This window comes from Phoenix dactylifera, chromosome 15 (genome assembly GCF_009389715.1).
Source record: "Phoenix dactylifera cultivar Barhee BC4 chromosome 15, palm_55x_up_171113_PBpolish2nd_filt_p, whole genome shotgun sequence".
NCBI classification, from domain to species: domain Eukaryota; kingdom Viridiplantae; phylum Streptophyta; class Magnoliopsida; order Arecales; family Arecaceae; genus Phoenix; species Phoenix dactylifera.
The window spans coordinates 4,316,035-4,420,316 of record NC_052406.1 but is presented as its reverse complement, the minus strand read 5'-3'; the positions used below and the strand labels follow the sequence as shown (position 1 = coordinate 4,420,316).

General features: G+C 37.3%; 5 protein-coding genes and 3 long non-coding RNA genes across 59 annotated transcripts; 7 read left to right on the top strand and 1 right to left on the bottom strand.

The window, feature by feature from the left end:
- Positions 1-10,372: 10,372 nt before the first annotated feature.
- Positions 10,373-16,838, top strand: LOC103704285 (thioredoxin-like protein AAED1, chloroplastic). 2 transcript variants are annotated; one of them, XM_039134161.1, is made up of 8 exons: positions 10,373-10,849; positions 11,832-11,878; positions 11,968-12,082; positions 12,848-12,892; positions 12,971-13,069; positions 13,206-13,301; positions 13,419-13,571; positions 16,341-16,838. In XM_039134161.1, exons 1-7 carry the CDS (start codon positions 10,562-10,564, stop codon positions 13,536-13,538), a joined length of 810 nt encoding a protein of 269 aa, XP_038990089.1. In that variant the 5' UTR covers positions 10,373-10,561; the 3' UTR covers positions 13,539-13,571; positions 16,341-16,838. The 2 variants fall into 2 exon arrangements, with proteins under 2 accessions (XP_038990089.1, XP_038990090.1); XM_039134162.1 differs by having other exon boundaries at positions 10,374-10,849; positions 13,010-13,069.
- Positions 16,839-19,890: 3,052 nt separating this feature from the next.
- On the top strand, positions 19,891-22,647 carry LOC113462544. Its single transcript, XR_003385080.2, has 4 exons — positions 19,891-20,217; positions 20,304-20,371; positions 21,581-21,697; positions 21,776-22,647. It is a non-coding gene; the product is annotated as an uncharacterized LOC113462544 (long non-coding RNA).
- Positions 22,648-24,345: 1,698 nt separating this feature from the next.
- On the top strand, positions 24,346-57,107 carry LOC103704283. Of its 50 annotated transcripts, none has more exons than XR_005515104.1 (15): positions 24,352-33,215; positions 33,307-33,342; positions 33,469-34,778; positions 34,870-34,905; positions 35,032-36,341; positions 36,433-36,468; positions 36,595-37,902; positions 37,994-38,029; positions 38,156-38,534; positions 38,662-38,700; positions 38,809-38,888; positions 38,972-39,463; positions 39,555-39,590; positions 39,717-41,648; positions 53,514-56,587. It is a non-coding gene; the product is annotated as an uncharacterized LOC103704283 (long non-coding RNA). The 50 variants fall into 50 exon arrangements; XR_005515095.1 differs by having other exon boundaries at positions 38,156-39,463; positions 53,514-54,297; positions 54,406-54,473; positions 54,562-54,572; positions 54,671-56,587; XR_005515093.1 differs by having other exon boundaries at positions 35,032-35,412; positions 35,540-35,578; positions 35,687-36,341; positions 38,156-39,463.
- Positions 40,649-49,223, bottom strand: LOC120113260. The gene is made up of 2 exons (XR_005515113.1): positions 45,846-49,223; positions 40,649-41,911 (listed from the first exon to the last, which is right to left on the bottom strand). It is a non-coding gene; the product is annotated as an uncharacterized LOC120113260 (long non-coding RNA).
- Positions 57,108-62,212: 5,105 nt separating the features above from the next.
- LOC103704281 lies at positions 62,213-67,365 on the top strand. Of its 2 annotated transcripts, XR_003385076.2 has the most exons (6): positions 62,213-62,626; positions 62,707-62,834; positions 62,913-63,025; positions 63,781-63,966; positions 66,529-66,632; positions 67,058-67,365. XR_003385076.2 is itself a non-coding variant. In XM_008787511.3 (5 exons), exons 1-5 carry the CDS (start codon positions 62,286-62,288, stop codon positions 66,556-66,558), a joined length of 798 nt encoding a protein of 265 aa, XP_008785733.2. In that variant the 5' UTR covers positions 62,213-62,285; the 3' UTR covers positions 66,559-66,738. The 2 variants fall into 2 exon arrangements, 1 of the variants encoding a protein (XP_008785733.2); XM_008787511.3 differs by lacking the exon at positions 67,058-67,365 and having other exon boundaries at positions 66,529-66,738.
- A 12,276-nt stretch (positions 67,366-79,641) lies between these two features.
- Positions 79,642-84,498, top strand: LOC103704280 (AP2-like ethylene-responsive transcription factor CRL5). The gene is made up of 9 exons (XM_008787510.4): positions 79,642-80,986; positions 81,107-81,732; positions 82,019-82,101; positions 82,275-82,283; positions 82,367-82,455; positions 82,549-82,622; positions 82,710-82,760; positions 82,856-82,932; positions 83,609-84,498. The coding sequence occupies exons 2-9, from the start codon at positions 81,542-81,544 to the stop codon at positions 84,253-84,255; spliced, it is 1,221 nt and encodes a 406-aa protein (XP_008785732.2). The 5' UTR covers positions 79,642-80,986; positions 81,107-81,541; the 3' UTR covers positions 84,256-84,498.
- On the top strand, positions 80,731-81,447 carry LOC120113328 (AP2-like ethylene-responsive transcription factor ANT). Its single transcript, XM_039134474.1, has 2 exons — positions 80,731-80,986; positions 81,107-81,447. The coding sequence occupies exons 1-2, from the start codon at positions 80,731-80,733 to the stop codon at positions 81,445-81,447; spliced, it is 597 nt and encodes a 198-aa protein (XP_038990402.1).
- An 8,788-nt stretch (positions 84,499-93,286) lies between the features above and the next one.
- Positions 93,287-97,720, top strand: LOC103704279 (probable zinc metallopeptidase EGY3, chloroplastic). The gene is made up of 6 exons (XM_008787509.4): positions 93,287-93,866; positions 93,986-94,183; positions 94,981-95,205; positions 95,533-95,771; positions 95,874-96,028; positions 97,203-97,720. Exons 1-6 carry the CDS (start codon positions 93,336-93,338, stop codon positions 97,556-97,558), a joined length of 1,704 nt encoding a protein of 567 aa, XP_008785731.2. The 5' UTR covers positions 93,287-93,335; the 3' UTR covers positions 97,559-97,720.
- The last annotated feature ends 6,562 nt before the right edge of the window (positions 97,721-104,282 follow it).

Genomic DNA, 104,282 nt, shown 5'->3' with positions numbered 1-104,282 from the left:
TGAAAATTTTATAGTTTCAAAAATCGTAAAAATAAAACAACAAATCGTAGAAGTTTTGTGCAAATGCTATCTTCTTTTTTTTGAAAAAATTACAAAAATTGTCTTGAGGTTTATGTTTATTACACTTATGTTTAATAGTTTGTAAAATCTACACTTATACCCCATTAAATTAATAGCATTACTGAATCTATTTACTTTATGTGAAAAGTCAAAATTGTCTCTAAGTGATGAGTAAATTACAAACCTCTTTGAAATTAGATTTAAATTATACTTGCATCTAATAGTTCGAAAAACCCATGCTTATCCTCATGTGGTTTATTTTTGTTCAACACTTTAACTTATAACTTAACAGAATGTTAGCCAAACTGTTAATTTAAATGAAACCTAAATATCACATCAAAAAATTTAAAAAATTAACCAAACTAACCTTAATTGATACAACATCCACCCAAAGAGAACAGCCGCGAGACGCCATGGATCTGGAGCTTGATCTTCATGAATCATTAAAAAAGAGCTATGTGCCAAAGAGATGGCAATTTAAATCTCTCAGAAAAGTGGATGCCTTTTGAACTTTTCTACTGCATGAAACTAGCATCAAGAGTTTTGCTGCTTGAGCTAGCTTGTCTGTAGTCCAAATCAGGCTATAGAACCGCAATTGATGCACTTCAAAAAAGAAGAGTTCTCACATACAATAGTGATTTGGATTTTTTTGATGACAACCTGCTAGAGCTATCATTGTTTCGTATGTAGACATAAAAATCCTCATCCACAGCCACAATATTAGAAAATTATATCTACGGTATTCGACAAGTAGAACTTATAATCAGTAAATAATACACTGGCATCCCTGATCTCTGTGACGTGGTGGGTGGAAAATATAGAATTAAATTTGATCAGAAAGGATACGTGTTGCTTGATGCTAGTTGGGAAGGATGCTCATTGCCGGATGCCGGTCGGAAAGGAAGCTTGTTGTCGCTCGCTTGTTCGGAAGAGACATTCGTGGTTGGGTCACGAAGCAAGAAAGAAACCTTAATTGCTCAATCTCGAAGAAAAGATGATTTTTGAAGACAGAATACTTCGAAGAGATCCGTAGATTGAGAAAGTAAAATAGGAGTCTTATTTTTTTTATAGAAATAAATTTATTTTCTTATAATAGATAAATGGTTTCACAAAGGCTATCAATTTATCTAGGTGTCAGTATAGATTTTACAAAATATTAGATATAAGCGTAATAAACATAAACCATAAGCAATTTTTATATTTTTATATTTTTTTATGTCCTTAGGTGGTTGTTATGTCATGTAAAGTTATTTTAGTTATTTTCAAAAAATTTTCTGACATGATATTTGGATCCCGTTAAAAGTTAACGGTTTGACTAATATTTTTTCCTCAGCTAGTATTGGATAAAAATAAACCTCAGAAGGACAAGTATAGAATTTTCATATTATTAGGTTTAAATATATATATATTTTTTTTGAGAGGGGAGAGAGAGAGGGTATTAAGGTGCAAATGCTATCTTCAACATTATTATCCATATGATATCTCACTAATTTGTCAAAAAAATAAAAAAAAACCGCATAGGCCCTTAACTACAAGATAAATATAATTATGTACCTTTTTTTTGCGCTAATTCAGCATACAAGCTACAAACGGGAGGCGCCAGTCTGCGATGTATTTGTCATATTATTTTTTGTCTATATTTTCTCTACGGTGGGAATCCACAATTTCACCTTCTGTTGAGGGTCCCTCGGGAAAATACGTCCAAAGGTCTTCTTTTTTTTTTTTGCTGAAATAATACGTCCAAAGGTCTTGGCCCCCTCGTGGCGGGCATGATGCCGGGCCCCACGCCAGCGGAAACTGCTCGCGCGTCACGTCGTGCCCCGTGATGACACGTATGAGTGACACAGACTTGAGTCATTTGCAGAGTACCAGTGTTCCTTATTATCCCAAAATTTTGAGTTTCCTCCTTGCATGGATTTTGAGTACTTCCTGCTGCTGGCTTGGCTTAATATTACCGTAACAGTTTACATGTTGCAAATATTTTGAAATATTAGCATGGATTGATTATTTCTAGGCTGTCACGTATCATTAAATTCTTTTTAAATCTTATTCAATTTAATTTACATGTGGTCGAGATTTATTCATCAGCCAATTACTAAACCTTGAGTTAAGGTTGTTATATTTTTACTTATATTTTCAACTAAGCAGCACAAGTTGTGAGCTAGACAAATGTGCCCAAGCCCCGGGTATGATATATTCTCAAGCCTTTTGACACCCCTCCAAAAACCAAAAGTTTTCATAAAAAAATTAGGGCCAATTTTAGTCTTATTTTTGTGTCTGAAATCTTATGAGTACATTTTTTTCTGCCTATTATATTATCATGTACTTTCATTGCTATAATTTTAAATATTATGGGATGAGATCGTCCCCATTTTTTTTTTGTAAAACGAGACACACTGCCCTGATGCTTGAAGAGCAAGATATCCCATGCCGATACTTGAAATAGTATCTTATACAGACATTCCCTGATACGTCCCACCATGGTTTCAAACCATATCTACTGTATCATCATAATTATAATTGTATTGTGAATTTTGCAATTATACAAGTGTTGTATGTTTTTTTTTCCTTTTTAAACTAGAGCGAGAAGAAATCTAGTCGAAAATTAGACGAGAGCGTGAGTTAGATCCATGCCATTAGTATGCATCTTGAATGATTTTACTAACTATATTGGCATCCTTATATAAATATCCTATATTGTAGTCACAAATTTGACATAACAAATTCTTGCAAAAAATCAAAAAAATTATATAGACATGATGTAGACTTTAGTGACAACAAATATAAACAATAGCATATAGCCACCAACAGCAACATTAACAAAGGTTGCAGCGTCAATGATGTATGGCACAAAGCTATTTTTTGAAAATTTTGTTAACAATCTACAAATAGATCATAAAATTTGGGAACAATTGGATACATATTTGTTATTTTGGCTATTTAAGATTAATTTGGTCATAAAATCTGCAAATAATTAGATACTTATCCATTGTTTGATTATTTGAAAATAATTTGAACAGTCATTTGGTCATGCTTAAATAATAATCAAGGAAATATTATTACCATGCTCATTAGGCCACCCTCTGAAACTTATTGTTGTAATTTTAGGATAGCAAGCTTTGAAGAAGAAGGGTGCTGAGTCCCAATACAACCCACCGGCCTTTTGTGCCTTGGGAAGTGAATGGCTTGGGAGACCCCTTGTTTGTTAGGGCTGCTCATGTTCCAAGTGCTTGGCTTGGGGCACAATGATTAAAGAGGGAAAGTGAAAGGAAGTGAGGGAAACGAGGGGAAAGTGTGGATAGGTGAGCCATGGGGTCAAGGGGGACATTAAAAAAACAAAAGAATCCTGTGTTTTTTTCCATGTTCTCCAAGCACACAAATTCCAGCTACTGAGGCCCAGTTCCAAGGTGATAGATACCTTGCTCAGAGTATCAATATATATATATATATATATATATATGGATCCATAGATAAATTTACTTCCTTTTCCGTTTACCAATGTGTATGTGGAAAACGTTCCTAACCTTGTGTCCATTGTCTGATGAGGGTGGACCCTGTTCCTCATAGAACAGCATCAAGATGGTTGTTTGGACTAGCAGTTGGTCCTTGTTAGGTATGCGCCCTAACTTTACTCATTAATTCCACACACTACTATGATCTCTGTTTTGCATGCTAGGCTTTTATCATGATAATGTATATATTTATATACATATATATAATCTTTTATGTGTTAAAATGTATTTTATGAAAAAATATTTGTTTTCCATGACCAATTTTTCCATCTCTGGCTAGCTAGCTGACTTTATGTGCTGTCTATATCATAATTTGAAAATAATGATCCTGTGGATCGCACACACATATACACACATGGATGCTTCAAAATTTCTTAAGAAAGGATGTTGATGCAAGATTTAAACCTTAGATGAACAACGAAGTCAAGCTCTAAGCGGAGTAGAACCGGGTAAAATATGAGTTGCATAAATAAAACACTTTCTTAATATTTGTAGTCTTTCGTTTTCATGCAGATCTTAGCTTGCATGTCTAAACTTGTTTTTGTTTGCTGTATAAAATTCTGGTTATAATTTATGGGTCAATATGCAACAAGTTTGGTCTAACTTCATCATAATCCAAGGCTATGATTGGTACCCAAGTCGGCTAAATTTTTTTAGTAAGACCAGTCAACCTAATAGCTCCAAGTACTCTGAGATCTGGATGTGATGGAGCCAAACAGATCATTTGTAATGTTAGATATGATTAATAAAATGCTTGCCTTCCTTGTCTTCCTCTTTGTTTTGAGATCTTGGGTCCAACTACTTTCTGTGTTCCCCTTTATCTCCCTTCTGTTAGTCTTCACCTTCTTCTTACTTTGTGATGTGGTGGTGGTTCCAAGTTCCACATTCTAGAGTATTTATTATTCCAAAAGCCAACACCACCATCCCCCATGCACATCTTTGCCTTTGGTCTTTACTTTCCAAGTTGTTGTGTGGAGTCTCTTCTGGCCACTTGCTTGGGTGGAATTATGTGTGGATGCATGTGTGTTAGGGAAGAACACAAGGTTTAAAATGATGCCTCTGTTGCCTTTTTTTCACTTTGTAGATCTGAGGTCCACATAATCTACTACAAAAGTATCACGGGGAGGCCAGAATTGGAAGAACACAAAGGCTTACAGTTTGATGGATTGAGAACATAGATTCAAGCCGATTTCTAATTGGTTTGCCCAAGTGGGCTATATTAATCTCATAATTTTTATGTCCGAAATCAAATGATTAGTGGGTTGGATGTGAATCCTTGTTAGTTTAGATCCATAATTGCATTGTATTTGGGTAGGAGAAAGCTGTTCTCTTCTTTGCTCTTGAAAGTACCCTAATTCGGAGTGATCAAATAGCGGCAGCTAATTCCATCTACAGGATATATGAGTCACTATTTTGCGGTCTTTTTCAAAAACTATAGGGCGACATTCTTGGCAACATGAATTATATGCAAGCTCGTACCCTTCTTAATGAGAAATTATGCCCTACCCTAGGTGCACCACATTACCAGTGCATCGTATGAACAATCCAAGGCGAAGTGAGATGGTCAACAATCCTGTGGGCTTCATTCATCATGCAGCTCACTTCGTCTCGGATTGCTCCTATAGATACCGAAATTGTTTCCCCTTCTCACTTCGTCTTAGATTGTTCCTATGATATACCTAGATTGTTATACCCCTTTTCTTGTCTGGGATTGTTCCTATATTGCTGACGTGGTGCGCCTGGTACAAAGTATATACTCCTTCCTATTTTTAATACATTATTTTTGTCCTTTAAGCCAAGCAAATAGACTACCAAAAAAAAAAAAACATATTTCACTACATCATTTATTACCAAACCAATGCTAGCTACTCTCTAGTTTTGGATGTAGCTACATTGGTTATCGCAATTTGTTCGAAATATGCTCTGCCCCCAGCATCAAATCGTCATCAATCTTGACACTCTTTCCTTGATGTTGGGAAAACACAGAAATCATGAATAATAAGAAGAATCATTCCCCCAAACTGATGAAGGCTTCGTAGGTAGCACTCGGCTATCATGGCGAGTGCAGGCATCAAAGAAGAGAACAAAAGAGAAGTCTTGCTTGTGAGATTGGTGGGAACCCAATGGACGGTGTATTATTTATTTTACACATTCCTAGGGAGACATCAAGATGCCACCCACGCATCATGCCTTAGAAAAACGAAGGGTATAATCTATACCATGTCTTATAACTTGCTACTCTTTAACTACCACCCTATTTTTATATCCTATTATGAAAGCTCGTTTCTCGTTAACCAAGGCCATAAGCATGCCTTAGCCCACATGCCCAGGGTGGAAATCTTGATTAGTTAAATGATTAATGACGATGCTAAATCGAATATTTAAAGGATGAAAAGCATAGCTACATGTTCTCCAAGTTGGGTTTTGTGCAATAAATTACCTAAATCCGTATACAAACATATACTTAAATGGAAAAGATTGTCGCGCAAGCTATTATTAACTAGTAATATGAATACCGTATCGACCGCATGGATTTTCTTATCTTAATTAACGCTAGATCCAAATCTTACAACAACAACATCAGATAGGAAGAAGGAAAAACAAGCGCAAGAAGAGACTGTGATTCAGCAAAAGAGGAATATATTCTATTGCAGAAGAAGTACTATGAGTTTAAATTAGTTGCATGATTCATCTTCTTAAAATCTTTACATAAATTCGCCCTCGTAGATGCAATTTCTAGACTTTGGAGTCTCTTTAAGAACCTTCGAGACTGCGTTTGGAAGTGGAATAAAAAATCAAAAGTAGATAGGTTCAATGAAATAATTTTGAGAGGAAAAGAGGGTTAAATTATTCCACCATTTCAATGAAGTAAGTTATTCTTAGCATTAGCGGACGGAGGAGAAAAAAATAGAGCATTTATGATGTATCAATTTTCTGAAACATCGGTTATGCTTTCATGAAAAATGGTTTATTCTATATGCTCGAATAAGTGGATTAAGTAACTTTTATTCCTTCTTATTTCGTTTTGAAAACATATCTTAATGGTTTATTCCAATTGATCGTGTCCCAAGTTTTGCCCAGAATCTTAGACATACTTAATAAGATGGTCCTCACATTAGGTTTTCTTTCTTTACGCTGTAAATTTTTGTGCTAGAGACTAGATCACATTTTTAATAGCTGATTCAGCCGAAGAAGTCAGATTGATGATCCTTAATGGAAAATTCCAAGCCGTATTTTATATATATATGTATTAGAAAAATCAGTGCCACTATATCTCAAGGAGATTTATGAAATTTCCAGAAGTAGGAATTGTTTAATTGAAGGAGTTGAGAATGATGACACCTCGTCGTGTCTCTCCATGTCCAATTGGAAGGCAAACAATGGAGCTAATCCTAAAGTAGGTAAGCATGTGGCTCGGCCCAAGGGCTAGAATGTCTGGCTAGGGATAGCCCAACAAACAAAAAAGAGCGATCAAATTTAGCCTGCAGGCCGGCCCATATGCAGCCCAATTGGTATAGCCTTAGTCTATTGTATGCCGCTGGGCCATCAACTATTACTCAACTATTACTCTCGTCCGTGAGCTTTGGATAGGATCAGCTCATAATTTAGCCACAAGAAAAAGCCGATTTTTACTTTCCTTTAAAAAAGACTGACTACTTTTATTTTAAAACATTCAGATTATAATTAGATAAAAATCAAGGGCCTATTTAGTGTTGCTTAATTTTGATTTTGATTTTTGCTTTGAATTATTTAAGGAAAAAAAGGAATTCAACGGAGCTAATATGCATCATGAAATCCTTATTTTTTAAAATTATTTATAAAATTTTAAAAGCTTTGGATAATAAAAAAATATTATTATTAAGAAATAAATATAAAAGTATATAACTATAGAAAATTTGAAAAAAAAATCATATTTTGGATCTCAATTTGCAGACAGTATGCTGTTACTTTGTGAAGAAGAATAAATAAAAAAGAACAACCATGCTGAACAAGCGCCAGAGACTCTTAAAATATTCCACCATCTTCTCCAAATTTTTACCAACACCGGTACATTACAAATAACAATATCCAAATTTTTATATAGTACTAGAAGGCTGACGAAGTTTGGTAAGACCAACTAAGTTTGGCACAATCAATCATAAACCAATCAAGGTGAAGTTTGGTAAGGCCGATTAAATTTGACACAATCAGTCTTTATGGAGGCCGACTATGTTTGGCACAATCAGTAGTCCTCCAATGATTCTAATATTCTCCTTCAAACTCAAGGTGGTAAAGTGGATACCAATTTGAGTTTAGAAATAAGAGATCGAAAGATGCTAAGAGAATGAGCTTTTGGTGAAGACGTCCCCAACGAGGACAGATCTCAAAGAGAGCAACCGAAGCTCAATGATGTTCATAAACGAAAGCATCATAGAAGAAGAGTAAGAGACTTTGAACTGGATGATGAAGGAGTCAGGGCAACAAATAATTAAAGCCAGAGATTGAGGACTAGGGCGACGGTATGCAAATGTACGCCTCTATGATTGAGAGCGGGACTGTGCATGCCAAGTTTATCTTCGCCAAGCTTCTGATGGTACGATGTAGCGCGCTGCTCACGCATGATCAACAGTGAAAACGCGCCCACCAAGTTTACCTTTGGAAAGCTTTTGACGGTACGGTGTGACGCACTGCTCCATGCTTCACACTTGCTGAGTTTACCTTCGCCAAGCTTCTGACAGTATGGTGTGGCGCGTTGCTCCATGCTTCGTGCCTGTCGAGTTCACCTTTGCCAAGCTTCTGACTGTATGGTATGGCGCGTTGTTGCTGAAGTTTGGAGCAGCACCGTGCTTGCCAAGTTTTTTTTCGCCAAGCTTCTGACGAGACGGTGTAACGCGCTCTGCCACTGCCTCCATGGAGGAACAGGAGCACCGGAAGCGGGTGCTCAAGGAGCTTAACTCCCTCATCACTAGAGGAATAGGAGCACTGAAAGTGGGTGCTCAAGGAGCTTAACTCCCTCATCACTAAAGGAACAGGAGCACTGAAGTGGGTGCTCATGAAGCTTAACTCCCTCATCTCCGGCGGAATAGGAGCACCGAAAGCGGGTGCTCAGGGAGTTTAACTCCCTCATCTCGAGAGGAATATGAGCACCGAAAGTGGGTGCTCGAGGAGCTTAACTTCCTCATTTCAAGAGGAATAGGAGCACCGAAAGTGGGTGCTCGGAGAGCTTAACTCCCTCATCTTTGTAGGAGCAGGATCACCGAAAGCAGGTGCTTAGAGAGCTTAACTTCCTTATCTCCAGAAAAAATAGGGGCACCGAAAGTGAGTGCTCTAGGAGCTTAGCTCCCTCAGACGGAAGCACCATTAAAAGATCTCTCTTAGACCTTGCAGTAGATGCATGGTAGCATCCTGCGATGCGTGAGTGCGAGGGTCCTCTCGAACTGGCTCCATCGCTGCTCTAGCGTGCCACTGTAGTCCACGAACATGTGGATGAGGCCCGGGGAGATTCCGGCTTGGGCCCTTTCCACGGGACTCATCTCGCTGCTGGTGTTGCTGCGGAGCAGGACATGAGGATCTCATAGTAGCCGAGCCTGATGGCCATGAGACCAAACTAGGCAGTGTTCTGGAAGCAGCGGAGCTCCAGGGTGAAGTCGGGGAGGCCGATGGTGTGGTGGAGGATCCAGTTGGTGCCGTAGTCGTTGGAGTTGGGGCCGCCGACGATGCAGATGAGGACAGCGGCGGCGGAGGCGACCACGAACGGTGACGCGACGTGGGATCAAGGCCGCAAACGGCGAATGCGATGTCGCTCCTCTCCTCCTTGCTCGGGCTGGTCGGCGATGGGAATGCAGGCAGCGGCGCCACGGGGCTCCTCTCCCCCTTGGTCGTGGCCGTTCCCTTCCTCCACAGGAGTCTCTGCAAACAGGGAAACCCACTCGGGAAGGGGGGAAAAGAAGGTATTCTCGACTTGGACGAAGACAACTGGAACCCAAAACCCCTCGTGAGCCCCCCACGTGACGAAGTTCGGCAAAGTTTGACACAATCAATCACAAACCAATAAAGATAAAATTTGATAACATCAATTAAATTTGGCATAATCAATCAACTATATTTGCCATAATAAATGATCCTACAATAATTCTAACATCCAACATGAGAAATGAAATGATGATAGCTACTTGACCATTTTTGGTTGGATTAGAAAAAAAAGACAAATAAATAAATTACTTAACATATATTATCACTCATCATATGTAACAAAAATGATAAAAAATAATAACAAATAATAATATTATTTGCTCATATTAATTACAAGTACTAGCATTGCAGCATTATTATTATTATAGTCATAGCAATCGTCGTTATTCCTATTACTACCATTATTATTATTAATATTATTATTATTTATAAAAATATTTTTAAATATTGAATTTTACATAAATATTTTTTAAAAATTAATATTTGTACACATATTCGAGTAAAAAACTTGTTTTGCTATCCTAATTTTTTTTATCTTTATTTTTGTATATGTACCTATATCATTTAATGTTATTAAAAAATTAACAGTTTTAAATTAAAAGAACTAAAATATTGTTGATAGACGTAAAAAAATATTTAAGATGATCACAGTGAAAAAAATAATTTCAAAATTTTATTTTATTTTAAATTAAAATAAAATAGTTTTTATTATCAGTATTAAAAGAATTATTATATTTGGAATATTTATAAAAAAATAATATTTTATAGGGATATAGAAATAAATATAAATTTTTTAAAAATATCCATGTATATTTAAATTTCTAAGTATTCGTTTTTTTTTTTTTTCGCTGCACGCCTGGTGCTGGCGGGCATCCCGCCGGTCTCTCCTCAACCACAGACCTCGCTCTCACTCTTCTTGTTCTTCTTCTCACCTTCCGCCGTGCCCGGAAAACGGGAGACCAAAAAAAGCGTTCATTAAATTCAATTAAATCAATTGGTTAAGTTAGGCCTTTTCGCTCTTCCCCGAATTAAATTAAATGGCGACCCTCTCCCTCTCTTCCTCCTTATCCCCTTCGCCTCGTTCCTTCCTGCCCTTCTCTTCTCCTCCACAACCCTCTACCCTCCCCATCTCCCACCTTCGCCGCCGTCTCCTCCCGCCGGTGATCCGGCGAACGGACTCGATGGGCTCCGCTCCCTCCGCTGTCAGGGCTTCTCCCACGTCCGGCTTCGACTCGACCGCCGTCGACGCTCTCGGCGATGTCAGCATCCTCGTCGCGTCCACCGGGGAGTCCGTCTTATTTAGGGATCTGTGGGATCAGAACGAGGTCAAACCCTCCCTCCTCCTAATTGTTTCCCTTTTTCTCTCCTTCAATTTTTTTTCATATTCTACTCGTACGGTGATTTTGTGATTGGAAATTTTGATTCGAGACAGTATTACTGTAAACTGCATGGGTTGGTGGAATTCGAGTCTTTTGGAAATGTACGAATTGATTACTCCATCGAATTCCAGGGAGGGAGTACTCTTTAGGAAGTTTTTGAGGAACAAATCAAGGAAAAGCCTCTGATTTTACCCTAGGAAAAAGAAAGAAAAGCCTCTGACTGTAACTTATATATATATATATATATATATATATATATATAAAAGAAAACGTGGAGGAAAATCCACCCGATTTATTAAAAGAGAAATAAATCAAACAAAAGTGAGTGTTTTTTGGCTGGTTTCCAATTTTTTGTTTGTGATGAAACATTCTAAAAAATATTTGGTGATATTAGCTATGCTACATGCAAAACAAAAGTGAGTGTTTCGTTCCTGGTTTCCAATTTTTTGTGAAACATTCTAGAAAATATTTTCACATTTTACTGAAGAATTTGACATTGTATATGAGAATGTTTGTGCATAACATAAGTGTGGCAGAGATAACTTGACATCGAGTGGAAATATTAGAAAGTATAGAACTATAACTTTAGTCTAAATGTAAGTTTAGGAGTAGAGTGGACCAAGTATAAAGCAAGGTAATACTACATTGAAGTTGTTTAATGTTTCACAAAGGAACCAGAAAGAATGCACCAGAGGGGGCTCCTGTACTTGGTTGAAGTATATGAAAATGTGAAGAATGACCACAAAAAGATTTTTGATGTTAACTGTTAGAAAGAATTATATAAAGCACGTCATGACGGTTTGCTTATTTCCCTTATCTATGATCTGTTTCATAAAATGTAACCCAAAAATAATATACAAGTCTTTTTCTTTATTGTTCCTTTGTATCATTATCTTGATACTCTTTCTGCAACTAAATGGTTTACCAGGGAATGGCTGTGGTTGCACTTCTGAGGCATTTTGGGTGTTTTTGCTGGTGAGAGGGTAATCACTAGTAGAAAAGGATTATTGTTCTTTTTTATCAGAACATGACCATAATTCCTTTCCTTTGTTCATATTCTTAAGCTGGGAACTTGCTTCTGTTCTGAAAGATGCAAAACCAAGATTTGACTCAGCTGGTGTTAAACTAATTGCAGTCGGTGTTGGCACTCCTGACAAAGCTCGTATTCTTGCTGACCGGGTATTCATCCTCCTAGTTTTATAATTTTTTAGAGTTAAGTTTAATGTGATAAACATGCAGAACATGGATTTTTTAGCTTATACACTTGAGGTACCGTGGCATGCTTTTTCCTTGTGGTGACTAGAACCGAGCCATTTGATTGGTTATTTTAGATGACTCCATCTCTCAATAATGTTGGTTGAATTTTTAGCGGACGTGGTTGGGTGTTGAGGCATTGCTGTTTGTAACAATAATGGCTTTCCAAGAGGTGGTAAACTTACCAAGTAACGTCTTGTTGTTTGGCATCAACTTGTTCTAAATCTCATGAGAACTTGGAAATGGCTTGGTTTTTCCTAGACAGTTTCTTCAGTGGATGCAATTTCCCTCCAAGACTGTTTTCTGTAAATCAAATGCGGCCATAGCATATGCTTAAATCCAATAGCAGAAAACGCAGTCCTGCTCACTTTCTTATTTTAGGCGTCTAATCAAATTTGCATATATCATCAACCAATTCTATTACTTGATCATAAGTTTGCAGTGATTATCTCATGATTCATCCTTTCTAAATTGGGGAAGCATGAATTTTTGAATTGCTGATAGTCTACATTCTGGCATGTAAATTCTAATAATAGTTGGTCTGGGATCTTTTTCCCATCTCTTTCCTCTCAGATGAGAAACTTTTATTATGAAACTTCTATTTATCATTGTCAAGAAAGGAAAGCCACCTATAGGAATTGATGCACTAGTTTCTGTGTTAGTTGATATCTAAGTCTTTGCATTATGCAGCTACCATTTCCACTGGATTGCCTCTATGCAGACCCAGACCGCAAGGTGATGAGTCATGCTATAATTCCTATTTATTTTGCCTGAATTTCCATGGGCAAAGGCTCCCATACCTTAATTTTTCTGGCATATGATGTTTTGGGCCTATATCATGGTATTTTTCAGGCATATGATGTTTTGGGCCTATATTATGGTTTGAGACGTACCTTTTTCAATCCAGCCAGTGTAAGTATTATTTTTGTTCTCAAAATTGCATTATCTATATAATTTGCGCTGATGAAGGAAAAACAAAATCAATTTAATATCCACGATGTTATTTACATACTTCTTTCTCTTTTTTTTCCTGACTTTCATGTAACAGGCCAAAGTGTTTTCAAGATTTGATTCTCTCAAGAAAGCAGTAAGGAACTATACAATTACAGCCACTCCAGATGATAAGGCCAGTGTCTTACAACAGGTCATATTTTTTCTGTTCTCTATGCTCAAGAGGCTTTATCATTAACATCCAATCTTGCTAATTAGTTGATTACTTCACAATTCCAAATTCCTCAATTAAATTGTCTTTTTTTATTAGGGTGGTATGTTTGTATTCAAAGGGAAGCAGTTGTTATATGCAAGAAAAGATGAAGGGACAGGTGATCATGCACCTTTAGATGAAATCTTTGATGTCTGCTGCAAGGTTCCAGTTGCATGACTCTAGTTTGCTGATTATAAATATGTATAGTTGGTAAGTCATCAAGTGATATGGCTTTTGTTTTCTTGGTGCAGGCGATATGTCTCTTGTTATTTACATTAAAGAGTACTTACTCTTACAATTAGTCATATTTAATAATTGTTTAGAATCAGCCATAGCTTGATAATCTGAGAAATGCTTTAACTGTGTCATTGTGAACTTGACTATGCACATACCTGGCACACACGGTTATGTTTCAAGTATTATTGTCAGTTTGCAGGTCAGAATTTTTCATATTTACCGAACCATGCAAACTAAGACTTGGCATCTACTAACTATTTCCATCTTATGGTATTCTACTTAAATATAAAAATGCATTGCTTGACATGGACTGTGTCTCTATCTCTGTCTGGATGCTGGAACTGGCTGCTTTTGTAGAGAAGGAAATCCTAAACATTTTCTGTAGGTCATACTAATGTTCTTAGGATTGCATCACATTATGCATGGAGAACTTTTTGATGGGAAGGGTTCACATGATTGTAGAGCTTCAACAGGTGTTCCTCTACATTTTTATCATACATGAGATATCATATGGTTGATTCAGCATTTTTTTTTTATTACTGCTATTTGATGCAACATCAGGAGCATGGAGAACAGAAAGTGGAAAATATTATGTGTCTTTGAGTGCATGCTTTGTATCATAGTTTTTTTCTTCATGTTGTTGTACATTTTTAGGCACAAGGGAAGGAGCTTCTTCTTTTAGGTAGCTGATTGATTCCAAAAGCAGCCAGGAATTGTGCAGCTAGTGGAACTGTCAGATTCTCAATGTTGGAGGTCAGGAGGGAAATTCAAGAACTTTCGTGATGGAACACTAATGAATTGTTTTCAATCAAATTCGTTTACCTTTTCATAAATAATTGGTTGTTCAATTGGCAATCAGTGATTGAATTGTAAGCATTTAAAATATGAGGAATGGGGACTGGGTCTCAGGTCTAAATTGTATATTGTGTGATCTGGGATAGGAAATGGTGTGGCTTTTTTCTTCATAAAAAAATTGTCATTTTGCCCATTCTTTGTGGATGCACTTCAACCACATTAGGAATGTTGAAAGATTTGCTAGGGTCTGTGGGATCAATATGAATTGATTGGTGGCTAAATAGGGTCCATTTAGACTACCTTCAGATGTTTCTGCTTCTTTTTTAAGTCTTCTGTAGCACAAATTTACTAGTTGTTGAGGAACAGATGTAGCTGCATATAGGTTTTGTTTTGTTTCTGTTTCTTCTTCTTGGTCGTGATGCTACTTATACTCATTTTATTTGTAATAGTTATTACTATATAACCATGCTTGACATAATGGGACGATACCTGTTTGCCTTGGGTGAAAACTGAAATTGAAAAATGGATTATATAGAAATTTTATTAAATGATATTGTATAGTATTCAAACATAATTATCAAGATATTTTAACGATGCAGTAATTTTGACATGTTGGTGAACATTGGTCTACTTAAGCAGTATGACAATACCATGCACATCTAAGAGCTTTTGGTTAATGCATGTTAATACTTTTAACGGGAAAATTTCAAATAGTCCTTTGGACTACTATGGACTAATTTCACATATACCGAATTTTCTATTTATTTATAAGGGTGGGAATTCATTTCCCCCTCCTTGAACAAAAGATGGGCAAGAGTTATTCTATTCATTTCAAGAGTCATTTTATTCATTTGCAGTTTTACCCAATCCATGTTGATTTGCAGCTTCCTGACCATTCTCTAGCTTTCAATCCACTTGTTGAAGTTCATCTGTAAAGATTGGATATGACTTCTCAATCATGGATGTCCCTCAATTTTCTTTTTCATGTTACACAGTACACGTATTTGGTTAAGGCTCTCTTCTTAAGCTTTCAAACATGTGTCCTCTGGTTGCACAGAACCTTCATTTTCCTTTGTTTTGATTGAATTCTTAAAGAACTGTTTGACACTTGATAACCAGCTAAAGGAAATTCCTCTCTCTCTCTCTCTCTCTCTCATGATTTAGTGCTCACTACGAATGTCCTTTGTACTCAATGCAATAAGTTGCACATCTCAGTATTGACATTATTGATGTGCCTGAAATCGAGACCAAGGAATTGGAATAGGTTCACAGGGGTGTCTGGATCCCTAAGTTAATGTCTTCTTTCAGAAGAATAATTTTTCACTATTTATTTAGGCGTCCTGCAAGGTGTAATAACTGTTCTTATGGTTATGGCATACCTATTAATATGCATCATGTCATTTTCATTTTCCTTGGAGATCATTGTCTAATATATCACTGAGAATCTGTATTTCCCAAATATAATAAAAAAATTAAAATAGCTTCATTAGGTTCTTCCCAAAGATATTAATGTTGCTTAGCAAGTTCACATGCATAACTCAATACTGGGCGTAGACAAACTAAGGATTATATTTCCTAGATATATATTTCCTAGACCATACTCTTTGCATATCTTGAATGTGCGAAGTGTGTTGTTGACCTCTGCAGAGCTCCTAGGTATATTTTTTAGGAGTAATATGCTCTCTATGTCAATTTATCAACTTAAATGCCAGATCCTTCACGTGCAGACTTGTATTATTCATTTATTTATTTATTTTTACCATGTGATTAGCAAACCTTTTGTAAGAATGTGGTTTTATCAGACTGTTACTGTCTTCTAGATTCCCACTGAGTAGATTAAAATTCATCATGAGAAGTTCTTAGTTACATGGCCTTTGTGAAAATTTGTCAGCCTGGGGACCAAATCTTTTAACTTGTTGTTGTTGGAATACGTTCGTATTTTTCCAGGTTATGAAGGACAAGTAAATCGGAAGCCTAGTGGCATGCTGATTATTTGCCTGTTGTTCCATAAGCATCGGCTTTAGGGCGAAAAGAATGCAACATCTTGGCAGCTGATTATAAATACATTAAGATGGTTGGAGTTCTTGATGGTGTTGCTTGTGATGAATATTTTTAAGTAGATTTGAATTATTGCTAGTGGGTACGATGACTGCAAAAGCTTCAATTTCCCATATGTATTTTACTAATGGTTCCTTTGTACGAACTTCATATGGGAACATGCGATGTTACATTGGAGAGCATTTACTTGTAATGTGAGGTATGAGGTCCTCTCTCTGTTTGTAAAAAGACACTGCCTGAACACTGGGAGAGGTGGTCTTTGTTGTGTTCAATCGCTATCTGGAGCATGTAAATATGTGGATTCTTACTATTGTTTTAAGGCAGTGATACTCGTATAAGGTTACTTGTTGGTGAACTTTTGTATTAATATTTTATCTATTTTAATTCTGATAGGACTTGTATTCAGGAATTATATTTCAGATTGGCTGTAATCTGACGTGTAGGATGCGTGTGAGGGATAGATGGGGATAGTTTTAGCTTCTAACGGATAGGTGTATTTGCAATGTACTTTGTCATGGAATAAATTACTCCAATCTATATGAAAGAATAGTTTAATCCAAGTTAGATAGAAAAAAGTAGCTCTACCAATGTTTGAAAATGCGGTTGGAGGCTATAATTGGTATATGGGGAATAAAGAAGCTTTTGTTCTTTTTAAACCCTTCTCCGACCTGCAACTAAATGCAGGATCTACGTGAGGTGTATTCGTATTAGAAGGCTTGTTTATAAGGGAACAGAAAGAGAGCCCCGTAGTTCATTTAAGACCCGACCTTTAGTGGGGTTCAACATGGATGTAATCGAATGGGTTTTGGTAATGCTGCTAGAAATTATTACCAGTAACTTTGGTTCCAAGTCCTGCATGCATCATTTTAAAATTTATTATCTCAATAAATTATTGAGGATTTGGTAGATTCCAGGTTCAACTCATGCTCATCCTGACTTAAGTCCGAAATATTCAGCTTAAGCTTCAAACTAAGCAGGTCAGATATGAGACCAACAAATTTGGATCCCAAAGTTAAAGGGCAGTGCTTGCTTTCTGGCTGGCTGCGAACTCTCAACCGATTGTCCATGAGCAAGTTTTAACTGAAAAAATATGGAATTCCAAGTTAATTGTTTTTCTCGTGTGTGCGCGTGTGCATGCACCTGTGCGTATATGTGTGTCGGTGTTAGTTTCAGCTGAGCTGGACTGAATGGAACCAGTTTTAGCTGAAGCTTCCTTGACTGATGAGATTTCTAGTTTTAGTGGGCTGCTTGAGATTTTACATTGGTGATAGATTGTAAATAATGACATATTATTGAACTTTATTAGCTATATAATAAATTGTATGTAGTATTGCTGGAAGCATACAATAATATGAGCCATTTATTTAGATTGAGAACCTATAGATACTTTAAAGTAATCAGTTTTATCCAACTAAAAAAAAGCTTTGATATTTTAGTTCTGCTATGCATAGGTTGAGGATAATTTGATTTTTTAATGTAATTAGTTCAGATGGATGAAATGGACATGTCCCCTAAACTAATAGGCAATATGTACATGCTATTACTTCTAATGTTGCATTAGTATGCCAGGCAGGGTTGTTCGTAGCCTCCCTTACATCTGCCTGACATGGGCTTAAACTACTTTGAGATGTATAAGATAAATTTTTGCTAATTGGTTGGTATGCTTTTGAGATGAGCTGATTTGAGCTTGATCTGGGATAAATAAAATTGAGCATCAAAGGGACTGTCTGAAAGAAGATTAAGTATTTTCCAAAGAAGTCACGAAATTTGACAATTTGCTGGATATATGACTCTATGATAAAGGGAATAGGTGGCCCCATCTCAAGAATTTTTGGTTTATACCTCTTTTATAAAGGTGGAATTGGAAATCGAGGGGATTGAGGTGAATGCAAGAGGAAGAGACCTGGTTGATGCATCAGCCAAGAAGGATTTGGGTTCTGGTGGTTGTCAGCTTGTTGGGTTATCATTTTTTGCACAATTCATCTAATGCAGTCTTAAAATCATATCATCCTAGTGAAAAATGGGCCTGAAAACGGTACTAAGTTGTGTCTATAAAGCTTTGAATTGCAGTAATGTTAAAGCCCATCCTTGGCTGGTATAAATCCAAGTGTAGTTCCCAATAACCATTTGCTGGACCTGTCCTCTGAGCTTGCATCTAGGACCTAACTTTTTTTAAAACCTTGTTGGTTCTATGAAACTGTTGGGTTGACCAATTGGCTAACAAGCATACATTGGTAACCATACAACTGTTTTTCCAAGCAATAGGGTATCTTTTTGAAAGATACATCTTACATGTTAAAGCACATGATATGCTAAAATAGTTCAAACCACCATTTGCAAACACCTTATGTTTTTTTGAAGACAATATCATTTATAGTATTTCCGTTATGTTATATATATTCAATTAGAAATTTAATTTGACAAGCATGGAGTTGATGAAGAGACTTTATGATTTTTATTTAATAATGAATATAAGAAAGTCATTGGACTTACTCAATATAACTAAGACATCCCCATGAATGCTACTTCACCATGGTTTCTGATTTAGGGGATATTTGAATGTGCCAGTTCAAGGAGTCAGCTAAACTAATCTAAGTACATTGAACATCTGATTAGTCACAGAATGCATTAGGTGTTGTGTGCTAGTTCTTTGCGATGACATGGAAGATGTCAACAAGGAGGCATTGCACAATGCAATCTAGGGAAAGATGGAGGAAGGGCATGTTCCTTGTATTTGGAGGCTGTTTCTATTTATCAGCAAATTACTGCAAGGTGTGATAAGCATGACCCTATTCTGCAATTTTTATATCTTAGGTTATTGATCAGCTGTTTAAGGAAATGTTCTACATTTTTACTCTACTGTGGATAATTGATTTGTTGATCTGCCATCAGGAGAACTTTTACATGGTAGAGGACCATATATGTCTAGATTACTAGGTATGATAACTTATTGCTTTTTTGCTCTAAAAAAATCTACCTTTAGAGTCTTTTTCCTTATTTATGTAAAACTATAATGCAATTTCTTGAACGATAATGTTTTCTGGGTTTTGTCTATTATCAAAGAGATTAATGTTTAATCCAATTTAAGAAGATGACTTCATTTATGCGATTGTAACTGAATATTTTAAAAATATGTGTTCATTGCTACAAGCATATATAAATTGTTCAGACTAAGAAAATTTATCTAGCTTAGCTTTTTATGTATCCTTCAACTACTTTGTTCATCTTCTTGTGCCACTATCTCAGACCAAGCAAATCTCTGGTCATTGTAAGCGTGATACTTTAAACGATACTACAAAATCATTATCCTCACCTTTTCCCAGAGAAGATTTTAACATGACTATTATCACTTAAAAAGATGCCTGGGAAGGTGGAAACATATTTGCATAAAATTCAGTTGGTTTGTTGTATAAATGCATCCTTTTGAGTTCCTTGGCAGGTCAACTAGATGTTTAGGGATGTATGTTTTTGGCTGAAATATGAGACATCGTATATCACTTGGGAGCAAATACAAATTTGTGACAAGTCGTTATTAGGCAATCTGCAGTATTTTTTTTTTTTAATGTGCCACGAGGATACTGTTTTTTTTTGTTTTTGCTGTTTTCCAAATACATGATCATCTTTATTTCTGTGCAAGTTTCATGGTTTTGTTCTCACTGCTGTGCACTTGGACTTATGCTACTGTATTGATTGCCTTCACAGCTCGAGTTAGCTCAATACCAATAGTTGATGACAGTGACTCTCTGCTGGATACATATTCAAGAAGGTATCTTATGCTTCAATTTATTGTATGGATGGAATGCTTCGGTTCCTTTTTTTAACCAAAAAAAACCTTTATTATGCCGTGCACAGTGATATTACAGCTTTGGCTAAAGACAGCTTATTCACATATTCACCTTGATGAAATGAGTATTCACCAGGTAAAGACTGATATTCTTTTTGTCTAACCTTGGGGAGAAGTGCATTTGGTTGATGGTTCTAACTTGTTATCCATAAAATGGTTAATTTTTAATGGGTTTTATAATGTATTTTCTTTATCAGGCCAGCAATATTAAGGCTCTGTAGCATATAGATATTTTGTGGTAGTAGCGTAAGTGTCATTAGTGAAAGGTACAATTATTTGACAGCCACCTTCAAGTTCTCTACACTTGGCGAATTCACTGAAGTAGGTGGTGTTCTTGTACAGTTAGGATCAACACTGCATGTCCTGGTGTACCACCTATATATGGACCGGTGAAAATTTTTCGTGCAAGAATAATTAGATCATATACCCCTTGTAGTTTTAGAGGGTTATGGCTACAACTGAGGAGCTCTCATGACATTTTCTGAAAGTCTAAGGGATTCTTTAGGCACTTTATTCTGTTTGTTTATTAGTTTTTGTAAATTTCATCTGAAGAATGGGCCAATCATGTGACTTTACTAAGTTATTAGCCATCTATATTCTTTTCTATAGGGCAAAACTGCACCTAGATTTACTGTTATCTTACGTTTGGTCCTCATTGATGGAAAATTTATTCCATTTTTTGTTTAGTCCCTGGCGTGTGAATTAGTGTATAAATCAGGTATATAGAAAGAGGCTTAACTTTTCGATGATCGACATGAGGGACTGGACATAAAATGGCTTAGGGCTAGTTGTCAAATGGCAGTCAGACTAAGGACCAGGTGTGAAGTTCCCTTGTTTTGGATGGTCGGTCGACTTGCTAATATGTCATATGAAATTTTGTCATTTGGTTTTTAACCAGTCATTTGAATGCTGAAATGAGCAATTAAAAATACTTGAGTTTGTGTAAAGTTTAGAAGTCTTATTTTGTGATCCAGAACTAAGCCCATATTACGTTATGTTAGTTTTAATTTGAATAGGATTTTATTTAGGTCTGTTTTTCAATTTCTGTACTTTGTAAACCTTCAGATCCACCCTCCTGTGTTGAGTTTCCTTACCTCATCGTTTGTGGCTCTCAACTTCTGCACAACAAATGCTTGAGAACATGTTGTATGAAGAAAATAATTTAACTAAAACGCCAAGGAGGACTTTCTTTTCTTTATCTTCTGAATCTATGGTGGCATCTTGCCAACCATGCATGAAATGAATGAAAATTTTAACTATTCCGTTTGTCTCTGGTAAATTCAAGCACTGCAACTTGGACAAGATGCAAGTGCTCCATTTGGATTCTTTAACGGGCAGCGAAGCCAGATGTGTCTTCGTTCTGATACTCTGCAGCAAGTGATGGAGCGATTGACAAATCCTGGTAATATTTTGTCTTTATAAAGTTCTAGTTTCTCAGTTGCAATCTCATTCTTGATATCCTCCTCCTGCTTGATTTTAGGGGTCCGGCGTGTTATCATTGTGGAAGCGGGAACCAAGCGTGTAGTTATTTCTCTGAGTGATGTATTCAGATTCTTGCTTGGCTGGCCTCAAGTATCACCAAGTAACTTCTAGTTTATACTGGCTTGTGAGCACGTTATTCTTCGCCTACCGTCTCTATTGGGCAAATGGAATCATTTCTTCTTCTTCTTTTTTCTTTTTTTCCTCCTTTTAATTTAATAGGCGTCATTGGGTTAGAGCCTGGTGTTTGTTGAGAAGACCACAAATGGTCTGTAAATGAGGAATTTTCTCTTAACCCTGTTTTCCATAATTATTGTTTCTGTATGTGCTTTTCCTGGCTTGGATGGTTAACTAGACCACAGATCCAAAGATATGTGTGCTAATAAAGGAATGCCATTAGCAGGAAAAAAGTGGGGAAGATAAGAAAGTGGGAGATGAGACAAATTTGATGTCACTCAGGTGCTGCAAGTGAGAGTGGCAGGCGAGGTCATGCCCTTCAGGGGAACAGCAGCTACCGTCTTCCATATATATCGCAGAGGCTGGGGCCGAGGAAAGGGAGCAACCTCGTAATCTAGCTCGAGTAATTTCCCTGGGGCAACAGGACTTGGCCTTTTTGCCAAGCAGGGTCTGAGTTTGCATCAGGCTGGATTAGTCTTTTTGTAACAGAGACAGCGTTCATGCATCACCAGCCTTCGCAAAGTACATTTATGGTCATCGATGGGTGCATCATCTCTTTTTCTCTCTCTCTCGGTCTTCCACCATTACTACCTAGTTCCACTTGTTGTCTGAGCATTCTGAAACTTGCCTCCTGTTGAATACATGAATTTGGCTGGGGTTTTGCCAATAAAAAAAACTGCATCTATTATGTTCTCATTTAATTGTCGGTATCTGATTCTCTTTTGCGGGTAGCAGCTATTATTTCTGGGGACCTAAATTTACACTTCTTCTACGATTGGAGATTCGGCGTTGACATTGACAAATGCAAAATAAATTACTCGATCATCCATTTAGATATGCTTGTGTTTGAAGCTAGATTAGATAAATGATTGGAAGCTAAAGGAGCTCAGCTCTTTGAGAAGTCATGAACAATAACTGTAATGATGTTTTCCCACCTGTCGTCTGAAAAATAGTTTAGATTTTGAACGAGGTCTTAGAATTCAGTTCAAAGTTTGAAATTTTGACCTATTTGGAATTTGGTACCGCATGATATAAGTGATCCTACATTGGAGAACATAAAGAGAACATAAGGGAATAAGTGGTGGTGGTGAGGCAGTCGACGTCGAGGCTTTTTTCGAGAGGGCTAGAAGAATGTATGATGGGATGAATTGGAACCAGCCTCTTATGTGGAAAAATATTTGATGACTCTAATGGCAAACTGCCATCTTTTGTAGTTGAAGGGTAAACCCAGAGTTTGGGTCAGGGAAGGCTGTGGCTAGTAGAGATCGGCAAAGATGCTACAAAAGATGTGTTTGGTTAATAAATGTAAGGGTGTGTTTGGTTCGCTATCGGTATCAAAATCAAAATGGATTGGAATGAAAATTGGAATAGTCATATTGGTCAATGAGTTTTATTCGTGACTGGAATTGGAATGGAATTCGAACATTAGGAGATTGAGTTTTGGGGGATTGGGGAACAATTTCTATTTTTCTTTAGAATCGGAATAGGAATGGACTCTGTTCGATCAAACGACTGGAATAAAAGTTACTTATTCCCAGTCTTATTTCAGAGCTCAACTTTTTTCAACCAAATATGCCTTAAAATCAGATGCAAGAATTTTGCCTAAAAGTTCAAACAAACCTCAATCAAAAACTGTTATGCTGCTTTCAGTCGCGAATAGTCTTACAGTTTAAGTGATGGCTCGGTAAATCATTAAAAGAATAATATGCCTATGTACATTTGGAAAAAAAATACAGAAAACTTTACAATAAAAATAAGTGCCGGTAGAATGATGTTTTGTACTTTTGTTTCATGAGTCAACTTACTTCCAGCTCCTGAATATGTCCACAAAATCCTAAATGCTATTTTGCAACATTCACTAACATTGTATCTTTTTGGAATCTCTTCCTATGATGTCTTTTTAAAACCAAAAAATTTCTTAGGCTTTACTGCAGATGTTAGGTCTATGATGGGCATCAAGAAACAGAAATGTAAATGGCAAAGATCAACCTATCAGACTAATACTTCCGCTAGTCACCTCTCTGGAATTGTGTTTTTTTTTTTATCATTTTAATAATATTACAAGTTGCCACTTTTGATCCAACTTTTTTTTATTGTTATTTTTTTAAAAAAAATCCATGCACCAAATTGCAAGGCAGCCCATAGTTTTGATTACCTTGGCTACGTGAGTCTGGACGAGTCTGAAATCCGGGACCAAACTGACTCATGCGCGTGCGGTGGACGCAGTCCTAATCCAACACCGACCAAGAGATTAAAACCTGTCCCACCGCCTCGAGAAACCAATCCAACCCATCTAATCGTTGCTTCTCTCTTACCCGTTCAATCTCCACCGTTCCTCCTTCACCGTTTCGTCTATAAATAGCAGGAGACCTCGGATTCCCGAAGACTCGTCCGGGGTGGTGTAGGTTGCCCGGTGGGCTTCGCTCCGGTGAGTAATTTTATCGCTGAGTTTTGGGTTATCATCGGTCGACCGAGCGCTTAAGGGTTTCTTGCTGCATTTTGAGTTATCGTGCGCTTAAGGGTTTCTTTCTGTTTCGTGGATTGATCTCGAATTCTTGACAAATTCGTCAATTATTTTCTCTTCTTCAAGGGTTACCGTTGGACCCTTGGTAGTTGATTCGTTGGATTTTGTTTATCTTTGCCGGTTGCAGTTGATTTAGAATGATTAGGTTTCTTCATGAATCCATCCTACGTTTTACAGAATTTGGAAATATTGGTTCTTCTTCGCGGGTTTCCGTTCCGGCTTTTGGTGGCTGATTCGTTGGATTTCTTTCATTCTAGGCTGGAGGAGTTGATTTGGGGTGATCATTGTTTAATGTCCTGCGTTTTACAGAATCTGGAATTATTGGTTCTTCTTCGTGGATTTCCGTTCCGGCATTTGGTGGCTGATACGTTGGATTTCTTTCATCCTAGGCTGGTGCAGATGATTTGGGGGGATTATTGTTTCTTGATGAATACGTTTTACAGAATCTGGAATTATTGGTTCTTTTTCGTGGGTTTCCGTTCCAGCCTTTGGTGGCTGATTCGTTGGATTTGTTTCATCCTAGGCTGGAGCAGTTGATTTGGGGAGATTATTGTTTCTTGATGAATCCATCCTGCATTTTACAGAATCTGGAATTGTTGGTTCTTTTTCGAGGGTTCCATTTGATCTTCGGCTGTCGGGTTGGTCCCTTGCTAGGGTTTCTTGCTGAATTTGTCCTGCCCTTTTCGGATATGGAATCATTTGTTCTTCTTTCGAGGGTTTCTGTTCTATCTGTGGTGGTTTATTCGCTGGATTTGGGTTGTCGTTGGATGAAAGTGAAACACTTTGTGAGGTATTCAACTCATGCTTCTCAGATTTTGGAATTTATTGTTCTTCTTCGAGGATTTCTAGTTCTTGGTTCAGTTAATTGAGGATTTCAGGGGTGGTTTCGGGTTGATTGTCGAATCTATTGTTCTCTTTGATTCAATTAGTGTTCTTAAGAGTTGGCTAGATATATATTTTGGCTAAGCATTGCCGGTCTTATATGGTTCTGTGGATTCCTTGTGTTCGGTTGGTGCATGAATCCTCTCATTTGATATTGTCATTTATGGTTGGAGAGGCATCGTAGTGGTTTCATTAAGCAGCCAGAAAGTGGTTCTAGTTTTGATGTATTTGGCCATGGTTTTCGAGCTTCAGGTGATGAGAATACCAGGTGCTACAGAGGCTGGAGTTAAGATTGATTTCTCATAGGGTGGCTTCTCCACTTGATTGTGATATGCATCTTAATTTATGTTCATGTAGTGTGATTTGGCCAATCTAGTTTGTGGCAATGTGCGATCCTATTTTGCAAAGATGTGTCGTTCGGCTGTCACATCTCTTCAGTATTTTGTGATTTGTTGTTGTTGCCGGAGGGATTGTGTTTATGAGGAGTTAGCATTAATTTTACCATAGGCTTTTGTGATAGTGGTGATGAGTATCGTATTATATTTCCTTCTATTCTTTGCTGTCTGGGGTTTTCAGAACTTGTTTACCGGTGACATTTGCATGCATTTTTGGTAGTTGCTTGTTTTATATGGTGGTCTGCTTGTGTCCTTTGGCATAAGTGGCTGCACTTTTGCTGGGTTGTTGGTTGCTATATACTGTTTCCAATCACTTCTTGAAGCATTCCCAAGTTTGATGTGGATCTTCTGCTGCACGTCAAGCAAGCAATTAGAGTTTGCATGGCAACCCTTTTTTTCACTTGGATATTTTTTCATGCATTCATTTATATATCTGTGTACCTATTTATCTTTGTTATTTATATTTATTTTATTTGGTTTAATGTTGTTCATTCAGGTCATGAGAGATTCTTCTTGTTTAGTGATGCCCCTGTATAGAGTACTTTGCAAGGTGGTTCGTATTTGAATTGCTTTATTCTGTCATTCTTATTTAATTATAGGTTTCATTATTTGCCAATTGGCTCATATGTTTCACTTCCATCTTGTTTAGAAATTTATGGTTGGGTTAGTGATTCTGATATATGAAGTGCCATTTTTTTCGTATTCTTGATGAGGTAGATGTCAATTATTACTTGTTGCCGTTACTCAGGGGCTACATTGGTGGGATAATCGATAAGGCAAGTTTCCATCAATTTTGTAAAGGACTTGTTCTTTGAGTTATGGTTTTTCTGCATTTGATAGCGATTCTAATTGTGTAAATCAGCTTTTTTTTTTGAACATTTTTTTTAGGATGGATGTTCGTTGCTTTCTGTATTATTATTGCAGTCTTGCAACCAAGTTTCTTGGAGGTTCTTGGAGGCACTTTTTCGTGGGGGTTCTGAGGCTATTTTACCTCTTGTTTTCCATACATATGGTTGTCTACTTCCAGGTTTCTTGCTGTTTCGTAGTTAATTCATCGCATTTTGAGTTCTTGTCGGTCGATGCGCTTGATGTGGAGTGATCTCGAATTTTCGATGAATTCGTCAATTATTTTCTCTTCTTCAAGGGTTTCTGTTGGACCTTTGGTAGTTGATTCGTTGGATTTTGTTCATCTTTGCCGGTTGTAGTTGATTTGGAATGATTAGGTTTCTTCATGAATCCATCCAACGTTTTACAGAAACTGGAATTATTGGTTCTTTTTTGTGGGTTTCCGTTCCGGCCTTTGGAGGTTGATTCGTTGGATTTCTTTCACCCTTGGCTGGAGCAGTTGATTTTGGGGGATTATTGTTTCTTGATGAGTCTGTCCTGTGTTTTACAGAATCTGGAATTGTTGGTTCTTCTTCGAGGGTTCCATTTGATCTTCGGCTGTCGGGTTGGTCCCTTGCTAGGGTTTCTTGATAAATTTGTCCTGCGCTTTTCGGATCTGGAATCATTTGTGCTTCTTTCGAGGGAGGTTTCTGTTCTATCTTTGGTGGTTTATTTGCTGGATTTGGGTTGTCTTTGGTTGAAACACTTTGTGAGGTATTCAACTCATGCTTCTCAGATTTTGGAATTTATTGTTCTTCGAGGATTTGCAGTTCTTGGTTCGGTTAATTGAGGATTGCGGGGGTAGATTCGGGTTGATTGGCACATCTGTTGTGCTCTTTGATTCTATTAGTGTTCTTAAGAGTTGGCTGGAATTTTCTTTTGGTTTAGCATTATTTATCATATGATTAAATAGACAGCTTCTTTTTTCCCTGGTTCTATGGATTCCATGTGTTCGGTTGGCGCACGATTCCTTTCTTTTGATATTATCATATATGGTTGAAGAGGCATCATAGTGGTATCATTAAGCAGCCTGAAAGTGGTTCTAGTTTTGATGTATTTGACCATGGTTTTCGAGCTTCAGCTGATGAGAATACCAAGTGCTGCAGAGGCTGGAGTTAAGATTGATTTCTCATAAAGGGGCTTCTCCACTTGATTGTGATATGTATCTTAATTTTTGTTCATGTAGTGCGATTTGGCCAATCTAGTTTGTGGCAATATGCGATCCTATTTTGCAAAGATGTGTCCTTCAGCTGTCTCATCTCCTCAGTATTTTGTGATTTGTTGTTGTTGCCGGAGGGATTGTGTTTATGAGGAGTTAACATTAATTTTACCATGGGCTTTTGCGATATTCGTGATGAGTATCGTATTGTATTTCCTTCTATTCTTCGCTGCCTGGAGTTTTCAGAACTTGCTTAACGGTGACATTTACATCCTTTTTCGGCAGTTGCTTCTATTATATGGTGGTCTGCTGCTGAAGATTGTGTACTTTGGCATAAGTGGCTGCACTTTTGTTGGGTTGTTGGTTGCTATATAATGTATCCAATCACTTCAAGCAAGCAATTAGAGTTTGATGTGTATGTTTTCATCTTCTGCCGCACCTCAAACAAGCAATTAGAGTTTGAATGGCAACCCTTTTTTTCATCTCTTGGATATTTTTTCATTCATTCATTTATATATTTGTGTACCTATTTATCTTTGTTATTTCTATATATTTTATTTAGTTTAAGGTTGTTTATTCAGGTTATGAGAGATTATTCTTGTTTAGGGATGCCCCGGTATTGAGTACTTTGCAAGGTGGTTCGTATTTGAATTGCTTTATTCTGTCGTGCTTATTTAATTGTAGGTTTCATTATTTAGCAATTGGCGCAGATGTTTCCCTTCCATCTTGTTTAGAAATTTATGGTTGGGATAGTGATTCTGATTGTGTTTCTGATACATGGTGTCATTTTATTCATACTCCTGATGAGGTAGATGTCAATTATTACTTGTTGCAGTTACTCAGGGGCTACATTGGTTGGGATAATTTAAGGCAAGGTACCATAAATATCGTAAAGGACTTGTTTTTTGAGTTATGGTTTTTCTCGATTTGATAGCGATTCTATTTGTGTAAATCAACATTTTTTATGAACATTTTGTTTAGGATGGATGTTCGTTGCTTTCTGTATTATTATTGCAATCTTGCAGCCATGTTTCTTGGAGGTTCTTGGATGCACTTTTTTGTGGGGGATCTGAGGTTTTTATTATCTCTTGTTTTCCATATGTATGGTTGTCTCTATTTGCTGACTTTTATCTTCTCAATAGTATGTTATTTAGGATCAGATTTGAACCTAAATTGTCATCAGAATTAATGTGCTATAGATCGTCAATGTTTGCGAGAGATGATTTGTATAGAGGCGGTCGCTCGCCTTTGGTGGTATTATTGATCGTATTGATAATCTTTTTTCCTTTAGCCTTGCTTGTCAGAATGTGTTAATCATCACTCCTGCTGTTACAACTTTTCATGGTCTTGCACTTCTGGTGAAACTTAAGGGTTTCTTGATATTTTGTGGTTAATTCGTCGGATTTTGAGTTATTGTCGGTCGATGCACTTGCCTTGGAGTGATCTCGAATTCTTGATGAATTCATCAATTATTTGCTCTTCTTCAAAGGTTTCTGTTTGATTCGTAGGATTTTGTTTATCTTTGCCTGTTGGAGTTGATTTGGAATGATTAGGTTTCTTCATGAATCCATCCTACGTTTTACAATTCTGGAATTATTGGTTCTTTTTCGTGCGTTTCCGTTCCGGCATTTGGTGGCTGATACGTTGGATTTCTTTCATCCTAGGCCGGTGCAAATGATTTGGGGGGGATTATTGTTTCTTGATGAATACGTTTTACAGAATCGGGAATTATCGGTTCTTTTTCGTAGGTTTCCCGTTCCGTCCTTTGGTGGCTAATTTGTTGGATTTGTTTCATCCCTAGGCTGGAGCAGTTGATTTCGGGGGATTATTGTTTGTTGATGAATCCATCCTGCACTTTACAGAATCTGGAATTGTTGGTTCTTCTTTGAGGTTTCCGTTTACAGAATCCGTCCTTTGGTTCTTCTTTGGATTTCGGGGGATTATTTAATTGTAGATTTCATTATTTGGCAATTGGCTCATATGTTTCACTTCCATCTTGTTTAGAAATTTATGGTTGGGATAGTGATTCTGATAGCGATTCTGATATATCAGGTGCCATTTTTTATTCGTACTCTTGATGAGTTAGATGGCAATTATTACTTGTTCTTGCAGTTACTCAGGGACTACATTGGTTGTTATAATCGTTAAGGCAAGGTACCATTAATTTTGTGAAGGACTTGTTCTTTGAGTTATGGTTTTTCTGCATTTGATAGCGAGTCTAATTGTGTAAATCTGCAATTTGATAGCCTAAAAATAGTTCTAGTTTTGATGTATTTTACCATGGTTTTCGAGCTTCAGTTGATGAGAATACCAAGTACTGCAGAGGCTGGAGTTAAGATTGATTTCTCATGAGGGGGCTTCTCCACTTGATTGTGATATGTATCTTAATTTTTGTTCATGTAGTGTGATTTGGCCAATCTAGTTTGTGGCAAGCAGACTCAACAGATCATAGCTTGGAAACAAGACTTAGAAAAGGCACTGAGCAAACACCGGTGTATATGCGATCCTATTTTGCAAAGAAGATGTGTCCTTCAGCTGTCTCATCTCTTCAGTATTTTGTGATTTGTTGTTGCCAGGGGGATTGTGTTTATGAGGAGCTAACATTAATTTTACCATAGGCTTTTGCGATATTCGTGATGAGTACCGTATTGTATTTCCTTCTATTCTTCACTGCCTGGAGTTTTCAGAACTTGTTTGCCGGTGACATTTACATCCTTTTTCGGCAGTTGCTTCTATTATATGGTGGTCTGCTGCTGAAGATTGTGTACTTTGGCATAAGTGGCTGCACTTTTGTTGGGTTATTGGTGGCTATATACTGTTTCCAATCAATTCTTGAAGCATGCCCAAGTTTAATGTGTATGTCTTCATCTTCTGCTGCAACTCAAGCAAGCAACTAGAGTTTGAATGCAACCCTTTTTTACACCTCTTGGATATTTTTTCATTCGTTCATTTGTATATTTGTGTACCTATTTATTTTTGTTATTTATATATATTTTATTTATTTTAAGGTTGTTCAATCAGGTTATGAGAGATTCTTCTTGTTTAGTGATGCCCCTGTATAGAGTACTTTGCAAGGTTGTTCGTATTTGAATTGCTTTATTCTGTCATGCCTATTTAATTGCAGGTTGCATTATTTGGCAATTGGCTCATATGTTTCACTTCCATCTTGTTTAGAAATTTTGTGATGCCCCTGTATAAAGTACTTTGCAAGACTTGGTTCATATTCGTATTGCTTTATTCTGTCATTCTTTTTTGCATTTAGGTTTCATTATTTAGCGGTTGGCTCACATGTTTCACTTTCATCTTGTTTAGAATGGTTCCTGTAATGGATGATTCACCAAGGGGTTATTATTTGCCAAATCAATGATATGGAGGATTGTGCCATTGATAGTGGTTAGATTTATACTTATTGCTAATTAATTTTTTTAATTGTAGTTGTTACTTGTCCTGTTGCTCTCTTTCCAAGAGATTGTATTACTGGACATATTCCTTCAATTTTTTTGTGTAGTTGGTAGGTTTTGTTAATGTTGATTTCTTATCTACTGATATTTTCCCTGGCCTCCTTGTTCATTAGTGATCAAACTTGTTTTCATGGGTTGCTGACATTTGGTAGGACATGATGATGGATGGGGTTTTTTCATACTCGATAGCGATTTAGATTTTGTCAATTAGTATTAGTCGTTCCTTGTAGACGTTATATTGAGGATTGCATTGATCTATTTCTTTTTATTTTTGCAGTCTTGTGGGAGGTTCTGTTTGAGGCACTTTTAATTCAGGGAGTTTTATCTAACATATTCTATTTTAACGATTTTAAATAATACCTGCATATATCTATGTCTTCCATGCCCATTATTCGGAGATTGGAATTAAAGACCATGATTTATCGATGCTTGAAAGAGATGATTTTGTACAGAGGGGGTCAAGGTATGCTGAACCGACCCAGTGCCGACAGGCACCGGTACGGTACAGCATATAAAAACGATTCCGTACTTGTACCGGTGCGATCCAGGCTGGTTCGCAATGCCCCAAAATCATTTTACCCGCGTGTCCACGCGTGGGGCAGTTAACTGTGCCTGCGGCCGATTCTTAAGCTGGGAATCGTGCCCGCGCGAGGGGTGGCACGCCCACGAGGGCTGCCAGCCCGCGTGGGCTATTTAATGCTATAGAGTGGCATTTATGGTATGCTGTACCGGTTGGTACCGGACGTACCGTATCCGTATCGATGGGTACCGGTATCGGTACGCTAGTGTCGGTACGTTTGGCATACCGCATACCGTACTGTACCGTCACTCGGTACGCCTATGCTAGTGTGGCACCGGTACGGGATTTGGTACAGGTACGACGAACCTTGGTGGCATTAAATGCCATTCTGTGGCATTTGTTTTTTATTTTTTTGCTTTTTTTTTTCCTCTCCTTTTTAGATATTTTCTCTCCTTTTTAATTAACAACTTGCTCTTTTTATAAATGTTGTCTTGTCGTATAATCTGTTAATAGGTTGATGATGTTTGGAGTCGGAGGATATGATATTTGCGAAGGTGATATGTCTAACTTGGTAGCATTTTAGGTTATACCTGTTGGTCTGTTTTCTCGAATATATTCTGTTTGGTAACTAGTGTCTATTCTGCTACTATTTGTCTTGGAAGATGTTTTGGTTGAGATGACTCTGTCACGAGGTTTGAAACATTCTTTTTTACCTTCATTTTGTTTTAAGTCATTTTTTCTTGGAAGTATGTTTCACACTTGTTGACCATTGCATTCTTGATGGCCTGTTTTCTATTCAGTGGATGGAATTGAAGGCCAGACGATGACAGGAGTTAAGGCCATAGGTTTCAATGCTTGGGAGAGTACTTGCATAGAGTAGGTTTCAACTTTCTCTCTTCAACTTGTTTTTTATATGCATTGTTGTTAACTTCTTCTGACTTTTGTCTTCTCAATTGTCCTAGACTTGAAATCTAACTTGTTAGTGGACATACGGCACTAGGTTGTCAATATTTGGGAGAGATGTTTTGTATACAGTATTAATGATTATATTAGCAAGTATTTTTTTTGATCCTTGTTAATCAGGATATAAGTATATCATCACATTTCTGGATGGTGTAATCTTTTTGAAGGGTGCATTTTGCACGCCATAGTGATTTAGGTTTGCATTGACTAGCTTTCCTTTCTCTCATGGATGTTCTCCCATGGATAAATGTTGATCAACACCTTGTTACTGTTGCAGCTTTGATGAAGTTTTTCCTCATGGGGGTTCTGAAATGTTCTTTTTAATTTGGCTCTTATAAACTCTTTCCTTTTAAAATACTCTGGCGTTCTACTTTCTTGTTCTTAACCAGAAATCAGACTTACATACCAAGCTGTGATCAGATTTAGGATGTGTTGTCATTCTGGAAAGAATATTACAGATATGAGTTGTATGGAGGTTGTTTCTCACATTTTTCTCAATTCCCTTTTTTCTTCCTTGTTTTCACTAGTGATGGTAGAAACTAATTGTAATTTTTTTGCTGTTGCAGTTTTTAAAAGGCTTGCATTAGTGGAGACACTACATCGTGAGTAGCATGTTGAATGGTGTTCTAGCTTTTTTCTTCTTAAAAAAAAATTTCTAGTAACTGTGTTTGAATGAATTATGTCATCATCCTGGTGATCCTTTTCTTGTCACCTTGTTTGTGTTTCAGTCTGGTCTCGCGCAATGGGTTGATGATATTTGGTGGATATGATTTTAATGAGGGGTTTTTTCACCTTCGCGAGTGATTTGGCTTTTTCAATTAGAATTACTTTTGCCTTCTTGTTGTTTTATTGAGGATTATGTTGATCTTTTTCTTGTTATTTTTGCAGTCTTGCGAGAGGTTTCATTTGAGGCACTTTTAATTCAGGTTCTATCTTAATACCGTTTTAACTCAACACTTCTAAGTAATTCTTGTTCCCATGGTTTTTTGTTAGTCAGTGGTTGAACTAATGACTATGGATTATTGATCTTCGGAAGCGAATTTATATAGAGGTGGTTTTACATCTTCGATAGTGATTTTGATGTATGAAGTTTCTATGCTCTTGATGAGGTATATGCCAGTTATTACTCATTTTTCGGTTATGTCTAACTTGGTTGCATTTTAGGTTATACCTGTTGGTCTGCTTTCTCGAATATATTCTGTTTAGTAACCATTGTCTATTCTACTAGTATTTTAGTCTTGGAAGATGTTTTGGTTGAGATAACTCTGTCACGAGGTTTGAAACATTCTTTTTTACCTTCATTTTTTTTAAGTCACTTTTTCTTGGAAGTATGTTTCACCCTTGTTGACCATTGCATTCTTGATGGCCTGTTTTCTATTCGGTGGATGGAATTGAAGGCCAGATGATGACAGGAGTTAAGGCCAAAAGGTTCAATGCTTGGGAGAGTACTTGCATAGAGGAGGTTTCAACTCTCTCTCTTCAACTCGTTTTTTATATGCACTGTTGTTAACTTCTTGCTGACTTTTGTCTTCTCAATTGTCCTAGGCTTGAAATCTCACTTGTCAGTGGACGTACGGCACTAAGTTGTCAATATTTGGGAGAGATGTTTTGTATATAGTATTAATGATTATATTAGCAGGTATTTTTTTTGATCCTTGTTAATCAGGATATATGTATATCATCACATTTCTGGATGGTGTAATCTTTTTGAAGGGTGCATTTTGCATGCGATAATGATTTAGGTTTGCATTGACTAACCTTCCTTTCTCTCATGGATGTTCTACCATGGGTAAATGTTGATCAACACCTTGTTATTGTTGCAGCTTTGATGAAGTTTTTATTGGATAAAGTTCTTGCTCATGGGGGTTCTGAAATTTTTCTTTTCAATTTGGCTCTTATAAACTCTTTCCTTTTAAAATACTCTGTCGTTCTACTTTCTTGTTCTTAACCAGAAATCAGACTTACATACCAAGCTGTGATCAGATTTAGGATGTGTTGTCATTCTGGAAAGAATATTACAGATATGAGTTGTATGGAGGTTGTTTCTCACATTTTTCTCAATTCCCTTTTTTCTTCCTTGTTTTCACTAGTGATGGTAGAAACTAATTGTAATTTTTTTGCTGTTGCAGTTTTTAAAAGGCTTGCATTAGTGGAGACACTACATCGTGAGTAGCATGTTGAATGGTGTTCTAGCTTTTTTCTTCTAAAAAAAAAATTTCTAGTAACTGTGTTTGAATGAATTATGTCATCATCCTGGTGATCCTTTTCTTGTCACCTTGTTTGTGTTTCAGTCTGGTCTCGCGCAATGGGTTGATGATATTTGGTGGATATGATTTTAATGAGGGGTTTTTTCACCTTCGGGAGTGATTTGGCTTTTTCAATTAGAATTACTTTTGCCTTCTTGTTGTTTTATTGAGGATTATGTTGATCTTTTTCTTGTTATTTTTGCAGTCTTGCGAGAGGTTTCATTTGAGGCACTTTTAATTCAGGTTCTATCTTAATACCGTTTTAACTCAACACTTCTAAGTAATTCTTGTTCCCATGGTTTTTTGTTAGTCAGTGGTTGAACTAATGACTATGGATTATTGATCTTCGGAAGCGAATTTATATAGAGGTGGTTTTACATCTTCGATAGTGATTTTGATGTATGAAGTTTCTATGCTCTTGATGAGGTATATGCCAGTTATTACTCATTTTTCGGTTATGTCTAACTTGGTTGCATTTTAGGTTATACCTGTTGGTCTGCTTTCTCGAATATATTCTGTTTAGTAACCAATGTCTATTCTACTACTATTTTAGTCTTGGAAGATGTTTTGGTTGAGATAACTCTGTCACGAGGTTTGAAACATTCTTTTTTACCTTCATTTTTTTTTAAGTCACTTTTTCTTGGAAGTATGTTTCACCCTTGTTGACCATTGCATTCTTGATGGCCTGTTTTCTATTCAGTGGATGGAATTGAAGGCCAGACGATGACAGGAGTTAAGGCCAAAAGGTTCAATGCTTGGGAGAGTACTTGCATAGAGGAGGTTTCAACTCTCTCTCTTCAACTCGTTTTTTATATGCACTGTTGTTAACTTCTTGCTGACTTTTGTCTTCTCAATTGTCCTAGACTTGAAATCTCACTTGTCAGTGGACGTACGGCACTAAGTTGTCAATATTTGGGAGAGATGTTTTGTATATAGTATTAATGATTATATTAGCAGGTATTTTTTTTGATCCTTGTTAATCAGGATATATGTATATCATCACATTTCTGGATGGTGTAATCTTTTTGAAGGGTGCATTTTGCATGCGATAATGATTTAGGTTTGCATTGACTAACCTTCCTTTCTCTCATGGATGTTCTACCATGGGTAAATGTTGATCAACACCTTGTTATTGTTGCAGCTTTGATGAAGTTTTTATTGGATAAAGTTCTTGCTCATGGGGGTTCTGAAATGTTCTTTTTAATTTGGCTCTTATAAACTCTTTCCTTTTAAAATACTCTGTCGTTCTACTTTCTTGTTCTTAACCAGAAATCAGACTTGCATACCAAGCTGTGATCAGATTTAGGATGTGTTGTCATTCTGGAAAGAATATTACAGATATGAGTTGTATGGAGGTTGTTTCTCACATTTTTCTCAATTCCCTTTTTTCTTCCTTGTTTTCACTAGTGATGGTAGAACCTAATTGTAATTTTTTTGCTGTTGCAGTTTTTAAAAGGCTTGCATTAGTGGAGACACTACATCGTGAGTAGCATGTTGAATGGTGTTCTAGCTTTTTTCTTCTAAAAAAAAGATTTCTAGTAACTGTGTTTGAATGAATTATGTCATCATCCTGGTGATCCTTTTCTTGTCACCTTGTTTGTGTTTCAGTCTGGTCTCGCGCAATGGGTTGATGATATTTGGTGGATATGATTTTAATGAGGGGTTTTTTCACCTTCGCGAGTGATTTGGCTTTTTCAATTAGAATTACTTTTGCCTTCTTGTTGTTTTATTGAGGATTATGTTGATCTTTTTCTTGTTATTTTTGCAGTCTTGCGAGAGGTTTCATTTGAGGCTTTTAATTCAGGTTCTATCTTAATACCGTTTTAACTCAACACTTCTAAGTAATTCTTGTTCCCATGGTTTTTTGTTAGTCAGTGGTTGAACTAATGACTATGGATTATTGATCTTCGGAAGCGAATTTATATAGAGGTGGTTTTACATCTTCGATAGTGATTTTGATGTTTGAAGTTTCTATGCTCTTGATGAGGTATATGCCAGTTATTACTCATTTTTCGGTTATGTCTAACTTGGTTGCATTTTAGGTTATACTTGTTGGTCTGCTTTCTCGAATATATTCTGTTTAGTAACCATTGTCTATTCTACTACTATTTTAGTCTTGGAAGATGTTTTGGTTGAGATAACTCTGTCACGAGGTTTGAAACATTCTTTTTTACCTTCATTTTTTTTTAAGTCACTTTTTCTTGGAAGTATGTTTCACCCTTGTTGACCATTGCATTCTTGATGGCCTGTTTTCTATTCAGTGGATGGAATTGAAGGCCAGACGATGACAGGAGTTAAGGCCAAAAGGTTCAATGCTTGGGAGAGTACTTGCATAGAGGAGGTTTCAACTCTCTCTCTTCAACTCGTTTTTTATATGCACTGTTGTTAACTTCTTGCTGACTTTTGTCTTCTCAATTGTCCTAGACTTGAAATCTCACTTGTCAGTGGACGTACGGCACTAAGTTGTCAATATTTGGGAGAGATGTTTTGTATATAGTATTAATGATTATATTAGCAGGTATTTTTTTTGATCCTTGTTAATCAGGATATATGTATATCATCACATTTCTGGATGGTGTAATCTTTTTGAAGGGTGCATTTTGCATGCGATAATGATTTAGGTTTGCATTGACTAACCTTCCTTTCTCTCATGGATGTTCTACCATGGGTAAATGTTGATCAACACCTTGTTATTGTTGCAGCTTTGATGAAGTTTTTATTGGATAAAGTTCTTGCTCATGGGGGTTCTGAAATGTTCTTTTTAATTTGGCTCTTATAAACTCTTTCCTTTTAAAATACTCTGTCGTTCTACTTTCTTGTTCTTAACCAGAAATCAGACTTGCATACCAAGCTGTGATCAGATTTAGGATGTGTTGTCATTCTGGAAAGAATATTACAGATATGAGTTGTATGGAGGTTGTTTCTCACATTTTTCTCAATTCCCTTTTTTCTTCCTTGTTTTCACTAGTGATGGTAGAACCTAATTGTAATTTTTTTGCTGTTGCAGTTTTTAAAAGGCTTGCATTAGTGGAGACACTACATCGTGAGTAGCATGTTGAATGGTGTTCTAGCTTTTTTCTTCTAAAAAAAAGATTTCTAGTAACTGTGTTTGAATGAATTATGTCATCATCCTGGTGATCCTTTTCTTGTCACCTTGTTTGTGTTTCAGTCTGGTCTCGCGCAATGGGTTGATGATATTTGGTGGATATGATTTTAATGAGGGGTTTTTTCACCTTCGCGAGTGATTTGGCTTTTTCAATTAGAATTACTTTTGCCTTCTTGTTGTTTTATTGAGGATTATGTTGATCTTTTTCTTGTTATTTTTGCAGTCTTGCGAGAGGTTTCATTTGAGGCTTTTAATTCAGGTTCTATCTTAATACCGTTTTAACTCAACACTTCTAAGTAATTCTTGTTCCCATGGTTTTTTGTTAGTCAGTGGTTGAACTAATGACTATGGCTTATTGATCTTCGGAAGCGAATTTATATAGAGGTGGTTTTACATCTTCGATAGTGATTTTGATGTTTGAAGTTTCTATGCTCTTGATGAGGTATATGCCAGTTATTACTCATTTTTCGGTTATGTCTAACTTGGTTGCATTTTAGGTTATACTTGTTGGTCTGCTTTCTCGAATATATTCTGTTTAGTAACCATTGTCTATTCTACTACTATTTTAGTCTTGGAAGATGTTTTGGTTGAGATAACTCTGTCACGAGGTTTGAAACATTCTTTTTTACCTTCATTTTTTTTTAAGTCACTTTTTCTTGGAAGTATGTTTCACCCTTGTTGACCATTGCATTCTTGATGGCCTGTTTTCTATTCAGTGGATGGAATTGAAGGCCAGACGATGACAGGAGTTAAGGCCAAAAGGTTCAATGCTTGGGAGAGTACTTGCATAGAGGAGGTTTCAACTCTCTCTCTTCAACTCGTTTTTTATATGCACTGTTGTTAACTTCTTGCTGACTTTTGTCTTCTCAATTGTCCTAGACTTGAAATCTCACTTGTCAGTGGACGTACGGCACTAAGTTGTCAATATTTGGGAGAGATGTTTTGTATATAGTATTAATGATTATATTAGCAGGTATTTTTTTTGATCCTTGTTAATCAGGATATATGTATATCATCACATTTCTGGATGGTGTAATCTTTTTGAAGGGTGCATTTTGCATGCGATAATGATTTAGGTTTGCATTGACTAACCTTCCTTTCTCTCATGGATGTTCTACCATGGGTAAATGTTGATCAACACCTTGTTATTGTTGCAGCTTTGATGAAGTTTTTATTGGATAAAGTTCTTGCTCATGGGGGTTCTGAAATGTTCTTTTTAATTTGGCTCTTATAAACTCTTTCCTTTTAAAATACTCTGTCGTTCTACTTTCTTGTTCTTAACCAGAAATCAGACTTGCATACCAAGCTGTGATCAGATTTAGGATGTGTTGTCATTCTGGAAAGAATATTACAGATATGAGTTGTATGGAGGTTGTTTCTCACATTTTTCTCAATTCCCTTTTTTCTTCCTTGTTTTCACTAGTGATGGTAGAACCTAATTGTAATTTTTTTGCTGTTGCAGTTTTTAAAAGGCTTGCATTAGTGGAGACACTACATCGTGAGTAGCATGTTGAATGGTGTTCTAGCTTTTTTCTTCTAAAAAAAAAATTTCTAGTAACTGTGTTTGAATGAATTATGTCATCATCCTGGTGATCCTTTTCTTGTCACCTTGTTTGTGTTTCAGTCTGGTCTCGCGCAATGGGTTGATGATATTTGGTGGATATGATTTTAATGAGGGGTTTTTTCACCTTCGCGAGTGATTTGGCTTTTTCAATTAGCATTACTTTTGCCTTCTTGTTGTTTTATTGAGGATTTTGTTGATCATTCTCATGTTATTTTCGCAGGCTTGCGAGAAGATTCATTTGAGGCACTTTTAATTCAGGTTCTATCGTAATACTGTTTTAACTCGACACTTCTAAATAATTCTTGTTCTCGTGGTTTTTTATTAGTCAGTGATTGAACTAAAGACCACGGATTATTGATCTTCGAAAGCGAATTTATATAGAGGTGGTTTTACATCTTCGATAGTGATTTTGATGTATGAAGTTTCTATGCTCTTGATGAGGTATATGCCAGTTATTACTCATTTTTCGGTTATGTCTAACTTGGTAGCATTTTAGGTTATACCTGTTGGTCTGCTTTCTCGAATATATTCTGTTTAGTAACTAGTGTCTGTTCTACTACTATTTTAGTCTTGGAAGATGTTTTGGTTGAGATGACTCTGTCACGTGGTTTGAAACATTCTTTTTTACCTTCATTTTTTTTAAGTCATTTTTTCTTGGAAGTATGTTTCACCCTTGTTGACCATTGCATTCTTGATGGCCTGTTTTCTATTCAGTGGATGGAATTGAAGGCCAGACGATGACAGGAGTTAAGGCCATAGGTTTCAATGCTTGGGTGAGTACTTGCATAGAGGAGGTTTCAACTTTCTCTCTTCAACTCATTTTTTATATGCACTGTTGTTTACTACTTGCTGACTTTTGTCTTCTCAATTGTCCTAGACTTGAAATCTCACTTGTCAGTGGACGTACGGCACTAGGTTGTCAGTATTTGGGAGAGATGTTTTGTATATAGTATTAATGATTATATTAGCAGGTATTTTTTTTGATCCTTGTTAATCAGGATATATGTATATCATCACATTTCTGGATGGTGTAATCTTTTTGAAGGGTGCATTTTGCACGCGATAATTATTTAGGTTTGCATTGACTAACCTTCCTTTCTCTCATGGATGTTCTACCATGGGTAAATGTTGATCAACACCTTGTTATTGTTGCAGCTTTGATGAAGTTTTTATTGGATAAAGTTCTTGCTCAAGGGGGTCCTGAAATGTTCTTTTTAATTTGGCTCTTAAACTCTTTTCTTTTAAAATACTGTCATTCTAATTGCTTGTACTTAACCAGAAATCAGACTTAAATACCAAGCTGTGATCAGATTTAGGATGTGTTGTCATTCTGGGAAGAATATTACAGATATGAGTTGCATGGAGGGTGTTTCTCACTTTTTTCTCAATTCCTTTATTTTTTCCTTGTTTTCACTTGTGATGGTAGATGCTAATTGTAATTCCATTCCTGTTGCAGTTTTTAGAAGGCTTGCATTAGTGGAGACACTTCATCGCGAGTAGCGTGTTGAATGGTGTTCTAGCTTTTTTCTTCTAAAAAAAAAACTTCTAGTAACTGTGTTTGAATGAATTATGTCGTCTGATCCTTTTCCTGTCACCTTGTTTGTGTTTCAGTCTGGTCTCGCGCAATGGGCTGATGATATTTGGTGGATACAATTTTAATGAGGGGGTTTTTCACCTTTGCGAGTGATTTGGCTTTTTCAATTAGCATTACTTTTGCCTTCTTGTTGTTTTATTGAGGATTTTGTTGATCATTCTCATGTTATTTTCGCAGGCTTGCGAGAAGATTCATTTGAGGCACTTTTAATTCAGGTTCTATCTTAATACTGTTTTAACTCGACACTTCTTAATAATTCTTGTTCTCGTGGTTTTTTATTAGTCAGTGATTGAACTAAAGACCACGGATTATTGATCTTCGAAAGCGAATTTATATAGAGGTGGTTTTACATCTTCGATAGTGATTTTGATGTATGAAGTTTCTATGCTCTTGATGAGGTATATGCCCGTTATTACTCATTTTTCGGTTATTCAAGGGCTATATTGGTTGAGACAAAGGATGGATTACCATCAGTTGTGTAAAATACTTTCTTTGAGATGATGGTGTTTTTGCACTTAATAGTTACTCTAATTGTGTAAATGAGCATTCTTTAACGAACATTTTGCGTATGATAATTGTTTGTTACCACCGTATTATTATTGTAATCTTGCAGCAAGGTTTGTTGGAGGCACTTTTCAAGGGGACCTAATGTTATTTTTACCTCTTGCTTTCTGTACATGTGGTTGTCACCATTTGCTGACTGTTGTATTCTCATTGTCTGCCTTTTTGTTATCAGAAACTAAGATGTTAGGGGATGAAGGTGTTAGATTGTTAATGTTTGTGAGAGACGACTTTTAGAGGGATTGGCTCACATATGGTACGATTATTAATTGTATTAATAGTCTTCCCCCTAGCTTTAATCATGACTCCTGTTGTTACAGCTTTTCATGGGCTTGCATTGGTGGGGGAATCTTCTGGTGTACGAGGTTCACTGCCGGAGATCGTCGCGTCCCATAGAAGTACCGCTGTGCCCCGACTTCCCCGCATCTGCCACCGATCTCTCTGTGACCGGTCGCCGGAAGTGATCGATGCCGCCGGGAGACCGTGGCCAGACGCCCCTCCGTCACCACCCCGTCGACTGTGGCGCCGCCGCAGCCCTCCCCCACAGCCGCCGCCGTGAGGAACGGCCTGCCCTCCCGAACTGTCGGGAGGTTGAAGAAGTCAAGAGTAACGAGTAAGCGCTAAACTCGTCACCCACAACCCGATAACTCGGGTCCGAAAAAAAAAACGGGCACGTGAACTACACGTGCTGATGGTAATGGGTATCGGAGCTGGTTGCGCCCGAAAATCCGAACCCGATAGCCCGAACCCGTAACGGTTCAAAAAAAAAGTTAAAAAAAAAGAAAAAAGCTTTACACAACTGCACGTGCGTGCAAAAAAGAAAAGAGAAAAAAAGAAAAAAAAACCCCTTGCTTGTTCATCTTTCCCAATCGGCCGCCCCTCGCCGCGTCTCCGCCTAGCTGCACCGCCGCGCGACATCTCCTTCGGATGCCGCCTCCTCGCGGTCGACTGCAGACAATCGAAGCCGACCGCCATAGAGCCCCGACGATGCCCTCCCCGCCGATCCGCGCCGCCTGCGCACGCGTCGTCGCATCGTCATCAAGGCCGAGCTCTGCCGCCTCACCTCCCCTTCCGGCCGCATCCACAACTCGTCCACGGCCGCCCTTCCGCCGCACCCGACCCCCCTCCATCCAATTCCCCTTTGCCATCCCCAAACCCCTCCCATCTCCTTTATCTCCGATCCCCTTCTTTCGGCCGAAGTCTCACTCGATTCCCCCTCTTCTGCACACAACCCACTTTCCCCCACTCATCTAACTCCTCGGGCCAACAGGGCCAAACCCGACACCACAGAAACCCCCCCACCCTCTCTACTCTGCGGTCCAAATCCAACAGGCCCAACTGCAGCAACCCACCTGCGGCCCGGCAGACTCATCAGGCCCGCCCACTGTTTCAAAGTCCAATCCACAGGCTCTCCTCTTCATTACACGGGCCCAACTGCAACCATAGGCCCACAGCAGCATCCCCTTGGCATTCATTTCGGCCTTGCAACAGTCCAGCTTCAGCCATCAGCTCTACTGAGTCCTTGCGCTGCGTCTCTCGTCGTCTCTGTTGCTTGAGAAGCCATGAGCGAACAACCTTGGTCGTCTCTTTCACGACAGGTGATAGGTTTCCACTTTTCTTTGGCTTACTCATTTAATTATGTTCTAGTTCTCTTGCATGATAGCCACATTTTGAAAACTTACATTGCTGTCAAAATTCAGAATATTGAACCTCTCACTTCCGAACCCGTCCTATTACCCATTAAATCTTTGTTATTAAAGTAGCACACCCTAGCAACAGAACATTTCTCAACGTTCAACGACTAAGGCCCTGTTTGGGGGAGCTTTTGGAGGGCCAGAAAGCACTTTCTGGCCCTCCAAAAGTACTTTTAGATGAAAAACTATGTTTGGTAAATTTTTCAAAAAGCTGTTTCAGCTTTTGCGGGAAGCTGAAAACAGCTTTTGGGAGGAAGCTCCAATTTGGAGCTTTTGAGAGGAAGCTGTTTCAGCTTTTTCGGAAAGCTATATTTTTGACAAAAATGCCCATATTAAAATAACATAATTACATAGTTTATCCCTGTATAAACCTAAAAATCTGCTGGAGCCAAGAACCCAAGCCGTCAGACTCCCTTCCGTAAGAAAAGGTATTTTTCTTTTCAATTTTTGTATGCATCTCTTGAACCACATTTTAGAAAAAAAAAATTTAATCCTTTTCTATACCTTCCAAAATCAATTTATTGTTTTTTTTTATCATCAACCTCGCGGCCCACGCTGAGGTCCTCCTCGAGCGTGGACCATGAAGAAGAGCCCCTGGACCGCGGAAAATTATTTTATGAAAAATTATGAAAAATTATTATGGAAAATTATTTTATATTAATAATTATAATATTTTATATCTTTATTTTTGTATTATACTATAAATATAATATCATATTATATTATATCATAATACATTAATATGTTATGTTAAATAATTTAATATTATATTATATTATGAAAAATTAATTTATACTAATAATTATAATATTTTATACCTTTATTTTTGTATTATACTATAAATATAATATCATATTATATTATATCATAATACATTAATATGTTATGTTAAATAATTTAATATTATGTTATATTATGGAAAATTAATTTATACTAATAATTATAATATTTTATACCTTTATTATTGTATTATACTATAAATATTGTATTATATTACATTACATTATAATACATTAATATGTTATTTTAAATAATTTAATATTATGGTATATTATGAAAAATTAATTTATAATATTAGTTATAATATTTTATACCTTTATTTTTGTATTAAACTATAAATATAATATCATATTATATTATATCATAATACATTAATATGTTATGTTAAATAATTTAATATTATGTTATATTATGAAAAATTAATTTATACTAATAATTATAATATTTTATACCTTTATTTTTGTATTATACCATAAATATAATATCATATTATATTATATCATAATACATTAATATGGTATGTTAAATAATTTAATATTATGTTATATTATGAAAAATTAATTTATACTAATAATTATAATATTTTATACCTTTATTATTGTATTATACTATAAATATTGTATTATATTACGTTACATTATAATACATTAATATGTTATTTTAAATAATTTAATATTATGTTATATTATGAAAAATTAATTTATAATATTAATTATAATATTTTATACCTTTATTATTGTATTATACTATAAATATTGTATTATATTACATTACATTATAATACATTAATATGTTATTTTAAATAATTTAATATTATGTTATATTATGAGAAATTAATTTATACTAATAATTATAATATTTTATACTTTTATTATTGTATTATATTATAAATATAATATATATTACATTATATCATAATACATTAATATGTTATGTTAAATAATTTAATATTATGTTATATTATCAAATATTAATTTACTCTAATAATTATATTACTATTATGCTATATTAACATAATATTATTTTATATTACAATAATATTATACTATATCGTATATTTATGTATTAATTTATGTTATGTTTTATTATGTTGTGTTGTATAATACTATGCAATGTCTTTTATGGTAATTTTATCATATAAAAGTACTTTCTCAGTTTGTTTACCAAACACAAAACAAAGTAACAGCACTTTACGAATGTAGTTACCAAACAGCAAACATCTTTTTATAACAGCTCTACTTCAGACAGCTCTACTTCCAACAGCTCTACTTTCAACAGCTCTACTGCCAACAGCTCCCCCAAACAGGGCCTAATTTACTTTAGGATCAGAACAACTGTACTACTTGATTGCAATCTAATTTCTTAAATTGAATAATCTTAATCCTTAATTCCGAATAACCGAAGTAAAAATCAGCAACATTTAAACTATAAGTTATTATTGTAAAAACTTGCTGATCTCTAAAATCATAATAGATTGCATTAGTAGGTCGTTTTGCATCATATTTATTAGGATTTCATTGGTGACATTGCATTAGTAGGGGGACCTAATGTTCTTTTTACCTCTTGCTTTCTGTACATGTGGTTGTCACCATTTGCTGACTGTTGTCTTCTCATTGTCTGGCTTTTTGTGATCAGAAACTAAGATGTCATGAGAATGAAGGCGTTAGATTGTTAATGTTTGTGAGAGACGACTTTTAGAGGGATTGGCTCACCCTTGGTAGTATTATTAATTGTATTAATAGTCTTACCCCCTAGCTTTAATCATGACTCCTGCTGTTACAGCTTTTCATGGGCTTGCATTGGTGGGGGAATCTTCTGGTGTATGAGGTTCTGATATTTTTTTGCGTTCCTTTTCAGTGGGTTGCGCTTATAAATGTTGCCTTGTCATATGGCCTGTTAATCCGCGATCTGTCCTGGCTCAATTGTTTGGTGAACTTTGGAGTTTGACGATATGATATTAATGAAGGGGTTATGTCTAACTTGGTATCATTTTAGGTTATACCATTTAATCTTCTTTTTCTTGTGTATGTTCTGTTTGGTGATTGGTTTCAGTTTTGTTATATTCCAGTCTTGCAAGATGTTTTGGTGGATATGCTTTTTGTTAAGGTGGTTGAGACATTCCTTTTACTTCATTCTGTTTCAAGTCATTTTTTTGGGAGTACTGTTTCACTGCGTATTGGCCTTTGTGTTCTTGGTGGTGTTTTTTTCATTTGCTTACCTGGTTTGAGCTTAAGGCCATCGGTGCCGATGCATGCTTGGGGGGGTATTTGCATAGAGGTGGTTTCAACTTTGTTCTTTTTAACTCATTTTGCATATATGTGCTGTTGCCACCTTCTGCTAACTTTTGTCTTCTCAATTGTCTGCTTGTTTGTGATCGGTCTTGAATCTAAGTAGTCCTTGGACTCATGAACTCCGTTGTCAATATTTGGGTGAGGCGATTTATATGTAGCATCATCGATTGTATTAATAGGCATTTTTTCTGATCCTTGGCGTTATCTTTTTGAATGGGGGATGCTTTGGACCAAATAGTGGGTTAGATTTTATAGACAAGCATGTCTTTTTCTCTCGTGGATGTTCTTTTACAGATAAATGTTGGTTAACACATTGTTACTGTTGCAGCTTTGGACATGGTTTTTGTTGGATGGAGTTTTTGCTCAAGAGGGTTTTTAACTCTATTCATGTGCTGTTGTGGCTTTTTGTTGACCTTTGTCGTTCTAATTGATTGTTTGTTAACTAGAATACAGACTTACTGACCAAGCTGTGATCAGATATAGGACGTGTGGATGTTCCAGAAAGATTATTTGTATAGTGGTGGTTTCTCACAGGTAATGATTTGCACTTGTATTTGTTGTTCCCCCCACCCCCCTCTCATAGTTTTACTGTTTAGGACAGATGATAGTAGTTACTACGGTTATCTTTAGAGTTCTGCTTGTACTTGCATTTATGGAATGTGATAAGATTTTTTTCTTTTCATTTTATTTAAAATAAACTTGCTAATTTTGTGAATCTTTGTGCTGTCAGATGATCTGCTGTGTATCATGACCAGCGATCATATTTGCCATCATGGGTTGATAATCTTAGGTGGATGGAATATCTCAATCAGTAGCTCTTGATGGTGTATCAACTATCACCTATTTTTCCGTTAGACATGATTTTGTATTAGTGAATAGCGTTTATTGTTACTCATGTTACCATTGGTGTCTTTCATGGGGTTTACTTGTCATTATTTTCACCTAAAATGTGTTTGGGTGCACGAAATGAAGTTATTTTATGTTCTTCAAATACATATTCATGACTTTTTAATATGGGGTGCCATCAGTTGAGTAGAAGACATGTTCTTTGAAATGATGGTTTTTTTTTTCTGCTTTTCTCTTTTTTTGGCATTTGATAGGGATTGTAATTGTGTCAATGAGCACTTTTTTATGAATATCTTGTTTAGGAAAAAAGTTTGTTACCTCTCGCATCGTTATTGTAGTCCTGCTGTTACAGCTTTTCATGGGCTTGAACTGGTGGAGGATCTTCTGGTGAAGATGGTCTTGTTTTTTATTTTCTTTTCCGCTTTTTAAATTAGCAACTTGCTGCCCTTATAAATGTTGTCTTGTCATATAGTTTGTTAATCTGTCCTGACATGTAGGTTTTTGATTTTCGGATTATGGTTGATATTATATTTATTATGGGAGTATGTCTAACCTGGTAACAGTTTTAGGTTATCCAAGTTAAGTCCTTTTCTTGTATATATTCTATCTGGTGACCAGTGTCAGTTCTTTGACTATTTCAGTCTTGCAAGATGTATTGGTGTAGATGCCTTTTGTTAAGGGGTTTGAACCATCCTTTTTAACTATGTTTTGTTTTAAGTTACTTTTTTTGAAGTACTGTTTTACCAGTTGTTGAGCTCTGAATTCTTGATGGTCTATCTTTTATTCAGTGGTTAGTGTTGAAGGCCAAACGAGTCTGCACTAAAGGCCATAGGTTGTCGATGCTTGCATAGAGGAGGTTTCAACTGTGCTTTTCTTGTAACTCGTTTTTTATATGTCCTGTTGCCACCTTTTGCTGACTATTGTCTTCTCAATTGTCCGCCTGTTTTGATCGTACTTGAAATCTAAGTTGTCGTGGGACTTATGGTGGTAAGTTGTCAATAGTTTGGGAGAAATGTTTGGTATATAGTATTATCGATCATTTTAATAGTCATTTTTTTTCCTGATTCTTATTGATCAGGATATATGTTTATCATCACCCATCCAGATGGCTTAATCTTTTTTGAACGGGGAGTATTTTACTTGATTGTGATTTCTCTCTTGGAGGTTCTCTCATGGATAAATGTTGATTAACACCGTGTTACTGTTGCAGCTTTGACGAGGTTTTTGTTGGATAAAGTTTTTGCTCGTGGGGGCTCCGGAATGTTCTTTTCAATTTGGTTCTTTTAAACTCGTTATTTTTAAATACTGTTGAATCCTTTTGCTGGCTTTCTAATTGTTTGTTTGTTGACCAGAACATCAGATGTAAGTACCAAGATGTGATCAGATTAAGGACGTGTCAATGTTTCGGAAAGATTATTTGTATATTGGTGGTTTCTCACCATTGATAGTGATTGACTTATATTTTGTTGGTTCCCATTCCCTGCTCAGAGTCTTGTTAATGAGGATACATGATGGTAATAATTATGGTTATCCTTACAGTTCTGCTGGGACTTGCATTGGTGGGCTGATGAGGGTTTTGTTTTCTTTTTATTTATAATAACTTGCTAACTCCATGGATCTTTGTTCTGTCAGATTATCTGCTGTTAATCATGACCACTAATCATGACCACTGAATTTTAAAAATTGATATTGTTTCTATTTTTCCATTTTCATCTTTTTTCTTGTCAACTATAAAACTTCCCCCGAGGGGATTTAGCTTTTAGAATTCAAAATGTCAAATTGATGTAAAACTAAAGTTGAACCCCCCCCCCCCCCCCCCCCCCCCCCCAATGTGGCCTTGGTGGTCTCTGTCACCATTTGCTGATTCCTGCTTTCTCGATTTCATTTTTTCTTCTTTGTTTTCACTTGTCATGGTAGATGCTATTTGTCAGTTCTACTGCTGTTGCAGTTTTTCAGATGGTTGCATTAGTTGTGTGTTGTGTTGAATGGTGGTCTAGCTTTTTTATTTTTTAGGGAAGAAACTTTTGGTAGATTTGGTTTGAGGAATGCTGTCATTGTTTTGGTGATCCTTTCCTGTCGCCTGGTTTTCGTGTCAGTCAGGTCTGGCACAATGTGTTGATGACATTTGGAGGGTATAATCTTTAATTCAAGGGGTTCTTTCCAACTTAGTTCTATTTTAACTCAACACTTCTAAATAATGCCTGTTGTCTCCATATACCTTTGGCTCGGTTGTTAATCAGTGATCAGAATTAAAGACCATGGATTATCATTGTTCGAAAGAAATGATTTGTATAGATGGGGTTTGTAAAGCCTTTGATAGTGATTCTGATATATGAAGTGCCATTTTATTCGTACTCTTGATGAGGTAGACGTCAATTATTACTTGTTGCTGCAGGTGCTCAGGGGCTACATAGGTTGGGATAAGCCTTAGGGCAAGGTACCATCAATTTTTTAAAGGACTTGTTCTTTGAGTTACGGTTTTTCTGCATTTGATAGCGATTCTAATTGTGTAAATCATCATTTTTTTTATGAGCATTTTGTTTAGGATGGATGTTCGTTGCTTTCTGTATTATTATTGCTCTGTTGCAGGCAAGTTTCTTGGAGGCACTATTTCGTGGGGGATCTGAGGTTAATTTATCTCTTGTTTTCCATATGTATGGTTGTCTCCATTTGCCGACTTTTATCTTCTCAATTGTATGTCATTTAGGATCAGATTTGAAACTAAAATGTCATCGGAATTAAGGTGCTTGATTGTCAATGTTTGGGTGAGATGATTTGTATAGAGGCAGTTGCTCACCTTTGGTGGTATTATTAATTGTATTGATAATCTTTTCCCCCTGTAGCCTTGCTTGTCAGAATGTATGTTAATCATCACTCCTGCTGTTACAGCTTTTGCTATTCTTGCACTGGTGGTGAAACTTAAGGGTTTCTTTCTGTTTCGTGGTTAATTCATAGGATTTTGAATTTTCGTCGGTCGATGCATTTGATGGGGAGTGATCTCGAATTCTTGACGAATTCGTCAATTATTTGCTCTTCTTCAAGGGTTTCCATTGGACCTATTGTAGTTGATTCATTGGATTTTGTTTGTTTTTGCCTGTTGCAGTTGATTTGGAATGATTAGGTTTCTTCATGAATCCATCCTACATTTTACAGAATCTGGAATTATTGGTTCTTCTTCGTGGGCTTCCGTTCCGGCCTTTGGTGGCTGATTCGTTGGATTTCTTTCATCCTAGGCTGGAGCAGTTGATTTTGACTGATTATTGTTTCTGGATGAATCCATCCTGCATTTTACAAAATCTGGACTTATTGGTTCTTCTTCGAGGGTTCCATTTGATTTTCGGCTGTGAGGTTGGTCCCTTGCTTGCATTTCTTGATGAAATTGTCCTGTGCTGTTTGGATTTGGAATCATTTGTTCTTCTTTCGAGGGTTTCTGTTCTATCTTTGGTGGTTTATTTGCTGGATTTGGTTGATACACGTTGTGAGGTATTCAACTCTTGCTTTTCAGATTTTGGAATTAATTGTTCTTCTTCTAAGGATTTGTAGTTCTTGGTTCGGTTAATTGAGGATTGCAGGTGTGGTTTTGGGTTGATTGGCAAATCTGTTGTGCTCTTTGATCAAATTAGTGTTCTTAACAGTTGGCGTGATATTTCTTTTGGTTAAGCATTGCTGATCATATAATTAATAGACTGCTTCTTTCTTCCCTGGCTCTATGGATTCCTTGTGTTCGGTTGGTGCATGAATCCTTTCTTTTGATATTATCATATATGGTTGGGAAGGCATCATAGTGGTATCATTAAGCAGCCTGAAAGTGGTTCAGGTTTTGATATGTTTGACCATGGTTTTCGATTTTCAGTTGATGAGAGTACCGGGTACTGCAGAGGCTGGAGTTAAGATTGATTTCTCATGAGGGTGCTTCTCCACTTGATTGTGATATGTATCTTAATTTTTGTTCATGTAGTGTGATTTGGCCAATCTAGTTTGTGGCAAGCCGACTCAACAGATCATAGCTCGGAAACAAGACTTGGAAAGGCACTGAGCAAACACCAGTGTATATGCGTTCCTATTTTGCAAAGAAGATGTGTCCTTCAGCTGTCTCATCTCTTCGGTATTTTGTGATTTGTTGTTGTTGCATGAGGGATTGCGTTTATGAGGAGTTAACCTTAATTTTACCACAGGCTTTTGCGGTATGGGTGATGAGTATCGTATTATATTTCCTTCTATTCTTTGTTGTCTGGAGTTTTCAGAACTTGTTTACCGGCGACATTTGCATCCTTTTTCGGCAGTTGCTTCTATTATATGGTGGTCTGCTGCTGAAGATTGTGTACTTTGGCATAAGTGGCTGCACTTTTGTGAGGTTGTTGGTTGCTATATACTGTTTCCCACTTCTTAAAGCATTCCCCAGTTTAATGTGTATGTCTTCATCTTCTGCTGCACCTCAAGCAAGCAATTAGAGTTTGAATGCAACCCTTTTTTACACCTCTTGGATATTTTTTCATTCATTCATTTATATATTTGTGTACCTATTTATTTTTGTTATTTATATATATTTTGTTTAGTTTAAGGTTGTTCAATCAGGTTATGAGAGATTCTTCTTGTTTAGTGATGCCCCTGTATAGAGTACTTTGCAAGATGGTTCGTATTTGAATTGCTTTATTCTGTCATGCTTATTTAATTGTAGGTTTCGTTATTTAGCAATTGGCTCATATGTTTCACTTCCATCTTGTTTAGAGATTTAGTGATGCCCCCGTATACAGTACTTTGCCAGACTTGGTTCATATTGGTATTGCTTTATTCTTTCATTCTTTTTTGCATTTAGGTTTCATTATTTAGCGGTTGGCTCATATGTTTCACTTTCATCTTGTTTAGAATGGTTCCTGTAATGGATGATTCACCAAGGGGTTATTATTTGCCAAATCAATGATATGGAGGATTGTGCCATTGATAGTGGTTAGATTTATACTTATTGCTAATTAGTTTTTTTAATTGTAGTTGTTACTTGTCCTGTTGCTCTCTTTCCAAGAGATTGTATTACTGGACATATTCCTTCTTCAATTTTTTTGTGTAATTTGTAGGTTTTGTTAATGTTGATTTCTGATCTACAGATATTTTCCCTGGCCTGCTTGTTCATTAGTGATCAAACTTGTTATCATGGGTTGCTGACGTTTGGTAGGACATGATGATGGATGGGGGTTTTTCATACTCGATAGCGATTTAGATTTTGTCAATTAGCATTAGGCATTCCCTGTAGACGTTATATTGAGGATTGCATTGATCTGTTTTTTTTTTTTTTCCAGTATTGTGGGAGGTTCTGTTTGAGGCACTTTTAATTCGAGGAGTTTTATCTAACTTTATTCTATTTTAACTCCACAATTTTAAAAAATACCTGCATATATCTTTGTCTTCCATGCCCGTTATTCAGGGATTGGAATTAAAGACCATGAATTATCGATGCTCGAAAGAGATGATTTTGTACAGAGGGGGTTTTACGCCTTTGATAGTGATCCTGATGTTTGAAGTGTCATTTTGTTCATGCTCTTGATGAGGTAGATGTCAATGGTTACTAGAAGGGGCTTCTCACCTTCGGCGGTATTATTGATTGTATTGATAATCTTATTCCCCCGACCCTTGCTAGTCACGAGAGATGTTAATCATCACTCCTGCTGTTACAGTTTCTCGTGGGCTTGCAGTAGCAGAGGGATCTTTTGGTGAAGGGGGTTTAGATATTTTCTCTCCTTTTTAATTAACAACTTGCTCTTTTTATAAATGTTTTGTCATATAATCTGTTAATAGGTTGATGATGTTTGGAGTCGGAGGATATGATATTTGCGAAGGGGATATGTCTGACTTGGTAGCATTTTAGGTTATACCTGTTGGTCTGCTTTCTCGAATATGTTCTGTTTAGTAACCAGTGTCTATTCTACTACTATTTTAGTCTTGGAAGATGTTTTGGTTGAGATGACTCTGTCGCGAGGTTTGAAACATTCTTTTTTACCTTCATTTTTTTTAAGTCATTTTTTCTTGGAAGTATGTTTCACCCTTGTTGACCATTGCATTCTTGATGGCCTGTTTTCTATTCTGGATGGAATTGAAGGCCAGACGATGACAGGAGTTAAGGCCATAGGTTTCAATGCTTGGGAGAGTACTTGCATAGAGGAGGTTTCAACTTTCTCTCTTCAACTTGTTTTTTATATGCACTGTTGTTAACTTCTTGCTGACTTTTGTCTTCTCAATTGTCCTAGACTTGAAATCTCACTTGTCAGTGGATGTACGGCACTAGGTTGTCAATATTTGGGAGAGATGTTTTGTATATAGCATTAATGATTATATTAGCAGGTATTTTTTTTGATCCTTGTTAATCAGGATATATGTATATCATCACATTTCTGGATGGTGTAATCTTTTTGAAGGGTGCATTTTGCATGCGATAATGATTTAGGTTTGCATTGACTAACCTTCCTTTCTCTCATGGATGTTCTACCATGGGTAAATGTTGATCAACACCTTGTTATTGTTGCAGCTTTGATGAAGTTTTTATTGGATAAAGTTCTTGCTCAAGGGGGTCCTGAAATGTTCTTTTTAATTTGGCTCTTAAACTCTTTTCTTTTAAAATACTTTGTCATTCTAATTGCTTGTACTTAACCAGAAATCAGACTTAAATACCAAGCTGTGATCATATTTAGGATGTGTTGTCATTCTGGAAAGAATATTACAGATATGAGTTGTATGGAGGGTGTTTCTCACATTTTTCTCAATTCCTTTATTTCTTCCTTGTTTTCACTTGTGATGGTAGATGCTAATTGTAATTCCATTGCTGTTGCAGCTTTTAGAAGGCTTGCATTAGTGGAGACACTTCATCGCGAGTAGCATGTTGAATGGTCTTCTAGCTTTTTTCTTTTAAAAAACAAAACTTCTAGTAACTGTGTTTGAATGAATTATGTCATCATCTTGGTGATCCTTTTCCTGTCACCTTGTTTGTGTTTCAGTCTGGTCGCAATGGGTTGATGATATTTGGTGGATACAATTTTAATGAGGGGGTTTTTCACCTTTGCGAGTGATTTGGCTTTTTCAATTAACATTACTTTTGTCTTCTTGTTGTTTTATTGAGGATTTTGTTGATCATTCTCTTGTTATTTTTGCAGGCTTGCGAGAGGTTTCATTTGAGGCACTTTTAATTCAGGTTCTATCTTAATACTGTTTTAACTCAACACTTCTAAATAATTCTTGTTCCCATGGTTTTTTGTTAGTCAGTGATTGAACTAAAGACCACGGATTATTGATCTTCGAAAGCGAATTTATATAGAGGTGGTTTACATTTTCGATAGTGATTTTGATGTATGAAGTTTCTATGCTCTTGATGAGGTATATGCCAGTTATTACTCATTTTTCGGTTATGTCTAACTTGGTTGCATTTTAGGTTATACCTGCTGGTCTGCTTTCTCGAATATATTCTGTTTAGTAACCAGTGTCTATTCTACTACTATTTTAGTCTTGGAAGATGTTTTGGTTGAGATGACTCTGTCACGAGGTTTGAAACATTCTTTTTTACCTTCATTTTTTTTGAAGTCATTTTTTCTTGGAAGTATGTTTCACCCTTGTTGACCATTGCATTCTTGATGGCCTGTTTTCTATTCAGTGGATGGAATTGAAGGCCAGACGACGACAAGAGTTAAAGGCCATAGGTTTCAATGCTTGGGAGAGTACTTGCATAGAGGAGGTTTCAACTCTCTCTTCAACTCGTTTTTTATATGCACTGTTGTTAACTTCTTGCTGACTTTTGTCTTCTCAGTTGTCCTAGACTTGAAATCTCGCTTGTCAGTGGACGTACGGCACTAGGTTGTCAAATATTTGGGAGAGATGTTTTGTATATAGTATTAATGATTATATTAGCAGGTATTTTTTTTGATCCTTGTTAATCAGGATATATGTATATCATCACATTTCTGGATGGTGTAGTCTTTTTGAAGGGTGCATTTTGCACGGAATAATGAATTAGGTTTGCATTGACTAACCTTCCTTTCTCTCATGGATGTTCTACCATGGATAAATGTTGATCAACACCTTGTTGTTGTTGCAGCTTTGATGAAGTTTTTATTGGATAAAGTTCTTGCTCAAGGGGGTCCTGAAATGTTCTTTTTAATTTGGCTCAAGGGGATGCTAATTGGCCTCGGTGGTCTCTATCACCATTTGCTGATTCTTGCTTTCTCGATTTCTTTTTTTCTTCATAGTTTTCACTTGTCGTGGTTGATGCTAATTGTCATTTCTATTGCTGTTGCAGTTTTTCAGATGGTTGCATTAGTTGTGTGTTGTGTTGAATGGTGGTCTAGCTTTTTTATTTTTTAGGGAAAAAAACTTTTGGTAGATTTGGTTGGCGGAATGCTGTCATTGTTTTGGTGATCCTTTCCTGTCGGCTGGTTTTTGTGTCAGTCAGGTCTCGCACGATGTGTTGATGACATTTGGAGGGTATGATCTTTAATTCAAGGGGCTCTTTCCAACTTAGTTCTATTTTCACTCAACACTTCTAAATATTGCCTGTTGGCTCCATATACCTTTGGCCCGGTTGTTAATCAGTGATCGGAATTAAAGACCAGGATTATCGTTGTTCGAAAGAGATGATTTGTATAGAGGGGGTTTGTAAAGCCTTTGATAGTGATTCTGATATATGAAGTGTCATTTTATTCGTACTCTTGATGAGGTAGATGTCAATTATTACTTCTTGTTGCAGTTACTTGGGCTACATTGGTTGGGATATTCGTTAAGGCATGGTCCCATGAATTCTGTAAAGGCCTTGTTGTTTGAGTTATGGTTTTTCTGCATTTGATAGCAATTCTAATTGTGTAAATCAGCATTTTTTGTATGAACATTTTGTTTAGGATGGATGCTCGTTGCTTTCTGTATTATTATTGCACTGTTGCAGGCACGTTTCTTGGAGGCACTTTTTCGTTGGGGATCTGAGGTTATTTTTATCTCTTGTTTTCCATACGTTTGGTTGTCTCCATTTGCTGACTTTTATCGTCTCAATTGTCATTTAGGATCAGATTTGAAACTAAAATGTCATCGGAATTAAGGTGATAGATTGCCATTGTTTGGGAGAGAGAATTTGTATAGAGGCAGTTGCTCACCTTTGGTGGTATTATTGATTGTATTGATAATCTTTTTCCCCCTTAATCTTGGTTGTCACAGAATGGATGTTAATCATCATTTCTGCTGTTACAGCTTTTCATGGTCTTGCACTGGTGGTGAAACTCCTGCCCCGCTCCCCCGCACCCCCCCTCTCTCTCTCTTCATTGTAAATTTTGTATTCTCATATTAGTCTGTTAATCAGTGATATGTTCTGGGGTTTGGAGTTTAGTGGACATGATATTTATGAATCTTAGACATGTTGTATGCATTTTGTTAATCAGTGTGTTGACCTGTTATTCTAGATTGATGAAAGTTTAATTGGCATGCTCTTTATAACGGGCGTAATTGTGAGTTGATCATGATTTAGATTGTGTTTATGAGCTCTTTTTCTTGGTGACATTCTATTCAGAGTAAGTGTTGGTTATAAATCCTGATATTATTGCAGTCTTGTGGGTTCGAAGACTGAATACGTGATTTAAAAAGGTTATAAGTTGCTGAATATCAGGAGATGTGTTAAAGAGGGGTTCTTGTCTTTTTGTTGATTGGCATTTTTTTAAGTTTTATTAGGAATAATAGATGTCAGGTATCACTTTCTATTACTATTGCGGTTCTGTTTGATGGTGTTCTTGATTCTTTTTCTTTTAAAGTAACTTATTGATTTTGTGCATGTTTGATGGGTTAATTGGTGACAAGACTTGGCATCTCAGATTGATGGTGGTTGGTGGACATGATATCTGTGGAGGGGGCATCGAGCTCCCATCAGCGATTTAGATTTTGCCAACTTGCTTATTTTTTTCCCCTGGTAGACATTCTGATAGGAGCATGGTGTTGATTAGTACTGTTACTGTTGCATGTCTTGCAAGAAGTTTCATCGAAGACACTTCTTGTTAAGGGGGGTTTTGATTCTTTCTTTCTTGGTTCTTTTTAACTTGCATTTCTTTTTAAGTATTGTCATCGTCACCGATCTTTATATTCTCAATAATCTTTTTTAAATCAGTGATCTGACTTTTAGTGTCCAAATATGTGGTTAAATCTAAAAATATTTGGGATGCATGGTTTTGGGAGACTTGAGTTGCTGATGCTGTTGCAATTTTGCAGGGTTTTGCATTGGTGGGAACTGTTTATATTCAATGGCATTACATGCTGTTTATTCTTAATAAATTATATTGGTTTTATGGATGTTGTTGTCCGCTTTACTGGTTTGATTTTGTGGATGTTGTTGTTTATTCTGGATGTTGTTGTCTATTCTTGATAAATTTTTGTTTTTTCAAAGGAAAGAAGTAATAAGACATATATTTGTTTTCTTGAGGATTTATGCTTATTATCATTATTAATGAATTTGTATTTGAGGAGAAGACTGGAGTTGACCAGATGTTTGTCAGAATGTTCCTTGTTATGCATTCTTCGTAGTTTATGTTTGGGCACTTGGATGGGTGGTTAGTCTGTTAGGTCATATTTTCTACTGTACTTTCCTACGAAAATTCTTCTGTTGAAAGGTCTTGAGGCTTGCTTGGAGTGTTTTAGGTCTTCGTATGTTCCGAATATAATTTGTGGCCTAAGCTCATAGTCTGTTAGGTCATGTTGTCTGCTGTGCTTCCCTGCTAAAATTCTTCTGTGGAAAGGTCTTGCGTCTTGCTTTGAGTGTTTCAAGTCTTCGTATGATTAGAATATAACAATGTTGCTTATCGTGTTGTCATGGAGTGTTGATGCTTTTCTCTCCATGGGATGTTTTACTTGCATTCCATGGCTTAATTTTTTGTTGGTTGCAGTTTAACACTGCCAATGCCGGTCCCAAGCCCGGATGTGAAAAGTGGAGGGAGCTGTTATTGTTAAATGTGGTTTCTTTCACTGAGCAATTTGTTGGTTGCAGTTTAACACTGCCAATGCCGGTCCCAAGCCCGGATGTGAAAAGTGGAGGGAGCTGTTATTGTTAAATGTGGTTTCTTTCACTGAGCAAATGTGAGCAGCCTGTCTAACAGTTAGCCAAGGACTTGATCGAGTCCTGACGGGATGTCCTGTAGGACACCAGAATGGGGTATTGGGCGGGGTGCGTCCCATTTCATGCGGTTGACCATTGCCTAATGGGTTGCCCTCCAACCTCCATTTTTTTCTGAGTATTTATTCATTTAGCTGGTTGGCGAGGGGTTTTTCTCTCTCTCAATGATAAAAGAAATTAGATGTAAATGCTGATGAATCTGAGAATGAATCGATTGGTTTGTGATTGGAGAGATGTATGAATTAAATAATAAAAATAGAAAAAGTAGAGAGCTGAAGAGAGGTTATGAATTGAAAAATAAATTGACCCTAAAGAAGGAACTCGATGCCAGTTTAAAAGTATAGTTTTTTTTATAGGATGGTCTACGCAACAGACAAATCGGAGCCAAAATTATCCAGAGAGATGATATAAATCTACCATTTTCCACTTGTCTGTTGCATGCTTCTTTTGTTGCTTGTTTGGTGCTCTGTATGTTACAATGCAAATTCAACTCTCCTTTGATCTGTGCGCTGTCTTAAAAGATATCTTCATTTTATAACGAATATGTCTTAGTTGCAATAACAGTCACTTGAAGGAGAGCTATCCATTACGCACAACTTCAAAATGTCAAAGATGTGATTAGCACACTTCCATTTTATCCATATGAAATGGATCCCTTATATTACTTGTCTTGGTATGATGCTAATTCGAACTGTGGAGGATGTTTGCTAATTTAATCCTACTGAGTTGTTTTCATTATTTAATGTTTAGCTTTTCCACATGTCATTATGGCAAAAGAGTTTGCTTTCCCTACGTGATAACCATGAAAGAGAGACGCCACACATTTGCTTGTGTGCTTGACTTGCAAGCAAAATGCAATACACATACCTGTGAATACATCAACAAATACACATATTTTTTTCTTGTTTTGAGATAGAGAGAGAGAGAGAGAGAGAGAGAGAGAGAATCATACAAGCTATTGTCTTTCGTAGCTTGTCTACTTCACATGCAACATTTGGTTCCCCACCTTAAAAAGGCATCACAAGAAGGCTTATAGGAATTTGTGTGTAATTTTCTCCTTTTCTCTTCTCAAGTAGTTTTCATGACTCTGGCTTTCTGGAACTTCTCATGCTTCTGAGGATTAACCAGCTGCTTAGCCAATAAAAGACACTCTTCGTGGTCCTATAAACAAACATAATGACCTCATAGGCATATCTCTTAAATTCTCAACCAAGTGCATATTTCACAGCCAACCAAACAGTCAGCTTGGTGTCCTTTTTCTGAAAAAGGCACATTTCTTGTGCTGTGGACAAAAAATTTATGAAGAGGTTGCTGAAAATTTGGAAGCCTTGGTTTTTTCTGAAGCCTTGGTGGTAAAATAAATATTGCATCATAGAGCTATCAACAACCAATCATGTGGTGCACTTAGGCAGTTTAGCTGGGTGAGATTTAAGTTAATAAGGGCAACTGAGCAAGTCTTCTTCCATGACACACAACTTTTCGTTTCCCTTGAATAATTTAGGGTTATGTCAAGAGTTTCTAACCAAATAAGTTGCATTTTTGAATGTGAAGGATGCAAAGTTATCGTTAAATTAAACTTTCGAATCAAAATAGCCATGGTACTTAGATTATGTGTAGTAGAGATTATATGTTCCCTTTTAATTGCTCAAGAAATGAGTCCTTCCTATTCTATAATCGAATCATATCTAACAATCTTCCTCATGTTTGTAGGCTTTATTTTGGTTGGTCTCATGAACGGTTTTTCTTCATTTAATAAAAGAAGATAAGGAGAAGAGAGGAGCAGTGCTCTTCCCTGACATAAATTACACCTTGCAGGATAGGTCCTCATCTCAGCATCCATGAAGCAGAGGATATTTAGACCAAAATTCCAACCTCATAAAGAACAGAGCCAAAAGAAAGCAATCCCATTTCTTCTTTGGCTGGGCTCTGACAAATCTTGTGAGGCCTGATATCTGGTGAGCATATATATAGCAAGAACCATTTGGGTTTAGTTATGAGGTCCAATCATTTATGTTCTTGCAAGACCAAAGATCAGCTCAATGCATAGTATCTAATGCAAGATATATAATCTACGTGAGGTGTATTCGTATTAAAAGGCTTGTTTATAGGGGAACAGAAAGGGATTCCCGTGAATGGGTTTGGGTAATGCTGCTAGAAATTATTATCGGTAACTTTGGTTCCAAGTCCTGCATGCATCATTTTAAAATTTATTATCTCAATAAATTATTGAGGATTTGGTAGATTCCAGGTTCATTTCATGCTCATCCTGACTTAACTTCGAAATATTCAGCTTAAGCTTCAAACTAAGCAGGTCAGATATGAAACCAACAAATTTGAATCCAACACGTTCTTGAACCATGCAAGACAAACACTAGTTAAAAATTTCTTGGTCCAGTCCTAAGGCTCAAGGCCAACCAAGACTGGACCTGGAACCACAAGACCTTGATTTTCCTTTCCTTTTTCTTTTCTCAATTGTTTTCTCTGTTGTTTTCTTTCTCACAGTCTAATGTTTAATGTTCTTGTTATATTGTTTGATTATTTTTGTGAAAATACTTTTCTAGGTAGAGAGATGTTTTTGTTATACTGTTAATCTCACCATTGCCAGAATGCTCGAAGAGATTTTGAGTTTTCCTTCATCATAAATAGTTTGTACTTTGCAGAGAGGAAAAGAAGAACTAATTTATGCGCCTTGTATTTACTATTAATTTTTATCTATTTATTGGAGAGAATGGATCGCATTTGATGATGCTATTTTTTGTTCTCCTTGTCACACACCAGGGTGCAGCTGCTTATCTCTCTCTCTCTCTCTCACTCTCTCTCTCTCTCTCTATTTTTTTTTTAATTAAATTTTCCTAATTTGAACTGTGAAATACGATGGTGTTGTTCAACTTTTCTATTTAATGCGAAATTGTTGAAATAAATGATATATCTTTTTTTTGTAAGATCTTTTTTAAAATCGAAGTTTTTTCTTGACAGCCAATATCTATTGAAGAAGAAAGAGAAATTTATCTATGTAGGTTATTTTTATTTTTATATCTTTTTATATTTTTTGTGGAGTCAAAAGGGAAAAAAGTGCTTGGTTGCATGCAATTTATTTAATATATGATTTTTCAAAATAAGAAGAATTATTTGAAATAATTGACCGGACAAAATAAAAATAAAATTGATTTGCATATTTTTATCTTTCTATTTTACTATATTTTAAGAAAATAGTATTTAAAGGACAAATAGAATCATATGAATATATACTTTTTTATTTTATTAAACTATTTTACTATTTAGTGGAAAAAAAAGAATCATATGAATATATATTCCTTTCTTCCCTTTGTCACCTGAATTACGATTGGCAAATAGGTGGCTCTAACTATGTGTAGCTCTAGAAATTTATTTCTACAAAGCTAATATTTCGAAATATTGATTCTTAATATTAGCCGAGATGTTGCCTTGGACACTTCTTAAATTTATGAGCTTTCACCTTCATTTTGATTCATTTTGGTACTAGATTGCCAGGACATCAAAGTTGTAATTTGAATAAATCATCTATCAAACAATTAGAAATATTTTTTTCCCAATAAAAAGCATTAAGTGGACGGCTGCTGATTCATGATCATATCAAGACATGCCGGCCGCTCATCCGAAGGTTTACTTTGAAATGACCCCATAAACGCGCAGAAAAAGAAAAAGAATTAAAAAAACACAAACGTAGGATGAGCCGCAGCCAAACTCTTGGCATGTGAAGAAGAGCCAATGCTGCTTCTGAGCCAAGCTCCCAACGGGGCTCTCTCCGCCAAGAGATGCCCCTCCTCCTCCTCGCCCCTCCTTCCCTTCTCTAAGCCCAATCCCCCTCTCTTCTCCAAATCCCGTCCCCGCTTCCCCTCCCGGAACCCTAGACAACGGCCCCTCCACCTCGCGCTCTCCACCGCGGACGGCGCCGGCGAACCCGGCCCCTCCGCCCGCCCCCTCTCCTCCCCCTCCTTCCCCTCCGTGCCGGAGGACGAGACCGTCTCCGTCGGCGACGATGGCGTCCCCCTCGAAGGCGTCATCCAGTTCGAGAAGCCCAGGGCTTCCAACAAGCTCGTCTCTTGGGCGTACGTCTCTATCCAAAAAATACCCAATCTTTCGTCTGATTTCAGTTTTATCTCAATCGATTTGTGTCTTGGGATTTCAGGCAGGTGGGTCTTTTGGCCGGAGGGGATGTACTGTGCCTTCTTATCTTCTCAGCGGTTGGGAGGTTCAGCCATGGACTCCCTGTTCTTGATGTGGAGACCTTGCGGACTGCTGACCCTTTCGTTGCTGGTTAGAGATTGTATCATTTGGGAAACTGGGTTTGGTGGATTTTGTGGTTCTGAGGCCGTCTGCGTTGATTCCTTGCAGGGTGGATATTGAGCGCCTACCTTTTAGGAGGTTACGGGGATGATGGAAGGGGACTGAACGGTTCGAGAAAAGCTACTATTGCTGCTGCAAAGTCTTGGGCGCTGGGAATACCGGTAAATTATCAATTCATTCCATAGAGTTCTGATTTGATTGTATAGAGTGATGGTATGATGGAGAATCTTGATAGAAGGTGTAGGACATGATCATCCAAACTTTGAACTCCTCTGTATTTTGGATGAAAGATTTAAAAGCATAAAGATAATTTTACTTCTGCATCTCCTAGGCTTTGGACATGAGAATTTCAATTTATCTAGTTACACTAATTCTTTTGCTTCCCTTTCTAACTGTTAGCAAGGATTCTTATCTGTCTACTAGCTCGTAATTTTAGAACTCCATGACATCTTTTGCTTCACAAACCACAACACTACTTGAAATGTCAGAATGCTTAACGATGGCGTGATGGATATATTTCATTGGAAGGATGCATGAATCATATATGATCGTGAAATGATGTCGAGTATCTCATCATGGATCTTCTTGCTTATTTGGCTGTTGTATGCACCTAATTGTATTGATGTTATAGATTAGCTTCCAGTTTCACATTGTGAGGCCATGTTAAGCAGGATAATGTAATGCATCATTTGTTGTTACATCATCTTTGTAGAAGCAAATTGTTGGCTGAGTTCCTCAGTTGAGATTGACTATGTGGTAGGCCATGTGAAAAAGCATGAAGAAAAATTCTGAAAAGAGGCAACTATTCCTTCATGCTTTCTCTACACTATATCCAATGTCTTTTCTAGTGATTTCTTGCAAGAGTTGCTCGACAACCATTTGTTATGCATTCTTACAGATATAATTTCGTTGCCAGTTAGGACTTGTCATCAGGACAGCAACATCAGGACATATGCCACCAACTGCATTCATGTTGATAGCTATGGGAAGTACTGGTGTCTTGCTGATTGCATGGCGAGCTCTGGTTAGCAATCTTCTTTCTAATAGACAAAGCAAGCAAAATGATGTATACAGGAGTGGGAGCCCATTTGAACTTTTTGAGGTAATAAACATGGTATTTTCTGAATATGTTTTTTCTTTCCTGCCCAGTAAAACATATTTTGCAATTTAGCATTGATGATACCTTAGCTTCAGTTGATGCTGTAACCGCTCTTGAACCCATAGTTAGTTGGTTTTAGGCATATTTTACTACAGTGCACCTTGGCACCTAGTCATGAAAGATGAGCTTCAGTTTTTGAATTGAATGAAATTCGAGGATGATCTTATAAGATAATAAAGGTCGATAGAGTTGTATGGACCAACGTTTTGAGCAATAGAGGGAGTTTTGGCCACGTCATTTAGATGAAAAGGATTCTTATGATATGATAAAATCAATAAGGATGGGTCTACAATTAGTACTTTAATGTTGTAAAAGGTATTAGGTATTGGTTGATGTACTGGTAGATAACTAGATTCAGTTGGTACAAGATGAATCCCAGATATATGAAGTGTCCCTTGTAAGGAAATGAGCTTACATTTGTTTTGAGAGATCATGAAGATGGATGAGAAGGTGTCTGCCAAACTAATTTGAATTTTTTTTTTCTTCTTAAGTTTCTGCCATTTGAGATGTGCAGTTTATTGATGAGAGTGCCTTTTACAATTTTCAACATATGTGGGTGAACATTTTGGTAGATGCAGTCGTTCATTTCACATGCTCATAAAATGTCGATGAGTGACATGAGACTTAAGAAATCAAGTGTGTTTGCAGAAGGTCAAATCCATATTTCAATTGAGAATTCATGGACAGCTAACTTTTAATTAGTTGAAGACCGAACACTACTTCTCATTAAGTGTCTTCTGATTGTCAGCACTTTATATGTACTTTTTAAAAAAAATGTATAATATAGGTGATTCTGGATAGGAAAACACTCTTACCATGAAATTGGTACATTATCTAAAAAAAATGATATGCTTTAATATTAGTTTCAGGACTATTTGTCTATTGAAAAGACATATATAAGAACCCCTTTTTCCCTTTTTAAAAATCATATTTTTTTTATTAGAAAAACAGTGACTTAATTTGAACATAGAGCTGGGATTGGTGGAAAAAACAATGGTCACATGATCCTTCCATTTACTTTAAGTGATTTGAGGTGGAGAGGGAAAAGGGAGAGAAAGCAGGAGGGTGGATGGCAGCCAAAACAGACTGTGTCATCTCTTATAAAAAATTTTGAAGTATTTTCTTGCTCAAATTGTTAAATTGACTTGCTCATTTGGTGAAGGTATAGTGAAAATTGTTTTTGGTGCAAAGTAAGGGAAGCATCTTAAAGAAAATTTTGGTTGTATTAGGTTAGTCTCACGTGCTTTACTCTGCATTGATACATTTTAACTAACTTACACAGCAACATTTTCCCAGTCTATAGCATTTAATAGTCAAAATGGCAATATACTTGATAAAACAAGTACTGTTCTACTAGCGAGGTTCTCATCATCCTTGCAACCCTAGAGATATTCTGGTATACTTGTTATTGTTTACTTGCTGAACTGGAAGTGGATAAATGTTTTAGTCACCTCATATATCTTATGGTGTTTTCTCTTCAACTTTTTATGTATGGCTCTTTTATCAGCCCTTACACAAGTGTATATTGCAAATCTTTGCTTCAAATGCCAGTTGAACTTTAGAGATGTTGGGATATCCAACTCTTGAACTGGGTAAAAAAATAATCGGCTTAAGTTGTTAAAATTTTTGCTTCATTCTGAGATTTCTTAGTTCCTAGCTAGCAGGCTTTAATGTTCATTAATTAGAGCTGCACATCATTAAGCTGTGACTGATTGCATCTCTCATCACACGGTTGCCAGAAAGGATGCTTAATACCTTCAGCCAAAGCACTAAATAGAGTCATAAATCATATGGAAAAACTTTTGATTTGAATATATGTACTTTTGGCAAACATTTTCTTTTCTATTACAAATATAGTAGAAATGGTGAGAATCAACAAATGTTTTGTTAAAAATTCTGAGATTTCATATATAATATTGCACGTACTTTCTTGCATAATTAATGATTTTGTGGAAAGATAGTTCATTCTAAAAGGGGTTATTATAATCAGTTGTGCTCTGAAGCGGAGAAATATTCTGTCTGACTTTTGCTTGCGTCCCACACGACAAGCCGTATCTTACCAGAGAGTTCAATGCTGTTTTTTTTTCTTTTGATTTCTGTGCTTTCCTACTTACTTCCAATTTAGAGAAGCTGAGTTGTTCCACTTGAGTCTTATAAGGTCATGTTTAGGCAACATCAGAGAAATCATTGTCATAGAAATGCAAATCCTCCTTTGCCTTACAGCTAATCTTCTCTCTATGGATTATTAGATCTAAATTATTCAGGAGGAACAGAGACATTATAGTCCCGTTTGATTGTTCACTTGCTTCAATTAGGAACTCAAGAAAAGAAAGGTTTCATAATGGTGTTGTTATCTTCAAAGATTTTATCCTCTATGAGCGTTGATACTTTAGTAATCTGTGAAGGTTCTGTTGCTTATGTTTGGCTTAGACATTGAAATTACCTCTTTGAGAACTTTCAATTAAAATTTATAAGTTACTTGGATGTTTTGTTTTTTCATTGCAGTTGCTTACATCATTGGTTCGGAGGTGGTGATTTTGAGCCTTTTCATCAATTCCCAAGCTATGGTTTCTATTTCTCCTTCATATCCATTTACTACCACCTGCTGTGTAAGTCATTGTTCTGGCATTTGCATATTATAGAAGCAGAATCCTGAGAGTACAGTGAAATAGCATTTTCTTTAATAAAGAGATGGGTTATCTGCTTGTTGCCTCAGCATCCGTTGTTTGAACTACTTTTTGTGCTCGAATCTTCTTCAGTACACCTGCTATTAATATTCTTAAAACCCCTGCACTAATATCTACCAATTCTTAGAGGAACCAAATCAGTTCCACAGTCTAAAACTAATAATCTATGTTATCCTTGTATATATATATATGTTGCTTTAAGATTAATATCAGGTGTTCACACACATGTACATGCTTGTGCATGCTATGTCTTCTATAAAAGTGCAGTGGAATACTAGTATATGTCAAGTGCAAAAAATTTGAGGTAGGACCTACCCCTAGTCTCACCTCTGCCTCAATTTCTCCAGGTCATGATTTTCTGTCAGAAGGATGTCAAGCATGCGAGTTTATGAGCATTGTGGAAGTTCTCATTTTGCTTCAGGGTAAGCAGAATACCACACACATTGAATGTAAGTAGACGGCATTCAGTTGGTGGTGAATGAAGATTGTGGTGTAGAACCAACCATCAAAAATGTTTTAGGGAACAATCAATGTCTCTAGTTAGTCAATGGGGCCTTTCATATGCATGCAGTCTATTTTGTGGTTTTTGTTGGCCCATCATGTAAGCCTACATATGGATTGGATGGCTTCCTCCAGAAAAGACAGTTTTAAGCCATACACAAATGACTCTTAAGGTTGACGGAAAGCAAAATGCAGGAACGAGATGCATCATAAGAGATGCCAGAAAGGCTCTCAGTGGACGTTTGTTAAAAATCATAGCTATGCAAGGGTTACTAGCCCCAGATTCAATGGGTGGGAGACCGCCAAAGGTAAGAATTTCACAATGGTGGAGGGAATTCGATTCAACTGGAGCTTACAAGGTGGCTGAAAAATATAAATATTAAAGCTAAATGCTAGATACATCTATGGGAAGAGACATCTTGGTTAGGACAAGGCGTTTGAGGAGGTAAATTTCACTCAAACTACGTGAAGGAATAGGGCCTGCATGTTGGTTAGTGAACATAGAAAGTAAAAGAGATGCATAATTGCAGACTAGCATTGGGCATAGAGTACTTGTAGGTGACTTGCTGATTTGTGAAGGCATGGTTTTATTATTACTTTTCTTTAAAACTTCATTTCTTTTTTCCATGCAACATTTGTAGTGCCTTTAGATGATATGTATATTTGAGAGAGAGAGAGAGAGAGAGAGAGAGAGAGAGAGAGAGAGAGAGAGAGAGCAAAAAATGCACCTTTATTAGATGAGTTTATCATTTTCTACAAATTTTATTTATTAATACACACACACATACACAAGGAAATATGTAGGACAGTAAGGATGAGTCTACATTGCCAACCAGAGTATGTGAAATGACCTTTCAGGCTGTAGTAAAAGCTTGGATGTGTTTTGTAGCCTCAAGTTGGTCGATGCCTAAGGTTGCAAATAGGTTGGGTTAACTCGTGATCCGATCCGACCTATTTACATTCGATTCGATCTATTTTTAAAGACTCGTGGGCCCGAATCGGGGTCTCAAATTGGACATTTTCCATTTTATGGTTCGGGTTTGGGTTTACTGATTCTCGACCCGACTCATTATTTTTGGGGTCAATTTTAGATCATTTACCCAACGATCCGATCAGACCCGAATGCGGATTATCTATTTTAGGCCCACAATGATTCAATGATTCTATAGGTTTTCCTTTATGGACAAAGGCTAGGTGGAAATGGTGAGAGGCTCTACTGCAAGATGGTAAGCTTTTGGACATTAGTCTCATTGGTCTGGCAGCAAGTAACTGCCCTTTGGCCTGTCTTGCCACCCTCCACAAAGTAGAGGATCAGTTAAGGACTTAAAATGTGCTATCCAATTGGTTATTTCTCTTCTAGCAAAAAAAAAAAAAGGTTATTTCTTTGGAAATGGCTGCAATATTTAACTTTAAATCCCATTGAGTGTGATTGATTGGACAAACGATTGGATCCCTCTGCCATCTATCCATCCATTGCTCTAAAAACCTGCATGAGAGACCAAGTTGCCTTTGTCTACCTTTGTTCTTATGATGTATTTAGTTTTTTAAAAGGAAACACATAAGGCTACTTACTATATTTTAGATTCTTGAAAGGATCCTATGACATGCAAGACCTGTCTCAGTGAACCCACAAACCCACAAGGGCTTCAGAAAAGCCATGGTTCTTCTGAATCTACTCATTATATCTTATTCTCACATATCCACAACCATTATAAGATGATGTTCTTTGCTCTTTTTTTTGTTATCGCTGCATTTCACCAGCATGGCCCGCCCCGGTTCCGAACTGGATCCAAATTTTTTGGGTTGGGTTCAGGTTATACATGGACCTGATCCGGCCCGAATGATCCGTTGGGTTAAAAATTGTAGTCGTGGACCTGATCTAATTCCACTCGATCTTTTATTAGGTTGGGTCTGGATCTAAAATTAGGACCCAAACAAAAAATTGGATTAGATTGGGATCACTTATGACCCAATTTGATCTGTTGCCATTTGCACCCGTATTGATACCTTTGCTTTGTTTCTTTCCATGCACGAAACAATGATATTATTTCCTCATCCAACATAGCATCCAAAGGATGCGGACGCTTGTAGGCCTTCTCTTTAGGATACCCACCATTTGAACCACTAGCCTGCTTTCGGATTTAAACATCTTGCTAGTGTGAAAAGTTGTGAAACCATCATCAGAATTTATCTTCTCTGAAATCAATGGCATGAACGTAACGGAGTCTTATAATTATTAGCATAAGCACAAAGACAAGCCTTGCCTATTTTATGTTCACCTTCCGAATCTTGCTTGGGTATATATACTTACAAACAACCTAGTTATCTCAAATGAATATTGTACAATTCAAATCCTCTCTATTTTTCTTGGCACATCATTGGTTTTTCAACCTGAATTCAACATCACATCAAGCCATTCCTAGTTCATGATCCACATACATGTCAAACTTTTCATACAACACTGCCCCTTAAAATTATTTTTTCCCACCAAATTAGTGCCAAACTGTGAGAATTTGATTGTACTTGCAACCGTTACAAGGCCAAGTTTCTATGCTCATTAAACTTCACTTGATTTTAGTTGTTACATGTATAACTAAGTTTTGTTTTGAGGTTTAAGTCCTGTTTGGTAGAGCTGTTGGTAGTATAGCTTTCGGAAGTAGAGCTTTTATAAAAAGCTACTTGCTGTTTGGTAACTATATTTTTAAAATGTTGTGAGACTTTAAGATGTGTTTGGTAAACAAACTGAGGAAGTATTTTTGGTATGACAAAATGACCATAAAAGACATTGCATTATTATACAACAAAGCATAATAAAATATAATATATATTAATACATAAATATATAATATAATATAATATTACTGTAATGTAATATAATATTATTATAATATAATAATATAATATTGTATATTATAGCATAATAATATCACATAATTTGATATTATATAACCTCATATATCAATATATTATGATATAATGTAATATAATATTATATTTAAGTATAATACAATAATAAAGTATAAAATATTATAATTATTATCATTATATATTATTATTATTTTATGTAATTATTATATTTTATTATGGATATTTTGGTCTACAAAAGAAACAGCTTCTTGACATGGCCTAAAAGTGTTTTTCTGGAAAAGCTCCAAAATGGAGTTTCTCCCAAAATATGTTTTAGTTTTTTTGGCAAAACTAAAACAGCTTTCCAATTTTTTTTTTACTGAACACCTCTTTTTCATCTAAAAATACTTTTGGAGGACCAGAAAGTGTTTTCTGACTCTTCAAAAGCTTTGCCCCTTTATGGCCCTTCAAAAGTTTTGCCAAATGGGGCCTAAATGCCTAGGGATAAAAAGCCCAAGTCCGGCATGTAAGCGGACTCAAAATTGTTTCTTTCCAGAGTCATGATTCATAACCAACTCAATTGGATTCAGATATGTTGGCTTTGGTCACTGTCACAGCCTACTAATATCTTAGACCCACGATCAGCTCAAGTCTGAATGTCTCATTGCTGAAAGCCCGAACTGGGACTTCAATCATCCTGGTCTTCTCCATCCAATCTACTGAACCTTAATTTTACCTCGTAGCTCATAAACTTTGCCATCAAGAAGTTCTGTTTAGTATGAGCTCAAGAATCCGAGCTCACTAAAAAGATTGCTATTCACACTACTGTACTGCTTCAATCTAGAACCGCACTCAAAAGAACTAGTTAGAAAATATTATTTAAATTTGTTGATTCCATATGAATACATAAAATTCATCTTAATGTGGGACTAAATACATGCTGGCATGGTCCTCGCAACCACTATGTTTGCTTGTTGCACCAAAAATAGGGGGTTTGTTTGTGGATCTCAGTTCTAACAAATCAAGCCGAGCTACTTCTTGCAGCCATCTCAGTTCCATGAAAGAGGCCTGGACCCACGGCCAATGTTCCGAGATCCCACAATGATCCAAGGAAGTGAAGCAAGTGACCTGTCGTCGTCACGTCTGCTCCAACTGTGTCTCCTCTCACGCAGCCACAAAGGAACTGGATTGCATCCTTATGACCAACACTACATCAGAGAGGCAATATCGCATATATTCCATGCCAATTGAGGCAATGATAGGATACTAGGAGCCATCGATGGGGTGGTCTCTCTCGGCCTCAGGCCAGCTGCAGGAATGGGCATTGACATCCAAGTTAGCCACTTCAGGAAGCTTTCAAAAACCAGGGTCAACAAAGTATTAAAATGGTATATATGACTAGGCCTTTCTTAGAGCTGTATATAAAGAAGCCCTTTTCCTTCTTTCAAGAAAAAAAAGAAAAAAAAGGTGATTGTTAAGCTGTTCCATTGCTTGAAATCTACCAAGAGGCACTTCAATGTGAGTTTACTAGTATGAAAGTTGACACCTACATTGCATGACTTCTTAGCAAGATTAAGGTCCTGTTTAGGGGAGCTTTTGGAGGGCCAAAAAGCACTTTCTGGCCCTCCAAAAGTACTTTTAGATAAAAAATGGTGTTTGGTAAAATTTTCGGAAAGTTATTTCAGCTTTTGCAGGAAGCTGAAAACAGTTTTTGGGGAGAAGCTCCAATTTGGAACTTTTCGAAAATATTGTTTCAGCTTTGTCGGAAAGCTGTTTTTTGGACCAAAATATCTCCATTTAAATCTCATTTTTTTTCCAAAATCCTCATCCCACCTCTTTCTCTCTCATCCATCCTCTCCCTCTCCCTCTCTATCTTCTTCTTCCTCTCAACGCCGTCGCCTCTGTTCCTTCTTCCTCTCTTTTTTTTTTTCATTTTTTTTTGGTTTTGGGAGCTCGTGGTTGCCCACGGTGGTAGCCACCATGCCGGCCACCACCCATGGCCGGCGATCATTCTATATGTCAATGAAATAAAATAATAAAATAATAAATAAATAAATAAATAAATAAATAAAATAAATAATGAGTGAGTGGCAAATAATCTGATCTAATAAATAAATAAATAAATAAAAATATTAGTAATTATTTAACCAATTTTATCACCTAGCTAGAAAATTTGTTAGAGAGAAGATAAATGATCATTAGAAGGATGAAAAATTAATTTACACTAATAATTATAATATTTTATATTTATTCTTGTATTATACTATAAATATAATATTATATTACATTATATCATAATACATTGATATGTTATGTTAAATAATTTAATATTATATTAAATTATTATTCTATAATACATAATGTTATAGTACTATATTATAATAATATTATATTACATTACATTAATATTATATTATATCATATATTTATGAATTAATACGTATTATATTTTATTATGCTCTGTTGTATAATGCTGGTAATGCTCTTTATGGTCATTTTATCACACAAAAGTACTCTCTCAGTTTGTTTACCAAATACATGTTAAAGTGCCACAGCACTTTAGAAATGTAGTTTCCAAACAGCAAACAGCTTTTTATAAACGCTCTGCTTCAGACAGCTCTACTTCCAACAGCTCTACTTTCAAAAGCTCTACTACTAACAGCTCCTCCAAACAGGGCATAAGATGGTAAGTCCATCAAAAGCCTCTAATCTTCTTCACACTACCTTCTAACTTCTTCAGTCACATTTGAATAAGGATTCCTAGTCAGGTGCTTCTTTGTAACAATGTTGTTACTTCACGTTTGAACAACATAACTACAATGCGATAGGATAGATCATAGCATTGTGATTCCTACTCTAGTTGCATGTCATCAGTGTCTTTTAATACCATAGCAAAATTTGTGGTGTTCTTGATAAGAACAATCTCTCCAACTTTAGTTATATAAATAGTCAGGTTCCAAAATAAGAGCCATCCACACTAAGTTAAATTTATAGACCATTATCCCAAGTATTCTGCTTATCACAAGTAACATTCCTCTAATCAGATGGCTCTTCTATATGAGGGAAAAAACAAAAGAGCAAAGCAGACTTCTTCAGCCTTGGCAGCAAAAGCAAACTTTTGCATTCAAAACCCTGTCCTCTTCCCAGGCTGCTTTAATCATACTAGAGGGGAATGTTGGAGCATGCAGCATCCATTTGTAACTTCAACCCTTTCCTCCAGAAAGAAAAAAAAAAGAGAGAAAAAAAAGAGAACCCCACCACCTTGCACTGATGTGAGGACTGCCGGAAACAGTCTCAGACTGTGGTGTTAGGCCTTTTAGGCAGGCTTATTTTTGTGGTTTGTCTTAATGCCCTTTATTGCTTGGCTTTACTGTTCGGTGTCCACCCGAATCCAACCACTACTTTCCCTGTTTCCTGGTGGGAGGAAATCAGTGACCATTCAATAATTATAAGCATAAACAGTCATTGGATTCTGGAAAAAATTCAGAGAATTGACAAAAGTAATATATATATATATATATATATATATATATATATATAATAAGAAACTTAGAAAAATGTATGCCTGTGTGTATATGAGATAGACGGGGGTACCCTTATCTTGTAACCATGAGTATTTTTTGAATTTATCATGAATAATTTATAAATAAATCTTAAAAAAATTGTGAAAAGGTGAATAGCTCATTTATTGATTTGATTTCCGAAGAAACATTTTCGAGGAAAAAAACCATGAATGGTTCAAAATATTTTAACAATTTGAGGTATTGATTTAATGTTTAATTGTCAATGTAAGAACTGGTTCAGGCGTGTATTTTGTTTCATATCGGTTATTCGATGGGTAGATTTTAGATATTTATGCAAGAGCAAGGAGCTCAAAAAATACTTTTCGGCTAACCATATTGATGAGATTCTATATTGTTACAAATTGTATCAGAGCGGATCCAACTAATTATTTATGTGGCTAGAAAATATTATAGTATTATTTATAGAGGCATATCATGAGTCAATTATGGTACCAGTTGTGTATTTAGTTTCACATCGGTTATTTACTAAGTAGATTTTGAATATTCATGCAGTCTAAAAAAAATTTAAAAAATATTTCTTAATTAGCTATTTTGGATGAGATGATGAATTTATTATCGTCAATGTCCCTTCCCATCGCTTGCACCGGGGTAAGATAAAATCTTAAATTAAAAAATAAAAAGGGAAAAACTCAAGGATAGGTGACAAGAGTATACCTTCGACTTTCTTAAGACAAGGAACATATGACACCTGCCTTTGGATGTTGACCTCTCATTTGTCTTGATGGAGGAATGCGGGGAGAGAGAGATACATATAGAGAGAGAAAGAGGAGCAGAAAGGGAAGAGGGGTAAAGGAAAAGCACATTAAACGTAGAGCTCGGCAAGAGAGCAAGGGAGACGCTTTAATGGAAACTTTAATGGTGTGTTGGTGGAAGGTGGAATGTCATGTGAACTTGCAGCAGTGCTCTCTCTCTCTCTCTCTCTCTCTCTCTCTCTCTCTCCTCTTCCTTCCTCTGGTACTTATTGACTTTAGTAATGTTCTCTTGGATTCAGCTTTTGTCGCTCTCATTCGGTTGCCATCCAAATAGGTCCCCTCCACCTTTAGCTTTAGGCTATCTGGGTTTGGGATCTTGCTTGGATTTTGTTTGGACTTTGTGTTGTCCACGTGAAAGACAAGCCCGGCATTTAATTGCATTATTTTTGTACAGTGGCAGAACAATTGCATGGAATGACTTTTGTTTTGCTTTCCGTCCATTATTTTCATCTCCTTGGTTAGTTTTGAAATGAAAACAAACAGAGCGCTAAGAACGAACCCCAAGACACAAATGGAGCATTGTAGGAGTCATTTAGCTCGCTAATTTTGGTGATAGAATTGGTGAGGTCCAAGGGAAGGTGCTACAAGAGGGAGGAATAGATGCATGCCTCTCAAGCATAAATAAGTAAAGTTCATTTATTTTTTACCCAAAAAAATGTCATCTATTTGTATTGGTTCTAGGAGGACCTGTGCGGACGTGTGTTTAGTCCTACATCGATTATTCGCTGGGTAGATCTTGGATACTTATGCGGTATCAAAGAATCTAAATAATACTTTTCGATTAGCCATTTTGGACGAGGTCTTAGATGATTACAATTGATATCTGAGCGTACCCGACCTATAATCTATGTGGATTAGGAGACACTGCAGGACGGATCCATTGAGACTGACCATAGACCTATCGTGGTGTTTGTAATTAAATTTGAATGGATTTAAACCCTTCGTCTGACGAGAACGTCACGACTTGAACGGGAGGAGTATGTGAGGATCCGTGCGAGCGTGTGTTTAGTTCCACATTGGTTATTTACTAAGTAGATTTTGGATACTTATACAGAATTAAAGATCCAAATAATACCTTCCTGCTAGCCATTTTGGATGAGGTTTTAGGTTATTATAAATTTTTCTTCTTAATTTCAATATTCTTCAAGATTTTCCCCATCTACTTGAGTCCAAAAGTCGACTTCAACGTGCGACTAAGTTTTAGCCAACAAGAAAGCATGTAGTTGTGCACTACTGCAAAACTTATTTAAAACTATTAAGAAAAAAAATTGTAATCAAAATACTTGATTTTTATTAGTTATGATGACATGCATATGTACACTTCATGCGAGATCAATATCTCTATATTAAAAGAATCAATTTCTTTATATCAAAAAAAAATGATATGCTTCATATTAAAAAAACTCTACAAATATGTACATAGTAGGCAAAATCAAAAAATAATTTCCATTATATGGGATTACATAGCTGCCCATGCCTGCTTAATCTGATACCGAAAGAATCAAGATATGTTTTTCATCAAATTAATAAATAATTTTCATCACAAACAAAGCAGCTCTTCTTATCTAGTACATATCTTAGTTTTCTTTTTCTGGTTTCTTCTTTCTGCTAATTTTGTTGACCACTTTAGTCATATTTCTGCAATAAATTGGCATCATCTTGTATGATACGTACTAGAAGGTACCACGATGACTTGTCAATTCACTTGCTTGGCCTGTGGCCCTCAGGTCTCATGTTTTGTGACACAAAATTCCACTTGATCATTTCAGAGCGATGGGGGGGGACAGATGCGCTTGCCTTCTTCGGCTGATGGCTGAAACTCCCACATCTCATTTCCTTGTTACCTCGCCGCTGACCTCTGTCCTCAAAACTCCTTTAACTGACACTTTTTGTTTGGGTCCCTTTGCAACATAACTCTTTAAGTGAGGGTTTTCTTGTCTTCCCTGGGGGGTGCTTAGAGCTTATGATCTCTTGTGGTGTCCAGGCCCACAGATTCCATTTGATGAATGAGCAGGGCCAGTGCCTGGGCCTCTGCTTTCCTCCATGGACTGCTAAAAGTTCGACATGAATCAGAACAGTGTTGAAAGAGGAGACCTGATAATTACTTTGGCGGAGTGGAAGACAACACCCATGGTTAGAACGAATCGTAGAACAAAATCTAACAGGAGTGGTGGCATTTTGGTTATGAATGTACGTGACCTTCATATCATTAACCAGTCTGAAATAGTGCTATAGGTGCATAAAGAATGGCCAAGCTAGGGTATAACTATATGAAAGAGAGATCACATTGGAAGAACAATATTTGGCCCCATTACTAGAGACTCGTAGGAAGATGATGTGAGGATCCGTGCAGGCGTGTGTTTAGTCCCACATCAGTTATTTGCTGGATAGATTTTGGGTACTTATACAGGATCAATGAACTTAAATAATACTTTTCGGCTAGCCATTTTGGATAAGTTCCTGGGTTGTTACAGATAATAAAATAGAGGCTTCGATTCTTTCTATAAAATTAGAACGCCAATATATCATGTAGTCAGTCTCATGAGCTGTGCTATAAAGTCATTGAAGAGAGCAGCTGAATGTTTAGATAATGACCGAGGCTAAGAGTTCTGAAAAAGTCTAATATATGATGATATTCGTGGGAGGCCTATGGCCTACCAATCATGGTTTAGCTTTTCCACATGTCATTATGGCAAAAGAGTTTGCTTTCCCTACGTGATAACTAATTCATGCAATTGACATTGCCGCGTATCACCATGAAAGAGAGACGCCACACCTTTGCTTGTATGCTTGACTTGCAAGCAAGATACAATACACATACCTGTGAATACATCAACAAATACACATATTTTTTTTTTTTTGAGAGAGAGAATCATACAAGCTATTGTCTTTGGTAGCTTGTCTACTTCACATGCAACATTAGGTCCCCCACTTTAAAAAGGCATCACGAGAAGGCTTATAGGAATTTGTGTGTAATTTTCTCCTTTTCTCTTCTCAAGTAGTTTTCATGACTCTGGCTTTCTGGAACTTCTCATGCTTCTTAGGATTAACCAGCTGCTTAGCCAATAAAAGACACTCTTCGTGGTCCTATAAACAAACATAATGACCTCATAGGCATATCTCTTAAATTCTCAACCAAGTGCACATTTCACAGCCAACCAAACAGTCAGCTTGGTGTCCTTTTTCTGAAAAAGGCACAGTTACTTGTGCCGTGGTCAAAAAATTTATGAAGAGGTTGCTGAAAATTTGGAAGCCTTGGTTTTTTCTGAAGCCTTGGCGGTAAAGTAAATATTGCATCATAGAGCTATCAACAACCAATCATGTGTTGCACTTAGGCAGTTTAGCTGGGTGAGATTTAAGTTAATAAGGGCAACTGAGCAAGTCTTCTGCCATGACACAGAACTTTTCGTTTCCCTTGAATAATTTAGGGTTATGTCAAGTGTTTCTAACCGAATAATTTGCATTTTGAATGTGAAGGATGCTAAGTTATCGTTAAATTAAACTTTCGAATCAAAATAGGGATGGTACTTAGATTATGTGTGGTAGAGATTATATGTTCCCTTTTAATTGCTCAAGAAAGGAGTCCTTCCTATTCTGTTATCGAATCATATCTAACAATCTTCCTCTTGTTTATCGGCTTTATTTTGGTTGGTCTCATGAGCGGTTTTTCTTCATTTAATAAAAGAAGATAAGGAGAAGAGAGGAGCAGTGCTCTTCCCTCACATAAATTACACCTTGCAGGATGAGTCCTCATCTCAGCATCCATGAAGCAGAGGATATTTAAACCAAAACTCCAACCTCATAAAGAACAGAGCAAAAAGAAAGCAATCCCATTTATTCTTTGGCTGGGCTCTGACAAATCTTGTGAGGCCTGAATATCTGGTGAGCATATAGGAAGAACCATTTGGGTTTAGTTATGAGGTCCAATCATTTATGTTCTTGCAAGACCAAAGATCAGCTCAATGCATAGAATCTAATGCAAGATATATAATCTAATGAGCATCACCCAGGTAATTATTTATTTGTCAATAAGAGCACAATGTATATAAATTCCAATAATGCATGGTGAAGCAGCAGGCTAGCAGTAAACAGGGCCAAGCAAACATCCATGCATGAGCAACTGGCTGATAGCCATGCAATGTTGAATCACGGATTGGAGGATCCATCCAATTCTCCCCACAGGATTTGTGCACCATTGCTCCTGTGATCCTTTTGCTCCCGACTGATTCTTCCTCAAGGAGAGCAAAAGCATTTGAGGACCATGATTCCAGTAATCTCAGATGTAGCCATGCATGGCGTGGCATCGTACCATGTGTTATTCTCCAAGATGGACCTTTTTGAGACTGATTAGATTCTCAGTGTATTAGCTCCAAGAGGGAGGAGAGAAAAAGCCTAAAAAGTGGGGTTGGTGAAAGTGAAAGGTGGAGGTTGGAGCAGAGTGCGACGAGAGGCATTGCTCCGAAGTGAGGAGCTAGGCAACATTCCAAGCAAAAGTGCTGGTGTAGGACGTAGTTGGTGGATTCAGTCATCATTACTATAATCAAAAAAGAGGTGGCCAGAAGAATACATGGCTGCTGCCTTTGCACCAAAGACCCCCTCCACAGCCCCACCTTCCCTCCATTCCCTCCCCAAGCTCACCTCATTCCCCCCTTGCTTTGCTGATACCAAATCATTCCCACAAGAAAATCTGTCTCTATGGAGACCATGCATATCTTCATGAACGATAAAAATCTTAATGAAAGCACCACTGCAGACCCCTTGTATAATTACACCCATTCCAATACTTCAGGGGTCCAAAGATCGAAAAAAGAAAGAAGATGAGCACAAAGCACAATGCTCATTACAGCCGTGTTAGAAAGTTTGCTAGAGACATCAATGGGCCCTGCCAAGCTGCGTTCCAGGGATCCCACTTTTCAGCTAATCAGCATTATGATTGATTACAACCAGCACATCTACTTTAAAAACCTATGAGTGCCACTTAGTTAAGTCTTAGGGATCCAAAGCCCCCAGATGAGAAGTTAAGCACGTTGCTGATTAGACCCTATATAAAGAAAATCTTATAGAGACTTTAAATTAGCCCTGCAATTATAGCACGACAAGGATTTCAGACATATCAGCATATACTCTAATCATGACCCAATATTTCTGGAGAATTTGATTACATTTTAATAAGAAAATTGGAGACGATTCTGAGTATAGTTATCTCGATGGATTCCAAGTGAGGTTTTTTAAATACCTTCATATCTCATACAACATTTATGATGGCAGTATTGATCTCGTATGGGAGTGAGGCTTCCTCTTTTTTTCTTTTTTTAATGTCTTGGGGCCCTTCATCATTCCTGGCGACCCACATTCCACTGTGTCTGGAAGCAGCTCTTGATTGCAGCCAGTAGCGTAAAGAAGCATAAGAAGTTCATGTGAACATGTAAGTTTTTAGCAAAACCAGCTTCTCAATCCCTACTCCTACAGAGACTCTTCTTGTCTGCATAGTTTAGTGGTGAAGTATCAATGTAAACTATAACTAATCCTCTCCCCCAGCACCCCACCCCGCCCTCCTGTGATTTTGATTTTTGAATGAACTATGGCTTGGATAGGTACAAGGTTGGAGCAATAAGTTTAATTAGGACCTCTGCACTGCAGTCTGGTGCAGGGATAGTACTGCTGTGAAGTGACTGGTTGGGCAGTTGTCCTCCCTGTCAATCTATCTATCTCATGGCCATGACACTGAAAATAGCAGCCTTGTTTTGGCCCCTCTGACCAGCATCCAGCTTGAATGCTAGCATAAGGAAGTAGAGAAGGAAAGGGCCCTCCTGCTCTCCCCAATGGCAACCTCACCATTAATTCTATTGCCTTTCAAGATTCTTCTTATGGGCAATGGAAAGGCCAAGACCTAAATGTGGGTGCATTGCTGCCTTGACTTAGGGCCTTACTGTGAGTAAAGATTTTCAGTAGGGTTCAATGGGCCTTAAAGAAAAGCAGAGAGTGGGGAAGGAAAGAAAAGCCACAACCATCGTGTATTGGTCATTCTCAAACGCTGGTCCCTTTGGAAGCCAGGAGGGTGCTAGTTATTAGCAGTTGCTTGATGGAGCTCATTCTTTTTGCTTAGTTTAAAGGGACATCTGATGTTCTCCTCGAGTGCTTTTCATGGATAATATGCATTGAGGATTAGAGAAGTGCTCCATGGTGTTGTTTCTGAGAGAAGAAGGATCCGCTTGTCAGACGTTTGAGGTTCTTTGCCTTGGGTCTTAATAGACAGCAGTGTGAAAGAGAAAGCTGAAATCCATGAACAACAACAACAACAACCGGTTGGGCTTCTCTCTCTCCCCTCACATGAACATGGAGGTGTCTTCGGAGCCACATCACCAACCAAATCATCAGAGTCATCATCACCAAGCTCGGCCCGCCCATGCTGCTGTCTCCTCTCTAGTCCCATGCAGCTTCTTTCGATCTCCACCTCAGCTTGACAGCTCTGGGCTCTGCTATGGAGTTGAAGGAGAGACTGTGGGGCTCTACTCTCAGTGGTCTGTCATGCCACTGAAGTCTGATGGGTCTCTTTGCATTATGGAAGCCCTCGGCAGATCACAGCAGCAAGGTCCGTCTCAGCTACTGCTCAATTTTCTTTCTTTAGCTTCTTCCAGCTTCCAAACAAACTACTATTTCTAAAAACCCTTTTGACATCTTTTCCTTTTCCTTTTTGCTAAATATGGTGAAGGAATGGTGCCATCTCCATCCCCAAAACTGGAAGACTTGTTAGGTGGTGGTCCAAACATGGGGTCCCATCATCAGTTTGGGAACAATGACGGAGAAGCAATGGCCTTGAGCTTGGACAGCGTATGCTACCACCAAAACTCACAGCCTTCGGGCGGTAGAAGCCATCCCTTAGAGCTCCTCCAGGTGCAGCAGCATCAGCAGGAGCATCAATACTTCCAGCCATTGCAAGAAGGCTTGTGCTCTGGTTTAGCAGGCCATGGAGTGTATCATGGTCCATTGGAGGAACCAATGGCAGATGATGGGATCCCAAGCTTGAAAAAACTGGGTAGCTGGGCACTATAATGCTGTCAACAATGGATTGGGTGAGGAAGGTGGCATCGGGTCTAGTTCTGTTGGTACAAAGGGATATGGAGATCTGCAGTCCTTGAGCTTGTCCATGAGCCCTGGCACTCAATCTAGCTGCGTCCCAGCTGCAAAACAGATATCACCTGCTGCAACAACTGAATGTATGATCTTAGATACACCCAAGAAGAGAGGGACTGGGAAAGGAGGCCAGAAGCAGCCTGTTCATAGGAAGTCCATTGATACATTTGGCCAGAGAACATCTCAGTATAGAGGTGTTACCAGGTCTGTGTTGGGAGTGTGGTGCATTGGTTTCTAAGCAGGCCTTCTATTTATTTAGTTAGGTTGTTGTTCCGAGGTCTCGCCATCTATCTACTTTATAAGATTTTGTTGTCTGCTAGTATTTTTATTGCTTTTTTTTCCCCCCCCCATGGGCTGTTTGTATTTTAAAGGGTTCTCATGTTGGTTTGTGATGATTCTAGTAGGTTTTCTTTTCTTTTTTTAATTTGTTCTCACTTCTGTCTCTTGAATTGCTTTATGTAATGATGTTGTGACGTGTTTTGTGAATAAGGCATAGGTGGACTGGGAGATATGAAGCCCATCTTTGGGACAACAGTTGCAAGAAGGAAGGCCAGACAAGGAAAGGAAGACAAGGTTGGAAGAACCAAAAAAAAAAAAAAAAATCGAAAATCTCATCAAAATTTCATTTTATTCACTTATTCTTCCCTAGTGTTTAAGCTTTTAATTAACTTTTGCTGACTATTGGAAAAAATCTTCGTCATCTTCTTGCCTGGGGGTAATGTCATGGAACTCGGTATCTTCTGCAGTTTATCTGGGTAGGCATCTCTTCCAGTTAAGATTTCCCTTGGCAACCTCCAAATCCTTTATACTGGTACAGCACTAACTTCTGTGATTCCAGGGGGCTATGACATGGAAGAGAAGGCTGCAAGAGCTTATGACTTGGCTGCTCTGAAATACTGGGGACCATCGACACATATCAACTTCCCGGTATATTTGATCCTTCAAGACCTTTGCTAACCAAAACCTCAACATTTGACTACTTTATTTTCGATGTTATGGCCTAAGTTGGGTTTCATGCAGCTGGAAAGTTACCAAGCAGAGCTGGAAGAAATGAAAACCATGAGCAGGCAAGAATACGTAGCCCACTTAAGAAGGTAACATCCCTCTGCTTCAGTCTCACAGAACAATTCAACTTTGGTATTTCCCAGAATTTCTTATCTCTTCTGCGGTCATGGTCGCAGAAAAAGCAGCGGGTTTTCGAGAGGGGCTTCAATGTACCGAGGAGTAACAAGGTTTCTTCAGTTCTCAATCAATGTAGAACCACAATCTTTTCCTTGGTCGTGACCTCATTTTGATCAAATTGTCTGTCCTTCCCACCGATCTACAGGCATCACCAACATGGAAGATGGCAAGCTCGAATCGGGAGGGTTGCTGGAAACAAAGATCTTTACCTCGGAACCTTCAGTAAGTATTTGAAGTTATCCATGTCAATATGTGTTTGCCTGGTGCCATGTCACACATGCTTCTATGCATAAGACTTGTGCAGGTGTATATTTAGTTTCACATCGGTTATTCGTCGAGAAAATCTTGGGTACTTATACAGGACTGAGGAATCCAAAAAATACTTTCCGGCTAGTCTTTTTAAGTGAGGTCCTAGGTTATGATAAATGGTATCAGAGGAAACTCAGGCCCATAGTTTATGTAGACTGGGGGACACTATAACGTGGGTTCATGGAGGTTGACCACGAGCCGATCATGGTGGTTGTGATTAGATTTGAATTCTTAGTCCCGAAGATGTTGGGGCTTGCATGAGGAAACTAAAGTATGGGAGGTTATTAGCCGGAAACTAATAGTTTAGTTTTCTCACGTTGCTGTTGATCTAGTGATCTCTTCTTTCCAAAATGGTCATACTTTTATAAGGCTGGTTTCTTAATTGTTGCAAAGATCTAAGTTGACTGCTTTACAACCTTCTAATTAAAAGAGAATTAAAATGGGTAATTTCTTCTGTATGGTCTTTGATTTATACAAGCTTCATCAAAACTCTGCCGAGAAAACTGTTTAGAATACAAAATAGACTGTTAAAGATAATACTGTTTGATTAGGCACAACTTCATTTCTCACGAGCGAGATGAATTCTTAGGCACTCAAGAGGAAGCGGCCGAAGCCTACGATATTGCTGCGATTAAATTCCGCGGGGTGAATGCCGTTACAAACTTTGACATAACAAGATACGACGTGGAAAAGATTATGGCAAGCAGCACACTGCTATCAGGAGAGCTCGCGAGAAGAACCAAAGCAATAGAAGCAGGCATTGATGCCTCCTCAACACAAAAGAGCCGCAGAGAGCTTGATCTAGCTGAAGAGAACAATAGCTGTGGTTCTGATTGGAAGATGGTCCTCTACCAGTCCCCTCAGCATATATCGCAACCCTCTGAATCGCTCAATCACAACCCTGTGGCAAGTATGGATGATTACCGGAGCTCGACACCTCTCTTGGCAGCTCTGCATGGCACGGCGGGCATGGAGACGGTGAGTTCGGTCGAAGGTTTGGAGGACTCTGGAAAGATTGGGAACAAGCACATATCAAATTCATCATCGCTGGTAACCAGCCTCGGTAGCTCTAGAGAAGGGAGCCCCGACCGTCCTGGTCTCTCAATGCTCTACTCCAAGCCTTCACCCAACTTCGTTCGTGACGCCCCGATGAGTTCTTGGATTCCATCAACCCAGATCAGGCCAACAATTTCCCTGGCTCAGATGCCAGTTTTTGCTGCATGGAATGATGCTTAAGCTTCTGCTGTGATGGTAAAACCATGTAAAGTTGATGAAGTAAAAAGAAGAAATAGGAGAGAAGGAGAGAAGCATAGTGAGAGAGAGGACAGGAGTCCTTTTTTTTTTTTCCTCCCCATTTCCCTTTTCCCTTCCTTTTTTCAGTTGTTTACTTTTGGATGAAATTGGGAGCAGGCTCTGTCCATTGTCAGTAGATTAGATTTCTTTTTTGAACTCCTTGAATGAAATGATGTTTAGTTTGCTTTCGGTCTTGCCAAGTACATCATACAAACCAGCTCATTGCATCACAGCAATGCAGTGTGATCTTTTGACCAGAATGTCACTGTTTCCCTACTTGTCCAAACCTCCTCGCGACCATCATTAACAATGCCCTTTTCCTCTGCAAGCTTTGTTCAAGGGCTTTCCAACATTCCTCCTCATTTATTCTAGAGGCTGAGAGATCCCCAAATCATGGTTGCTTGTCCCAGATTGATGATGGCTTTTGTTATGGCATAGGATTCTATGGATGGCCTTTGCCTCCGAGGCTAGTGTACCCTATCTAGGGGAATGTGGTTCACTTTTTTTGTCTTGTTACCCCAATTCTCTGAATGATTATTTTGTTGGTCTATGTTGATAACATTATGAAACAAAGAGATGATATCTTGGAAATTTTATCTCTTAAGTCACACCTTCAGAAACAGTTCAGAATGAAAGACTTGGTGACTTGAGGTACAAGTTTTAGAAACCTCTCGTGGGTACATACATCATGAGCCAACAGAAGCCCTTGAGATGATTTGCTCGATTTATCGCCACATACTACTTACTATGATCCACAGGGTTATTCCATTTCATGGGCTAGTTAGTTTACTAGATCTGGAAGGAAATTTCATATTCAAATGCAACCCTGCCAAAAAGTAGGCATTGGACCTGCTTCACCGATAACTGGAAAGAAGAAGTGGTGTTTGAACTGTTTTCATATACATGTGTGATAAATTCATGTTCGAACTGTCACATCATATCCACTTGTTTTTATGGGAACTTTCTAAGAGAATCTGTAGGTGGTGTATAGGCTTACTATGCCCCTGTCATTCTCATAGCTAAGAAGGATGAAGTAGGGACTTTAAGGTGACTCCTCTGCATCCTTGACACAGGAAGTGCTTTATGATTGTCAGAGGAGGAAGGCCTAAAGAGTTCTTATTAAGGAGTGGTGTTGGCCTTTGATCCTAAAAGGGAAAAGAATGTCCATGCCATTTTCTTTCCAGCCAAACAATTTTAAGTATAGCTAGCTTTATAGGGTGCATTCGCAACCAGACGAATGGATTTGAATAGAAATCGGCATGACGATATTTCCTATACGTCTAGTTCGTGTCTGAAATCATAATAATCTCAACTATCACAAAAAAAAAAACCCTTCGGCATTTATAGACTGATAATATGATTTCTCTCTACCAAGAATAAGAACTCTCTCTCTCTCTCTCTCAAACAAGCGACTGGATCCTTTGATTTCTTTGGGTATATTCGTACTCGATATGTATGATACATCTGTTTCAACATAAAATAAAATAAAAAAAAACATGCGACTGGAAATCAGCACATGTATTGCACGTGACAACATGAAAGAGGGGATTATTTGATGAATGGCAGGCATCCATAATCCCCCTATAAATAAACACAGGGTATGAGAGAGATGGTCATTGTAGGTTATCACCAAGGCAATCAGGAGGAAAGAAAAACAATCTGGATGTTTGAAATGGACCAAGCAAAGATGCAAAGGAAACTACCCAAGAAGCATAGCATTGGGTTATTATGTAGCAATGCTTTAATTAAAATTAGGACCTAAAGATGGGGGAAGCAGAAAAGCAAGCCCAGAGCACAAGAAGCATCTTCTCTGCCGAATAATAAACCAGCTAAACTTATCCAATGCATTACAATGTCAACATCAACTAAACACGTGCCTACTTTAGCGTGGATTGGTGCACTAACTCAGAGCCCAATTTGGCCGTGATTCGCAATCATCCAACCACCCACTTTACTGCCGAAGCTTGCTCAATCCGACCATGGGATCAACCACGGGAACTAAGATCGGGCTCATCAAACCAAAAATAGATTTTGCACTCTCCGTTCTCAATCAAGCTATTGGTATTACTACTATTGGTACTATTACTAGGCACTATTACTACAATTGGTACTATTACTACTATTGATACTATTATTAATTTTAGTAGAATTACTATTATTAGTACTATTACTATTACTAGTATTATAGTACTACTACTATTATTTGTACTATTACTATTATTGTTTTTTGGTATTATTATTATTAGTAGTAGTATTACTATTGTTGCTGGAAATTGGACCCGGGGGCGATCTTCGGTCGGAGAGAGGGAGCGGGAGGTCCTCGCAGGGAAGCGGCGATCCGTCGGCGGGCGGCGTCCTCCGTCTGGGTGCCTGCACACGAACCGGTGGCCGGGTTTTCCGGCGCCGGCCCTCCGACGCTCAAGTCAGAAGGGGGGCAAAGTGTGTAGAGAGGAGATAAGTAGTGTTTGTAGAGCACGGAATTTCCCAACCCTCATCCTGAGAGGCCAAGGCTCCCTTTTATAGGCGGGGGTCGGTTTACCTGTAATGTAACGGGGCGAGGCCATAGTACGGCTCGGCATGTGGTTCAGGTCGGCGCACGACCGGATGAATCATTGCGTTGATGTCGGCGGTGAGGTCGTCGTACGACCCGAACTAACACGCTATCAGGCGAATTATTGCATTGGTGTCGGAGGTAAGGCCGAGATCAGAGACTTTTCATAGTCGATTGGACTCTGCTGGGCTAACTTGCCGTGAGGAGCTGAGAGTCCGTAGATGACAGGAGCCATGCACATTAAATGTGGAGTAAGCCGGAGATCCGCATTAATTGTGGAGTAAGCCGGAGATCCGCATTAATTGTGGAGTAAACTGGAGGTTTACAGTGGCCATGCGCAATAAATGCCGGGGGAGCGGCAGAGTATGGCCCTTGGCCGGACCTCAGAGGGGTATGGCCGTAGTAGGTGGCTGACAAGGGTAGACCTTGAGCATCAGGGTTTTCCTAGGTCGGAGGTTCCGAGGTCGGATGTCTTGAGGTCGGATGTCCTGAGGTCGGACGTTCCGATGTCGGACGTCGACTTCGGCCGTCCAGGGTCGGCGATTGTGCGACTCCTTAGGGGCATTTGTGTCACCGGGGGGAAATATCTTATTCCCCCAACAACTATTATTATTGCTATTACTATTATTAGTACTATTACTATTTTTAGTACTATTACTATTTTTAGTACTATTATTATTTTTAATACTATTTACTACTCTTAGCAATATCATATTGTTAGTAGTATTACTGTTATTAGTACTATGGCTATTTATATGTATGTCTATATGTATATATATATGTGTGTATGTATGTATATATATACACACACATACATACAGCAGCAGGGAGAAACGAAATATGGCATCAACAGCAGCAGAACGCAGTATCTGAAGGAGGAAACCATAGAAATAGTGGTGGAGGTGATCAGCTTCAAAGATGGTCAAAAAGAGAATCTGGGCGACTTACTTTTCACCCTTGCATCTCTTGTCTCCTAGCTACTCTTTCTTCACTGGCAGGAATGCCTTAAAGAGAGGAAAAGAGAACAAGCATAATTAGGCCCACCAAAGATGGTTGCTAATCAAGTTTGACATATTATAGGAGTGCAGCCTGGTTTCTTTTTCTATTTCTTTTTGGAGTATTAGAATATAGCCGGATTTAATTTAGGATGATGGTTCTAGCTGTCAAGCCTTTTTTTTTTTTTGCTAAGGCTCTAGCTGTCAAGCTTCAGCAAATCCTTTCTTACAAGAAAAAATAATAAACAAATCCAGATATTCGATACCATCCCAATATCACCAGTATATCACAGGGGGGCGCTACTCAAAAAGCTAATTATATTATATCGTAATTATACTATTTGAGGAGCAGCATTTGGAGATTTCTGTTACTAGAATTTATTATTATAATAATGATGGACAGCACCAATTTCTTCTAATCAAGCTCATAATCAGTTTAGCTTCTAGTGATATACCCATCGTGCATATGATCACTTTATCAGTAGCTAAAATGAAAAAATAGGTGGTGGGAAGATGATTCTGCCTCTCGTTACTCAAAGTCACTTGCAGAGGGCTGGTGGCCTTCTTAGGTTTCAGAGAGGATTGCCCATTCCTCCTCCTCCTCCTCCTCCTCCTCCTTCTTCTTCTTCTTCTTCTTTTTGGTAAGGACGGATGGACCATACCTGACGAGTACGAATACACCCAATAAAATCAAAAAATAGGATACCTTAGAGTGCTAGGGATAACTCTCCATCTCCAGCCCACAGAGTATTACCGGAGTGATAGGCTACATAGGCAGCCACCCAATCCGCAGCCCCACTGGTTTCACGGTATATATGCTTGGCCTGGAAGGCCCCTCCATCCCTCACCATCGCCCAAATGTCCCGAAGCAATGGATGGTCACAACCGAATCCAACTGATAATAGTGGCTGAGTCATCCTCCAGGCCGGTTCTTTCTTTCATGGCCTGAAAGAAACTGCCAGGAGCTTTCAACTTTAGCAGGCCGGGGTGGCATTTGAACAGTCTAATTGAATACCTGTTCACCTTTGCATTGTGCATCCTCACATACTCCAGCATCCAAACATGAGGGAGAAAACATATTAGAGGATAGGAATAGGTTGTAATTTAGAAGGTCTCATTTAAATGAACTCATTTACAGAAATTAGAGCATTGAAGTATTTGATAATAAATTTGGGGGGAGGTTTCCCTCCTCCTCCATTTGCATCAAAAAAGAAGTATTTGATACAGCAAGTTGGATCAAAATAAAACAAAATAGAAGGTCACAATATAAAAAAGATTGTGGATAGATCTTCTCCAATATAAATAAGAAATGGCTGATGTAGAACCTAAAATGTACTTGAACAAAATTCAACATGATTAGATGGCATGTTGGAGAAGTTGTGCCAAAAATGCATCATCGCAATCTCCGCTTAATTATAAGACATGCATTTCACTCATTCAGAAAAGGAATGCTCATCAAAGGATTGAATATCAAAGAGAAAATATCTTGAAAGGCAGTCCAAGAAAACTAAGGGCCACTGAGTTTTCTTGCATGACAACAATACTATCTAAAGCACATATCTATATATATATATATATATATATATATATATAACAAATGCCTTCCCAAATAAAGGTGGGACACCCAAATAAAGGCCTCGTCCAAGGGGCTCTCCTTATAGCTGTGATCTACCTTCCTTCCCATCATATAAATTTCAAACAAATGCACCTGCTTCTCTCTCGTCTTCAGATTTCAACAATCATCTTCTGTATCCTCCCATGCAATTGCAGTGCTCTGCAAGCTGATTCTCGCACTACTAACACAGCTTGTTTGCATTTTGACGCAGTAGCCACGACTTGAAGACATTGTGTGATACAAATGGGACGGCCCTTCTCAAATACTGGGCCTTAACCTGGCCCATTTGCTCAATGTAGCCCATCAACAAAAAAATAAGGAAAAGAAAATGAAAGGGGCTTTACATCACATCTAGCAAAGGTTTGGGTAAAAAAGTTAAAAAAATCTATTCGGCTAGCAAACCAGGTTTAATTCTTGCTGTGAGGACTTGTGCAGACATATGTCTATTCCCACATCGGTTATGCATCGGGTAGATGTTGGATATTTATATAGGAACTCAAATAATAACTTCCGGTTAGCTTTTTTGGGATGAGGTCTTGGATTGTTAAAAATGGTATTATTAACGGGTTGGGCTCATAACTCATATGGAATAGGAGATATTATAGCATATATTCATTTGGAGTGACTACAAGCTAGTTGTGGTGTTTTTGATTAGATTTGTGATAGTTGTCAATTGTATCGAACCCTTAATCTGGCAAAGATACCAGGACTTAAATAGGAAGAGATATGAACACCCGTGTAGACACATTATTTAATCTTACATTGACTATATATTGTGTAGATCTTGGATACTTATATAAGGACAAGAAAACAAAATAATATTTTTTGGCTAAACTTTTTTAGGTGAGGTCCCGGCTTGTGACAATTGCTTGGAAAGATATGGATCTCGTATTCATGTCAAGTCTTAAGTTCGATCTTAAATTTGAAAATGATTGCCTAATTGAAGTCAGCATGTCAATGTTTGATAATTGAAGTTACCAGCTAGACAATCCATTATTAATACTTTTCTTCTGTTGATTCTTTGCTTAAAATGTATTGTAGAATTAGTATTAAACTTGATGAAGACACAAATACCAAGTATTCACCAAGCAAGTTAAGCTTAGGCTTTTTGTTCTAAATTGTCTTTCTCCCAGGCAAAATGCTTGAAAGAATTGTAGAATTTAGTACTTAAATTTCCATGCATATACAAACAAAATAATCATCAAGCAACAAGTTTGGGCTGGGGTTCTAAATGGTACACTTTGTAAAAGATTAGAATATCAACTATTTTTCTCCTATGAGGTTTGAATTTTGGTTTTAGAAGTATTGAGCCTGAATATGACTAATGCAAAAGCGAACATGATAGGTCATGGATTCAGCAGTGTAAACAATTAAATTTCCGTTAATTGTGTGCAATTGTACCCCCATGATTTTTTTTTACGAGAAATAAAATGGGGATTATTTATCCATTCATTTTATGAGTGAATTAAAACAAACAAGAGAATCAAAGCTCAGAACTCTAATATACAGACGTTTTGCTCCTTTTATCAAATCATTTATTATTGAAAGAACATTAATGGTCAAAGCCCTTTTGTTATTTTTTGAGGGGAAATGGAGGAAGTGAAATGCTTCTCCTGATTTATGGATCAACTAAGAAAAGGATGTACAGAGAGCGACAGGAAATAGGAATAAACAAAGTTACATCTTGATCTCAAAATACATCAATGCAGCCAGAGATGGCCCCTCTTTGTGTCTATTGAAGTCGGTGATATTAAGAGCATTGTAGAGGAAGCATTTTCAAATAGGGCTAAAATCGAATCGAATATAGATCGGATACTGGTATATCCATATCAATATTTATTTTGTTTGATGAATACAGATACGCCCGATACAGATACGGATGTTAGTTGGATATAAAAATTTATATCTATATTTGTTATAAAACGGATATAGATACAAACAGGATACCTAAAATATGGATATAAATCGGATAATTAAACTTATAACTATGAAATCAAAAATATTACTAAGTGGATGATAAATCAAGTTAATAGAATTTTAATATGGTCATTTATTTTTATTAAAAAAATTCATAAGTGCTATATAAAATTAAATAAGATTACAAATAGAATTAGATATTTAGTTACGGATCAGATAGTTGTCTATCCATATTCATATCTATTTTTATTTGACGGATATAAATATGGATGCAGGTATTAATTGGATACTCAAATTTCTATCCATATCTGCATAGTTTCGAATATAAAAAATGAATCTTGATGGATATTATCCAATCTACTTTTATTCCTAGTTCCAAAGTTGTCTATGACCGTTGATCATCTTCCCCGAACATAGATTCTCCCACAGACGAAATATTTGAAGTGTCTGTTGGAGAGTGGCAAAATTAGAGCCTTTTCTTTTAAAAAGAATTCTTTCATTTCTTTCGTGCCAAAGAAAGCTGTGTTGTCAAAAAGAGGCATCTAACAATGCTTCAGTAGTTTCTGTCAGTGAAAGGCAAAGCCAAGATAAATTATAGGGAGAGAACCTTCCTTACAATTCATAAGGGTAAACTAGATAATCATCTAATAGTGCACTAGCACCTAATCTAAAGCTTAATTATACAAATAACAGCTACTATAATTATCTTGTGATTCTTTTTCAAAATAATAATCTCTACTACTATAATACTATCATGTCAACGATCGAATTAGAACACCTTCTTAAAGAATGGCTCCACTTTATTTCAATTTTCTTTCCAACATCATGCTTTGTCCTTTTTTAAACACTCTCGAATCGGAACTCTTTTCAATCTTTTGTTTAGATGCAATGCCACGTACGTTGCATGTATTGTGAGATGATAATTTTGTAGAGGTTTATAATTTGTTAATTTGGTGTTACTAAAATATCTGCAGATGGGTTTGGTTCAAATGAAAAGACTGGATGTATTCGACGACAAAACTTCATCCTTACGCGCCTTTGCTTCATCCGGTCACCGTGCCCTCACGGAAGGATAGGTGGCTAGGTGTCATGTGAACTAATATGTCAACTATCAAGTGTTAATCCGGCCCAAATTTAAAAGCACAACGGATAAAAAGCAGGCCAAGAGATGGCTACGAGGAAGGAGAAAAGAGGAAGAGTTTATGCTGGAGAAGTCATTTACCAAGCTCGCCCTCGCGTTGATTTGGTGCCTCATGGATATCCCAACTTCTATGAATTGCACCTCATGCATTTCTCTGCAAAGTAGTAGTAAATAGGAAACTCGGAAAGTGTTTATAGTGGCGAAATATGTCATTAGTTTGTCCGGGCTCGGAGTAATCTAATTTAGAAATAAATTATATTCTATACTAAATGTATTGTATCAGCGATGCACTATAAAAATAATTTAAGATGATGTGAGCTACATGATGAATAAAATTTGTAAAAATAAAAAATTTGATTAGTGTAGTGCACTGTTCGAACAACTAAATTTTTTGTTTCAGTGAAATTTATTCATAATGAATAAAATTTATGGGAGTAAAAAATTTGGTTAGCGTAGTGCACCGTTTAAATCATTTTTTTTTTTTTTTCTATGAGCTTTATCTATCATGCGGCTTGTTTCAGATTGGCGTCTTCCCACCCCATTTTTAGTTGTTTGTGTACTTGTTAGGACATAATTTTTTTATTTTTTTGGCACATCGGTAGCTCTGTGGCATAATTTCTCAGCTCGAAGACTCTGGGGCATTCCCCGGCTGACTTGTTAGGGTATAATTTCTCGACTTGATAACTCTGGGCCCCAGCAAGGCAATGACTCCCACGACGTTTCGCGGACCATCTCGAACTTTTCGATCAACCACATGGACATCTCCACTCCCACCCCTTTCCCGGGTCGCACCACACTTTTCCCATGGCTTCTCCCCTGTTCCTCTCTCTCTCGTGCGCTCCCCCTAGAATCCCAGGCCCCATCTCCTTCCACCGCAAGATCCCATTTTGGAGCCAAAAACCCCACCTTCTCTCCCTCTCTTCCAAGCTCCCTCTCAGAAACGCCCCCAGATTCTCCGCCCAGGATCAAGAGGAGCAGGTGAAGCCAGCCTCTTCCGTCGCCGTAGCTCCCGATGAGGAGATCGATCGCAAACCGAGCGATTCTGAGGGCGGCGGTGGAGGGGGAGGAGAGGAAGAAGCGAAGGCCCAGCAGCAGCAGGAACTGGACTGGAAGGCGGATGAGGAGTTCAAGAAGTTCATGGGCAACCCGTCGATCGAGGCGGCGATCAAGCTCGAGAAGAAACGGGCTGACCGGAAGCTCAGAGAGCTCGACCGGGAGTCGGACGGCAACCCCATCACCGGTTTCTTCAGGAATGTGGTAAGGGACAGCCTGACCAAAGAGAAGGAGCGGTTGGAGAAGGCCGAGGACGCTTTCAAGGCATTGGATCTTAACAAGGTAACGATGCAGCTTCTAGAATAGAACAAAATTGGGGAAAAATACCATATTTTTTGATTCAGATTGCAGTGATTCTAGTGCAGAAAAGGAATTTTTGACAATAAATTTTGTCTCTGTAGTTAAAGAGCTGCTTTGGCTTTGACACGTTCTTTGCTGTGGATGTTCGGAGATTTGGTGATGGAGGGATTTTTATTGGGAACTTGAGGAAGCCAATTGAGGAAGTGATGCCAAAATTGGAAAAGAAGCTTACTGAGGCAGCGGGCCGAGAAGTTGTCCTCTGGTTCATGGAGGAGAAGAAGGATGACATAACAAAGCAGGTAAATGGGCATGCTTAAAACTCATTCTCGTTTACGGGAATTAGCTTGCTTTTTAGATATTGCCAACAAAAATACTGAGCACAGCTTTTCTTTTGCATAGAGTAAACTATAAGAAATGCAATGCTGATGGTTATGTTGAGCTTCCAATATCCATTTAACCTTGAAGAACCATGTCATGTCAGGTTCTTAAACCTTGTAGACTCCCATGCCACTGAATTTATATAAGCTAATAAATGGCCTTCTTAGAATGCCATGAAACTGTTTAGCAACCACTAGAACACAAACGCTTAAGCTTCTAGGAACGAGTAAACATTGTATATTAAGTTCAACAAAAATAAATCTTAGCTGCCCTATCTTTTTCCCTTAATTATCTCCATAAGCATGCAATGGACTTATCTTTCTTTTTTAATTAGAGAAAGGGAGGAGAACCCACCCTGAATTTAATTACCCTGGCCCAAATCTTCAATATGCACCATCCAAGATACAATCCCGGAACCACTGCCTCTTGGGCAGAGGGGTGCTACCACTGAGGCAAGCCCCAGTTCACCATGCAATTCATTTCTCAGTCGGAAACTCGAGAACATTTTGGTACATTTAAAACAATACATAAAAGGAAGGACTTCGCCAATGAATTCTTCATTGCAATCTGCAAGGAGAAATAATAACACATGCTTCATATAGATTTAGATGTAATTTAGAATTTACATTTGAGTTCATGTTGACTATGAGCATGATGTTTTTAGATGCATTCATTTTGAAAAGAATATGTTTCTTAAGGTGAAACTTGTACTCTTTAGGTCTGCATGGTACAACCAAAGGCGGAAATGGATCTTCAGTTTGAGACTACAAAACTGAGCACACCTTTGGGATATGTCAGTGCAATAGTTTTATGCGTTGCTACTTTTGGAACAATAGCATTGATGAGTGGCTTCTTTCTTAAGCCCGATGCTACATTTGACGATTACATAGCCAATGTTCTCCCTCTTTTTGGTGGTTTTCTCTCCATCTTAGGCGTATCTGAGGTATATTCATATTTCTTGGACTTCTGCAAATCCGTTATGTGTCTTTGTTTGTGCTTAGCTGCTTCTCTAATGAATGTTTTTGATTATTTATTATTGTTTTTCCTTAAATATGTTATAGTAGTCATTTAATCACATTCTTTATTTTGGTTGCATGTTGTTTTGGGCTGTTAAAATGCTGTGTTACATAGAATGACATGGAAGTAAAGAATCAGATGTTGCATCAGTTATTATAATTGATTTTACAAAACCTTCTAGGGTGATGTGGTGTGATAGATACTGTATATCGCAGTCATGCAGCCTGATGATGATAGCTTTAGTATCTTGCAGATTGCAACAAGGGTAACAGCAGCTCGCTATGGCGTTAAGCTTAGCCCTTCATTTCTTATTCCATCAAATTGGACTGGATGCCTGGGGGTGATAAATAACTATGAGTCATTGCTACCCAACAAAAAAGCTCTCTTTGACATCCCTGTTGCCCGCACAGCCAGTGCATATCTGACATCATTAGCTCTTGCGCTTGCTGCATTTGTGGCCGATGGCAGTTTTAATGGAGGAGACAATGCTCTGTAAGTCTTGCCTAACCATAAGGAAAGTATTGTTTGTGAAGTTTCTTTTTGATGACACTGTTCTCCTAGTCTATTTTTCTGACATTTTTTGTTCTGTTGAAGATTTATAAGGCCTCAATTTTTCTACAACAACCCTCTTCTTTCTTTCGTTCAATTGGTCATCGGGCCTTATGCGGATGAATTGGGAAATGTGTTACCTAATGCAGTTGAAGGGGTTGGGGTGCCTGTTGATCCCCTTGCTTTTGCTGGACTTCTAGGTGCGATTATTATTCTGGCTTTAAATTTGTATGCTTATATCGGTGATTACTCTTTCAGTTTGATCAATTGATCTTCATGAATGGCTGTTATCCTGACTATAAACATATCCAAGATGAACTGCAACCATCCTTTTCGTTTCTCTTGCAAAACCTGGCTATTGGGAAATGACTGTCAACCAAGAGAAATATCTAATTGGTTGACTCTTGGGCTATTGCCATTTGGCAAATGGTTCTACCAGCAGTTTTGTTCGAGATGTTCCATCAAGCCCAGTGGAAACCTTTATTTTAAACAGCAAATTTATTCCTAGCTATTTGAAGTTAGCTTTATGAATCCTTCAGCATTTATTACTACTAAGAACTACATATGTTTTTCAAATTTTTTGATCTTTGAAGTCCTTCCTTGCAACTACCATTTATGTAGACCTAAGTGCATTCTTTCTTCTGGCACTGACCCTTGGAGACAAATTGGAACTCCTCCTTCTAACTAGGGCCTTCTCTAATATGTTCTATGTACTTGTATCTCATTTTATTCTTTATCACCTCCTGGTCAATACAACTCTTGTGCTTTCTCTATTGTCTACTTTTCTGAAACCCATTTTTTTTGTGAATTACTACACAGTTCACTTGTCATCTCAATGATGCTCACTTTGCATGCTCCGACCTTCATTATTGCTCAATATTCTCAATCATATAGCATAGATAGTCTTATTTTTGTCTTATAGTATATTCTCCAAAGCAAGGTTCGCCGTCTCAGTACTGAACCCCGTACCAGTGCCATACTAGTACAGTGTCGGTATGGTACGGAGTTTTTTTGGCATCAAACTGGTATGGTATGATACGCTGCGTACCGCCCGCTTCGGGTTGGTACGGCATACCATGCTCCAAAGTCATTAAGGCATGTTTTGATTATGTCAAGCCTTAGAAAGAACACTGTTTTATTCAGCTTTTCTTAGATTTTCTTAGATTAGCCTTCATTGCACATTTGCATGCCATATTAACCAGAATTATATGCAGTAAGCCAAAAAAGAAAAGAAAGATATGTAAAAGATGGCATTTCAGTCCGTTGGCAATAGAAAGTATGAGGTGTCATCCTTTCATTTTCTTATTTATTTTCCTTTAACTTGCAAATGGATATGCAGTCCCATTAACATGCTCTGGTGATTGTATCACGCAGGAATGGTTGTGACATCTTTAAACCTACTGCCATGCGGAAAGCTTGAAGGAGGACGAATAGCTCAGGCTCTGTTTGGAAGAAATACTGCAATGCTGCTTTCATTCGGGACATCATTGCTTTTAGGGATAGGTGGCCTCAGCGGCAGCGTGCTCTGCTTGGCCTGGGGTTTGTTTGCCACATTCTTTCGAGGTGGGGAGGAAATACCTGCCAAGGATGAGATCACTCCTTTGGGAGATGATCGATATGCGTGGGGCATTGTCTTGTTCATTGTTTGTTTCCTTACTCTATTCCCAAATGGTGGTGGCACGTTCTCAAGCTCCTTCCTTGGGCCACCATTCTTCAGAGGGGATGTCTAATTATTTAATTTAATGCCGATGTACATGTGTATTAGGTAATGTGTACTGTCTAAATGTATTTTTGAAAACAAGGGCATATGAGAAAAGTTATCTGCCCCTCTGTTAAAAATGTTGCATTTTCCCTTATTTAATGATGAGTATAACTTAATTCTTTGCTGACTAGGGTTCATATGTGTGCGAGGTCTTTGTAAAATGGTATAGAAAATGTGATTCAATTCTCAATGAGTTGAAGGACTAGGCCAGGAGGAGCATTTAGAACTTATTAGTTCAGGTCTGATCACAAGCCTGGTTGTTCTCAAGGCTAGCTGGTTAACACTGCTGAACGTCTGGGGAGTCATCATTCGGCTGTATGTATGAATTTTAGATCAAAATATATCAAGATCAGGGGCGTAGGTTTTGTGAGTCTCCAGTTTTTCCGATTTGGCTGCCTTCACAATAACTGTAGAGAATTCAACCAGAGTGCTTGATTTAACGTCCATGATTGCAATGAACATTATTATACTAAGAGTTAAAAGAATTTTATTGTTATACCTATATAAGGATCCGTGTGAGCACCACTGCACAATGAGTAGATTTTTAGTTATTCATATGGGACTAAAAAATTAAAATAATACATTCTAGCTAGTTTTTTTGGGTAAGATTCATATTATTATAAATAGTATAAGAGTGGATTTGGTTCATGGCTCATGATCCGAATTAGGATCGCAATGTTTTTAATTGTGTTTACATGGATTTAGGTTCTTAGCCTGATGAGAATGTTAGGGTTTAGATAGAAAAATATGTGAGGATCCATGCGTGTATATTTAGTTTCATATTAGCTACGCACTAGATAGATCTTAAGTACTCATATAGAACAAGGAACCTAAATATCTTCTGCCTAGTTTTCTGAGGTAAAATCCTAGGTTGTTATAACATATTAAGAATTTATGACAACATTTTCATTGTTATAATACTAAATAATTGTTATTCATCAACCTTAATTAGGTCGAAATTATCTCCTACATTGAACCATCCGAGATCAAATGCACAAATACAAGCATGCAACACATGCATTCAGGACATCCGAGCTTAAGTGCTCTCACAATTTACTTAATCCAGTAGCTAGAATCAATAGTGGCAACTTTTCTTTTCTCTGCATACCTACATATGTGTAACCACTACTAGATAAAAAAAATTGGTTAGAATGAAGGTTCATCGTATTGGTACCGGACCCGTACCGGTGCTATGCTGTCATAGTATCAGTATGGTACGATACGCTATCGGTATCGAACCGATACGGTACGATACGCTATTGGTACCGAACCGATACGGTACGATACGCTCGGTACCATTTGGTACAGTACGGTACAGCATACTATGGTTAGAACTCAGTATGATCTTTATATTTTATTTATCCTTATTGCATTTTACTTCATCTTTGATTTTTATCCTTATATTGAATCTTATCAAGAACAAATGTCATTCCAAACTAATCATAAGGAGGAAATATTGGAAAACAAAATGGCCTCTCAACCACTTTGGTCCTTAGACCTCGAGCTATGTAGGAATAATCAATTGCATGTTGGAGAAATGTTCACGATTTAATTCTAAAGGAGTAACGCTGCAGCCTTAATATTTTTTGTTCATGAATTTATCTTAAGGTTGTATGTTATCTTTTTTCTTTGCTAATGTGGCCAAATTAATTATGTTTTCAAAATTCACATCTATCTTTTAGGGGCTAGCTGTTCACAAAGAGAGCTCCAGAGCAGTCAATCTCAACATTAGAAGATTCTTGGTAATCGTATATGATTAAGGCTATGCTATTTAGTGGTTTCTCAAGTTATGAAGTTTTTGAATAATGAATCATTTAAAAACAAGTAAAGAATAGGCAAATCTTCTGGAAATAAGTATCATGGATGGTGGGACTTTGGATAGGCCATGACGAATACTTTTCAGTGCGCAGAGTTGCCTTTATTATAGATTGCCCGTAAATAAATATATCCTTCTTGGTGCTGATGGCTATACTGCTGGATCATCCAAAATCAAGAGGGTTTGGATATATATATACTTAGAAATATAGCTTATTGCGTATTTATCCTCCGATATCACTATTTGTATGTATATCTCATTTTATTTTTGTATGATTACCCCTCGTTAGATTTTTGGCTAATGATGTTCAAAAATACCAATATTGAGTTTCATTTGATATTATTATCCTTTTATGTTAATATTTAATATTCATTTTGTCCCGGAAAGAGCTGTATTTTTATATAATTTTGTCAATAATATTAATGCAAAAATAAAGTTTTAATATTGAAAATAGTAGCTTACCAACACTGTTAATCAAAAATATAACAGGAGGGGTATCGATGCGGATATAGGATGATTTGAAAGGTATATATATATATATATGTAAATAGTTATTTTGCAAGGTAAATATGCAATATGTTACATCGCAAAGGAATATATGCTAAAAACTCTAGATGCCTGATTTTTCCTTTTTGTTCATAATAAAGAGGCCATTCCAGGAAATATATGTCATAAACATATAATGTTCGGGGATTTGTGCATTGACACATTTAAAGCAAGACTGATTGTAGTGCATGAATGAGGTGTTGCATGTATGCTCGCAAATACATAAAGAATAATTACCATGCAGCTGGATGGATAGCATGAATCGTGCTTTTCACAGATTTTGGATTTCCAAGTTGAGATTTAGTGTTGTAAAGAAAAATAAAAAACAAATTTGAAATTCCAAATATAGCAACCCTGACTTTATCTAAAATGGCCATCCGGAACATATTATTTGGATTCCTTGATCCTATATAAGTACCTAAGATCTACCCAGTGAATAACTGATATAGAATTAAACATATGCTCGCACAGATTCTCACATACTTCTTCCATTTAATTTCCGACGTCCTCGTCAGGTTAAGGGTTTAAATCCATTCAAATATAATCACAAGTACCATGACCAGCCCATGGTCAACCCAAATGGATCCGTGCTGCAGTGTCTTCTAATCCACATAGGTTATAGGTCGAATCCGCTTTGATACCATTTGTAACAATCCAGAACCTTATCTAAAAATGGCTATGTAGAAGATATTATTTGGATTTCTTAATCCTATACAAGTATTTATGATCTATCAAATGAATAATTGATGTGGAACTAAACACACGCCTGCACAAGTCCTCACACCAAATGTGAAATGGGAACCAGAACCTTTACTATAAGTCTTAAGAGACTATCAAGATTAGTACGAGGACTTGATATATTGAGCACAGGCTCTTTTGGTGGTTGTATGTTATACATAGATGTGTCCGTCATGCATGACATTACGTTGCGGCTGTTGAGGTAGGTCCCTCTTCACGTCAAAAAAGATATTGTGAGCTTCTCTACCTAAAATTGTGCTCCAAGAGCAAACCCCGCATGTTGATTGGAAAGTCTTGGATGATGACAAGATGTCCTTCTTACATGCATAACACATGCAGGAATATAACTAATAATCCTTTCATCTTCTATCTCTGTCTCATTTGTAGGATAATACACTGCCTTTGGCTCCTATCTAGGGCCATTATCAAAAAATTAGATTATTTAAATTCCATTCTTCCTAGTGCTGTTCAAACACCATTTGGACATTCCCTCACCTTATAGAAATATATAGCTTGAATTTAAGATCCTCTTTTTAAGAGGCTGACTCTGACCTACATTGCATGCAGTTTAATTATATTGGTTGATTCATCAATATCTTAACCCCATAGATTTTAGTTTATACTAATAATTTCATTTCTTTAATAGATTCGCTATGCATTCACCTCAAAATTCACATTCGAACTATATCCATTTTATGCATATCTGCGCTTTCGACTGGTAGCGGTTATTCCTTTCGCTTGCTTTCTCCGCTTCAAGTAATAACTTTTGTATTGGAGCTTTCCGCTTACCCATCAGAGGTTTCCTTGGAGTCTCATACCAAACTTATTCTAGCAGGTGAACTTAATTATGAAGTTATTTCACATTAAAGATTTGATGAGAGTATGGGAAGTCATGCAGATTTATTTTTTTTTAAAGTACACCACAAAATGTCGACCCCCTGTTGTTCGAAAGCTACATTTCGAGAAGTGGCCATGCTGTGTGTATAACCTGCTAATTATGATGACTCATTTACAGCCATATGGTCAAGATTGAAAAGCGGAAGTCAGTCCCGGAGCTCTACTTTGAAATTGCCATATTTACATCACTTTCATTTTTTATTTTTTCCAAAAAAAAATTATTTATATTTTTTCTAAAATTTGTAAATATAAATTTATTTAATATAGTCAAGTATTTTTTTAAAATAAATATGGCAATGGTGGTAGAGACCATGGTAGTTGCAGCAGAGATAGTAGAGTGGTAGTGTTATTGGTAGCGGGTCTCATGATGGTCTAGGGGAGGTAATGATAATAATGGTGGTTGTGGTGATAGTAGTGATGGTGATAGTGCATGGCGGCGGTGAGGGCACTAACAATGTGATGGAGGTGACTAGATAGGCGGCTATCGTGTGGTGGGGGCGATGGTGGTGTTGGAGACACTGGCAATGTGGTAGAGGCGATGACGATCGTACTGGTGATGTGATGGCAATAGCGTCAGGGGGGATAACAGTAGCAACAATGGTGGTAGTAGATTTAGCAGAAATTATGTTAGAGGACAATGTTGGCAGCAAAAAAAACATGGGTTTCTTGTTTTTAAAAATATTGAAAGTAGTAACCCTCGAAACAAAAATATCAAAATTAACAATTTCTCGCATTCATTTTTTTAGGAATAATGAAAATAACTTCTAAAATAAAAATAAAAGCAACAATACCAAATATTTTTGTCTCAGTTTCTGTAATTTTATTTTTAGAATAGAGAATAAAAAATAAAAATAATGCCAAACAAACCTTTAGCAACAATATATCGTTCACCCGTCCTCAGTTAACTGTCTTGCTTGTTGCTTTGTGATGAAATGTAATCACTTGGTCCAATTTCGAGTATGAATTTTTAATCTGCAGGGAGAGGATTTTCTGGGTTCTTTTAATGGGCAAAGCATCGATTGCAGAACAAAGGATGATTACTTCTCATCTACGCATGCATCGTTTTGCTTGTATGATGTCTTTAGTTGAAATTTCTGTGCCGTTCTTTTTTCTGCGGTTCCTTTAAACCAAATTCTTACCATGAGATACTAGCTTTATCTTTGTTACGTTTACTGCGATGGGAACCACCATTAGTATATTAAAAGCAAAGAAATCTTCTTTCGTACCTGTGAGTGGCAGCACTCGATCGAAAGTGTACGTCCGTGTTGCATAATCCGAGAAAGGGTGCAACTTTCTGGGAATGCTTGCTTGTGGGTGGTGCACCCAAAGATTGTGGGGCATGGGAAAAGGTACTTAGTAAACTATAAAACAAATGCACCATCCTTCCATTAATTAGAGGGCAAGTTATGTTTTCATTTCTGCTGTGCGTGGTTTTAAATTCTTCACTGTGATGTATTCTCATCATTGTTGCAGCCATCCGCATCTTTTTTTCATGGTGGGCAGCAAGCTCATATGTCGGATGCTGGCTGAATGCATGATAACACGATAGACTTTCAGTTGTGGTTAACTAACCCATTGGAATAGTTGATACGTCCAGCCTTTACACTAAAGAAGTAGTCAGCGTTATTCTTGTGCATTTATTTGTTTGTTTGTTTGTTTGTTTTTGGTATAGCCGGTGTAATTTTATTTTGTTTTTGGTATCGCCGGTGTCTTTGATTTATGTTCTCTACACGATCAAAATTTAGCTGATAAGAGTTTGTTCGCACGCTCATACGAAAAATCTCAACAAAATGCTTGAAATGGAATCAAGAGGTAGCTCAAGTTTGTATGTTACTTACTGCTTTGCAAAGAACTGTTGGATATAGTTCTTGCTTACTAGTGGTAATGCTGTGTTGTACTTATAGACTGTGGGTCCTGAGAGTCTTAAAATTAGCACTGCAGAATGTGAGGATGGGATGAGCTGCATTGCAAGTCACGTAAGAAGTCATGTGATTGGGTGGTGAAAGTGGTTCTATTCATTCAACTGCTCTTTCTGTGCTTGTTTTTATCAGAACTAACTGCAGGCTTTCCTCAAAACAAGAAGACAAATGCAATTAGGAAAGACCCCTCTGGGTTTATCCTAGCATGGAAAGAGTCGAGAGAACGGAGGAAGAAGCCAGACTTCGATGCCAAATGCTGCATACCTTGAAGATATAAGTCATGAGCTAAAGAATTGAATCGAGATACAATTCCAAATTGAAGGTTGGAAATATATATGTAGCTCGATGGAGTAATTTGTTGTTAAAATCATGGTTTTTTTTTCGAAGTATATTAGCCAATCATTGGCTGCTTGGATATATGCTTCCCCTGGTCATGGGAAACACTATTCATTGGTATCACTGAAATGTCTGCAATTATGGCTTGGCTATCAATATCCCCAGAACCAAAATCTTGCTTTTAACAGTTAAAGTGCTACGATGATTCGCCCTCGACCCGAGCATCATTTCATTATGCATGTCCTTAATAGGCACTGCTTCCACAGCAGGCCATCTGAGATGTAATTGCAGGCAAAATATTGGAGACATGTCAGTACTCATTAAAAAGTTTGATCTTCCCTGCCAAGGCTTGCATGCTCTGCTCTTCGTGGTTTCTTAGAAATTATTCTAATTGGAACCATGTTTATTATTCCCATGCTAGGAGCACTGGATGCTATGTG

Excerpts from the sequence above, each read along its gene's own strand:
- LOC103704285 (XM_039134161.1), top strand. The coding sequence starts at position 10,562 with ATGGCGACCCTCTCCCTCTCTTCCTCCTTATCCCCTTCGCCTCGTTCC. Across the intron at positions 11,879-11,967 it reads CATTTTGGGTGTTTTTGCTG|CTGGGAACTTGCTTCTGTTC; the intron begins GTGAGAGGGTAA and ends CATATTCTTAAG. Across the intron at positions 12,083-12,847 it reads CTCGTATTCTTGCTGACCGG|CTACCATTTCCACTGGATTG; the intron begins GTATTCATCCTC and ends TGCATTATGCAG.
- LOC103704281 (XM_008787511.3), top strand. The coding sequence starts at position 62,286 with ATGCTGCTTCTGAGCCAAGCTCCCAACGGGGCTCTCTCCGCCAAGAGA. Across the intron at positions 62,627-62,706 it reads AACAAGCTCGTCTCTTGGGC|GCAGGTGGGTCTTTTGGCCG; the intron begins GTACGTCTCTAT and ends TTGGGATTTCAG. Across the intron at positions 63,967-66,528 it reads GCCCATTTGAACTTTTTGAG|TTGCTTACATCATTGGTTCG; the intron begins GTAATAAACATG and ends TTTTCATTGCAG.
- LOC120113328 (XM_039134474.1), top strand. The coding sequence starts at position 80,731 with ATGGAGGTGTCTTCGGAGCCACATCACCAACCAAATCATCAGAGTCAT. Across the intron at positions 80,987-81,106 it reads CGGCAGATCACAGCAGCAAG|GAATGGTGCCATCTCCATCC; the intron begins GTCCGTCTCAGC and ends AATATGGTGAAG.
- LOC103704280 (XM_008787510.4), top strand. The coding sequence starts at position 81,542 with ATGAGCCCTGGCACTCAATCTAGCTGCGTCCCAGCTGCAAAACAGATA. Across the intron at positions 81,733-82,018 it reads CAGTATAGAGGTGTTACCAG|GCATAGGTGGACTGGGAGAT; the intron begins GTCTGTGTTGGG and ends TTTGTGAATAAG. Across the intron at positions 82,456-82,548 it reads CGACACATATCAACTTCCCG|CTGGAAAGTTACCAAGCAGA; the intron begins GTATATTTGATC and ends GGTTTCATGCAG.
- LOC103704279 (XM_008787509.4), top strand. The coding sequence starts at position 93,336 with ATGGCTTCTCCCCTGTTCCTCTCTCTCTCGTGCGCTCCCCCTAGAATC. Across the intron at positions 94,184-94,980 it reads AGGATGACATAACAAAGCAG|GTCTGCATGGTACAACCAAA; the intron begins GTAAATGGGCAT and ends TGTACTCTTTAG. Across the intron at positions 95,206-95,532 it reads CCATCTTAGGCGTATCTGAG|ATTGCAACAAGGGTAACAGC; the intron begins GTATATTCATAT and ends AGTATCTTGCAG.